The sequence below is a fragment of the Cygnus atratus genome, chromosome 2, assembly GCF_013377495.2.
Source record: "Cygnus atratus isolate AKBS03 ecotype Queensland, Australia chromosome 2, CAtr_DNAZoo_HiC_assembly, whole genome shotgun sequence".
Lineage (NCBI taxonomy): Eukaryota > Metazoa > Chordata > Aves > Anseriformes > Anatidae > Cygnus > Cygnus atratus.
Window position 1 is genome coordinate 90,540,499 of NC_066363.1, and position 114,637 is coordinate 90,655,135.

The following is a 114,637-nucleotide window of genomic DNA, read 5'->3' on the forward strand; positions in this document are numbered from 1 at the left end:
ACACTGACTACAGAGCAAACCAGGAGTGCTGGAGTGATCTGGCAGCTCTACAATCCACTCTGAGCCACTCCGAGTTCTCTAGTTACAGTCCTGAGAAAGAAAAAAAAAAAAAAAAAAAAACAACTTCTTTATTGACAAAAGGGAGGGGGTGGATTTGGGAGACCCAGAGGAAAATACTTTTTTTTAATCATCTTTTTTAAAGTGATATCAAGGATTACTTAAGATCAACCCTACATTTGTCACAAATCTGGGTGAACCAAATGAGTGAATGGATTACATCCTAATAGCATCTTACGTGTCCATGAGACTGGAAGATCACAGATCCAGTTGGAATGAAGCTCCAGAGAACCACAGCTTATCTTAGGGGACAGATCTTGACACATTCAAGACATGCAGTGGGCAAGCCCTTAGCCAGAAACAAAACAGACTTTGGGGGCCTGGTGTTTTACAAAACCCATGAATCAGACTAAAATATTACAATTTCCTTCAAGAGGTGTTTCAGCACAGTGGCACACGGCCAAAATGCATTTTTCAAGGCAAGAAATCCACACAGAAAAATAGAAATGTCATACAATGACTCCTAGCAGCCCAAAACCATGAAAAGGAGCTAGAACAATGAAGCATTTCATCTCAACAGGGACTTGGCTGAGCAGGCTTGAGATGGCACTGACTACATCGTATGCACCAAGCACGACAGGCAGGGCCAAGCATGCCTGCAACAGATAATGCAGAAGTAAACCGGCCTCTCAAGTGATAGGGAGCCCACTCTCCTGCTTTGGGACTGAACTTCGGTATTAATTGGCTGAGCTGGTTTGGTGTGCTTTCTCTAAACTACTTCACATAAATATGCACCAGTCTGCAATTAAATAATTCTTTGCTTTTTTCTTTTAGTAATTCACATTCAAGATTACACACACACACAAAAAAAAAGAGCCTAGACCAGATCAGAAGAATGATTGGCTTTGACTACAAAGGGTAATTTTTGAGAACTACTCCATTCAAGCAAGCCATAAATATGGTTAGTACAGAATTGGTTCCTGTGGTTTTCAGCATCTGGGAAGGAGAGAGAAAATTTGGGGTTTTAAGATTCATCTCTTGTTCATTCACCATATTAACACAACCACATCTGAACGGAATTACTTCTGCAACTTGATCTCACTGTCTCAAGGATACATTTCTTTCATTGATTTAATTTTATTTCACATAGGGAGAGATTCTCTGCTCTGGTAATGGAAATGACACTTTCCATTCCCACCACTTCCCTGACTTAAAAGACTACAGGAGAAGTTGTGATGAGTTCATCAGCATTCAACAGGTCATTAGTTGCCATATCACAGCAGTTACCTGCAGTGATAACCTTTATATCCTGAGATCCTAGAATATTTATCACAACGGGTCATTTGAGCTGTGTCCGTCTAACCGGCATAGACCACTTTGCTAGTCTATTACACAGTTAGCTTCTTGAAAGCCAAGAAGACCAAAAAGATCCATTAGAGACCCAGATGCCCCAATTAATCAATTCACGTACATCAAAACCATGACAGAAAACAGCAGCTAGAGAATTCCTCCCATTTTCGCAGAATTTGAAACACTATTTCTGTTCTGAAACAATCCAGATCTCCCCATTATGCAGCCAAGGCAACTACAAAGCTTGTTCTCAAATTCTTTGGTCTGAATATTTCCAATTCTGAAGTCGCCACACCAATGAGGACTGGGCTTCTGTCCCACTTCCCGTGGACTGGACGCAAACCCAACAGTTTTTCTTGGACCACTTAACAGCATAGGTGCCTTTCTTTGCCAAAATTGAGGTTTATTTCTAGAGGAAAAACTTATTTCTAGAGTTTAGAGGAAGCAGTGGTGGAGTTTCTTAAAAGAAAAACAATGGTTTAATCTCATTTCTATCAGTAGTTCATTTCCAGTATGCAAACCATACATGGCCAAGTGGTTCTTGTCCCAGAAACAGGGAAGTGACATAGCACACAGTATCTGAACAGTAAAGAGTCATGAATAACTGAAGCATGAATTCAGGCTAGATCTGAAGTTAAAGTTGTATTCTTATAGACAAAATTAGTTTGTTTTTTTTTCTTTGCCCTCTCCTCCCCCAAGCTCTTAGGGGGGGGGAAAAAAAAAAAAGTCCCTGAAGTGGGTCCATGAATTAGTGAGTAAATAAAAGGAAGCAGGTACTCATTTTCATTAAATTTATCAGAGAAATTATCCTGCAATGAAACAACACATATTGTGTATGAAAAGATAAAGTCATTTCATAGAAGAAATGGAGCTACACTAACTGGATGGGTCTTCCAGTTTTAAAGAGGCAGAGAACACTGGTTTGATGTCCATTTAACGATCTGTTAAAAACAGCACTCTTCAGGGGTCAATACTAAGGCCAATACTATTTAACAACTTCATTAGTGACCAAGATAGTGGCATGGAATACACCTACAAGAAATTTATAGATAACAACAAACTTGGGGAAACAGTAGGAAAAATATGCTAAAGGCCAAAATTGTCACTCAGAGATCTCAACAAGTTTGAAAAATGCACCGACAAACTTCCTGAAATTTAATAAAAGCATGTGCAAAGTCCTGTGTTCGTAATAAATCCCATGCAGCTTCAGAGGCTGGCTACAAAGTAGTTCTTCAGAGAAGTACCTGTGGGTGCAAGGGTAAAAAGCAAAGGGAAGTGATGCCAGCAGAGGATGGTCAAGGGGGTCAGAGCACATGACGTGAGGAAAGGTTCATTTATTCAGTATTCAGAAGGATAATGAGGGAACTTCTACTAACCAACGGGTGGCTATGGAGAAGACTGACTGCGCAAAACTCTTCTCACAAATGAACAGTATAAGGATGAGAAGCAACAGAAACTGCAGGACAGGAGATTCCCATCAGGTAACAGGGAAAAATCTTCACCATTAGCAATGTCAAATATAAACAGGTTGGCCAGAAGCAACCTGCTCCAACTTATAAGTCAATTTTACACAGGTGTTTGGACCAGATAACCTGCAGAGGCCACTCCAACCACAGGTATGAGTTTAAGAGACAAGCAACGGTGGGCTCATCAGAAATCTGTTACTTAACCAGTATCTTTAAGTACTGAAGATGTCAGAGTCATTTAAGATAGATAAATAACCAAAGCTAGGTGATTAGATAGCACTGCAGTGAAAGAAAGTAAAAATCCATAAATTCTCCCTAATGCAAAACAGAACAATGAATCAATTCTACAGCCTGGTGTTATAAGCTGAACGTTCAGAAGAGAAAACACCACTATCACTTCATGAGAACATTTACTTAATGCACTATCAGAGGGAATAATGGGTAGCAGAAATAGTGTACACCTTTAATGGCAATATATGATCTCCTAAGCACCTTGAATACCATCACCTAATCTCTTAAAGCAACATACAAAACACTTGGAGAAAGATGTTAATAAGGAGACAGAACTCCACGAGGTGAAATCAAGAAGTTTTGTTTGAAGAATACGAAGAAATAAAAAACATGAATAATATCAAGGTTATTCGAAACTCCAAAAGACAACCATCCATTGGGGGGGGCGGGGGGGGGGGGAGATGACGCATTTAAGTCAGATTGAAAGGAAGTATTTGTCTTTTATGAGATGCTTTAGAGGCAGAGACAAGGAAACCAGTCACAATCATTTCAGGGGCAGGTTACCATCTATATCCTGAAATGATGTTATGGCAATTAGTTGGTTTATTGTCAGAAGTAGCAGCTTGCTTTCATCTCAAAGGTTGCTTTTGACATGGACTAGCACCGCCTTGCTGAATGGCTCAGCATGGTAAGGATCAGTCGACTCAGCATGAAATGTAGGCAGAATGCTCGGATTCAAAAAAAAAAGTAAACAGTGTAGTGAGTTAGATTTTCATCTCTCTGTCTTAATTTTGAGTCTCAAGATAACTTATTAGCTCTTGTTCCCTTTTTGTTTCCTATATTATTATTTTTTAGACATATATAAATGCTATTTTATTATTCAAAAGGAGCGCACACCACATGTATAACCTTCACAGAACGTCACAATTATGTTTGACCAAACAGTTCTCAATTATAAGGGTATTTAAGGGTCAGACATAAACCTAGCAACCTATTTGCCTGAAGATACTTATAAGGAATATTGTTATAGGCCTGAAAGCCAACAGCACTCTGAGGCTGATCATTTTAACCTCACATATTCCTGTCGGACCCTAAATCTCTAGTAATACAATTGAGGTCAAATGAGATACGAGGTGGCTAAAGCTATTTAAAAAAATATATTTGGTGACTGTTAAAAATTTCCAGCATTTTTTTTCCATCACATTAACAATTCTTCCATGTTTTCAAATTGAGAAAGTTGAGTAACTATTTCCCAGTAAGACTTATGAAGGATACTTGCCTCTCCTTACCTGGAAGGGGAAATACATCAGAAGAACGCTGCCAAGGGTTTGCTCATCTCTGTGAATGAATTACATTACTTGAACAAACACAGGAACAAAGAAGCATTCTTCAGAGAGAGAATTCGAACGATTATCTTGCTTTTGCAGCTAGCTTGTAACAGAGAGTCTTTCTTTTGTTAACGATGTATGTCTCAGATTTTGTCCCCTGCTGTGATGATATGAAAAGTGACTGTTAAGCCCTTTTGTATAGTACTACCATAAAAATAAAGCCACTGAAATACAACTTAATTTCATACTGGAAAAACAGGCAGAATGAGGCAACTTGGGTTGACAAAAACATTCACAGTTGTGTGTACATGCAGATAACTATTTTGTGACTTCCAGTATCTGAACATATTGAATACAATCTAATAAGAACTGGCACAGCATAGTTATCCAAAGGTCATACCATAATATGCAATACATTTCAACTCAGTTAAAAGGCACTGGTGTTCTTCAATAAATGTCTTCCAAGAGCCAAATGAGAAAAGATGGAGAACAGAACACTATCTTTAGAGCATACATAGGAAACGTACACTAAACACACCAAGGGCAGTACAGAAAAAGCAAAAAATATAACGTACTGATTCTCTCCAACATACGGCTACTGATCTTTTCACTCACTCTTCTTGTATTTGCTGTCAATGTCAAATAAGACATCAGTAGTCTTTTTTTTTTTCCTTCTATATATGATCTGAACAAAGCAGCCATGATTGCAGAGGTGCTAGAGACCAGAATGGAAAATCTACCAGAAATTATCCATGTCCCTAATAACACAGGTATGTTACGCAGTAAGAATGAACACAATGCTATTTTTCAGAACAGGTTAAATACAAACAGAATCATAGAAACATTCAGGGTGGAAAATACCTCTAAGATCATCTAGTCCAACCTTAAATACTTACAGGGGTTCTAAAAATTCCCACTGACTTCAGTATGGGAAGACAGATTAAATGGAAAGGAATTCAGTATTTAGTATTAGAGTCTGCTAATATTACCATTCAGAACCAGGGCATAAAAATACAACGCAGGTCAGCGGAAGACCAGCACTAGGAGACCACAGGTAAATGCAGACACTAAGCTCTCTGGCAGCAGGGAACTCTAAAGGCAGCTGCTGCAACTGCATGGGTGGGAAAAGCTAAAAGAAAACAAGGTGGGAAAGCTATTCTGTGTCTGTGTTTGGAAGATACTTAATACCACGGCATATCTGAAATGCACATTACAAAAGGGACAGTGAATCTTAAAGACACCACGTGTTGTCTCCTGACACAGCCCGTACAACGGCTGAGATGCGCAGCAGTGAGATTGGTGAGCTAAGCAGAAGCAGCCACTCACTAGTCAGCCCCACCACGGGACTGGCAGAGCAAAGTGCTTTGAACCAAACGCCCAGAGGCTGCAGGTACTCTCCAGCTGGCTGCTTCTCCTCCCTGTGTTCAGCAGGGAAGCGTCAGTAGGGTACAGGCTGGAAAGCAGGATTGCTCTTTCAGCTTTCCAAACATCACAGCTTGCTACATGGGCTTTTTGTTGTGCAATGATTTTTTATCATGGTATTATTAACCAACACATGACTTGTTGAATTAATGAGGGTCATTTCGAACCTCTTTTCTAGCAATGTTTTTAAAGGGATGTGTTTTGAGTTTGGGAAATTGTTTCTGAACTACTACATAACTTCATTTTTACTCCCCTTCCATGCTCGTCCCCCATAGCTTCTTTGGTAAGATAAACTAAACTGAAATCCAAAACATCACACACTAATAACACAGCAGAAGACTGCAAACAGTATTTTGGTGGGCTAACATGCAGTTTCAGCTGAACACAAACTGTATTTCAGAAGCAGTATAAAATCATGAGGGACCACAGAGAATTTAAGGAGCAAGAAAAAGCGTCAGCTACAAATGATAACACTGCCACCCATCCCATCCTCTTCACCAACCATACCAAAGGAATAAGTCTTCTCATATAACCATTAAGACAGACTTTTTTGTTTTAGTCCTTTGGGCACGCTTCAATATCTTTCTAATAACCGTACCATGCAATTACTTTCATAAATCTACTTCTAGCTCATGACATTTGCACAGCTTTCCAAAAAGGAGTTTATGAAAAATACCTATATATCTAGATGATTACCTGATTAACTCCACATCATCTCATTCATAGATGCTACATAGATGTAGCAATACAACATTGCCTTTTTAAAAAAACAACAACAACAAACATTTCCCCTGCTTTGCATATGAAAACTCCTGTGTACTGCTGCAGAAATAACGGAGATAACACTGCCTAAAGCAATTTGGAGTAGCTTGGAGTAGCAAATATAAAGTGGCAGTAACAGTCAAACATAATTCCACACAACTTTTGCAGGAGTCTAGATTTAATTTGCTTTACAGGACAGTTGGCCAAACAATGACATTTATCATAAAAATATCCTCTCCATTAAGTAAATCTCATTTTTCTTTCCAAAAGAAAATTCAGTATATACTCTGAGCATTCAGTAGCTCATTTTCAAGATCAGCCCACACAGATTTTTCTTAACAAAACAATCCAGCTTAAAAAAATGCAGACCAATGTAATGACACAGTCATATTGCTTTTGGCTATGTTGACTTTAAAAAACATGCCAATTTAGCTATCTTTCTTTAGGTTTTATTAGAAAAAAGCAGCAGATCAACATTACAATTCAGAGTCTAATCTAAATATGCACTTGACAATGAAGCACATCTGAATGTGGAGTGAAAAAGGATTCCAGAAAACCTTCAGTTTTGCCAATCTCCTGCTACCCAAATCATCTATCTTTTCTTCTGGCTTTCTGATGACTGAAATCAAATGAGGAACAAAAGATTTATTGCTATGAAAACAAAACCATAGTACAGTAGTATGAGTTCTGGGTGCTAAGCATATTCTGTCAAGTTAACTTAAGAATTTCAAAATGTACTTAAATCTTTTGTTTGGCCATGAAAGTCCATAAGCTGACTGACCCAAGTATAAACTGAAATGTCAGGTCTGGACAAAAAGAGTTAGCATGTTAACCTCCAGTTTTCAGACAGTAATAAAAAGATACAATTCCAACAGCCAAGAAATTAAAATAAAAAAAACGTTGATCTGACATTCAAGAGCTAAGTTTATTCTTACGCTCATTTTATTTGCACCCAAAATAATTTTAGACCCACCAGGAAAAAAAAATAGTATTTATGGACTATCACACAATTGAAAAAGAGAAACAATTGTGTTTTGACTTGGTTATTTTTCCCCCACTGAGGTATAAAATCTACATATAAATTTGATACTTCACTATAACAAATTGTACTTTTCGTAGTTCTGATTTAGTTTCCATTAAACCCTGTTTACTTTTTTCTTTTTAAACCACATAATTCTTATTTCATGTTATTGAATCCGTTTTCCAGCTGTTTATTTGTGGATCTATATTTAGTAGTCTGGTTATCACTACTAACCAGGAAAAAAAAAGTCTTGGAACTTTCTTCATCTCAACAGCACTTTCAGCAGAGCTTACTGATGTGCAAGCAAACTACAATGATATGCAGCTCTTCAGAAAGAATATTTCATTGATTATGTTTCCACTGTCCAAATGTTCTCTAAATTATTTGCTGGAAGAAACTCGTTCAATCCTGTAAACATCAGTGGGCGCAGTTTCACTAGTATGTGTGGTAGTTTCACATCCTTATACAGGAAGGCTGGTTCACAGCTACTGAAAAGCTGCAGGAGTTCTAACAGCTGATGAACTGTGGATTCTGCAGAGAAGTTTCCTTCTGTTGCTACTTAACAGTGTAGCCAAAATATTAGCCGAGGTAGCCCAGTCAATCCTTTCTTTTCTTCAGAACCTCTCAGAATATTTCTGGAAGGGTGACATTGCGAAGTAGCCACTGCTGAGAGCGGCTGCCATTGCAGTCTCTGATGCTGGGTACCTGGCTGTCCTCTTCGGTGGCTTTGTCCAGGCACTGGTTACTGTTCACATGCAACAGGGTTAATTTCTGGAACGTAAAATAAAAAGAATTGAGTTTTACCTGGCAGAAGATAACCTTTTTATTAATAGCTGTTATAATTCTGTAAGCAAACAGGAACTAGACAAGACCCCCGTGGTTACCAAGTCCAGATCCCCATTCTAAAGATTACGTAAATACGTTGTTCTGTACTGTGGATACTAAAACACTAAGTTTCACAAAAAAACAGAATGGTCTGAACCTTTTAAATGACATTGTTTCTTAAGCAATATCCACTATTCCATAAATAGGACCGTACTGCTGGGGATTTTCAAGGAGTTTGCAATTAAAGTCTGGTAAGATGTACAACTTTGATTACTAGTAATAACAGTAGTTTTCATGACATCAGAATGAATTCAATTCACATTGAACCATTTTTTCTCAGTCAGGGACAAAACTGACCTCAAATTATGTTTTTAGAACTATGTTCCTTTTAAAAACATGTATACATACAAGTGCACATGTACGTACAAAACGCATATAAAGATGCATACATATCTTTTCCAATATCTACTAATCTTACTCATGCAATCTTCCATACACCACTCCATCTACCTCAGCGCTGTTCTTATGGAAAAGAGGAGGTCTTTGGGAGTTGCATTTCCTGCTACTGTACTCTGAATACTTAGTGCATCAGCCTGTGTGTGGCACTGACTGGCATTAGTATCGGTGGTACTACTCTCCCTCAGCAGCACAGCCAGGACACTGAACTGACTGGAGAGTGATAAAAACATGCCCTATGTGCACAAGCAGCAAGATGTTTAAAAAAAGAGCAGTTCAGTGTGCTGCACTCATGCAGCAGCTGGAGAAATGAAGGGACCTGGAACACATTTAAGCAGACAAATGACTAACACACAACTTGCTTTTTTTTTTTTTTCCCCCTCTAGTATAAACACCTCCTGAACAGAGGCAGAAGGAAAAAATATAGACAAATCACCCAACTATATGGACATGTGTTCTTGCTAAGTATTCTCTAACTTATTTTTGTGCTTCATTAGCTAGCTTTCAGTAAAGTTCTGAAGATTATTTTATCAGTGGAAAGTCTAGGTACAAAGATAGAAAACACATACAGTCACATTTATGGCTAGGGTTAGGCACAGGAGAAGTTTCTTTTATGGGCTGCAGCATTCTTTGCAAGAGAGACTACTTGGTTCTTTTGGCTGAAGGATACATACTTCTGTATTCTCTGCAGAATCTGACAAACCTTGCTAGTTTTGTTTGGATCAAAATCTAATCTATAATCTAATAGATAAGTGTTAAAAAGCATTCCCCTCTTGAGACACGGAGAGGGAAAACAAACAAACCAACCAAACAAAAAACCCCACACCCCAACCTGGAACTCCTGGGAAATGCTAGTGATTTTTTATCTAGATACTATCTTCTCCTTCAAAAAAACAAACAAAAAAAACCACTTACTCTTGGGTGAATCACTACATACAGTAAGTAATATTACTCATCATATTTACTTATGTCAGGTAAACTGACCACGTCAAAAAAAGAATGAATGGTTTCCAAGACTCAAATTTAAGCATTTCCATTAACATTTCTACCCAATCACAATACTGTAAAGAACTTGCAGATCAAACCATTGATCAATGGATCAATGGCCAATGATTTCTAGATCTGGAGTTCAACATAAAAATTTCAAAATAAGTTTGAATGTTATGGAAAAGATTATGAAAATAAAGCTCTTTGAAGCATCTGTATCTTAAACATACCAAGATTAGAAAAGTAAAACTTTTCTTATAATTTCAGGATGCTGACTTTTTGGTTACAACAGTATTTCCTTTTAACCTTTTGAGACGCAAGACATCAGATGCTGGAATTGAAGAAATAAAATTATTCCAGGTATCTACAGGACCAATAAGAGATAGTGCTTGCTAAGGATCTTGTGCCAGTCTCACCTTAACAGAATACTGCACTAGCAGACAGTCCTTCATAGGATCTGGAAGTGCACTGAAAATATTCTTTTTTTTTTTTTTTTTTTAAAGGCTCCCCAAAAAGTTACTAGGTAATTAAATCAATGCAGATGCTCATCAAGTGACCATGAATTAATGACGGAGGGAACATAATCCTGACTTATTTCCTTGCTTATTCAACGGTCAAACAGTGGTCCCACGAAGGATTTTGTTGCTGTGTAGGCTCACATAAAAACACAAGTTATCTTATTTTAATATCACAAGTTACTAGAAGACTTACCACTGGGTCATATTCCCAAAGCTGATTTCCTTTTAGATGATGGCACTTGAGCATTGTTACTGGGCCATTAAGTTTGGAGACATCTAAACACAAATCATCTGTTCGAATTTCTTTGTTGGCAGTATATGAGAAAACCTAGACAGAGAAAGAATGAGAGAAATTGAGAAAAAAGCAGCATTCAACCAAAGAATTCCTGGGGACAGGACAGTGTTGGGGGTAGAAGTGTCAAGAGGCGGGGGAAAGAAGTGAGGAGTGAGAGTTAAGGGGAATATTTGCACGCATTACTTCATTAATAACCACTGAACTTTTTCTTTTTTTCTTCAGCATGTACAGAAATACTTTTTTTTTTTTTAGGGGTACAAACACTAAGTTCTTCAAACAAAAGTGATGTTTTCAAACTGCAGACTGTTTCTTGCACAGGAACAGTATGATCCTCAACACAAGTAATCTGTGTATACTGGAAGAGTCAATCAAGAATTAACAAAATGAAAAAATAAATGTTAAAAAAAAGTCGAGATTCGGCACACAGCCATGCACATTAAAAACAACATTTCAGGAGGAGGCATGTCGTTTTGTTTTTGTTTAACTAACAATGCGAACCAGCAGGTCTAAACAGGAGATAGTTCCAGAGAATCTACAGGAGGTAAAGTGTGGCTCACGGCAGTCTCCTCTCCTCATTTCATTTTTGACTTTGTAGTTTATCTAAAACATGTTGCAATCAGTCCTCAAAAACCTACAAATGAGAAATCAACAGATCTTCTCACGCAATCCCTTTTACAGGTATTTTCTTCAATAAGGTTTTCCTAAACTTTACTGCTTAAGTAAAATGTAATGATCACTATTGAAAGAACTGAAAAGATGTCCTGATGAGTAGCATTCCAAGTAATTCAATTCATTAATATCATTACAAAAAGTCACCTGATTTCCACCCATCCCATGGCAGTTAAAGATTCCAACTTTCTCATTTTCTTTTCTTGCCATGTTATCCAGACATTGGTTTGTCTCCACGTTTCTTATCTTGGATTGAAAAAGAGCACATCACAAAAAGCTGTTATTTTTAGAAAAGAACTAGGCTCATATCAAACCACACTGGCACCAACTCTCTCTTTTATACACACAGGGGTTATTTGAATGAATTGTAAAATATATGAATGGTACTACAAAGAAAAAACACTATCTGAGGCTCACATTCCCAGGTAACTGTTCAAGCTACTAGGTTAAAGAATCATGTTTCTTTGCTTTCTTTTGGGGATCTTCCCATATTGTGGGCCCTTCTTCCACAAAGACTCAGCTACAACAGAAGGGACACAATTCTGTCTCCAGCCCCAAACTACCAGAAGTTTCAAAACACTCCCCTAGGCACAGTGGGTTTAATTCCCTTTGAAGTCAGGGGAGATTGGGTTCAATTTCCTCACTTCTTGAGTTATAACCTTAATCCCTGTATTACTATACAGTAAACAGCATGAATATCGACCTGCTGATATCCATGCAGCAGCCTGAACGCCTGCCCTGTTTTGTTAAAAATGTTTTTCTTTTACAAACACAGTATAAAATCACCCTACAAGAGGTGTGATATTTGGCTCAGCATGACTTGTAGGGGGGAGTAGGGCCTACTTATTTAGGACAGCATCATCTGTGCTACCTCTACAGTCATTGAAACCAAAGACAGACAGAAATGTCCAGCAAAGCTTAGGGATCACTGGAATTTGCTGATCACTGAAGAAGATTCTGGGGGTAAAGTTCAGAGTAGTGTTTGTTTTGTTTTTTAAACAAAGTCGTTGCTTGATCTGGTCTAGTTTTGTTAAGCAAAACTCTTCTCTATGTAGAGAAATTTATACACGAAGTTATCCGTAACTATGAATTTCTGAAGGACTGTTTCTAAAGGCCTTTTATGTGAAATTTAGCACTGTACTAAAGAAGGGAAAACACTTCAATTACAGTATTGTATAACAAATTTTGTTTTTCTGTCTGAGAAGCCAGATGTATCATTTTACAGATGATGGGAATATATGTGGAAGTTACTTGAACTTTGCTGGAGGTTAACTTGTTTATACTATTCAGTTCAGAATACAAACAACTTGCTGTGCAACATACTTTTTACAAACAGTAGACAAATACATAGGGTAAAACCTTACCTCCCCCAGAGAAAAGTAATGGCGTGGAATTTGGGAATCAGGATAAACGTTCTCGAGGTACCAGGAGAAAGGCTTGCACTGGAGCTTGCGTCTCAGCCCAAGTCGTGATGATATGTCCCCATAATCAACTTTAGTAACTCCTAGAGATAAAGAAAAAAAAGTTGTATTTAATTATTACCAGTGAATTTGTATACAATTCCATTTAATACAAAAGTGATCGGTATAATACATTGCTTACAATCATCCCTATACTTTTTTTTTTTTTTTAAATAAGTATAGCATTACGCTTTTTATACTCACAGTGGACAAGTTAATCAGTACCTCTGACATCTTTCTCCTGATAACTACACAAAAGGTTGAATCACTCCATCTGTAGTACACATAACTTCTGAGCTATGGTTTGTGGAAGAATATGAATGCAAGTGCTTACTAAGTTAGAGGAAAAGGCTGAAACTGTTATAATCACTAACACCATTCTATCCCCAATGCCAACTGGAGTGTGTATGCACCGTGCAGCATATACAGCAATCTCCTTCTGTGGAGTAAGCAGAACTGCATTTTAATTTATTTCTGTAAGCCAGATACCACCTGCTGAACCCTTCATCATCCATCTAACTGCATAAAGAAACAGACAAAAAGCAGCCTTCACACAGGGAACTAAGCATTTAATAATTTAGTGTTTGTTCAATATAACTGCAGCAGTTGCAGGAACTGCGTTCACCATTAGGCCAGTTACATTTTTTTGTGGTATTTTGCCTGCCTTTTTTTTCTCTTTTGTTCCTTATTTATCGAAGTGCTCTGTTCTTCCTGTATCTTCCCACCCCTTTATGGTGGTTTTAGTTCCTTTGGAACATTAAGTTGTTCAAATCCCATCTGGAAATGGGATGTGAAAGGTATGCACAATCAGTAGGTATTTTTAATTCACTAGAATTAAGCACTGTTATTAATATTCCAATAACAGTAATTAAGGGTAGGATAATTTCCAGTTTTCAGGCATCACATTTTATTTGTATTTTCCATACTATACTTCAAATCACATAGGCCAAAGTAATACTTTACCACACACACAAAACCCAAAAACCACTCAATTTAAATTCCCTCCACAGACAGCTCAGCTGGCCACTATAGCTAAAGACCTGCAGTTACACGCATTTTTCAGAAATCCCTGCACTTAGAGGATGATAAGTTACTTCTAAAATTGTTGACCTTTTGAAATTGAGTTTGAGATATTTTGAAGTTGGTATCCTGTGTTATTAAATAGAACTGCCAGTAGATGGTGTATTTCTACTCAATTAAGACAGATGACTGCATTACTTCAGCTGTTTGTAAATATCAATAAAATCATTTGTAATTTCAATATTCTAGAAACAAACAATTCCGACTAGCATTTTTCTATATTTCTTTAAAGTTTAGAGAAGACTTTTTTGATTTTTGAAAAACTATTCTGGGGAACTATACTAGTAAGTGAATAAAAGCAAATGAAAGCTTTTCTGTTTTAATAACATATTCAATAACGTGAATAAAAATAAATATACAAAAACAAAACAACACCAAAACAGTACCCTCTCTCACCAGAGCAAAGATTTACTGTACATCAAAAAGAATACTCTCTCAAGAAATGATAAAGAAAAGGCAGGCTGCCTTGCTGAACCAACCAGATCTGAAGCACAGAGTCATGAAAATGAAGCTGATGTATAAAACAGTTATCATGCCATCCTTGCAAGAACCTTATGGCATTCAAAACTCATTCATCAACAGAATTTGCTACACTGATTTTCACAAAAAGAAGAAATAGGTTTTGCCATTTTACTGAATGGCAGAAGATTGAAGTCTCAACCATATAGAATTAAATACCAAGTGACACTTAATGGTGTACAAATGTGTTACTTCTTAAAGTAGTTTTAAATGTCACCATGTAGAAGAAATGTGCCAGCTCCATTACACTGAAATAAAAGGTGTACATTATATCCACTTAACCATTTTTAGCATGACAGACCTGAAAAAACAAAACCCCTCTGAAGTCATGTCTGCTCCAAACCATATACTGGCACGCGGATTAGAGTTAGCATCAGCTTTGCAGCTGGACTGGATAGCAGAAAGAGTACAGTTTGCCTTAGTGGTGTTCTTTAACAAGGCTAAGTTACTCTGTTTTTCAGGTAAGCAAGTCTCTTCACTGCTTCTGGTACCTTCTCTATAATCAAAAATGGCTTGAGTATCCCTAAAGGTTTGCACTACACTGTGCAGACACAGTTACTAATAGGTAACAGTTTGGGGTAGAAATAGAAGCGAACCAGGAAAACTGCAAAATAGAAATCATACAAACATTTAAAGACATTTCTGAAACATTTTCTGCACACAGTAGCAAAAAACGATATATGCACTGAAGTCTTAGATATGTCTTCCAGTGTTTTTATACTTGGTTTTAAAGGTTCAGATAAAAAAAAAATGCAAACTCATATCAAATAATCCCAAAACCAGTCTTTTGTACAAATTTAAGATTCATCTCAGCACTTGCTGGTAATGTCACTGTTCTTGAAAAAATCTGGTATGCAGTACCAGGCTGCTCTGAACGGGAAAGACCATTACATATTACTGATCAATCAGAACTCTTGGTTATACTTACACTTTTACTCAGAAGTAATCAAATTCTTTGATTTGACAAATGCATATTTCTCGCCCAAGCAGCCATTTTTGCAATTTGGCTACTAAGCATCAGAAGAAATGTTTAGAAGCTACTCACTCAATGCTATCACTATTTTCTGAAAAATTTATTCCTCTATTTTTGAGAAATAATTCTATAGACTGGGAAGGAACCATTTCAAAATTAGTAAATTCTCCACTCTTTTCACTATAACAGTACAAATAGCCTACTGCTTTTGCATGCAAATAATGTCTATCAGTAGAATACTCCTTCAGGAGTTTAATTATTAAATTATTATTTATTAGGCTTCCCAGTGGCCATGTTGCAACAGTTTTACTGTCCTCAAAATTTCAAAAGAGCTGAAGATTTGCTTGCCAAGTTCAATGTGGCAATATATTTATGCTAAACTGCTTTGAAAAATGAGAAGCATGATGTTTTCATCATGATTATAAGCCACTCAATCATTTTTCAAAAGCACTGCATGAAAGCTGTTTCATCCAAAACCGGTCTTCTGTTAAAAAAATCATAGAACTTGTTTTTATTCAGTATTATGACACTTGATAAGTAATAATCATTAAAACCAATTCAAGCAGTTATGTATTTACATCTCCAGTTAATGCTAATAGGGAATACTAGCTGAAAACAAGACCATATGGAATCTCTCTGTATGTATTTTGAAGATAGGTTTAGCTACATTGCAAGATCAACTACCATTGACTCAGTGCCTTCTCTGTCCTCCCTACCACCCAGAAACAGAAACATTATCCTGGACTTACCATGCTTGGCTAGAGACGGGCACATGTGGTGATAAGAAATTAGGCTTACTGATCCAGTTCTCAGGATAACACACCTATGTCTGTCTAGATGGTTCTTGCTTAGATAATTCTACAGTGCTGTCTTTTCAGGCCTTCTACCTCTTCAATTCAGCTCCAGTGCAATCAAAGATACATTCTGGGTAAAACTTTTGATCAACAATAAAATTAATTTCCATACACACTAGATGAGGCTCTACCCAAGCTCATTAGAGCTGCTTTTTGGGATGCCTGGAGTGTACCAGCTGGGATAAGAGAGGCTGCTGAATGACAGCCATGCACACTGGCCCAGGAACAGGAGGCTGCATGTAGGAGCTGCAACCCAGACTCACGTGCAGCACGAGGTTTAAAGCATCTATGCTTCACATTTAGATGGAAGATAGCAGAAAATGCCACAACGGTCAGTTTACCATTAATTAGTAGTTATAAGAAGGTGTGGGGGAGGTAGCTGTGGTAAGCCAACCTCATGCTCTGCAGCTGCTGCTGCGGAAGGGGGCAGTTTCCCTTGCTCAGCTTCAGATTCCTGCTGCGCTTCCTGTGCTGACACAGGTGCTAACTTAACCAGTAGAAAGCCAGCCCAGAGAATAAAACATCCTGAGGAGTTTATGTCAGCTTCTTTAACTTGCTAAATGAACAATCAACAAGTGAGGGGAGGACCCCATCCCCTGGCATGACGGGCAGGGTGCTCTCCTTGCAGCAAACTCTTAGATTGACACCACCTCACCTTGGCAATCCCATCACAGTATTTTAGACTACAGAAGGAGAGGAAAGAGCTACACTAAAAATCGTAAAGAAGCGGCAAAGTCTGCAGAACAAGCTAACAGGAGCCAGACTATTCACCTGCGTGTGCCGGATTCCAGCAGGAAATGGTCTGGGAAACAGCACCCTGCTGAAACACACAACTGTGAGAAAAACTGTAGACTAATGCAGAAAGACTACAGCTAATGCCATTACCATCTTGGAGAACAGCTGTTGCGTGCAATGAGATAGGTTTGATTTTGGCTGAGCTGAACCTGCTGCAAAATTGTCCTGCCCAGCTTCCTGCTGTACCTATCTATTTCTAAGCAGAAAGACGGCTTCTAAAATGCATGAAAGCTTAAAAGAGACAAATAATTCCTACTAGGTTGTACTTATTAGAGGAAAAAAGGATTACAGGCTTACTTTTCAAGAGTGCAGCTTTCCATTTAACTACATTACATCAATAGTAAAAAGTCTCTTGAGTTCTTATCAGTCAAGCAGTAAGCCATTTTTTTCAGACAATTCAGATTATATGAAGTGGGAAAAGCTACCTGAGAATCTTAGGTTTGCTTTCCCGGACCAATCCCTCTGTAGTTCACTATCTTAGGGGAGCAGAAGAGAAAGGATATAAAGGAGGAAACAAATTTCTTGTTAGCTTGGCTCAATGATGCCTGTCAGTATATTAGTTCCTTCAAAATCCAATTTTCTCATCCATGTCAACTAATGAGAAAAAACATGGATGCACGGAGGATTGCCTCTTTTCCTTTCTCATCTGCACCCAGGCTTGCAAACCAGCATCAGCTAAAAAATTCTCACCTTGCTCTTTGCAAGAAGTTGTGACACTGTCACAGTAATACTGAAAGTACACACTGCACTAGTAAAGAGTTTCACAGGCTGCATACTGTAGTCTGCCAGAGGGTCGCTACACCATCATCCTGCAAGAACTAAACATTTAATTTTTACATTAGAAGGATGCTTGGAAAACCAGAACATGGCTATGCGAGTCAATGCAGCAGAGATTCACTGAGTTGGCTCAGAAAGACACATTGAAAATTTACAGTGATATTTGCTGTCAACAGGTAAAAATCAGCAGTTTGCACACCTCGTAAGCCTGGAGATACCAGAATGATAACAGTAAGGGATCTGGGGACTTCCCCAAATAATAATTCATTCTAGATAATACCTACTGGCTCTAATGGTTCACATGGATTTGGAGGAAAGAATGAGCAGCACCAAGTATAATTTGTAAGTTCATTCTCAAACAATAAATATTATAACTAAAAGAGAGCCACAGTACTAACCATTTCTTTTTCACAGCTCCCAGCAACAAGCCAGTTTCAGAATAACCTAACTTATTCAGGTTCTGTATGATCCTACAATTCTTAAAACACTTGGAAATTCTAGCATCAAACTTCAGTGCAGCATCAGTATGGATATGGGTACACAAATGAGACTGTGCGCCAGTTGGCTGGTGCAGATGCTCTAAGAACAGCTTAGAGCTCTTGGCAAGAAAACATCCATATCCACGAAACGTCCAGGTTATTAGCATACAACAACCTATGCAAACGTACATCTTTCAGAAGGAAAGAGAATGTACAGTGCAATTACAGCTAATTGCTGAAGTTACTTTCCCCATTTCAACTTTTACTGATTTTCTAAGTGAAATTCTTACACTCCTTTTCTCCAACAGGAGAATGCATTTATATTCCACAATACTGCAAACCCATGAAAGCAAGCCCTATCAAAACAGTAATTCTACAAAACGAAAACACTAACTTCCTTTTGTAGCTTATGGTTACCACATGAAATGGGAGCACTACAAAGGTTATATATATATAAAGTAACAAAGCCTTACCACTGGGTTGAGTAATTCAGGTTTGTTTTCAAGAGCTTATTTTTATAGTTAGGTGTTCCTAGCAGCTTAGTACATCCAAAAATCTAGCTTGACATGGATCTATAAAAGCAATCTTAGCCAAAAATAATTGCAGCTACTTATATACAACTTACCTCAATGATATATTTATGCATGTGATGTTTGAACTCATAATGCTTCATTAATAAAAACAAAGGGCGGTAACCATAAGCTATTAAGCTTTTGATTTCACCTAAAAGGCTTTGAGTAGTACCAAGATTATTTTTTTTTATTTTTCTTTTTTAAATCTTACATGTCTTAAGTAATGTGTTCTCTTAAGAAAAAACAGTATAGAGAAGCATGGTCATTTGTTCTCACAAGTATTCTCAAAACCTGTAATCTAAATTTGATGTTGTTCAGACTCATGCTACATTGTATTATAGGTTTTAAATTTCAACACTTATGCAGGTTTAATAAGCAAGTCATAAGGGAATACTAGTTTTTAAAAGTACTTATTTGGAAAAGCAGATTCAGCATATAAAACTACTGCATAGTGTTTGAAGTTGAAAGTCTCCATATATCTCAAGTAGTTATGGGTGTCTGTTGCTCCCCAAAGTTTGTCTCTCGTTCGTTGGCTTTTTAAACAACAAAACAACCTGCAGTGGAAGGTAATAATTCAGTATTTCCCAGGCTTCCTTTCCTTTACTGAAAGTTTCTTTGCACAAAGTTTGAGTTAATGGGAAATTCGCTTTCATATATTACATTTTCATGTTTTGTTAACATCCATTTTTAAGAAACATCATAAATAACATCACAGTCAAATATACTGGCAACTATCCTATGCTCTGGATAGCGAAGTGCAAACACTACCAAGCCAAATGACATTAAGTTTTGCCACTCCTGCTACAGCAATTCACTTAAATCATTTCTGATCGATTCAGCCTCCAATGCCTACAACACAGAAGCCAGAAGCCAAACACCAGCACATTATGAGATGCATTCGGATGGCTAGCTTTCAGCACTACAATTGAACTCTTTGACGTTCTACTGAGTTTTAATTCCCTTGCACAGGAAGCTCATTCATAAGTCATGTTCATATTTAAAAGAAAAAAAAAAAGACTTCAAAGACTTCAGGGCACATCTCTGGTTAGGCTAACAAAATTATTTTTTAATTAAGGTCTTCCTTTTTGTACATCTTACATGAGCTTTGTCTTACAAACTTCAAAGCGATAACATTTTTATCTAAATGCTCATAATACTCATGTTCTTTCCCAGTAGTAATTCTTTTAAATTCTTAATAGATATTTCTCATAACCAAAGGCCTGCTCACCTGGGGAAATGATATAAAAAAAGTTTTTGAATTCATCCATCCAAACTTCTGCAAGCCGTCTGTTATTTTTGTTGATTATTTGCCCCGTACCTCCTGGAAAAGTGTATGGTGTTGCTTTTCTGAATACATGCCCAACATGTGAACAAGTTACAATTTCCAAAGTGCCACCACACTGCCAAATCTGAAAGTGAATTAACAGTTACTGCATAGTTTCAAATGGATAAAAGATATATATTTAACATTGTAATTATTTGCTTTTGTTCAAGTTGGAGAAATATTAGATAACATCTAAAACATACACATACTGCATGGAAGAGGAAAAATAAGTCTGTTTCCTGCTCCACAGGTAAGAATGCTCACAAGTGTGAGTAGGATAGCATAAGAAATAGTTTATCAGGCCTCACAGCATGGGATTACTTTAGAGAACTGGGCAAGCTGACAGCAAAGGAAGGAAAAGGCTCACAAGAATCACAAGGAATAACAGGTAGTAATTTGTCCACACAGTCTACTATAAAATAGATTCTCCATGTAAAAAGAAGATACATTTTGAAAAATTTTACTTGGGAAGTATTTTCAGTTTTATTTTGGACCTCAGATTCAGAAACGGCAGATTCAGAAACTTGAATTTCTACAGAAGTGCCCATCTATATACTCTGAGATGACAAGTGAAACAAAAGGAAACAGTTCTATTTGGTAGCAATGAAAGTGAAACAACAGTGGTTAGGTCCACATCCAACTGAAAACATGAAATCATTAGGGTAGAGCACAACAAGAATAGAGAGTAACAGAGCTGCTCACATTTCACTGATGTGCTAAACATCACTGACAGCATTACTCTTAACTTATGCTCGCCAAGTGGATTTTCTAACTGAATTCCTTCTTAAAAAAGCCCATGTATTTATTCAGGATGAACACTCTGATTACATTTCTGTCATAAGCCTTTCAGCTACTCATCATACACTTTTCCTCACTAATAGGTACAGTTTCTGCACATCTCCACTGGAGGAACTTGACAGGAAGTATACTGCTAACTGCAAAAGGAGAGGACGCTGTTGCAGGCATCATATCTGTATTTTGCAGAACTCAAAATGTCCTGACTGTAATAAAACACTGAACAGAGGTGAATTTTTACCTACCCTGAAAGAAATTTCTAAGTTTTCTCCACCCCAAATATCCATTCCAGCATCATATGTTCCAATTTCCTGAAAGTAATCTCTGTCTATTGAAAAAAGACCTCCTGCCATTGTTGGTGTCCTGAAAGAAAGACCACAAAAAATAAGCATCAGTCACTATGAAGACATAATTAAATACATTTCACGCTTACACTGACAAAATGGCTTTTTATTTCTCCAGTTGGTAATTTGTTCCTTCTCAGTAGGTTTCTGTTCAAATTCAGTTACCATTGATGCATTTGCTAGCTCAAAATTTTCCAGAGAAGGAACAGCTAGTGACAGTTGTTCTTGTTTTCTCACTTCAAGTTTGACTGTATAGAGAAACAGCCCCAGTAAGCTGCTACCGTTCCTGGAAAAGGAGACTTCTGCCTCCAGTGATGGTAACTCTCATAAAAGGGAAAAGTTTCTTACAGGAAATTTATACTTCTGTCAACTACTCTTGAAAAATTACAAAAGGCCGTGAAGTGGCCTGCTTGCTTTCACTGTTATTGCTTAACACAAGAAAATTGTACAATCGGAGTTACAACCAGATTTTCTTTACAACTTCCTTATTGGTAGGAAGTAAAAGCAAGACTGTGCTAGTTTCTGCTAACTAGCAACACCTAGTTTCTCACAACAACACCTCCCAAATTCACTTGAAAAAAAAATTAACGAACTACACATTCATCTGTTGATATAATTTTGTATTTCATGTCTACAAATTGTTTTTCCAACTTTTTTTTTTTTTTTTAAATGACCAACCATTCTTCTGAAACACTTTAAGCTTTTCCTGGAAGAAATGTAAACTATAAGCTAGAGTGGTAACAGTCTTTACCTAAAAACCTGTGTGTTTTTCCCCTAAAATGGATACTGGAAAAAAATACTCCTTTAAGCACCATCCTGAGAATGTGCTTAACTTCTTAACTCCTCAATTTCATAAATCTTCATAACGGAAAAACAAATAAACAATAATACTGAACACCACATCCTCACCTTTTTGGTTAGTATCCTTCTTTTCAGAAAGATAAGGCCAGAAAACGTAAATTTGCAATTGTTAAAAAGTACATATTACAGACAACTTATCTGTGTTTCTCATTATATTCGTTATAACACCTACATGACATGCTAGAATAAATTTGCCTCCCATCCATGCATTTTGAAGACATTAAGTTTATGTATGCACATAGAAATACATATATATATATATATATATATATACACGCAAAAAAATGACATTCAAAATACTGTTTACTTTCTTAGAACAAAAAATAAAAATGAGGCATGCTTCAGTAAAAATCTGTGCATCATATAAAAACTAGCAAAGAGCTAGCAGCTAGCTGGTAACTGGCATAACACACAGAAATTTTTCCACAGTGACATACTGCTAGCTTCCTTCCCTGCTTCCAGAAGTTACCAACAACTAATCCATGTAAAATAACCTTTATGCTATTTCTTCATACAAACCAAAATGATGCTACAACACAATTCATTAATTACTTATATACAAGATTAACCTAGAAAAGACGTGTGTAAACATCAGGTGAACATTTCACCCAATTTAATCATTACCTAACAGGAAGGGTTCGATCTCCTTTCCGTCGATCCATCTCTCTCTGAGGAACCGGATACCAACGAAAATTCAACTTCCAGTTGAACCCACCATAGGTCATATCAGAACCTGCCATATATTCAAAGGTGTCATCGCTAATTACGTCAATGATGGGACACACTACTGTTCTCCTAGAAAGAGGAAAGAACCAAATCTTATTAATTCAAGCGTCAGAAAAAAAAAAAAGTTGTTTTCCATTTTTAACAGGTACAGTTTAAAATTTCAAATGCTATCTTTTAACTGTACTCAACAAATTGTTACCATGAAAGATAACAAGCTCTATCTTGCTAATCAGAAATAATAAAATGTCTTTTTCTGACCCAATTTTGGCACTAGCACTTTTTTTTTTTTTAATAGTATTTGCATTATTATCAGTAATAAATAATCATCCTCCTGCAGACGGAGGATTTGATCATAGCATATCTCAATGTCACATAGCAATTGAATATAAAAGAGAAGAGGTCTTGTTTTCTATTTAAGTGCTCAAAGTAACATTTTGAAGTAACATTTTGAAATTAAGACTCTGACATTAGCCCAGGGGAAGTACTCCAATATGCCATCAGGACTAAGAGATTATAGCCATCATTAACAAAGTATAGCTACTGCAGCAAAGTCAACAGGAAGAGGTTTCCTTGTTCACTGTCTTGACATCATTAAGGCATATACTCAGACATGATAATTCTAATCATCTTAAAGACACTTAAGTAACTATCCTTAAGCAGGCTTCCTCTCACAGAAAGCTCAGTAAAGATTCAGGGACTGAAACTAAGTTCAAAGGATTTATTTTGTTGGGTTATTTGCAAAAATTATAACAATAATTTACAGTGTCTGACGAAAATTTCTATTGATGATAACAACTTAAAGGCTACTATTGTCTTTGCATGGTTCTGTACAGATTCATTAGCTGCAGCTTTGTCATAATGTAATGTTGTATCTCGTACCATTAAAATGTAAGTGATTTGCACCTCTAGCCACAAGAACAAAACAGATCTGTAACACTGCGCTTAGCAGCTAGCCTATTTAATATACTGCTTACTAACAGACTAGTCTGCAACTACAGCATTACTGCTCAGATATGTGAATGTTTTATAAAGCAAATCAATTCTCTCTTCTTTTTGTTTTTGCTTTTAACTCTGAATACAGTTTCCATCACGCTAACATGGATGTAAGTGTTGTGAATATAGACTTCAGAAATACAGAGCTATGTTAGTGCAGTGTACTTCAGCATGATTCCAGTAACTACTCTAACTTTGGAAAATACATCCTTGAAGACTGAGACATATCATAGAAATCCACTCATGCACAAGTAATCCACAGCACAAATATATTACGAAATAAAGAAATCACACAGAGAACCTGAAAACGGTAAAATTCGACAGTTCTTGTTTATGTTATTTATTTTTGAGATCAGGGTTCCTTTTCTTCCTTAAGGATATCTTCCCAATTTCATGAAGGAGGAGGCCAGGCAGAAGAGCTCAAATTCCTCTGCTCTTAACTCCAGTCTTACTCAGATCTCCCTGTGTTTAACACATTGTCCCATGCATTCTAATATAGGTTTAATTTTAAATTATTTACTTTTTAAAAACTGTACTGACTTAACCTTTTATCCTTACACCAATGAGAAGTACAGGACTTATCTATCCCTTCAGAAAGTAGATACTTCCTTGTAGGCTACATTGTAATACTTAGAAACTTCTTAATAACCTTAAATAAGAACAACATGGACCAATAGATAATTACCTGTCAGCTTTGATCCTTGCCAGCAGAGGTTCAAGCCAGCCTACCGTACATTCACAATGAGCATCTAAGAAGGTGATGACCTGGCCTTTAGAAGCAGCAGCCCCCTTTAATCTAGCTCTGATCAATCCAGAACGCTGTTCCATTCGAATCACATGAACAGGAACTTTTAATTTTTTCACATAACTCTCCAGTGGTCTTTTCAAAAAGTCTGCAAAGAACGATCAAATGCATGGAAACTGTCAGTTACAAAATACAGCTTTTGTGTTTGGTGAAGAGACTTGAATTAAAAGATAACTCCTCGCTTTTCTACCACTTTCCTCTTTTCTCAGCTAGTTTCCTCTGCTGCTTATTCTTCATTTCATACTTTGCCCTTTTACACCTCTGTGTTTCTCTTGCTAGAGAGGTTCTTCCTTCTCCTCTACATTTCTTCATTAGGGAAACAAAAATGAAGAGTGTAGGATGCTTACATAGAAACATGATGAGATAAGACAAGATTTTATTATGGAGTAGATATGACTCTTACTTTCAAAAACCTATGCATAAACATTCTTGGGCATATAATTATCTACCATGAAAGTAATGAGCTGACTAACTGAACAGAATGAATTAACTCCTACAGTAATGTAACTTACAGATAATTTCTTTGCAAGCAGAGTTTAAAACCTGACCAAATCCATTTTTCAATTCTGATTTCTCTACATTTGTCTGGCTAAGATCTTTCTTATTAAGTTATCACTATAACACCTAAAAACAAAAATGGACATAATCAGCTATATGTAAAAATAACATCTGTATCACAAACAAACCTGCTTATTTGATGATCAAATTAATCAAAATACAATAGCCATAACTAATGACTACCAAATGCCTATAGACTCAAAATTAGTTGCAGTACAACAGATGACAAAATTGCTGATCACTTAGTACAGCCTTTGTCCATCACAAAAAATTAGATTATAAGTAATACCAAATGAAGAACAAACAATTGAGAGTGAATGCAATTGACACAATTGATATTGTGTATATTTATATAAGCTTGTCACATAAGCTTGTGTAATAACATAGTACAGATTTGAAATCTGTAATAATAAAGGCAAAATAAATACTCTTATAAACACAGCTACAGAATGTATTACATGATACACTCAAAGCACACAAGAGTTGTACAACAGCACCCAGTCTATAGTAGGATTTAATCTAAGAGTAAGTCCCTCATACAAGAAAATGTATGACACCAGAGGGGAAAAAAGCATGGCATGAACTCTTAGTGGCTGTCTTGTAAATCTCAAGAGGCAGAGCTGACCTGAGGGTGATTACTCACTATTGCTCTGGTTGAACGAGCTAATTCCCCCCTTTGCATTCTTGGACTGTCAGTAAAACCCACAGAAATAAGTTGTGACACATCTTGGAAGCTGAACTGTGCTAGAAGAGCCTACGAGTTTGATAGATCTTAAATGTTTGTTTCCAGAGAAACTTAAAACAAGTTAATTTTTGTTGTGCATATTAGCACAGTCTCAAACAAATGTTAAGTAGTACAAACCAATTTTCTTGCCTGAAAATTTTGCAGGCCTTCTGGGGTTTAGCAGAGTTCATTTGGTTGACTAAGTCTGCAGCAAATATAGTCTCACCTGTTTACTGCACAGCTTTCCAAAGTCACCAATTTAAAAGAACTAGCATTATGGTAATGTTTGTAGCTTTATGTGTATGGCCTCCATGATTACACAGAATATAAAGGTGAAGCTTTTCTCTCTATGCTAATCTCATCAAGTCACACAGATCTACATGTTCCTCTGCACATTTCAGGTGTAGTACTGAATATTTTAAAATAGTTTCAGCTTGAAGATGAATGAATATGAGCTGTGACATTGGTCCTTGAACACAGTTACATTAACAGAACAATGGTTACATTCTGCCAGGAGGAAGAGCAAGATTTCAGTAATACAACTGTTGTCAATCAAGAACAAGCCTGAAAAAAAAAATGTTTTAATTACACCACTGAGAGTCATGCTCAACACAATGCATACAAAAGTCTTCAGTCCTACCTACATTTTTTCTGCAGAGCAGAAGTATTTAATGCTTCTATTAATCCTTTCAAGTACTTTTCAAAAATTTTTCTTTCAAAATCAATCAAGAAAATGTGTGAAGCGTACTAACAATGGTGGAGATTAGTTTAAGAACAGTCCTTGTCCCATTTTTACCCGTGTCCATAGAAAGATTATGAACTAGCACCTTGTCCAAAGCAGTTCTGTTAATAAGATTACCCAGTTAAACTGGTAAGTTTCTTTTAAGGGAAGACTTCTTGTTTTTTGTTTGTTTTTCTTTTTTCCTTATCAAAAAAGTATTTAAAGTCTTTTAATGCACATAATACAGTTTGGCCTACTAGAAATGCCAAAATTAAGCTTTAGAGATTATTTTCCATGCAAATCAAGTGGGTATATTTATATTAAATCCTATGTTAAACGCTCAAATGAAAAGTTTGATGCATTATAGTGTCAGACGTTTGAAAGTGGCCTTTCAGTGCCAGCTGAGTGTCTAAGTAAGTTTTTAGCATTGCCTCACGCACTTCAGAGAGAGCAAGGTTCTGATAATTCTGATAAGACTTGCAAAAAAAAAAGAAAAAGAAAAAAGCCTTCTACTTCCATAATAATAATAATAATTCATATATTTTCAGAGAAATAGCTTTCATTTAACTCTTTCTGCTGGTTATTCCTTTCATAAACTTTCAAATACATCCAGTAAAAGTCAAGTAAGCATGTAAGTTAAAAAATAAATGGACAATTCTATTACTGAGTCACACTTGCATTATTAGAAATGAAACATTAAGTTTCAAAGCATTTTTATTAAGCTGCAATAAAATACAGATTTACCATATATAACCATGCAAACACACATATAAGAAATGTGAATTGTTTAGGAAGACATTACTTTCAGAAATTTAGTTTTATATATATTGTTTTGATATGCATCTGTATAACTAACTTCTCTGGGTATATTCTGTTCTGAATTAATCTGCCTACCACACTTGGCCATTCAATGCTTGACCTAGTTTGAAGTACTGACTAATTCTGATTTCTTCCTTTAACCTTCTTTTTGTAAAGTAGTTAACAGATTAACATTTGAAAAGAAAACATGCAATTCTGATCAGTAACTAGAGAAGAAATGTTAGAGCCATGCCTTGTTTCTCCAAAGCTTTTCTTTGCAGTGTAAATAAGTGTGTGATAATATGCAAATTCACTCTTCTAGGAGCATGACACTGGCAGGTACAAAGTGTGCTTCAGGCAGACTGAATGCTTACTTTATTCCAATTAAATCCACTCTGATGCTGGAATTCAAAATACACTACTCAGGCTGAACATTTTATTTTTCTGGAAAAAAAGTCTGCTGTTTTAATTCAACACAAACAGAATACTTAAGTAGCATATGCTAAAGCCATCATATTTTCAGGCATCATACCCTTCAGTTCTGTTTAATGTAAAAGCACGTTTACTGGAAACATAAGTTTTGGAAAACAAAGCATAAAAAAACAACTTTCAAGTAACTGATGAAAATGACTACAAGTAAAAGATGCCTGAGTGATCACAGACTTCAAAACTAAATATAGGAACACATTCAGTAACACCACCAAAAAGAAAACCTGAAATGTTATGGCTTTCAGTTTAGAATGAAGCTACCTTAATTTTATTACCTACCCGAAACAAACCAGAAACAGAAAATATATCTTAAAAAAACCACACACATTTTTAAGTGGACCATAATTTTACTTCATAATGAAGACATAACTAGTCCTATGATAAAACCATTTAATTTTATTTTTAAAAAGAAATTGAAGATTCAAAACATTAGAAATATTTCCCTACATTATTTGAATATTAGCTCATTCTATTTCTAGATCACATTGAAAGCCGACCTGTCACAGTTAATCATTAGCGGTGATCTGAATCACCTGCAAAGGACTCAGTAGACAAATGAAATAGAGTGGACTTGCAATAAGCTTTGTTTTTCTAGCAAAAAAAAATAAGTATGCAAAAGCTCATCAACCAAAACAAATGTGCTGCCTCTATTTCATTAAGGAAGCCTACACCTTTACAGTAACCTGATGTGGGCACTTAGAATCCAAATATCTGCATCTGTTTTAAAAATAGGATTGTTCCCCAGGAACAACCAAGAGAGGTGAGTGAGCAGTTTCACACACATTAGAAGCAAAGAAACCTAGAACTTTTACATAAAGGTTGATTAACTACAAGAAATTGAAGGGTGTGATTGCAAATTTCCCACAAATGAAAACAGTGGAAATTTGACCTTTCTAAAAGCAAAAGCTAATCACAACTCTCATCTCATCTGGAACACATTCATGGGGTACCTTGCCCTTTGCACGGGCATTCCTCTTCTTCCACCAGATTGCAGTTGCTTTTCAGGCCCCTGCTTCTTTCTCCAGATTGCATTGAAATTGGCTAAAGAGGTTCAAGTTAGTATCAGGTGAGAGACCAAGAGTGAGCGTGAAAGAGAAGAAAGGAACATGTGCTAATACAAGTGCAAACACAACCTGAGTGCATGAGCTCCTTAGGTAAACAGGTTGGACACAGCTCAGTTAACTGGTATGATCTTTCTTTGCTCAGCTCCACAACCAGGTGTACTCTAGAGCTACATGGTCTGGAATAGGTCAGTCAATATGCTAAGGCATCGTACATACATACATAACATGCAACCAGAAGAAGAAGCTCATACTTTCTACTATATCAGGTAAGAAGTGCCAAACTCCAGCCCATAAATTCTTCCTAATCTATTAAGTTTTTCAGCTAAACATGCACAAAAACCCTCATTAACTATTGCAATCCATGCACCATAATGCTACTTAGACCATATGACCAGCAATCCAGCGTCTCTTTTCATACATAGCTCGTTTGGACACATGTTCAGACAGTCACCCATCTTCTTCTAAAGTTGGAATTAACATATTAACCAGAACATGGATTTTGCAGTATCGGAATCAGAAGCATCAAGCTGAGATGTCAGCATGCTGGGTGCAAAACCCCTGTAAGTTCTCCAACTAAGGCAGGGGAAATATTGCTGATACAGGTAAGAGCCTATAGTGGCTGACTTTTCTAGGGGCCTAACAGCTTTCAACAAGGAAATACATTTGAAAATGATGACTTTAACATACAAATATATAAATACTTTAGATTAGAAAGACATAATACCCTCTCATTCCCATATATAAACACAAGAAAACAATATCCCTCAAGTTACACTTTATAATCCACACCGAGAAAAATCAATCAAGAAACAAAACAACAAGATGAACTATCAACTAATGTCTAGAATATTCTTTTTATTTCTACTATACTGGAATTTACAAAATCATTGAAAAGCAAAATCTAAATGAAGCTATATTAAGAAAATCAGCTTCAAGTTTTGTCCATTAGTTTCATTAACATATGTAAAGTTTTATTCTGTAGCATGGAGTTTTTCATAGTCAGTGCTCCAGATGAAAAGTGGAATCTCTTACAGCATAGAAACTGAATTGCAGTTTCTCACGAACTGAAAAATCAAGACTGATCACTCTGAGCACCAAGTTTGATGGTGGTACTAATAGTAAATCAGGGTACGTGTGAAGAATACTATTGTCTTTGCTATTATTCATCGGGTGACTCAAGTTTTCAATGCCCTCCAGCCTTAGGAAGGTGTTAAAAGTCCAAAGGCAAAACATGAAAGCTGTAATGGGACAAACCCACTAGAAACCACAAACCCTACAATGTCAACAGAAAAGAACAGATAGATACGTTTGTATTAGTTTTCAGAGCAGAATGACTCACCTATAACTGAGAATGGACATTGCTTACCATCCCTCCACCCCGTCCCACCTCACTACAGTGTTTTGCTGAGCAGAGGTAAGCCCGTAGAAAGTCAGCTTCAATTTTTGAAGTAAAAGGAACTGCACGCTACAATATCTGTAAGGTATCAACATTTGTCCTTACCTCTTTCGCTGGCATCATCGACGAGTACAATTTCTTCCAGCATGTGCCGCGGTGACCGGTTTATCACACTATGAACAGTTCGTAGAAGTGTGCTCCAAGCCTCATTGTGAAAAACAATGACAACACTTGTTGTGGGAAGGTTGTCTGCATACACCTTTGTTTTACACCTGTAAGCCAAAAAAAAACCCACCATGTATTTTGTAAAGGTCAAGCCTTCAGTTAGAACAGCAAGTTTGAAGTTAACTTCTAAGTAACAACAATAACATTATATCAATTGCATGCAAAGTGTGACAAAGGAAGAAGTGGTACACAAATTAATATTTATACATTAAAAAACCCTTACATTTATGTATATACATTTATGTATTCCATCCTACCACTCAGAAAAGAGAACCTTCATACAATAACCAATACTGGAAATGAAAGGGATATCCATACTACTAACAGGCACAGATGACAGCAGAATATTTATTTCCACTACCTCTATTTTGTGAAGAGTAGCATGTCCAAATGCTAATTCAGGCCACTAATTTAGGCCTGCATTCCCTCAGAGGTCAAGAGGGAAACTCTAGTACTATTACAGGGATAGAAGTGAAAAGGGAGAGAAATACATGAGATGAGAAATGGCAAACTTATGAAATAAAGAGTATATATTGAACAAAAACCAAGTGATTCGTAACTAAAAGAGGTAAAGAACTGTTGACACACTTGATGTTTAGGAAAAGCCAAGAGTACATGCACGCTGCCTATAATACTGGTGACTGAAGTATATTACTTAATTTAATGGGTGTGTATATATATATATAATATATATATATATATATATATATTACACAAAGAGTGCTTTTTTCCCCTCCCCATCTTACACATGTTAAAAATGCTATAAAGGTTGATCAAATTAAAGAATTATATTCACGTTGTAAAGTTAGCATGGGAGACCACAAGTTTAACTCTCCTAAAAGCATACACAGGACGTGCAAAACATACGTACCCAAAACCCCACATGCAGTCAGTATTTTACACACTGCAACACTATTATAAGTGATATTTTCAGTATCTCATAGAAAAAAACAATTTGAACATAACGTGCTCTTAACAATTCTGGAAGCATGATTCTGCTCTACAAAATAACCACACCAATTTGTGTGTTCTTTGCACAGATCTCTTCTTCCTGCCTATTCAAAATCAGATGGACTCATAAGATGCAATGTTACTGACTCCTTTAAGATTCAAAGTTAGAGATGCATACAGACCTTGAGCTGAAGGAGCAGCCTGTCAATACAGGATCACAGTATCAGCATCTATTCCCACCCTTTGGAAAAACCAGTGACACCATGAATGTCAGCCAAAAGCAAGCTCCCAACATTAATATTTTATTTGCTGGATAACTTCGTTAGACAGAGAGCTCTAAGCAAGAGCAGCTTTCGTAACACACAGGCATTTCAGCTCTGAGATACTGACAAAAACCCAATGTGAGCCAAGATCCCAGAAAAGATTAATAAGTCCAGGTGTAATTTTGAAAGTATCTGGAAGATCTTCTGTGGAATTATGTTTCCCTTCTGAGAATTGAAACAGCAATATCTTTGAAACAGCGACTGTCCTCAATATTATACTTGTCTACAATCACAGCCGAATTTAATTATTCATCACACTGAAGTGAGTGTCAAAATCTTTAGAGAAAGTGCTCTCACATCCCTGTGATTCTCAATTTAATTCATGTATTAAGAAAATTTGTGAAATACTCTGACTGATAAAGTATTATTTCTTCAGTATCACTTGAGAAGTAAAATAGCTTTTGGCAAAGATGCTATGACTTTCAGATGAACAATTCAATACATAGGACTATTTTTTTTTGTCTTTTTCACTTGTTCAGCCAATTTTACTACTCTAAAACCAAATTCTCAATATTTTATTCCTTCTGCAGCATTGCTCCGTAGACCAGAAAATTAAGTTTCCAAATGTAGACCTTCAGCCTCAGTAGAAATGCAATTCTGCCAGTTGTTCCTGTAGTTTTTGACAGAATATTTGTAGCAAAGTTGAGAGAAATCTGTTGGCTGTTCTCTGTGAAAAAGCATAACAATGTCTCATTCAACAGGCCTACCCTCCTGGGGTGGGCACAGGACCTACCATTGAAATACTAAATCTCAAATCTCCAGCCTTGCCTAATTTGGTTTTACAGAAGATTTTATTTTACTGAGCTCCAGACCAATGAATTTGTATAATAGAAGCTAGCCAAGTGATGAGGCATTACCATGCTAATAAGCCGTTCCATCATTTTCAGAATAAATATATTGAAACATTTAAGACCCATCCTTGAAGGGAAACCTTTTAGCACTAACAGGCCTGAAAGGTGTAGAGGAGGTTTACAAGAACACCCTCTCAGGCATCCCCACTGCCTGAGAAGTGCAGAAGACGAACATCCTCGCTTCCACAACAAGACGTCCCTATCCTCTGCCACAGAGATCAGCCCTTTCTAGGGTAACACTTTCAGAGTGACCTAGACTACTTTGTCTACCAATAGTTAAAAAGACTAGCACAGGTGGCAACACAAGCATGTTTCATAAAAAGTGGTTCGGAAGTTTTTGTTTGCTATTCTAATAAACCGTGCTTGGTTTAAAGCTATTTTGAGATGATTTATTAATACAAGCAGGATAAAGGAAAGAACAAATCGTGTGGCATCTGAGTTTTAATACTTCTTTCTCCTGCCTTCCTATATATACACTTCTTCTATATATTTGTACATATTTGTATGTATTCACAACAATTAAAACCTGCTTTTAATTTTGAAAATATTGTCATACACTCCTTCCCTCCGGGGACATATTGCTGCAGAACATAAAACAGAAATAGGACAGTTGACACCTGTGATTAGAGCATTAGCTTTCTATGCAAAACTCACATCTTCTCCTTGCTAACATTTAAATTAAGAATCCCTTTTGTCTCTCATTTGAAAACAAATTACCCCAGAAAGGGATTACTACAGATTTTAAAGTACAGCATTAGTTTCAACCAACTGTTAAGCAACATTACTAACCATCAAGGGTGTGACACATAGGGAATGAAATAAGGGAAATCTGAATTTTAATTCACTACTAATACATTACGTTCCTTTTGTCAGATCATTCCTCAAATAATTTTAAAATTGAGTGCATAATGTTAGGAAGGCATGCCATCTCCAGTAATTTAATGAAGAATTCAAACAGCAGCTGAGAATGTCTACTTCACATGAAACGCATCCTCCTTCCCTTAATCTATGGCATGCACCATGCAAGCTCCTGGCTAATGCAACTCCATACATTATTTAGGTTGTGGAAACTCCCTCAAAATACCAGATATTTTAAATGCAAGCAGTGACTTACTGCCCTATTACCCAAAACCACAAAAAGAGTAGGCCAGACTACTACAACATGATCAAGACAAAAATCCTGATTAATCTCATTTGTTGACGTACACATTCCAATACTCAAAATAGTAGACGTTCTTTATTCCACATCTAGTCTCTTTCTCAGAGGTGGAATCTTCAACTTCAGCTGCACAAGGTCTCATATTCCTCCCCAATGTTTGGTTTGTTGCTCTCATGTAATTAGGAAAAAGGAGAAAAATAATTAGGAAACGAAATGAGAATTATCCAAGGTCTTTAATGTCCCCATCAAAATCTGATTTGAAAAAAAAAAGTTTATAAGCTACACTTTTGAAAGTTGTTTTTACAAAGAAGCCACAGGACAATAACAGACGTGACTCAGCTCTGACCTCTGTAAGATGCCAATACCCAAGCATTGTTCATGGAATTTCACATTTTTGCAATTTTGTGCCACATATTAGAATTCTTTGGTCTGGTCCCTTTTTACTTAGTTACCCCTAGGTCTGTATCCCCTCAAGAGCACAAAGCAGAGCAACAGGTCCAAATCCTTTATTAACTTGAAGTTTAACAGACTAAAAGCAAAGGAAGGAGTACAGACCATAGTGTATGTGTATATAACACTGCTAAAGAGCACCAATGACAGAGAAATAAAGGTTGTCCCTAACATCCTGTAGCACGATTTCAAAAATTTTAAACCCATTATGCAAGTTTTTATAGTGGAAGACCAAAAGCAACTATCAGTTGTGTTATTCTTCTCTATTGCCACAACTTTTTGTGAAGGTGTTGAATCATACATAGAAGATTTATATTTTAGATAGGGAGATGTATCTCAAAAAAAATTTTAGGAAATTTTTATTCAGTAGATTTGTGTAAAGCGACTTGATAACAACCTGATACTATTCCAAATGCATCTGAAGAGATTCTGAATACACCTCTTTTCTCTTTCAGTTCAAGCTACAAATAGTCTGCAGGAGACATTACAAAAATAGCCTCAAAGTGACATCAATTTTATTTGGACAGAATTGCCTTACTTTAGTTGTTAAATCTCAGAACTTAAAGGCTGTTTTGGCATAATCTTCCAAGGAAAAAAAAAAAAGACAACTCCTATTAATTGAAATAAATTTCCCATTCCACCTGCCAAAAGAACTTTGGTCGAGGAGTAAGTGTCCATCATAGCACTTTGAGAAGCTGTATAACCCAGGACTACAACTGAAGCTTCTACTTGATGGTTAAAAACAGCCAACAGAAGGACGTTTCTGTTAAAAAGTATTAATTGTACAAAGCTTTGGAAGATTTTTGTTTGCGTGTTTCAACTTTTCGCTCTATACTAACAAATATTTGGTATACAAGATCTACTGTTTGCTAACACCTAATCCATCCATTCAACAAAAACATCCTCTGAACTCTGAAAATTATTTGTGTGTTCCATGCCCACTTCTGTGGAATAAAAGATTAAGAAAAGAACAATGTAATTCTACCTTCAATTAAATGTAAAAAGGACTATTCAGAATAGTTAAAGACCTTATAAAATGCAAGTTTTCCACAGTATCCAAGTAGCATTCATGATCCTGTCAGATTACAGACTGAAGCATCTCATCATTACCAGCTCTGCTGGAGCTAGTACCACAGTACTCAGTGCCACCAGCAGCAGCACTGCAGCCATCTCAGTTTACAGAAGCTTGTTCTTTTATAGACCCTTTGAGTATTCATGGCTCAGGAAATTTGCTGAGCTGTTAAGTACTAAGGTGAACATCTTCATTTTGCGTTATCTACATCACCACAACCATTTACTCCCAACCCTAATTCACATCTAGCAGAACTGGAACTCTCTTCTCGGATGCCACTGAATAAATGAGGAAAACATACTTCACCACTGGGACAGAAGAAATCTACTAGAGGATCTTAAATTATCCTTCATTCACATTCCTCAGAAGATGAAATTCTTCTGATACCTAAATCCTGCTCTGCTCAGTGCCTGACTCCAAGATCAACAAGACCTACCCTTTGCTGTCCTAATGCCACCTCTTTCATGTTACTGTTGGGACTTTCACTAATACTTCAAATATTATCTTAGCAATGCAACTCTGCAACCATCTCCTTACGTGATAATGCTTGGCATTTTATCAATACTACAAAATCGGACAATTTATCTAGAAGTTATCCCTAAAACTCAAGATTGTGTTCTATACGTGCAATATTGTCATATCTCAAGAGACAAATATTTATGACATTAGCAATGATCTGCTTGCATACCCTTGAAAGTCATGCCAAATCTTTTAAGAAAGTAATACAATAAAAAGGAATTTAATATCCTAATTGAACTTATGTGTTTGTGTTTCATAGACTAAAGAATTGCAGCCAAAAAAAAGCTACAAACATGCTCTTTTAGGGAATCAGTTATGTACTACCATGATGTCTATGGATTAAGAGACAATGAGGAAAGCCTCCTTCAGAGACGCAAAACATTACAGTTTTTGGTCATTTTCTGGACAGATGTCATACCTCTAGTCTCATTAGAAATGCATGTTAAATACTACAGGTCAGATCTCTACCTCTTCTGACCTGCCAAGACATTATTCTCCACAGAAGAGCAAAGAGAGGGCAAACAGAGTATTTTTTTAAAAAATTTGGAATTGTCAAAAATTACCTGAAAACCAAGGATGTCAGACTCAGATGCTACCCAAGCCCCTATTTTCTATATCCGGTATCAATTTTATGCCCAGATTTCACCAGCTTTCCATCAGAAAAAGACATGACCAATAAAATAACTTTCAGTAGGTCAGAAACGTTAACAGCAGTTAAAACACTTGTGCAATCTTTGTTTTCCAAACCCAGCACACACAACCCAGAGCACGCTGACGAAGGACAGAGATGGAACACAAGCAAAAGTATCTGCTGTGCACTGAACAGCCCCACTAGAGCTCAGAGCAGAGCTCTCATGTGCACTATGCTAAGGCAATGCCAAAGCATTTCTGAAAGCTGCACTAGAAACAAAAGAGGACATCAGGGAGAAATGTATTTAGTCATCTTAGACACTTAGTCCAATCTTTTATCTTGCACGCTACAAGTAACAGTTATGAATAAAAACCGCTCTTCGAAATCAAGTGCATCTCCGAACTTAAATTTGACAAAGGAACAGAATCACACAATCATCTGAGTTGGAAAATACCTTCAAGATCACCAAGTCCAACAATCAACCTGGCCTACTAAGTCCTGTCACTAAACCATATCCCTTACTGACACGTCCACAGATCCCTTAAATACCTCCAGGGATGGGGATTCCACCTTACATTCCCTGTGCAGACCATTCCAAAGCCTGACCAAATGGTAAGCCCTACGGTAAAGGCCAAAATTTATATCCATCTTGTGCTGAAAATCACGTTAGAGCTAAGTTTTTGAGGAAATGCTACACAATACAGCCCCTAGAATAAACCTATTTAATATTACTGGTGCAGTACGAAGAGCATAATCTTTAGTATTGAAATAAACTGGAATCTCTGGGAAGTAAACATCAGTATCCTTAGGCTTGAAAATACACTTATATTCTATTGAGGTTACCAAAGTTAATGACAGATCACTAGAGAAGAAAATATGAGTTCCTGTCATAAAACCCCAGGATTTAATTAATATCCAGCCCATCTTTGCTGCAGTGCTGTAAAAATATCAATGCTCAGTTGTTTATCTGCCCATTTGCCTTAAGTTATACTCTGCAACAAGTTAAGGTAACAAAGCTGAGGCACAGCTCTGCACAATGCAAAGACTTAAATCACAGGTGAAAACAGGTTTGAAATACGATTCAGCCTCACCCTGAAGCTGCTGATACTGACCTACATTTCCAGCAGAGGATAACACCCCTGCAAGCAGAGGCAGCAGCAGAAGTGCCAAAACACTACGATCAAGAGTCGTGTTTCTGGTAAACAATGACTTAGTCTTTCCTGAATATAAGTAGCAGCCTCATGACATCACCAAAAAAAAGGGCATTAATAAATCTGCTTCCAACAGAAATTTTACGAATACCCCAAGTCCCCAGACTGAAGACAACTCAGTTGGATAAAGGTCTAATCTTCACACAGAAGCAACACAGCCAGAAGGTTTAAAAGAAATACTTCTGAGAAAGAGGGAATCACTGCCTATCAGAATACACCACACCTCTTTTCAACAGAGTTTGCACACAACCACAGTTTTAACTTGTGGCTGTACAAAGAGAAAGCACTGCAGACAGGTTTGCAACAAGTCTTCTCACTTCTGAAGAAAGCTGCTTCTTCCAATTAAATCAGAACAATTTGTTTTAAAATGAGATCTTAATTTCTATAATTCATATCACGACTCCAATTAGTCTTTCTTAATAGGTGCCTTGAATGCAGGCAAATCCCTTACTCTTATTTAAGCATTTCCATTCAGCCTGCTGAAGTGTCTGCCTTCAATAGTATTACATAATTTACCTGACATCAAGAGTATGAAACTTTCCTTTCTTCTGATTTCAAAGATTTGGATATAAGAAAGGTCGCATTATCTCATGATTCAAGTAGAAATCTTCTTTAGACCCTGGAAACAAAATCCAAAATGGTCCTTAAAACCATTGTGGTTACAGAATTCAAGCAGAAGTTCACAATAGAATTACCTGCAATTGACTATTTTTCTGATCTTGAAGTGACCACAGGAAAGTACTTTTTGAACTAAGAAAAAAAGAGTTCTGTCCTCAAAGACCGAAATTAAACCTTAAATTATCTAGCCAAATTATTTTCTGTACTTTACCTACCCACTGGAATAAAGTTCACAATTTTAATCCAAAAATGGAAGACACCTGTAACTATGAATGAGATTGCTAGGCTTGTGTAGATATGCACGCACCTGCGTAAATGTGTGTGCATGTGTATGTCTATAGATATAAACAACAGTTTACACAATGCAAGCACATTTTTATTTTTTTTTAATCTTTCTCTAAGAAAAAGATTTATAGGTAATTTATCCAGCTAACTCATTAACTCAATGTGAACAAGAACATTTCCAAATGTTGATTCTGCACTAGGCCAGTAACAAACTAAAAGCAACACAAGAGCCAGATGAAAATTGTCCCTGCTTTGAAAGACAACTGTTACGTCTTTAATGCCTCACATGCTTTCAGAGTTTCAGCATCACTTTGCTGAAACTTACACAATTTTTCAACAGATCAGCAGATTACCTTTGCAGATGCCAGGTAGATTAACAGTCCAAATTTCTAGCTTGTAACAAAACATAGGGCACGTTTCTGAAGTTTTCCACCACCTATCTTCACAACATTGCTCTTTTTGATTCCCTTTTATGTCACTATTACTGAGGTACACAAATACCAAAAATTCACAAAGCATATAATTTATGAGCCTATTTAAATCCCCATGACTTTATGGTGATTTTAATACACATTTTTAAATTTTTTCCCTCCATGTTCCACCTAAAAAGGTGGAACTGTGGGCTGCAGCTAAAACAGTAATCCCCCTTTTCATCATCACAGCTCTGTCCCATCCCCTTCTTTGCAAGGGATCTGGCAACCGTACAGGGGCTGGGCGTGTTGCTGCAGTTTGCTGACCAACAAACACACATACACACACACCCCTGCTGGAGTGCAGGCCTCCATTCAGTCAGTGCATTGTCAGGCCACACAATTGTTGGATCAGTACCAAGAGATGCAGTGAGAAGACTTCTTTTGGCCACAGTCCACGTTTACACCAGATTATGTAGAATATAAAGCTTCTCCCTTAGCTCTCCTCCTCAATTAAAAAAATTAAAAGAGAGCACACCTTCACAAGCCTCACATAGTCAATACTCAAGTGCTACCATTAAAAAAACACATAAAACTTACAATATTTGAGTTCCAAGAGCATACTATTGCATGTATGCCTTTACTAGTTTTACCAGAAATAGGCGTATTCAAATAAACTACTTTCCTCACGTAATGATTGTGTAAGTTTAAGAACTTGTGTCCCACTACGAGTCAACTATCGTAACTTAAAGTATACAGCAAAGCCCTGTAGTCAGACCAATTAATGTTTTGAGAAGTTAAAAAACTGAACACTGGTATATTCTCAAATGTCTGTATCAGACTTCAAATTGACAAATTTTTAAAGCATATGTATGAAAACCAGATTGTAATCTCATAACTGAAAACATTATATTGCATCATATAATTAACAGGATCTGATGCACCCAAAAGCCTAGATCTATACAGTTCTTTCCAAGCAGAGAGATGAAGGACGAGAATTAGTTGTAAGAGTGACTTGCTCACAAATGAGCCCAGCATAATTGCTATGAACTCCACAACATTCATGCAAGTTAGATTTAGAAGAGCAGTTTTTAACTACAGTGGAAAAAAAGAGTCAACTTCCTCCAGTTTGTAAAAGTAAAGCTTGAAAGTAGGAACTGAGCAGGGTAGTTTGAGCAAAAACAGCCTTCAATTGTAACTTATCACATTAGTGTACTAGTTAAACATTAAGGTCTTAAGAGATCTGCATCTTATTTTTTTTAAAAAATAAATTACTGAAGCCAAAGTTTGTATGAATTGAAACCTGTTCACTCTTACCTTGAATTGAAACCTGTTCACACTAACAATTCACATAGGTCCATCTGACTAAAAACTGATCATACACTAACACCATCTGTACCACTCAAAAACAAACACAACTATTTCTTGAGTACAGACAGTTTGAGAAAAGGACAGGTGAAAAATGAAATACAGGACTTGACTGAGGTGTAGTAAGATGCCTTAAACCCTTAATTCCGGGAAAAAAAAACATACCAACTCCGGAGTAAAAGGACAAGTAAGATATTTTATCCCAAGTTTTACAGAACCTGCAGCCTTGGGAAAAGGGCACTAAGGTGCCCAAAGCTATCCACACTCCTCTCCTTGCTGCTGGTCTGCCTGAGGGAGCCCATCATCTTTCCAAGAAATCGCATACTACACAGTATGACACCCTCCTAGCACCACAATGGCATCTCCAGGGGGGACGAGAACTTAATGACACTACACGACATCGTTCTGTCCTGCTATGCCTCCATTGCTGCCAGCCTGGACCACTTGCACCTGGAGAAGAAGGGAGTTTTATGGATGCTCATTTCGAGAGTAAAGAGGTCAGAATTGGGATAAAACTCTCAAGCCAGGGGACCCAAATGTCTCCATAAAAGCTTTATACACTCCACAAACCTTTAAATAAATGACTACAGGCCTGAAAACCTCAACCTTAGAACACAGTACTCATTTTTCAGTTTACAAAGCAGCTTCAAAACCACCTCAAACAGAACTGAGACCAAAACCAAGTCACAGGACACACACTGCATGCATTTAACCACACCACTTTCCAGCCAGAACACCAATCTAAAACACGCAGGCACAGCTGAACGCCTGCTTTAGTCATTGACACCTATTTTAGCTGTTCCCTCCCTAATCTTCAGCGAAACCAAGGCAAGGCTCCGGTGTTCCTCATCACCCATCATTTCACTCTTTGCTGTCATGTCAAGCCCACAGCTGCATAGTTTCCTGGCAAGTGTGAACCAACTCCCACTTTGATGACTGATTCACAGACCAGAATAAGACATGCTTACAAGAAATATTCTATTAGCAACTTAAAACCAATCTGCCCACCCCAGCTGCTTGTTCCCCCACAACACCCCTCCAGAGGCTGTGGCCCTGCCATTATATTAGTTCGTTAAACTAACATGCACCGGTGCAGAGTCATGGAAATATCCAGGTTAATAAAAAATGACTTTTCATTTACCTCCTGCCCCCTTAACCAAATCATTTAGTTGGGTCAACGAGAAGAATAAGTAGAATAATGTTTCCTCTCGCAGACATAAGACGATTACTGATTCAGGCATATCTCAATTATTTTATAATTTAATGATTTTATCTATGTGCCTCAGTAATTTGGGGCCAATTAGTAAAAAGCAAATATCAACCTATTAACATGAGTGGGGCACAGCTCAGCAGAACACAGATTTTAATTTCTGTAGGCATCTGATACCGAGGAGTTCCCTTGAGCTGGCTAAGTGCCTAGAAGTTATTAAGACAGCCCACATTTTCTCTCTTCAAAATGTCTTTGCCAAAACACAAACCAGTTGCCCCCAGTGGGTCCTGTACAGAGCTGAAACGATCAACACCCAGACGCAGAAGCGCAAGACAGAACATGGAGCCCATTTGGGTGCAAGCTGCCTCAAGGCACCAGGGGACCAGACAGATATAGGTATATAGATATAAAAAACATGCTTGCCTTTGCACACAGTACAGAGGGGTTTGGCAGAACTAGAAATTAACGTAAATGCTAATGTAGATTTCTGCAGAAGGTGCTCTCTGGCTGATAGGTTAAGCTGCGCTCTGGCTGATAGGTTATGCCACTAAATACATGCAGTAAATTGGTCGTGGCACACCTAATTTCCCTAGCTTTTCAATGATTAACTGTTAGGCAATCCTTTACAGACTTCTGTATTTCAGAAGAACTGACATGGCCAGAGAATTATAGGACTTGAAATGGTCGCATCTTCCCCCCCACACCACATTAAAGGAAGCAAGCCACAAAACCTGTGAAGAAAATTACATGAACAGCTCAATTTGAACATATCCCACTTTTTCAAAGCCTTGATTAAAAGTATTAATAACAGCTGTCCTGTAAGCACACAATGTGGCAAGGCGTGGTTAGAAATTACACTCTTCCCTTCTCCCAAAACTATCTCTCTATTAGTGGGGATAGATACAGAACAAGTTACAGCAGAAGCAACTCCACCAACACAGCAGGAAGTATTTCTGACCATGTGAATATTTTGATTGAACAGATAAATACTTTTATAAGACAAATACTTTTATAAGACATACATGTAACATTTGTGCATATTTATAGTTTTCTCAATTCTGAAAGTGGCTAGTGTTCTTGAAAAATAATATTACACACACACATGGATTAAGATGCCCTTGCATTGCAAACACAATGTTCTAAAATTTGCTCAAAAATTTTGCACACACCCCAACTTCTTATCTAGCATGACCTTATAGAGTACGTGCTGAAAAGATCACAAAAGGAAGAGTTTTGAGGGACCGTTTTTCTGTCAAAAGCTACTAAAAATGCACATATCAAGTGAATATTAGCAATTTATGTAAACAGAAAAATACAGCTCTGTTCTGCGACCTTGCCTACTAAGATTCCACTCTCACACCCAAAGTACTGTAAAAGGGTAGGGTTTTTTTTTGACCATCCAAATGTAAAAGGTGAACAAATGACCAGGCAACGTGACTAAGTTTATAATGCATATCTTAATGCAAAACACTGTAACTATATAGATACAAACATAACAAAAAACGCTTTTATAACTGAACTTTATTTTAAAACTGTAATTTAACTTATCTGCAAAAGATTGAATGATGCTTATGTAATAAAATCATAAGTTTATTAACAATTTCTCTTTCCATTTTTTTTTAATTCAAAGTCTAGACTTCAAAACTTACAATCAAGTCAATTTTTTTTAGATCCACGTGGAAGGAATTTGTTTTCTTAACTTTGTACTTACACTATAAAAATGGCAGAATATGTATAAGCAAGTTTTCCGATTGAATTGTGATAACACAAGATGTTACTGAATTTTCTCCTTAATTCCACAGTAGTAATGAAAAAATTACCAATGTTTAACTTCTAAATTAACCAACTGTTTTAACTTTTATTTCCCCAAAGTTCTGTTAATTCCTTCTATTCTGTTCTTCCAGAAAAAAAACAAAACACCATACTGAAGTCGCACCAAATTAGCATTCCAGCTGTGACAAAAATCTCCAAAGAAACTCATGATTTTCCTTGCAGCCAAAATCAGTTTAGAACGTTAACCAGAAGTTCTTAATCAGTACTAGTTACTGCTTCACAGAGAGACCATTTCTTTTCTGATAGTAGGTGTGATATAAGGCTCATACACCACATATGAAACCGCATGAACATCAAGAGAGATCCACTGGCAAGTTCCAACCAAGATTAGAGCAATACAGTGACAAAAGAAATGGATATCACCCCCACAAATAAATAAATAAATAAATAAAATGTCAGTTTCAAAAGGAGAACCTGCAAGTTCATGCTTTGCATTCTTCCACTATACTGAGAAACAGACAATGACCACAAAACCTGAGCAATAATATAATTGAAAATCAATTGAAAAGTTAGATAAGTTCAAACTTAGGAAATCTTATTTAAAAATAGCTTAATTATTAAAATCATCAGTACTACCAGTGACTCGTACGCTACACAGAACCACATTCATTACTATAGGTGAAGGTACATACAACACAGTTACTGATCACCCATTAAAAATGAAGATCAGTTACAGCTTCAAGTCACTCCCAATATCACCTTGCAAGGTAGGAAATGAAAAACAAATTAATCCAGCAGCTAGTTCTTGTGCATACGGAAGCAAGAGCTGAGCTTCTAAAGAAATGGAGTTTCTCTAGCATCTGATTTTTGCAGAAGACTACAGACAATTGATTGGGAAAATTTTATTTATGAGCTCCTTTTACCTTGAGAGGTCCTTTCCTAACTAAGGCAGGTTGGAGGTAAGGGGAAGTCATCAGCTACACTGAGAGAGTATCCCCAGGAGAGTAAAGCAGTCTTAGTTTTATTTAAAACAAGGCTACAATTTTCTTTTTAATTACGCAAATAGCTCTGAAAGAATCACTATTTCAGATGCAAGATCAAAAATAAACCAGATGGATATGAGAAAACATTATAATGCAATCTAAATGAGACTTTGCACATTTCATTAGGTAAGAAATGTTTAAAGTCTTTATTTCTCATCATCAGATCTTTTCAATTTCATATAATGCAGAATTTTAGTCTGCCTCATTAAAAGTATAGCATGAATTTTTCAAATAAGTCATTTTTTTCCTTGAAACACCAAGTCTTAAATTGATCTGGTTGAAACAAAGTTAATTTCTATTCCCTGAATGGGGTTCATACTTGTAATCAGATTCATACCTAAATAACACTGAAAAAAACTGGTCTCTGCTGTTCAAACTTATTTTGCAACTAAGTACCACACATACAGGAAATCCTCCTACTTTTCAATGTTAATATCTTACAGAACTGAAATCTTGGTTTGGATCACTTGTTTGCACCTTCTCCATTTAAGCAGAGTATATTTTTATCATAACATAAAGCACTTACCCTTCTAACCGGACATCAGGTAAAGATCTGTTGAGTGCAATCATTTCACTTGCCATTAAGTTAAATTGATTTATTTTAAACATTTCTTTCATTTTTTCTTGCTCCTCTTTTGGAATGACCACAGGCTTCCCCATCTCTCCAGGTCCTTCATGTGGTTTTTGTACGGGTTCTGGAACTAAAAACAAATAGGACACTGGTAGCTACTTTTATATTTCTTCACATTTTTTTCCACACCGTAGACTGTTCCTGTTTTGAAATGGAGTTCTAAAAACACCAGGTTTTGGAAGTGAAAACAAATCTTTGTATTTGGGAGTTTAACAGATGTAGTTAGATGCTACTCAGAAACCATAATTAATTTGAAAAAAAAATTAAGGGTTTATGTCAATCTATCAACATATTCTGGAACAACAGACATTTATGTAAGTAAATGTTCAATCTTCAGAGTCTGTAACACTTGACATGTTTAAAACATAGAAAATTTAATATCAAACATCTGACCAAGCTGGGAGAAAGGGAGGAGGAAAGGAAAACAAACTTTTGAAATAAGTTGTTTTATTGTTTTTGTTTGGTTTGTCTTTTTTATTTTTCCCCAATTAAAAACAACCATCACAACCATTTAAAACAACTATTTGTTAACTTTTCTTTATAAGTATTCATTCACTTTTCTCTTGAACTAAAATACTTTAAATGTTCAAATACTGGATTTGAGAGGTATTACTACCTTACAAGTTAAGCACAAGCTTTAATTTAAAAAATAGTAAGTTAAAACCTAAACAGAAGAGCAGGAAATATTTTAAAAATTAAGTCACCCAAGCCATCAGTAATAGGCCTAGCTTGAAATTATCTTCAATTAGTTGCTAGGACAGCACACTAAAATTATACCTTATGCCAAGAGCAAACAAGCATGTAAAGGATAAAAATAAAGAAAATAAAGTAAAAGCCCAAGACTTCCATCCTTGCTGAAACATTGAAGAACTGAAATGTAAACATACTAATACTTAAAACATGTACATACACTAGTGAAACACGTTGCTGGTTTGCATTTAGCATTAATCAGTTACAGCCATAATGTGTTCCATATGAGAAATTTTCAAGCGTCTTAAGCAACTACACTAAAGCAGTAGCATTTAGCAGAGAAAATCCTCTGACCACAATGGTGCTTTCTTTCTACCACGCTCCCTTTGACTGTGAGTTGAGCTATACAACACTGGAAGTTGCCAGACATCCAGTTGTACACTGAAAATTGATGGAATCATTATGTCCAAGTAGATCCTGAGCAGACTGGGTTTAGGCATGTGCTTTAACCATGGTCTAACCTGAACAAGCAGTTTGTTTGCCTTGTTACTTCTTAAGAAAGTACAGGTTTAACTTCATTGCTTCAAAAACATCTAAACTTGCTAATTTGCAATTGTATAAACTTTTAAACTAGAATTTATGCTTTCTTAGGTGGCAATTAAGATAAAATAATATACAATTAGGCAATTAGTTAGGCTTAAGTTTATGTATTCAGCTTTTTATTATGTAAATATTAGGCAATTATGTTGTCATAATTGTATTTTTATTAACTCTACAGAACTTTATTTCCTGTTCAGATGAACCTATATACTGGGTGCTTACCATACCCTATTACCTTTTGTTTAATAATTTTAAGTATTATTACATAAAAATATGTTTTAAAGTACCAACAGTATCTTTCAGCATTCTCAAGGGTGAATGTCTTATCATATTTGTGATTTAGAATAAAAAAAAAAAATCGTTTCATTTACACTTTCACTTGTTTCTTAACTTTGACTAAACCAACCCAACTGAACTTAACCAACCCAACTTCAGCTTAACTGAAGACTCTGATCTTTCACATCTGTAGATCTTGCTGTCAGATGCTAATTTAACACTTCAATGACCTGGATCCAGGTGTACAAATCTCTCAAATTCTTCAGTTCGATTCTTAAGTTTCATTAACAAATACGTACAACTGGCTGACACATTTTACCTAAATTTTTTTCCCTTTTCTTTCCCTGGAGAAAAAGCCAGCAGCTTGCTGTGCAAGCATGATGACGACTTTCCAAGGAGAGCTAGCCATCGGCTCTCTCAGGTTTCTGCATTTACAGTCACCTGTTTTCTCACAAAAGCATGTAGTACGTACAAATACAAGCCAGCAACATTCTCCCACGGTGACTAACACAGGTATTGTTAAAAAAATATATCTAAACTGCAGGGCTCTTTTTTCAGTTAACTATGAAAAAAGCCTTTCATTCGAAGGAATACAGGCACATACTAATGACATACTCCTAACAGACCATTAAGCTACAGTTACAAGTTTCAGCCATGGTGGAGGGCATGAGCAAAGGCTTAAACCTACAACTAAGTCATCCCATCCTATTCCAGTCATAGATGCCCTCCTGCGGGGGCAAAGAAACTCCCAGTACGCCCCAGACCCACGCCAGCTCCCCTTCCCCTCAGCATCTCCACACACCCCTCTTACACCCTGCAAGGGCCCGCCCCCTTTGGGCTTCGCCTTTTGGGCCCTCATCTCCACATTTGCACCATTTCAACTACCAGCCCTGTGTGTCACCAGTCACGTAGACCACTACATGGACTACACCCACCTTGCAGTTCCCTGTAATCATCTGCACTGACTTTCCACAGACCTGCCAGTCAGCACCCCAGAGCCCAAGACAATATATCCAGCGACACTACAGACACGTTCTCAGTCGCCCTTTGACTCTGATAGACTGAGAAGTAAAGCAGGCAGGGCCCTCTCACTAATTTGCTCCAATCAAACTGGTCTTCCGACCAGCAACAACTGCAGTTACTGACAAAAATACTCACATTCATTTACTGTTTCTCATTTTGAGCAGTTTGCAAAATATAACAGTGGTATACATACGACCCAGTATTAGACACATCAGGTGAAGCTCATAATTTAAGATGCTAATATCTTATGCCATCAGTACCAAAGGGAAAAATTTTTCCTCAAAGACAACTTAGAGCATGTTTTTAAGTCTTATTCAGGAAAATAAACTCTTTCCATTTTCTGTATTAGAAACCTAAAGAAAACATCCTTCTAACTTCTTGAAAGCCTGAGCTGGCCAAAATTATCCTCAAAATCCCCTGCTCCTACTGAAATATCTAAAGATTAAATTTTCCAACGAAGCAAGCACAGCTTAAAATAAACCTACACTCTTTTCAGAAGAACTTACTCATATGTTCTGTAGGTTCATTAAATGCCATGCAATTCTTCCACAAACTGCAAAAAGAAACTATGTCGTAGGCATAAACAACAAGACTATCAAATTCAGAACACTTCAGTAATTTATGCTGAATCAAGAAAACTAAATCCACTATGGAAATTAATAGGATAAAAAAATAGAGTGAGAAAGTAGATTTTTATAAAAGTTTCACAGAAAAAAATAGTTCTAGTGTTATTCGAGGAGCTTCTAGGCACTCTAAGTGAGAATAATCCCCTAGACTCCAAGTCAGTAACCTACTGGAACAAATAAGAGTATCAAAGATCAAGCATGTAAGTAGGTAAAATAGAAGTGTCACAATATCAACTGCAACCACTATTTCCAGAAGACTTCTTTCTGCACATAACTTAGTAAAATTCAATTGTTAAAACAAACAAAAAAGAAAAATATACAAAACAATATACTTTTTTTTTTTTTAAACAAGCCAATCTAAGAAAATACAAAGATATGAAGAACTCTAACATACAAAAGTTAGAGAAAGGCTAGAATGAAGACTTTATTCAACTAAGTAAAATTAACATTGCATGGGAAAAGTCACAAAGCTAAACTTTAAAAATGGCAGATTTTCCCCTCATCTGACAGATTCCTTTTAATTAATTGGAAGAAAAACACGCTCTAAATGGAGAGAATTGTAAGATTCTCAGTGTTTCATCTGGTGCACACTGTTCAAACCTAGCTCAGAATTCACTGGATGTTTAACCTGAAGCCAAGGTATCTAATTTTACTATTGATGTTGGAATACTTACTGGAAGACTTGAATTTATATTGTATACATATAGCCTCAATGTGTAAAGTCATCTGAACTTTCATCATCATCATTATCTCAAAATGAAGTGTGATGATATATACCAACTTCAACTGCTGTTGGTCAACAGACAAAAAATCCTGTTTGAATGACAACTCTAAAGAACCCTGGTACAATTTTTATGCTTAGCATCACACAGAAACTGTGTGGGAATCCAAGATGTGGATCAATTCCTTAAAAACACAGTATCAGTCTTATTCTCAAGAAAATTTCCCAACTTCCAAAAGCAATGACTGAGTTCTGACAAAGGACATGCTTTCTACATAGCCCCAGTTCATTTACTGAAAAAGAAATCCAAAAGATACAGTGTAAGCAATGAAAACTCAAGTCCCTTCTGCAAAAGCTGGATGAACTAAAACCTCTGAAATGTTTGCACGCAGTTGTGGAAACAACAGTTCAGCGTTACTAAGCACGGAAATTCTACATTCCTATACATTACTATTCTCTGCGGACATTTACCAGCCTCTTTTGAACATGGGGGAGCAGGGAGGAAGAACATTTCCTTAACATTTCCCTAACGTTATTCTGTAATAGAGAAACATTGTATTTAAAATATTTCAGAAAATTTCACAGGGAGGTCAAAGTTGTCCATACCAGACGTCAACGGTGGAAAAAGCTTTTGTGTTAGAAAGCACTAATTAATCTTTAATACACTTGGCTGACTAGACTAAACATTCAGCATCACTGCATCAGTTCCTTTAGCTGCAGTGAGACATACAGACATAGCCTTTCCAGTGGAAGAGAGACCATATTACAAATGCAGATGTTTCATAAATAAACTGGAGGTGGTAGCTGCCTGCAGTTCTAAATGCCTATGCTAAGACATTGCAGAGGTTAATTCTGCCTGCACCAACCCTTTTACCCTACATGATCAATGATGACATCCGTAAAACAAAGTTGGCAAGGTGAATGGCACTGGTATTCAGAAAAAAAATTAATTAATTAATTAAAAAAAAAACACTCAGCTGCTACCTGAAAACTAAGAAGACAGGAACAAATCAGAACACTTATATGAAGAGCTTTAGTAGTGAGTAACACAGCTCAATTCCAAAAAAAAAAGTGATGCATGCACATTTGTACATACATATATACACACACAACCTCCCCTCAGATTTATCACTTTTACATCCACTTTTTTCTAGTTACGTAATAAATTCTTTTTCATTACAACCTAATTTGGTCAGAGGATCACTGTCCTCTATTACTACATTTACTGGCCATATTTTGTCTTTTTTGTGTGTTTTTGCTTTTTTCGTTTGCTTTTGAGGTGGGGAAGGTGATTTGTTTTATTGGTTTACCACCAACTCTAGTGCAGTTAACAAGGCTTTGTTTCACTCGTAGAAATGCGGAACATGCTTTTTATTATGTTAACATTAGCTGGCATTTCTGAACTGCTTGTTGCTTAGTTTTATTATTATTTTTCATGTACCTTTTTGCTTAAAATTTTACATCTTAAGTAAGCACTTGAGTTTGCAATCTAAACCTGAGACAGAATGTGCTTGTTTCCCCAGTCATTAGAAAAACACTGAACATTCTGCAACACCTAAACGCTTATGATACTATATTGGTGAGACAAACATAAAATGTTTAAAATGAATGTAACAACCATATTTTAAAGATTACTTCAGCAGAAAACTTACCATCTCCAGCAGGCAGCCCTCGTTCTTTTTTCTCATCACATTTGTTGCATTCACTGAAGTAGAGCAAAAGGAACATATCCAGAAGGACCCAAACCAAAGAGGTGGCAAGGACCACCTTGCAATATGCAAATTTTTTCATGGCACTTTAAGTCAAATACAAAAATTAAAAAAAAAAGTATAAATAAAAATATCAACAGGTTGCTTTAATCCAGTTTGAGAGACCACGTTCTATATCTGGAAAGAAAAAAAAAAAAAAGAAGTAAGTCACAAAATGTTAACTGAGGACAGAAGCTAAAAGCAGAAGTTTAAACTACATTTTAAAGGTAACCTAAGTTAATTACCAAATGCTGTATGTATCAAAATGAATGCTTTGGGACAACGAAGGCAATAATACTCCAGTCTTTTACTATGGTAACACTCAGAGCACAAACCATTAAAATGAGTTTCCAAAACAAAATGCTCTGCTGAGTCACTGAAGAAGAGAGTAACCATCTAAAGAAAATTAAAAGGAACCCTCTGGACCCTTTAGAAATCTGAACAAGATGAATGAACGAAAACTAGGCACACCTTAGGAAGCAATGTACCAATCAGGGCTGAGCTAAAATCTCTGGCGCTTCCCTAATGTAGTACATGCTGACTTCCTGTGCCCATAACTAGGAATGCTTGTCTACAAACGTCAGTATTTTACATACAGCCCAGTGGCACATTGCACCTTAACTGTAAAGACAAATGCTTTGCTTTCAGCAAACCAAAAATAAACCTCCTTTTTGGTAAAATGAACAGTAAACAAAGTGAAGAGAGTACCCACCAGCCGCTGTGTTCACTTACTAGATGTTCAAAGCTAAAGACTTCAGCTAGTAGTTTTGACAATTAAAATTACTTTAATGCTCAAGTATAGAACTGCTATGCATTTTTCAATACATATTAAAATTTTAGAATTCAACCTCTGAAATTGTTTTGTCCAATTTGAATTACAACAATATTTTGTTAACAAAACTGCTTATTTCCATAAGTGACTTTTCTGGGGGGAGAGGGGAGGAAAGTCAAGAACAACTTTATACATAATTTTATTAATGTAAGTGAATAAGTATGTTTTTTTTTTTTATTATGATTGTTTTTTTCAATCAATATTGTTATTGTTTTTTAAACCAGGAGCTTCCCCACCAGTGCTGAGATGTTTCAATATAAAGTACTCCCGAAGTTATTTCCACTGGGAATAATTTACTAGTTAAAACCTGAATTACAGATATTCTTAACTTGTGTAACAATAAACTGAAAATAAGTCTTCAAAAACAGACTAGAATTTAAGCTTATTGACATAAGCACATAGTTTCTCATATTCTTTCAGCATGAACTGAATAATTTATCAGAAAGAAGAACTTTAAATGTAAGCCATAATCATGTAAAAACCGCACCAAAAAATCTGTATCAATAATACCCTTCCTTTAGTATTCCATGCTCATGATTTGGTTCCTGTTCCCACCCACCCCCACTTCTTCCTCAGGGTCAGTGCTATGATAACTCTGTTCTAAATCGTTTATATTCTCCTTTTATTGGCTGCAGACATATCCATGTCTACATCCATCCCTATACTCTTAAATGGCGTAAGTTTCAACGTCATAGCAATGTAGGAGCACCTAGTCTTTTGCAAGAGTACAAGGGCATATATCCCTTTTCTTCCCGCACAGATGTGCAAACACCAAGAAAGGGTTCTGTTTGGGATAATCTCAATTGTTCGGGATAATCTCAATTTACATCTAGACAGTTTTGGTAATACTGGGATGACTACTTAACATGAACTGTGAAAGTGTCTGCAAGTAATAACTTGACGATAAATAGTATATGAAATATATCACTTAATGTTTTGGTTACGTTAAGAAAAAAATACTTTTTTTTTTTTGTAGATGCAAAGATGGGCCTAAACTCTGGATTACAGAGTTGCAGTATGAAGTTCTATAAAATCATCAGCATGGTGATTAGCAGCAGTGAAATCAAGACTGTTATCTGTTAGTAAGAAAGCAGAAACCAAAAGATAAACCATTGTGCCATTGTCATCTTGAGTGCTGTATGAACATCCAGTCTTGTGATATCAAAAAGAATATAGAAAAGACAAACAAGAAGAGCAAAAAGGCAATGACCACAAGAAATAGCTGTGTTACAAGGTGTAAGTGGAGAGACTAACATTCTTCCTGGCTGGAAAAGACATAAACCTAAACAGGTAACAGGTCTATAAAATCCAAAGCTGTATAGAGATGGTACGTAGAGAAAACTGTTACCCATTTCTTTCAATACAAGGAGGAGGAGGAGTCAGGTGAGTTTAGCAGCAAGAGGCGAAGAAACAAAAAGGCATGCAGTGGAACTCCCTGCAGCAGTGCCCTGCCAGTGCTGCAACTCTATTCATCAGCTATTAAATACCAAGTCTTCATCCCTAGTCCAGGGGCTCTCTGACTTCAAATCACTGCACACTAGGAGACTATAGTGAGGAAATAACATTACAAGTTCCCCTGTTCTCTTCCCTAGACAAACACTATCAATCACTGTCAGAAACAAAATACTGTATGTACAGACAAACCTGTCCGACATGCCATGACTGTAGTTAAACTCTCCATGGGACAGGTTTCTTTTTTTGCTCTAACTGGGGACAACACAGAAATAGTCTGGAAGAATAATCAAGTTATACTATTACCCTACTTGCACATAAAGAAAACAAATGCTAATTAAATTAACACTCTCTAAAGAAATTACATTCTTACAGTCTCAGACTATAAAAAGATATTAGGCTACAAAGGAAAAGTATAAAATGCGCAAGAGCACAGTGCTTATGGGTCCTCAATTTAGCGAGACACCAGGAGGAGGACTGTAATCTAGAATTTCTGTCCGTAAAAGACCAACTAGATAAAGTGTGCTAAAGTGCATAAACTGGCATATCTGCCTCTAATGTGAGAAAAAAAAAATCCTTTGAGTTCAGTGAAACATCAAAAAGACACTCAGTTTAGTGGCAGCCCACGGGAGGGAAACTTCACAGAGTATACACAAACTGAATCATGGATCCCTCAATCCTCTTGGACACGTGCCTCTTCAGTGGCACCAGATGGGAGGTATCTGAGAATGCTGAAGGAGCAGACTGAAGCATGACCTGGAGAAGCAGACTGTCAGGTGGGTGAACTGCAGGCTGGACCACCACGCTCTGTGGGTTTTGACCAGCAGTATGAAGTCCAGATGACATTCACTACTGGTGTCCTTCAAGGATCAAAACTGGACCTAATACTGGTTAACGTCTTTACTCCAAGGCTGGGGGGCGGAACAGTGTCCTCTCAGCAAGGCCACTGGTGACACCCAACAGGGTGTCCTGGTACCCTGGAGGGGTACCCTGGCAGACCGCAACTTTAACACAGATCACCACTGCACCCTTACAGCAAAGGCAGCCAACTGCATCGATGGCTATTTTAAGCAAGAGTATAGCAGGTTGGGAAAAGTGCCTCCTCCCCTCTGTTTGGCACGTGTGAGATGGAAGCTAAGTACTGTGCCCATCTGGGGCTCCCCAGGCAATACTGCAGTGTAATTTACCTGTCTTGTAAGTTTGGCAGTGAGCCATGGAGACTATTAGATGGGGTTAAATGATGTAGTAGAAGGTTGATAGAGTGAGTTTTCTTCTTTTATACTTCTAAAGGAGAAGACTAAAGCAGATATTTAAAGGTTCTGAAAGTCTACAGCTACCTAGCAGGAGGATGTAGAGAAAATGAATGCAGACTTCGTGAAACTAGAGACAAGGACCACAAGTTGGAACATGGGAAATACAGAAAAAGTCTTTTTCAAGGGAAAGGGAAGAGACCTGATCCCACTGGACCTGCTTTAAGCAGAAGGCTGGATGAGATAACCGCCAGTCAACCCTTCCAAACTCAATTATTCCATGATTCTAACCAGGTTAATCAGGGTCATAAAGGCATGAAAACCCCCAGAGAAGCAGGGTCCATAGCTTCTCCGCATAATGTTCCAGTGTTTGACTGACCTTGTGGTGAAACATTTTTCCTTTAGGACAATGTGGAACCTCCCTTGTTTTAGTTTATAATTACTGTCTCATTCCCCTGCCACACTCCTCAGAAAAGTCCTAGGCTGTGCCTTCCCAGCACCCTTCTAATACCTAAGAGAAGATTAAGTCCTCCTGAAATGAGCTCTTCTCCAGACTAAAAAAGCCTAATTTCCTCAAACTCTGCTCAGCACCCTCAGCCACTTCAGTCCAAGCCCCAGCCATCTCAGCGGCCTTTGCCTGAATCCCTTGTCAAGAATCCCTATGTCAAGAATAGCTGGGGGAAGGGGAAGGTGGACACAGGATTTAAGATGTAGCTAGTGGAAAAAATTGTGCTATCGTATGACAAAGTGGATTGAGGAACTGAAGTGGATTAAATATAATCTCCCCCCAGAATAGTTTTAACTTTCCTGAAGTTTTTAACTTTTTACTTTGTTGGGTTCACTATGCACTTTACACAGCAATTTTGTCAGGAAGTGACAGGGAAATGATTTATATGCTTAATAACTTAAAATCATTCCTTTTGTCAAAAAACAAAGATAAAAAATGCTGGCTTAAACAATTTAAACAAATTACCACAGCAATAATACCAAACTGTTTAAGGTTAATAACTGCATTTGCTACTGTGTGATCCAATAAATGGAAGAATTTTGCAAAAGCAGGTATTTTTCCTCCCTTCAAAACACTGGATAATGTTCACATGAAGTGCATTGTTTCACATTACCACCTATTTTTTACCAACACACTTGGCATCAGAGGAAATGCTTACTCTTTTCAGTATAAGGACTGCTGCAGAGTCATGTACTTTTAGCTTCAGACCATCTTCATTTTTGTTTATACTAGTGATCAGTCTTCAGCACAACTCTTGGAAACACAGACTTGACAAAGAACTTTATTGCCGTTATTGAACTAAATTCTGCACTAGATGCAGCATCTAAGCCAAAACAAAGCTGATCTAAAGTTTGTATTCCAAACTTTCAGATATGAATAAACAGAAGTTGGCACAAAGTAAGGGCTCATCAAAATTGTGACATAATATTTGATATTTCAAATCAAATAAGGCATCAGTATTGATCTAAACCACATGGAAAATGATTAACTGAAATAATTTTCCTTGTAAGATTGATAGCTACACAAAGCTGAATGTTCAGTTTCTCAGTACATTTAGTAATGTGGTAGAAAAGACTGACATACTCTAGGTAACATATAGTAGGCTTATGTACAGGTTTTTAAGCAAAATTTAAAAAATGAACCAAGTGCAAATTGTCAGTATGATCATTGTCTAAAATCCCATGTATCTGAGCTATTAATGAGGTCCATCCACTTGAGTGCATCTATATTTGGAAACAGAAGCAATGCCAACAAGAGACTCAGGTTTTAGAATTATTTTTCCTGTGCCAATACATTTTTCTTCTTTGTTACTGTTCCTTGCACAAAGCATTAGTGTCAATACTATAAAAAGCACCGGTAAAAAACATTCAGATCAAAGGGGCAGCCTGTCACCTGTGGAAAACAGGTGTATTTACATGAAGTGTCATCTTCACAGAAACGTAAGTGAATCTGGTAAATTTAATCAGAAAAAAAAAAAAAAAGATAGTGGATGCCAGAACTCCCTTCTGCTCATACAAAGAACTACTCATCATTGGGCTATACTCATTTGATGGATTTTGAAAAGTTTTAGTATTCAAGTCATCTGTTCTGTACAATTCAGCAACAGCAGGTTTTGAAGAAGTGATGAGAGAAAACAGATCATACTAGTCTGAGCAGTAAGAGAAAAATTCTTTAAAAACAAACCTACTCTTCAGAAAAGTCTGAGAAACGTAGGTCAGCATAAAATCAATTTGTTCTTGCTGTCTAGAAAGATTACACTTAATTCATCAGAAGTGAATTTTCAATTCAGAAGTCAATTTTTTGAATTAGCCATTTGCATAAAAAAATGTTTCTAAAACTGGCAGTGCTTGGACTGAAGAAAGAATAAAAAAGAAACATAGGTGTAGGCGATTACACTTTCGCCAAGAATGAACTTAATACACAAAAGCAGAAGTTACTATCTCAAAAAGGCTTTCCTACAAATTAATTAGAAGGCATTAATATGCTTATAAAAACAGATGCTCTCATGAGATGAAGATCCAGCTCATCACATAGAAAAGCAATGTCATAAATGGAGCAACAGATAATGCACTCAATCCACAGTTTTGTCAAAGTTTGGAACTAAGTCACTGTGCACTTGAACCAGGCCTCTAATTCTCCGAATTATCTAAATAGTCTTCACTTAACCTCTAAGCCTTATGATTAGTTCTAAAGGCTTCCAGAAATATATATATGGAAGTAACATTCCTAGCTTGAATAGAAAGTTTTCAAAACCAAGCTCTTTCAGTTACAAGAAAAATAATTTACAAGACATAACTATTGTGGTACTTATCCTTTTTCAGAAACGTCTTACCTACAATTATTTTCCTTCTGAAAAGAGTTCATGGTTTTGCAAATTAGAGTACTTAGCAGTTTCTCAGATAAGTTTGTAAGCAGCACGTATTATCTTGATTAAAGCTTCTTGGTATTTGAGAAATCAATCAAGCATTTGGTCAACACTTCCAAGTAGTTCACAGCACTATACAGATCCTCCTGATTCTCTTCCTAATCAGTGCTATTCAAATAAAAATACCATTTGCAGATTAAGAATAATATGGTATAGCCTAAATATTAATTATGCAAGAAATATAGCTTACCTCTATTTAAGAAAGATGAAATATGTGAAAATTAATTTCCAACAAGGGTAGGGAAATGGAAGTGATCAAACACCAAATAGAATAAGAACAACCGTGATTACCTAATCTAATAGAATTGGGATGGCCTCTGTAATCCCTTCTGTAGCATTCTGAAACAACCACTTCATGAAATTTTAAAGCATGATAGCAAAAAAGTCTCATAGTACATGAATATAAGATGTAATAACCAAATGACATGAAACAGGCATAAATGCAAGAATATTCAAAAGGACAGCAAGTCGTCTAGGCATACAGTTTAATAACATATAGTGTATATTAATACTGCATTAACAATTTTCTTTCTGAGAGTTATTTCTATTTAAAGTGAGGATGATGAGGATTAATACGGAAATTAACGTAGATAAGGTGATTGCAAGAAAAGCTTTAAAGGTTTATAAAAAGACTTATTAGGCTGATGAGAATGCTGCTCGGACAATCTGGGGACAAACTATTGAGTAACCTTGGTCCTAGATCTAGATGGACAATCTTGACGCTGCTGTTAAAAATGATAAGTGATAAGGTAGGAAGACACAGATGATCTTGTGAACTGGAGTAAATGAATCAAGATGACATTTAATAAAATGTGTGTAATAAAATAGCATGTATTTGCGTATAAACCACAGTAACTCTGCTTTCAGCTGAAGTTTCAATAAAGGTAAGAGTCAAGAGTGACACTGTGAACTGCCACTGTCACCCAGCCACATACAAAAGAGAAACAAGATTCTTGGATGTATCATGTAAACTATTCTCTTTCAATAAAAAAAATAAAATAAAAAAAAAACAAACTTGACCAAACAAACAATGAAAAAAAACACACCACTGTATAAGCACCAGTATTTTGAAAGGGAAGGGAAGGAGATTGATGAACTCAGTAAAGCAGATGTTTCGAAGTAGAACCCAGTGACTCTATAAAAGACCACTGCAGGGGACTGGACACAGTGACCCAGGCAATTCTTTCCCCCCCCAGTCTCCCAGCCTGGAATTCATAGAACAATTATGAACATAAATAAAAAGGCCTGTATCAATTGCTGCCAGCAGCAAAGCAGATGCTGGATCTTTGTCATAAGGCCCTTCCATACCAGTTCAGTGTTTGTGGGATGTTTTATTTTTTTCTTGGTCATTTAAAATAGAAAAAAACAGCACACTCGTACATAACCACGCTCGTGGATTCCCTTAATACCAGATTCTCCCAACAGATGTTTTTTGAGAAAAAAATAAAAGATTGTTTACAGAACTCCTCTAACTAAAGTCTTTGAAAGGCTTTCTCAAGTTACTTCTTTTCCCCATGCCAACAGATATTTGTTAGACTGACTTCAAGAAAGCTCCATCTTGCTTGCAGGAAGAAACTGCAATAGGCAAGGTTTCAAAGGACTGCATGAAGAATATTTTAATCAGATAAAAGTTCAAAACCAATTTATTCAACTTTTGGAGTTGCATTCTTTTCTACAACAAATTTTGTTACACCAGAAAAAGAATAGACCCAATTGGGAGACAATATATTCCCTATCAGAACATCACTGTAAATATTACAAGAGCTCAAGAGGATTGCTAGAATTTGGAAATCAAGAATGCAATAAAAGTACAAAGACTACTGCTGTCATACGAACAGCTGAGATTCACTAGACTTCTATGATTTTAAAGTAGCTTTCAAATGACTGAGCCAACAATTGCTCTAATTTTTCTGTCTGCTCTCCAGGTTGAAGGAAAATTAACTAAAAATAGACAGATTTATTCAGGAACCCTTCAGACATTTCCATTCTCTCTTCAACTGCTTTGTGATTTAAAATGTACTTCTATTATGCCCAGTGAACAATCAGTATACATTACTTCATATGCCAATCCTATACAAAAAAAAATTACACATATAAATCTTTTTACAGTACAGCTTCAAGCACCAGGAGTACATAATTAGTCCAATTTAATTACAACACATAACTTGAATACAAAGATCTATAATACCTTGAAGCTAGTAACAGTAACTTTTTGCATAGGCATTCAGCTATTAGGTATAATAGTACTGGCAGGTAAATTCAAACCACCATCATTCAAATCTTTTCCTTCCTAGGTTGAACACAGCCTGTCCTGACAGCTACAGAATAGGCAATCCTTTTAGGAAAGCAGATTTATAAGCCAACAGACAGTTGTTTCTTTTCCTGCAACAACCACAGTCTTAAATTGGGCTACTGACAGCTCAGATGCTAACAAAGAGAAAACATTCCTCGTCAGAGCCATAGCTACTTCACATGCACACTCTGGGAGGGCTACTGAGTGCGCTTGACTTAGAGTAACAACCAGCCAGAGAATACAGGCAGTATTTTCATCAGTGAGTACTGCAGGCAGCATGAAGACAATAAGTAATTCACGAGTGAAAAGCTTTTGTTATCAGCAGCAGCAAGTGAGGATTTTCATGTCAGCGCTAGGAACGCACAAAGCTCATAAATCCCTGACACACACCAGTCAATGCCTGAAGATGCATCAGTGAGATTTATCTACCTATCTGAGCCTTCTGCTCCCCTTTACCTAGTACTTGGCTTTTCCACTAAAGCAACACTCCTGATCAGCATCCCAGAGCTATAAACTGACTCTAGCCTTTGAGAAATCCCTAAAGAGCTGCAGTGGATGGTATTCTAACCCCAAAACTGCAGAACTGGAAGAGGAAAATCCAGTTCCCATCAGCACAGGTGTCACAGGTGACCACCTCCATTTCCTCAAGAAAATTAGTCCCGCCACATGGGCTACAGACCTTGAAAGTCTACCATTAGTCAGGAGAAAGAATTATTTAAAACAAAGTAATTTTAGTTTCACTATCAGAGACAAATGCAGGCTCCAAGGGTCTTTAAAGAAAAAAAGCTTCACTATCCAAAATTGATATTACAAAGCTATAGTCTCACAATAGTAGGTAGAGATGAGGCCATTAGTATACTCAGCATTTGCTATCTGCTACAAAAGTTTTTAAACACCTCCATGTATTTTAGATCCTCAGACTTTTGACATGACGTAACAGAGCATGAAGGCTTCTAGCCAAAAAATGCATCCCTTGGCCTTACAAAGTGTGTGTTCACTAAGACCAAATGCATGCAAGCACTCAGGAATTTCTAAGAATCAAGAAGTCGAGTCACACATTCCAAAGTAACTATTTTAAATCATTTGACAGGTGCAAGATGAGCTATAAAGTAGAACTAGCTAGCTGACAGGACTTCTTTAAAGTTGAAATTCCTGCTTAAAAAGTGAAATTTTCTATTGAAAACAATCTTCTTTAAGAAATCACATGCACAAGATTAGACTACCTAGCAGGAAAAAAACACAGAAAGCTGTTCTGTATTCTCAATGCTGATATCTTCCATTTTCCTTTACAGTGTTTCTGCAGTCTGGAAAAATCAAATTTTATTCAAAAATTTTTTTAAAGTTCTGCATTATAGCGTCAATCTGAAAATTCAGTTTTTACCAGCTGAGACTGAGCTAAAGTGAATACTCTCCTCTTCAATAGATCACTCTTCATCCAGATGTGTCAAATACTCAACAATTTTCTGCAGATGATTTTCTTCAGTCTGCAGATGTCAACAGTTACAAATGTCAGGTAATATTCGCTTCTGAAGTATTTTGAGGAAATATACAGAGATTCTTCTCGACACTGACAAACACAAAGCAGGGTGTTATTTATTCTATATTCTGCTATTAAGATAGAAGTTATAAGGGAAGAAAACTAAACACCTAACTCAGCTGTAGCTGTAGCACTGAAGAATCACAAATTTCAAGGGAAAATTTTTGACTACTCTCAGGTCAGAAGAACTCACTATCACCAAGGTAGCTATACATTTTTAAAAGACGGTCAAAGACCTAAGCAGACTATGAACAATCAAGTGAACAAATCTTTTACAAGACCTTGAAATCACCCTCGTATGTTAAGAGAAAGTGTTAAATCTTACAAGACAAGTCTCAAATGTTTTAAAATATCCAGCCTCCATAAGGCTTACGATTATTTAGATATGTATCGAAAACAAAGCTAGAGTGGAATAAAATTGTTCATTAATTCTTCAAAAGCTTTTAAAGATAGCGTAAAATTACATTGGCAAATAGTCATTAAGGATGAATCACTAATGGCCAAGAATTTGAGTGAAAGAAAAGCAGAGTCAGCTGATTAGAAGAAAAGATTATCGAGGAGATTTCTGGAAAGATAGGGTAAAATGTAGAGAACAGAACCAAGTGTCTTTATGTGACTAACTGTAGAAACCTCTAACCCTGAAAAGTTTCTATTGTAGATTAATAATCCCAAAGGGGAACCTGAAAAAATACAAAATATACTTGAACATTTTCCCTCTGTATGCAATATTTGTGGAAAATACACAAAAATCTGTAAGTGTTATAAAATACATGAAGATTTGCAAACAATACAGATAAAGAAAAATTGATGTTACACATAGGGTCAACAGTGTTCATCCTAGAGAAGCTAGGTGAATTCTGCCTAGAGTAACTGCAGAACTTAGAAACAATTCATACGCATGCAGATATCAAGTTAAGAAGTGATGAATAATATAGTGCAAGTGACTAGGCATCAGGATTTAAAGAATTAGGAGATATAATTTGCCAAAAAAAAACAATCATTTAAAATACAGACTAGATTATTTTAAATAAAATGAAGAATGGTACAAAATTCAAATGTTTTGTTAACATTTTACTTCCCACCCTTTTAACAATGATGCCAGAGATACTCTAACAAAAAAACCCTACACATTTATGCCTAGAAAAAACACCAGAATTCTAACAAAAAGTAGCTCAGCAGTTTTGCAGGGCTGAACATTTTTTGAAATGTAGAGAAAACAGTTATCCATACAAAAGAAAAAATCTAAAGAAAAATTTTAAAAGATTTTTTTTCTCTCTCTATAGAGAAAAGCTGATCAGACATGGAAAAAAAAAAGGCTATCATTGTCCAATTTCATGATAGATTCATGAAATCCTTGCAGTGTTTCTCACTAAGCCTGTTATCTTTTGCTACATCCACATGCAAATATAAATTCTACATAGAAAGCAAATGGCTGTATTTATGCAGACAGGCCATACAGCTTTTAAGCATATATTAACACATGGAAATCAATTTTCACATCATAAAGCTTTCCACTCAGCAGGTAACTTCTGCTGACAACAACTATTTTATACTTATTTTACAAGCACAGTAATGCACTAAGGATAAGATTCTTCTCATCTGCCCTTCCCTTTCCCTCTTATTCATAGTCGCTTTAATTTCTCCTAATTCTGTCCCAGACATCTCTGGCAACACACAGCATGATATTTCTCCGGATTAATTTCTTCATTTCCCCTGTCAACCCAAGAGGATGTGCACGTGGGATAAAAAGAACAGCCACAAGATTTTCTTCAAGGACTCATGAAATTGTCCACGGAAAGTCTGTCTCTGAAGTGAGCAATCTTTGTATCTTGGGGTTCTACCTTGGATAGTTAAACAAGGAAGGAACTGTCAGATGAAAAGCAAAACAGGCAGATTGATAAAGCAGAAATCCTTTAAAATTTAGAATCATTTGTAAATCTGGACAAGCAAAGAAGAAACTGAAAGGGAGAAGTGCCTGGAATAGTTTGCAAACAGCCTGATATAGCAATGGATTGTGTTCAGGACTAGAGCCCTGGATACTTTTTTGTCTCCGTGACACCCTGGTCTTCAGCACAGGGACTGACATTTCTACAGGACCAGAGCTTAAACTCCAGAATTCAGACTTCAGGTGAGCAAAACAGGCTTATATGCTGAAGCACTTGTGATCCCTAACAGTACAAACGAGTTTACAGAAGTATCAGCACCATTTTGAACTGTTGCAAAGGCTACTTTGAAGTTTGGGGACATTCACAACAAATCTACTCTTCCTTTTCTTTCCCAAGCATTTTCTCCTTGGATGTTCAAGCAAACTACCCCTAACTCTCAGGCAGGCAGCAGCTCTGACCAACGTTATTTCATGCAAGCTGACACTCTCCTTTCCCCACTGCTCTTCCACCTATATCTCCTAGGTTGCTATCATATATAAAAGTATGAAGATAACAGGCAAAGTAGAGTTCAGATGAAAGTGTCCTTCTGTTGCTGCCAGAACCAAGACTGTTTAACGTGAGAAAGAGGAAGGGGGAATGGGAAGAAAGGAGTTTAGATGCCACCCATCTAAGAAATATACAGCTGCCCATATGATTCAAAAAGCCCTAACCACACAGTATTCACCTATCCACTAAATATGCCTTTCTGTAAGGGTTTAAATAGATAATTTTAAATGATGGAAGCTCATAAATTACCAGCAGGCATAGCTTCCGTGTTCCCTTAAGTGGAAGAGAGAGAACTTGCTTTAGGCCAGGTCATATGCTAATGTCAATAAATCAACCAGTTTGTACATTAGTAGTCCCTACAAACATGAATATGTGAAGAGCCCAACAGAATAGCCACGAAGACTGACAGAAGCTTGATGGCAACTACGAGGCAATCTATGGCCAGCCAGCAGCGTCAAACTACTTTTAATGGGAGTACAGAAACTACATAGAAAAAAAACTCAGACTAAGGAGGACAAGAAATCCAGCCTAGTAATTTCATCATGAACTGCTTTGTCTTTCCTCCTCCATCCAACCTGACATATTAGATAACCTCAGGAAAAAAATAAATTAAAAAAATAGACAGCAAGATCTCATTTGCTGGTCTTTCCAGACAAACTAAATGCTGGCTACACTGAAGACTCTTCTTAGACATCTCCAATACCACATTAAATATTTTAAACCTCTTTATATTCATTACAGCAGTATTTCCAAATAATTAATCAAAAATATCCACTAGTTAAACTTGACTTGCTGAAATTTAAAAACATGAAGGATTAACATTGAGAACAAGAGCATGCTGCATTTAAAAATCAGACAAGTATGACAAAAAAATGCATTTTTTCATTTTCAGAATGAACGTTCTTCTGTACTCTGGACACCCCATCATAAAAAGCATACCATTGTTGTTGAGGGAAAATTTAACAAGAAAGAAAGAGGTCTACATCAAATGTGGATGTTATATTTAAATAAACTCTTGGGTAGTATGATTAAGTCATTGTAATCACATTTGTGGAGGGAATTCCAGTTTGGAAATCCAAAGGCTAAGCAGATCCACTGAGCAGACTTTCCAACTTTTATTCCATCAAAAAACTACAAAAAAGTTAGCATTCAAGATCACAATTGATCGAAAGCAGTAGCATGGAAATGCTGAGTTTTAAAGAAAATAGCAAATCTCATTTGTTAACCGCCTCAAAAATATGGTTTGTTGTTGTTGTTGTTTTTAAACAGGAACAAACCCCTCATATTTTGAACTCCTTTGAGAGTTCAAAAGCTAGAAAAATTTGCTAGTGCAAAAAATTAGTTTTGACTTAAATCCTGGAAAATATTTAAACAAAGCTATTCTCAGAGGCTTTGAAGAAGACTACATCTTCAGCATTCTGTAATAAATGTTTTTCTAATATTTCTGGATTTTTTGTCTTAATTGCACAGAATTAAAGTGGCAGATTCACTCATGTTAAATTTTAAGACTTATTTCACGTAAGTTATTGCTATTCCATTTTTTCCTCTCATCACAGCATGCCCGCCAACGAAAATGTATGCAGTAATGCAACAAAGTCAATCAAGGAACTGATACAACAGAAGAATGACCAAAGAACGCAGACTGATCGAGTATCTCCCACCTGCAGCAATTTCTACTCATATCTGTTACCCAACTGAGCCAACACCATTAGAGCCAACAACCACAGAACAAGTGACTAGGCTACAGGGAAAGAAATAGCAGTGGAGCTACAGCTCGAGACACCATAACCAATAAACCCAGAAATAAAAAATGTACTCTGCTTTATATTTTTCTATGCTAATTTTTTATTCTATGTAGCTACTAATATTCAACAATATTAGATAGTAACTTTGGACAGATTTTTCCCACTCTTCTAAATTGATGCCTGTTCAAGGGATACTTCTTAAGCATTAAGAGCACATGCCGGATTATGGTATTTTGAAGTTGTCTGGAAAAGGATCCACTTAGACCTGAAACAGGACTTTTCCTTTTTGCCCCCACTGAACCTGAACTTCAAAGTTGGCCCAGATAAGTTCTTCAGGCTAAGTCTGTGAAAATTACCGTTATGAAAGACACTGACAGATTAGCAGGAAGAAAAAAAAAATCAAGGCGAAACAAATAAGCACAAAACTTTAATATCAAGGATAGCAAATGGAAGACATTTGAAGCACTAAATACAAGTCAACTAGTTCATTTTTTCTGCCAAGGAAACAGAGCTGTCTTATCACAGTTTTACCTGTCTGTTCTTTTAAACTTTGGTTCTTCATCTTGTTTCAATTGAGATTAAAAAAGCAGTAGCAAGAGATAAATGCACACAGACAGAAGGATTGGCAAGAACGTAGCTGTTAAACGCTGCATCGGGCAGGCGGCAACTACACAGCTGTACTTTAATAAGTCATCTCTTGTACAACAAGGATGCTTTAAGGAAAACTGTGCTTATGTAGAAAAAAAAACACGACAACAAACAAACAAAAACAGGTTTAGTTGCCGTTCACAGAGAAGCATGTTTCTGTTAGAAGCTACAGCACAGGAGTTCTATGTCTGGAGGACTGATCTGAATTCTGGCTCAGTGGCATAGATTGCTTTTCAAGATGATACCATACTGTGGGAGTAGAGTTTAGGAGAACTAAAAATGGGGTGCTTTACTCACTTGGACATGGAATTTTTCTCTACCAGCAGACAATTGCAGTAACTGATAAATTAGGGTTGTGCAAATATCTAAAAGGATTAATGGGTTCAGACAACTGAATGGGTCCACCAGGACCCTGAACTAAGGAATATCGAACGGCAAATTAGCAGCACACATGCATTCTTTAAGTGCCTCCTTCACTCTAAGGTTCATCCAAAGCAGAAAAACCTGACCAAAGTATAAAAAAATCCTGGATTACATTTTGCACTAACCTCCTCTGCAGGTTTACAGCCATCTGGATGGTCCACAAGCACTGGTGGTGAAATCCCACTGCATTGCTGTAGAGCACCCGTGGTAGGAACCATAGAGCGACAGACTGGTCTAGGCCATTCTGCCATGAACACAGAAGCCACAGAGGTCTTCCATCCACAATGTCTTAAGGCTGTCCTAAAAGAAGAACAGAAATTCAGATAAGTTCCAAATTCAATTCTGGCAAAGCTTGAGGTGAAAGGCGAAGGTCAGGAAAGTTTCCCAACTATTTAAGACTTCAAAATCCAGAATACTGTGCAAGGGAGAAGGAGCCAAAAGATTGCTGCTAAAAAGAGCCTGTGAGGAAAACAACATATGCAGGGTAGAGTAGAGAGGTAGAACAAGTCATCAACATTTTGTAGCCTTTCAGATTATATGATTTGAGTAGGAGGACTGCCTGTCCTCCTAAATAAGCAGTTATCTATTTTTGAGTTCTATATATGTCGCCCTCTATCCAATCAGAGCACTTAGCACAACAAACTGGGAACTGTTCTCAATATGGCTAGAAAACAGCCTCTTCATGGCACACATTCACATGAGCAGCTCTCCAGAAGACCATTCTTCTGGGCTACATTTTTCCATATATATTGTAGTTTACAGATGTATTTTCCTACATTCTTTCATCTCTCACCCACAATTTAAACATTAGCATTCATAATGACAGCTTGGGGGGAAAGCGTTATTAAACTAACACAGACGTGATGCTTAAGAACTGATGATTTTTCAAATCTAAAAATGTGACACCTGAAAAATGATCTCTGAGGCCCTCCAAGTGTTAGCTGTTAAAATTTTAGCAATATCGCATGAAGCAATTCTTTCAAATCTCTTCCTTTACTTGGTTAATGTACCAACACCTGAAGGAAATTCTAAGCAGCTGAAAACGAAACAAAACATCTTAACAGAGGCAAGAAAGCATATTTTTCAATTTTTAATACAAGCATAACTTGCCTACACTTCGGTAATACTAGCCATGTATTATGAGCTTATCTGTATTTGCTGTATTATATATGAACTTAGAAAAATAAACTTGAATAATTTAATATCTGTTTAGACTGATAATTTTCTGTATTCCCAGACCAGATGAAAAAACAGGTACAACAGAAAAAAAAATGAAGATGCTATAAGCACTATGATAACATAACAGTGTGGATGAAATACATGGTAAGGAAAGACAAGATCGGCAGTGAAAGAAAAGATGTTTGTCAACTGCTTATTCCAAAACAAATTATTACTTTATCTACCTCAATATAGGGATAACTATAATATTTGACAGTTTCCTATTTTTTTGCATATCAAAGAAGAAAAGGCAGATGTATCAACTCATAATTTTTGCTGCATTTCAGAATAAATTACCACAATATTGGTGCTATTCCTATTCTATCTGCATGCATTAAGCAGTTCTACATTCACAGAAGTAGCTTGCAGTCCGAGTTTTAAAAGAACTGATTACAGATCTTCCAGAAGTAAAAAGAATATCAACAATCCTTTAAAAAAAAAATAAGAAGAATAAGATTCCCAAGATGACACAAGGCACACCCAACAGGACACCTAACATCAATAACAACTGGTACCTTTCTGAGAGTGTTTACTTTAAGAGATCATGACATAAATCCAAAGAGACTTAACCATCCTTGTTAAAGCAAATTAGTCACAGCCTTCAAGAAGGTTAAATACAAAGACTAGGTTCTACATATCACTATAATATATGCCCTGGTTTCAGCTACGTTAGAGTTAATTTTCCTCCTAGTAGCTGGTAGGGTGCTATGTTTTGGATTTAGGGTGAGAATAATGTTGATACCACACCGATCTTTTAATTGTTGCAGAGCAGTGCTTACACTAAGCCAAGGACTTTTCAGCTTCTCGCTCTGTCCTGCCAGCGGGCAGGCTGGGGGTGCAGCAGGAGCTGGGAGGGGACAGACCCAGGACAGCTGACCCAAACTGGCCAAAGGGTATTCCATACCATCTGGTGTCATGCTGAACAATATATAGGGGTGGCTAGCCGGGGTGGGGGGGGGGGCGGCTGCTCGGGGATAGGCTGGGCATCAGTCAGCGGGTGGTGAGCAACTGCATTGTGCATCACTTGTTTCATACACATTATTAGTAGCAGTACTATTATTATTATTTTATTTTCTGTCCTAATAAACTGTCTTTATCTCAACCCACAGGTTTTCATTTCTTTCTAATTCTCTCCCCCCATCCCAGAGAGGGAGGGAGGAGGGTGAGTGAACGGCTGTGTGGTGCTTAGCTGCCGGCCAGGTTAAACCGTAACAAGTGCTGAGGGTACTTGCCGGCCTCACAACTGCTGCCATCAGAGTGGTTCCCAAGACTGTTTATCAGTACGGCGATAGGCACTTTATACATAGAACGACACAGAAAACAGAGGGCCCGTTATTTCATCACGAATGTTTCACACGTTGGTCAAGCACCCCTTCCCCTTGGGGAATCCATGCTGTCTACTCCCAATGGTTTCTTTATCCTTCCTGCACCTGCAAATGGTTTCCAGGATGAGCACTTCTTCCAGCACCTTCCCATGGAAGGAGGTGAGTGTGACTGGCCTGGGGTTCCCTGGGTCCTCCTCCTTGCCTGTCTTGTGAATGGCACTGAGGTTTGCTTCCCTGCACTCTTCGGGCACTTCTCGCAGTTGCCTGGAACAAGCAACAATTCCTGATAGTGGCCTTGCAATAGCATCAGCCAGCTCCCTCTGTGCTCATGGGGGAATCCCATCAGGGTTCCTGGATTTCTCTCTCTTGGTTTTCTCAAGGCTTGCCTGACCCCATGGATTGGGTTTCCATGGCAAGGTTGAGGTAGAGGGCTGGAGGGATGCAGAGGTGGGCTCTGTAAGAAGAGACCAGGCTGCCTCTTCTCACGGCAAGCCCTCATCAGCTGCTTTAGCCTCCTACTGCAGACCCCTGAGCCCGAGGCCTCAGCTGTCGTGTGATGGGCTGGTGCAACAGCCCCAAGGCAGCCGGGCTCTCTCTGCTCCTCTACCTGAGGGCGGCGTGCAGCAGAGATGCCCCCTGCTCAGTCTCCAGGACTGCATGAGGGTGCAGTGAGGGACAGGGAAGAAGGACTCAAACACCACTTGAAAGTTCACTGTTCTTTATTGGCAGCCGGGAGATGAAGGCAGGCCGGCTGCACTACACCGTCTCCACTTCCTCCACCTGCGGGACACCCAACTTGGTGGCTCTGTCATCTGCCTTCTGTCGGGGTGCTGAGCCACTGGCAAGGAGCTGGGCCCAACCTGAGGCTTCGTGTCATGCCAGGGCCTCCAGGAACAGCATGAGCTGTGCTTCCTCACTCGCCTCCCAGACCTGGCATCATAGCGAGGCCTTGCCAGCCTTTCTGGAGGTGGCCCCACCTGCCTTGGTTGGATCTCATCTTCTGGCAAGTCCACGTCCATGGCCTGGACATCGTCCTCTGCGGGTGGCACCTGCACAGTCTGCACCCGCTGTTTCAGCCAGTTCCTGTTCATGGCCTGGCCATTGTCCTTAAAGAGTGGCACGTTGCATGTCCTCCCCCATTTTTTCTGAGGGTCCCTCTGTGTGGGTTGGACATGGTCTTGCACAGGTGCCACAGTGATGGTCCTCACCCATTTTTTTGATGGATTGCATTTTGTGGGCTGGACGTTTTGTTCCAGTGGTGGCACCTTGCTGGTGTGCACCCATTTTTGCAGTTGGCCGCTGTTGCTGGGCTGGCTGTTGTCTCCCGCAGGTGGCACCACGGTGGCCTGCACCCTTTGATTTGGCCGGCTGCCGTGCCTTGGCTGGCTCAGGGACTGGGTGTTGTCTTCCACAGGTGTCCCCTTGACAGTCTGCACCCATTTAGTCGGTGGCCCTCCGTGCCCTCTGTGGAAGTTGTCTTCCAGAGCTGGTACCCTGGTAGTCTGGCCCCATTCTTTGCTTGGGTACCTGCTCGCAGGCCGCGTGTTGTCTTGTGCAGGAGGCACCTTGATGTCCCACACCCATCTGTTGGGTCAGCCTCCATGCCTTGGATGGAAGTTGTTCCTCCCGGGGCGCACCTGATCGTTTCGCGCCCATTTATTCAGTGTGCTCCCCTCCACCGCTGGGTTGTCATCCATCCTTGGACATTTAGCAGGGGGTTGCCACTGGAGGTCCTTCCGGTCTTGGCTGTGCCTCCTCTTCTTCCCCAGCTGTACTTGGCTGTGCCTCCTCTTCCTCTCCACCTGCACTCGTTCCTCCATTCTAGGACATTTAGCAGGGGGTTGCCATTGGAGGTCTTTCCTTTCTAGGCTGTTTCCTCTTCTGTGCACGACGCACCACTCGTCTCATTCTTCAGGCTTAGCAGGACAGCACCCAAACGCTGGCGATCCCTGCCTGAAGCTTCCCGGCACCTGGGCTGCTCCAAGTCTCCTTGGCACTCCAGGAGCGAGTGGTGGCCAGCCACAGGGCTGCCCTTTTTATGGATCTGGGGACAATGGGCACCAAGGGCAACGAAGACATCAGGAGGCCGCTGTGGTGGCAGCCCAGGCACCATCACAATGACCTTCTGTGCTGGGTCTGGCTGGGATGGAGTTAACTTCCTCCACAGCAGCCCACACAGTGCTGTGCTCTGCACATGTAGCTAGAGCAGCACTGGTATCACACCAGTGTTGTGTCTATTGCTGCACAATACTGGCACCGCATCAGGACTCCCTCCAAGCCCCCCAGAGCCAGCAGGCTGGGGGTGGGCAAGTGATGGGGAGGGGACATCACCAGGGCAGCTGACCTAAACTCACCAAAAGGATATTCCATGCCATATGATGTCGCACTTAGCCATAAAAATGGAAAAGGGGAAGGAGTGGGGGGGGCGGCTCTCGTGGTGGAAGCTTCTGTCCTCCTGAACAACCATTACGCGTATTGAGGCCCTGCTTCCCAGGACGTGGCTGAACATCGCTCATTTATGGGAAGTAAAGAGTAACTCCTGTTTTTTTTCTCTCTCTGTGCTTCCACACAGCCTTTGCCTTTTTTTTTTTCCCCTCTCCCTTTTCCTTTTAATTAAATCATCCTTATCTCAATCCTTGAGCTCTTTGCGTTGTATTTTCTGAGCGGCCATGGTGGAACTTGGCTGCCCACCTGAGTAAAACCACCACACCTTCTGAGATCACCAGCCTCCAGGTGTAGCCGCTCAGCTCAGTTATCAGTGCACCCTACCATCTGCTCATCCAGTACAGCCTTCAGCAGCTTCTCTTGGAGGAGCTAACGGGAAGCATTGTTTCAAGTCCTTCTTGAGTACACGTAGACAACATCTACCCATCTCTCCACTGGTGTTTGGAAAGAGAAGTGCTGTCCTGGTTTTGGCTAGGATAGAGTTAATTTTCCTCCTAGTAGCTGGTAGGGTGCTATGCTTGGGATTTAGGATGAGAATAATGTTGATACCACACCGATCTTTTAATTGTTGCAGAGCAGTGCTTACACTAAGCCAAGGACTTTTCAGCTTCTTGCTCTGTCCTGCCAGCGGGCAGGCTGGGGGTGCAGCAGGAACTGGGAGGGGACAGACCCAGGACAGCTGACCCAAACTGGCCAAAGGGGTATTCCATACCATCTGACGTCATGCTGAACAATTCATATGGGGGGGCTGGCCGGAGTGAGGGAACCGGCTGCTCGGGGATAGGCTGGGCATCAGTCAGCAGGTGGTGAGCAATTGTATTGTGCATCACTTGTATGTACACATTATTATTAGTAGTACTATTATCATTATTATTATTATTTTATTTTATTTTCTGTCCTAATAAACTGTTTCTATGTCAACCCACAGGCTTCATTTTCCTGATTCTCTCCCCCATCCCAGAGAGGAAGGGGGGAGGGTGAGCAAACGGCTGTGTGGTGCTTAGCTTCCAGCTGGGTTAAACCACAACATATACAACACAAAAGTTCACAATAAGTTAGCTTTTTTATATCACTTTTTTCAGTAAAACTTAGGTGCCTTACATAGGTGGAGAATATGATCCATTCTTAAAGATGGGGACACTGGGAAGAGATATTAACTGCTGTCCATTACAGGATAAGCAGTTGGCCATGCTGGGATCAAGTTTTCTCTCTGGTCAAAAGTTTTAACCTAAATATTTATCTGTATGTCTATCTGGTTAGATGAATATTTATCTTTTAGGGACATGGCTGATTTATACATTTCTTCAGAGGATCTTGAGATGACACGCTCTTTGTTCAGTGCTGTCCAGTATCAGCCCATCAATAACTGGACAGAAACAGCTCTTATAAAACAAGCAAGCAAACAAGAAGCTATCAATGAGAGCAGAACACACAAAGAATGGGTTGTGTTGTCATTACTAAGCACGGCACACCTACCAAGGCAAATGTTTGCCATTTTGCAGTGAACTTCCACGTGCTTAAAAGCTTGGTTTCCCTTGATCTTCTCCTTGAGTTACAAAAATACCAGTTCAATCATTCCTTCCGCACGTTATCTTTTCTAAATCTCCAGTCATTACCTTTGGTCTCCTGAGGCAAATTAACTGTGCCTCCAACCTTCCTGAAGTACAATGGCCAAAAACTGATACAGCACTTTAACCTTCCAATAAACTACAGAGCAGAAGATTCAACTATACACGTCCTACAAATTATACTGCTCTATATTCATGCTAATATACATACACACCTCTCCTCCTGAGCAACATTGTATTGTTAACACTCATTCAGTTGTTAATCCATGGGTTGTCCTAGACTGGGGTAGATGATGGGGTGGTAGGAACTACTTCAGCAGTTGTTTCCCATCTTATACTTTTATGTTATTTTTACCTAAAACTGAAACAGTTCACTTATTCTACTAAACCACATCCTATTCTTTCAGGCCATCTTTCCAACACTCGAGACTCTTCTGAATTGTCATCTTGACTTCAGATGTACCCAAATTTATTCCCAAAGGCCAGTTCTCAAATTTAATTATCCAGTTCACACACAAGAACAATGAACTGAAAGAACTACACAAACCCCCACAGAAAATCCTTTCCCCCTCTGAAAGCGAACCACTGAGAAAGAACCCTGGCTACTGCTAACCAAATGATTTAACACACATCCTAAAATAGCTTTTTTTTTTTTTTTTTTTATCTAGGCCATGTTTCCTTAGCTTGCTCTGTAAGAGTATCACATGTGGCTTTCTCCAGTCCACAAGCTTCCTGTTGTAGAGGAAGTTAGATTGGTTTGATCATGTGTCTCTGAGACTCACAATAAGGCTTCCAAATTTGCTTCCCCAAACTGCACGTTCAAAGAGAAGACTGTCTTACCTGCCACTACGCCTCTTCCCTACGTTTCTGCTCTAGCTGGATTTTCCAATACATTCTGTCAAGAAGAAAAATTAAGGCACAGTAGAACTAGCCAACGATTTTCTCATGGTTCAGGCTCAAAACAAAAGTAATCTCAGCCAGAAATGGGTAAAAAGAAACCAAGCTGAAGAAGCTGCACTGTGTCTTTCCATTTCCTTGATGTAAAACCTAAGTAACCCAGAAAATAGTCAAAACCTATATGCACTGCTGATGTAGGCAGGCAAGTGGCTTAGGAGGCATGGATGTGAGAACATGCAAGTGAGCAAAAAGAATAAAGCATCTACTGCCACAGCGGTTACGAGTACTTACGCTAGGGTTACCCATAAGCACCCATTTTCAATGCTCCGTACCATGTTGCACTGCTACACGATTCAAACTGAAGACTTCTTTCTCTTCAAACTGTCCATACAAGCAGTCTACAGACTTAAAATGAAGTTTTTGGAGCTGGGATGTTAGAATTTGGAAAGATAGCATCCAAGCAGCTTCTGCTTGTAAGAAGTTCACACATGAGGTCCAAGTATTTCACAGAATGAAAATTAGGTAAGGATGACTCATGGCAGCGATCTCCCTTACCAGTCATGTCTACCGCCCTGTTTTATACCCCATTACTACCAGCTAAACCTTCTGTCATCCCATGCACTAGACCCTCTGCAGAAAAGCTAGGGCACCCACCAGAAAGGGCACCCGTCGTTGAAGAAAGGTTCTTTTGGGCAACGAAAATTGGCATGTCAGGGAATGCAATACTTGGAGCTTTTATTTAAGCCTCAACAAATTTCAGCCAGACGTTTCAATGTGCTGGCCTTATTCAGACAGCAGAAGCCACAGTGTTTGCAGACCACAACAAATAATTGTCTCCCATTCAAGCGTCTATACTAAACAGCCTCAATATTTGCATTGCTATTATTCAGAAAACATTAACTGTGCCAGAAGGAAGTTAATAACAGCAACAATCATGCAGAGCTACTTCTGCACAACGAGATGTCTGTTCCTAACTGTCACTCGTTATCCCACTTTCACCTCTTCCTAAACACAATATGCATCAAAAAAAACAAAACAGTCACTCCATTATCTTTGCAGTCAGTACAGTCAATTTCTGTTTATTCAGTGACACTTCTCCTCCACCCCCCCAAAAAAAAAAATCACACACCTGCCATAAAGAATGTAACCAAGTCTGTTTTGTCAGCTTATTCTTCTACAAGCTCAGACCAGTGGCACAGCTCTGAACACAGTCAGAAATACTAGAGCAAGGGAGTGAAAAGGAAAGTATGAAAAGAGAAAAATTATTAGCCTCCGATGAAACTCCAGAGAGGGACCAGATTTATAACTCTGAGAAAATTGCATCTTCTACCTGTTGGTCTTGAAGTGACCGACAATACAAATAAAACCAGAATGTACAGCACAAACATCATAGTTTTGTTCCATAATTCTCCATGGCTTTATCTTACACAGAAAGATGGCAAGGAAAATAATCAGCTGAATGAGCCTTTCTTAGTGAAGACAACACAAGCACTTATTTTGCATGCAGTTTGTCAGAAAAAAAAGTTGAGATTCAGAGGCATCATTTAAATTACAATCAACAAATCATAAATACTGGTATGTTTTTAAGAGGTGTAAAGTACATACTGCTATCATGCTACCTCCCCCAAACTTGTAAGAAATTGTCAAGGTAACAGTCATTTTAATCGGGCTGATATCTGAAGCGTATGCCCTTGGCCATCCTCAGTAGGTTGGCCACCAAGAAATCAAGAATTTGGGCAAGTACAGCCACACAGAGTGCGGCAGCGCCTTCCTCTCGCAGGCCTCCTGCCTTCTTCTGTTGTCTGGGGACACTGACTCAAAGCAACACAAGCCAACCCACAGATTCTTCTTTAAGTAAATATTATTTTTTAGAAGTCAACTGTAAAATACTCCCCCATCCCCAATCAGGACTAGAGCAAAGCTCATTTTCACTCTGCTGAGAGTACTACGCTCCTGGAAAGCACAAGGGAAAGAAAAAAATGCCAGACAATCTACTGTTCTCAGCATTAAGGCATCTGCTATCACATTCACCAACATTACTAGCAAACCTCTTGGGAAATACTTTTTTCTTAAATACAACAGTACCTAATCAGAATTGCACAACTCTTAAAAGACAAAGGGTATCTTTCAAAACCTCACGACTGCTCTCCAAAAAACCCCGAATTATTTGCACGTCAGGAGAAGCGCTGCAGCCTGTGAAGATGACGGAAGACTTTCTCAACTTTCAGGATACAAAAAGGCAAGCAAAGCAATGAGCATAACCAGTTTGTTTTGATAGCATTAACGTATATTAGCCTGAAGCACGAGCCTGGAGCATCAATGGCCCCGGCCTGCCTGCTCTCAGTAGGACCATCAACAAAGAGCTGTGTGTTGACTGCCGGGAGCTGGCAGACACCCCCTGCACCTTTTCTTCAGCCACCAGGAAACACTACCCGCATTGTTCCGCCAGCATGCAAAACAACCAGCCCGGATTCATATGGAGGACGTGAGCCACAGAGCAAAACGCAACAGGCACCTCTCTGCCCCTCCAGCTGACAAAGCGGCCGCTAGGACGGGCAGGAGGAGTGAGGAAGTAAGATTTACAGTGCAACTGCAATAAGGGATAAGATTTACAGTACAACCACACACTTTGGTTTTTTTTTGTTTGTTTTGGTGGTGGTGGTATTTTTTTGTTTGTTTTTAAGAGTCAGTAATTCAGTTTTTCAGCGATATTTCTATTGTAATGGGCTGCTGAAAACTTAACTAAGCTGCACTTACCTCCCCAGATCTCCGCCTCCTTACGCCATTCAGCAGCAGTCTCAGCGCTGGACTTGTCCTCCTACTTGTGAGAGCTCAGGTGGGACCGGCAGCAGACAGCACACTTCTGGTATACCAGCCACGGACTGCACCTTGCTGGCAACTCTTTCACGACAAGAGTCACATGTGGCTCAGGAGGCACCAGATAAATATCATTTATGTAACAACCCAAGAAGTCCTCTTCCGGGAGGAAAAAAAAAAGAGCCAGTAAAGCCAGAGTGGCAACAGCATTAAACCAAGCAGCAGCAACAAGGGAGAACCTCAACCCCTTCCTGCATGCCAAATGTATTAAAATCACTCACGGCTGACCTCGCAAGTGACCAGCAAAATTGCATGTCCTGTGGTGATCAATGCTTTCTGCAACGCTCAGCAGAGCTTCAAGAAAGCCGTGTGCTCTATTCTGAGGTATAATAACCAACCAAATAATTTGTAACATCTTGTATTCTGATCTGATCCAATTAAAAAACAAACAAAGCCAACAGAAAAAGCTTATGGGGATGTGGGAGAATAATGTTGGGAAAAAAGCGTACTCTAGTTGTTGTCATACCCAAGTTCTCCATTTCCAGTGATGATTTTTTTAAATAGAACTAGAGAGAATGAGGTAACTACAAACATTTCCTGTTACGTCAGGGATGACCGGGGGGATGCAAAATTACAGAAGTTCAGCTATGTCGCAATATGCTGCTTAAAAGATCACAGCCTCAGCCTTCCACAGACCAAGAAGTCAGCTTGTAGGTGGCACTAGCAATAGGCAATTATGGGATAATGAAAGTACAGCAGCTCTATCTTATCAGTAGGAAAAGGGAACTACAGAACTGTTCCACATCTAACCAAAAGCTTATTGTTCCAAAATCCATCCCCCATCCAATTTTAGTGTAGACTGCAGCACGCTAATGAAAGCAAAAAAGAGTGGGAGGGGGAGATACCTAAGCAAGACCCTAAGACTTATCACTCACAACAATCAGCACTTGAGATAAATCAACTACTAATTTTGTACGAGCAAATGTCAGATTTACACAATGCTTCTCAACATTTACAAAGGATCTCAATAACATAATATTTTCTCATGAAGATAATAAACGGAGCGCTAAGTGGTATAAAGTCCCCAATGTAAAGCCACTGCTCCACACATCTAATTGTCTGCTTAGATGCTGAGAAATCATTTCCCCCAGCACACAGGCATAAAAGTCACTACTTTCTATTCAGCTCTGTACCTTAATTGCAAAAGAAATATTAATAGTAGAGAGTGCTCATTCTAAATTATATAATTTATGGCTGTATACAGAGCTAAGAAAGGCTGTTTACATATTTACTAACTTAGGAACTAAATCTAACCATAAAAAACTCGTATATAAAATAGGAAGTATTCTCTTGCAAGATGTAATTAGCAGTTGTTAATCAAAGAGGAAAAGGAGAAAATAGTATTCTTGTCCACAAGCTTTTATGAAGCCCCAAATTATCACACGTTGGAGCATTAATATTTCCATTACATACTGGGGGACGAGAGTCAGCTGTTTAAGAGGTGAACAAGCAGATCATAACTCCAAAGTCCAAAATAACATACTGTTTATTAGAAGGACTTTAACTCAAGAAACGGTAAGCTTACAGAACATAAAAGTAAACCTTAAAAAATAAAACTTAGCACAGAACACAAAAATAATATCTAGAATCTCCACTACCAAAAAAAAAAAAAAAAAAGAAGAGTCTGGGCTGTGGATCCAGCTCTTTGAAAAGATTGATGCTTCAGTGAAACAATTTGTGGGAGGGAAATCCATGGGAGTGGAGAAGGAATGGTTTGCTGCCTTCTGTCAGATTTTAAAAATTTCAGTAGGACCGTCTGTCAGTGTCAACAGCAGTCTACATGCCCTAAAACAACAAACTGCTTAAGTGAGCATATGTCTTCATACACATAAATACTAACCCTCCCACAGAAACTCTAGTTTTGGATATCTTCATCTGTCTCCCAGCAAAGCTCTGCTGCCTGCAATGGGATCGAAAATTTGGCTGAGCTGACAAATGACTATCATTTCTCGTTTGCAAGAGCAGGGAGATCACTTTAAAAATGCTCCTCCGTTCTTCTAAGCGCAGGCAGGCAGACAAACATTTTCTGGCTTCAGGTGAGATAATGGTCCCTATTTCAGGAAGTTGTGTTTACCACAAAGGAACACAGGAAGCGTTACGTTATCAAGTTTCAGAAACAATGGATTCACTCAGTAATACCAATCCGAGCCTCTTTCTTGTCCTTTTCTATAAAATCAGTCGCAGGCAGTCGAAACAGAATACTTAGAGCTATTAACACTGTCATAATAAGGATGAGGAAACTGTAACAACAAAGCAATGAATTAGCTCTCCTACAAAAAAGAAGAAAAAAAAAGCACTGCTGTTTTAACATAGCCTTTGGCAACTCAGCAACGCAGGCTATAGCTTCCCAAAGCATACTGCAAATCTTAAGGTTTCTTCCTAGAAATACCCTATTTCACTTAGCTTACTAGTTGCTGAGCCAGGCAGCCAGCTGTTTGCAATGCATTTTTCTTTTACACACACAAACCCGAAAGATATTTCAGTATCCAGGAAGGAAGGCGTGCAGTTTATATACACATCATGCCTAAAATTAAATAAAAAAAAAGAAGACTGAAAATCAGCAGCGCAGCTCAAGGAAAGCACTGTAACATCCCACAGTCCCTAAGCATTTGTTTATTATCCCCACAATGCTTCCTCCTTTCTGAAAATGCCACCTCTGGAAAAAGGTTAAAGGTAGTTTAACATAGAAATGAACTGTAATACAGAAACACCTACCATCTCTGTCACCATACAGGCTTAAGGAAGGGAAAGAGTGGCCAGGTTCATTTCACTGTTCACTTGGAACGGGTTGCCCAGGGAGGTGGTGGCGTCACCGTCCCTGGGGGTGTTCAAGGAAAGGTTGGACGTGGTGCTTAGGGACAGGGTTTAGTGGGTGACATTGGCGGTAGGCGGATGGTTGGACCAGATGGTCTTGGACGGCTTTTCCAACCTGAATCTACAACACATATCTTCAATTTTGAGATTTGCCATTGTTTTTTCACTAAATTTCAACACTTGTTACTTGGTAATTCTCTCTTTTCTCTAAATGCTTCTTTCTTCAGTTATTCTGTATCTGACCTCCATCTTGTTTCAGATGCTCTTCAGCAGCTGCTGTGGGCAAGGAAGGCTGTGAATTACATCCTAACAGCGTGAGGGAAGCATTATTAATCTGATACCTGGTAGACTGCTTCAGGGTCTGAGAAACTTCCCCTGTTGGCAATCTTCATCAACTATTCTGACAACTTCAACCATTTAGCATTTTCCATAGCTGGAAAGACATCAGTTTTATCAACACCCACTTCACCAAAACACCTGGACTTGTTCAAGGGTAAGGAATGCTTTTGGTTTGAATGCTCTAGAAAGGGATTAAACAGGATCCTTCCATATAGAAGCCTGTCCTAGGGTACAGCAAATGTTAAGTTGTAACGTGAATGCAGAATGTTTAAGTTTCAAATCAACCCCTAAGAATAAAGATACTAAAGCTAAAATAACCAGCATCTCAGCTAGGATAGGTACTTGCTATTCTGTAAGGAAAGACAAGGATAGTGAGAACTACAACTCCTACAAAAATAAAATCTGAATGTTTTATTTGATAAGTAGGTATGTTCTGCTACAGAACACTTCAGCTTCCAGAAACTAAGTTATAAACAAACTCTAAATAAAAAGATGAATTAAATATGATCCTTTCAGCAATACCCTTAAGCGCCTTTCATACTCATGGGAAAATGGCATACAGACTGGAAATTTCCATTCTGTTTTTCATTTTTTTTCATTTCAACAATATTCTGCTTATCAAGAATGAACACAGCAAATAAGATTGCGAAAGACTGAAATTCAGTGATATCTTCAGCACATGTATGAGATAGAAAGCTACAATTATTTAGAGAGCATGAACGTTTAACTTCTTACATAATTATCTTGTCTGTCTGGTTGGGACTAACATGTAATTTTTTTGCTAAGGAGACATCATCTCTTATCCAAATAGATCACCTCTCTCACCCATCTCCTCAAAGACTATTTAAACCTACCCCAGGGCTATAACGATGTGCCCTGTGCTGTAAATGAAAGCGGATGGTATGATCCCTGTACAACATTTTACTGTAGTATACAAGTTCCTCACATTTTTTGCAAAGATCCCACTGATATTTTCCAGAAAATCACAGTTCACCATCTTTGGCCAGAATTATATCAAATTCTCTAGCATTTAAAGTAATTACTTCAACTTTTTGTTGCATTTCCAGAAAGCACAAGCAAGCACTAAAAGGAAACTAAGTCCTCCAGCTAGTAAATTTTGGACTTTTGTCAGTGAGACCAGAGGGGTAAGAAAGGAGGTCAAACTGATCTTTTTCTACCTGACATTGACCAGACAGGTTAATTATACCAGTCAAAACTTTCATCTGCCAACAGGGAGATTCTCCCCGCTGCCTACATATCTACAGTCTCTTAACAGTTTGGGGATTTGCAAATTCTTTTTTACTAATTAGTTTGTTATACACTGATAGCTGTTGCTATTTGACAAAACAGCTATTGACATACTATTTAGCCATTTAAGTACTTTTGGTATCCTCTAGAGCAGGAGATTTACATTTTATTTTCCTTCAGTTCTTCTGTTTCCTCCTCTGACTGGTTTTCTGTTGCCTACCTCCTGTTCAGTTCCAGTTGGAGCCCCCAGCGCATGCCTGTAGGCAAAGCATGGACTAGAGGAGACTCTCCAGTGCCGTTAGTAGCCGTAGTAAACTAAGACGACGAGAAGGGGGTTGTCATTGCTTCTTTTGCATTGCTCAGTGCAGTTGTCCAAGGAAGCCTGGAGATCATGGCTTTAGTCTCATCAGTGGGATCTTTTACCAGAATTTGTACTTCAAAGCTGTTCAGATGCTACCAAAGTCTGCAATTTTGATTCTCCCCAACCCAACCACTTTTAATCATTAAAAGATGCTTGATAGAATCACTTATGACACCCAGTCTCAATTTTCCTCAACCTCAAACTTTTATTCAAGACAACATACTGGGGTTTTTTGAAACAGTTTTCAACAAAGCACTGTCTTTTTTTTTTTTTTTTTTTTTAAAACCAGAGTTCTAACATCTGACCATTTACAGCTTGCACACTCCCTGAAATAATCAAAAGCTGAGGAGAAGCCAACAGAACAGTATTTCAATATCCTGTGACCCTGTCATATACTTTACAAGGCTCTGAAAAGCATGTCAATGACCCACAAACACTACCAGAATGAAGGTAAGTTAGAATGTAACAGAATGTATTGTTACATGTAATTTATACATCTTTGTTGATATAATAAACAACCCCCTTAGGTAAACCAACATATACACAGATTTCAGATACCATCAGTAACAAATGACTAATAACTAAAAAAACACCTTAAGACAGCCTATGGTTTTTCTTATGATTTGTTTATTTCATGGCTTGAAATTACCAACTCTTCTGATGATAATCTTTTTGATGACAAGGAAGTTATGTTATGTAGTATATGTAGAAATCGCAGAGAATTCAGGTAAAAACAGAAAATAAGGGTAAGAACACTTAAAAATATGCCCACTCTTATATTAACATTGGATTTCTCAATACCAAAGAAACCCTTAAAAATTACATCATTTAGCTGCATACTTTCAGGAAAGTGAGAGAACATTATAAACAGTTAAACTATCATTTGTAATATGGGATGGTAAGTGTTCCCTAATAGTTTCTGGGACACTGATGTGCAGAACTTTCACCCATCAGAGAAACTAGGTCATAATTAAATACCTAATAATTGAAATTAAAGAAAGTCCGAGCAGTTTCGTTATTCATTTTCTCATGCCTCCTTTCTGTGCAAGTAGCTCCCACAGTTAAAAAGTAAACCTCAGTTCTCCTAATGCTGTAAGGTATCCAGTTTAATTTTAATGAAGGAAATACTAGTACAAAGACGGTGAATTGAGCTTCAAACATTTCTTTTCCTCATGGTATTCAGAAAGTGAATAATCTAGGTTATCATGATCCCTAACTGCATCACCTTATGTTCACGTATGAACAGTACATTAATCTTCTCTTCATCTTGCTGCAGTCTGCTTTCCTGCCTTTTTTTTTCCTCTCAAAAGAAGAACAGGAGATAGTGCACCCACCAAATAGCCACGTTATACACCAATTACCTCTTCAAAGAGCAAGTTCCAAACTCTTCCCATTTAAAAATGTACGTCTTCAGTAAATTCAGGTTTAAAGGTTCATAAGCAAACTATGGAAGCTTTGTGAGAAGAAACAGGACCAACTATTCATTAAAGCAAGCAAAGCAGGTTAACTTGTAGCACTGTGATCTTCTAAAAAAAGTTCACTGTAGCAACAGCTGGCTGGCCCTTTTTTAAAAAAAATAATTTAAAAGGACCAGCTGCAAAACGAGCAGCAGCACACTGAAAAGTATCTTATGGAATGCTGATGCTTAGAAATAAATTAGTCTATCCACACGCAGCTCTTGCTAAAACAAGCTATCCTGCCTTGTTAAACGCAGAATTAGTGACTTGATCTCCCACAGACTGCAGCCACCAGTGACAACCTCTGCGCCTTGATGCTGGCCCCTGTGAGCTCTTCCTCTATTCCTCAGCTCCCCAAACCTCCGTTCCCCCCGTGATGCTATCATCTCTCTCATGTGGCACTTAATTACCAGCTCAGCAGGAGATACCACATGCTATGGTTTGTTCCAAGGTTTACATGTGCCATCTGGTCAGTCAAAACAAAACAATACAAAACAAAATTGGTGAACTTGCAGACCAGAAAAGCACAGGCAACTGTTGAGCTCACCCTACGGCCTCTGTAGAGTGTGTAAAATGTGGTTTTCTTCTGCTGAAGCGCCAATTTTCTTCAAACCTCTGGTAACTTAATATTTTAGTCAGATAACATGACTAAAAGCACCCTAACAAATTGGGGGTGAAGGGACAGCCCATGGGGAAAGAGTGATGGAGGACCAAAGGTGAACAGAGCAGGAGATCAAACTCTATCAAATGTCTTCGGCACAAGAAGAGCTGCCATTTTAATGCTGTGCTGGGCCAAGCATTCAACTAAAAACACCATTTGCTTTTACAACAAGGAGTACCACAGAGCTTGAAGTTACCATATCTGACACGCAATGAGAAAACAGAGGAATTGCAGGCAAAGAGCAGAAGTCCGGCCAATGCTCATACAGAGCTAGGGAAATGCCCTTTCCATCACTTGAGGGCTGTGTATTTGATCCATTTAGATATGCCAAAGCACGTGCCTTCACGTTTTTCCAAACCTCCTTTAAAACTCTGTGTATTGAAGTTTTTTTTCTGCAATTCTCCTCTCTCCTGAAAGTACCAAGGCGCTTTCTCCAGAAACCTTTATTTACAGCAGATAAACATTTTCAGGCACACAGTTTTAAGATTGTCAGAAGCCTCTTTATATTTATTTTCCTAACCTATATGCAGTTGACTCCCTAAATTTTGAGTTTTTTCAGTAGTGTTCTTCTATAAGCATGCAAGCTTTTATTTTATAAATACTTCACTCCCCTTCTCCCTTGGAGCAAATATCCCTTTTGGAAAAGGAAGATAATTATTCAACAACTATTATGTGCTTAAGACTGGCTGACCTTTCTCCTTCTTGTGCCTCAAAGTGACTGCTCAGCCCACAACAAGTTTCATGATGCCAAAGCAGTAGTCGTAGTTGATTTCAATTTACTTCAAGCGATACTGGTCATCGCTTTTCCCTTAAGTGAGTATTGGCTTCTTCTCCTGGCATATCTTTGTTTATCTTTTATGTAATGGCTTAATATATTGTTAAGACACAAAAGAACTCATTAAGTCATTCAAAATACATTGAAATATCTCCAGTAAATTAAATCATGTCAAGAGCTCATATACAAAGGAAAATATAAGGCATTTTCTGAATACTCTCCAAGGATGACCAGTATAGTAAAATGGACATTCTCTGTAACTTGACTTTAAGGTAATTTTCTTTCTTTCTCCCCGCTGAAAATCTCAAGTCAGTCTAAAAAAGTGATTTTTCCAAAAAAGAGGATGAGCTCAGTTTCAGATAGACAGGTCTAAGATGCGTAAAGCTAGATTAAAAAAAACACCACTATTTTTATTATTTTGACTTCTTTCAGACACATTTCTCTGCTGCCAATCTTGAATCCACATCTTTCTGAATAAAAATTAGTGATATGTCCAACCACCCACTACAGACCCATACAAATGGAAGAAGTGGAGAAATAACAACTTAGCTTAGTATGCTACAACAGTAATTGATAAGAGCTGTTTTAAACTACCAATTAGCCAGCATGGGTTACAAATGTTGGACACAGCAGCCAGCAGTCTCTTAGAATAACAAGAAATTGTTCTTGTTTCTGCTCCATAGAAATAGATTGCACAGCTCATCCCTGCAAACGGAAGTGGTAGTGAATCAATTTCATTAGCCTCCACAACAAAAGATGGTTTGATTATAAGAAATTAGGCATCAAATATATTTACAGCCTCGATGTTGCAAATTCAGCTCTGAAGATCCCAAGGTCAAACATTTGATTTAGAAATCAGTGCCTGGCTCGCATGCTATTGAAGTCTGGGCTCCTCTGTATGGAAGTGGCAATACAGAAAGCCTGTTCGTTTAAATAAACATCCCATTGCGGTTTCTTTGTTTAAAAACACTAGTAATCCAAACTAGTGGATTAGTGAAGACTAGTGACTGCAGCTCAGCGCTGTTCATTAATTCTAGCGCAAATAACATGAGGTATGCTGCAAAAAATAAAAGGCATTGTTTTCCTGGCAGAAGTTGAGATGTTTTACGACATTTTCAACAAAGAGGAAAATGTGGTTAAAACAAAAGTCTCTAGATGTCTTTCAAATACACATAACACTCATGAAACGTAGAGAAACCATTGTTTCAGCCCTGAGTCCTTACTGTGTTTGGAAAAGCACAATTTGGGGAAAAAAGGAATAGTCATGAAAGTCTAACACTGTGTAAGAAAGCTTTGAAATAATCCAGAGCAAGAAAATTACATATTATTGTACTTCTGTGAATCAGATCACAGCTGAGACTGGGACAATTGGTTTCTCTCACACAGCAGATTTCAAGCATTAACTGGTTGCAGCAAAGTGATTAGTTTTCCTGGACATGGGAAGACAAAATAGAGGATGTGATTTGACAACTCTGCAAAATTCAAAATGAACTAAAAGAAAGAAACATTATGGGGTTGCTTTCTAAAAAGACTTAAATTTTCTGCAGTAGTCTGTTGGCGCTGCTGGACAGTCTCAGTACAAATTCTGCCTCATTCTTTAAACTAACATTTTTCTGCAAGTATTTCAACTAGAAACATACAAATGATTTTAGAATTGATAAAATATTAATGCAGTTCCTAGCAACTCAATGAATCTATTCACAGCTGAACATCAAACACAGATTTTAGAGCATGTAAAACCCATAATGAACACTAGTTTTTCTAAGGCCATATGACCAATGCTCCTTCAGCTCTCAGCCCATCAGAATTACTCCGAAGGCTAGATTACCAGCCATTTACTTTGGGACTCTGCTCAGTCAAAACAGCCCTGAAGTGGATCTATACTCTTTGAAAATATTTTAGCCCAGCATTCATAAAATCACTGATGTCATATGTTAAAACTAATTGGAAGCTGGGAAAAAGGAAAAAAAAAAAAAAAAAAGCATTTCTGATGAGTATGCTGTCTAATGTATCAGCAGCTATTCCATTCTGTCGTGCTTTAGCATGAGGCTTGAGCTCTTACAATGAATCAAGAATTCCTGCACATCCTTTCTACCACATTATTCTCCCTATTCACTCCAGCGCCCAAATAAACCACAGCAGAAGTTGAAGAAGAGACCACAGAGCAGCTTGGAGCTGTTTTCCTCAACTATCTTACATCACATTTCCAAAATGTTACCAGCCAACAGCCTGTTCTTTAAAGAGGCCGCAGACTTAGAATGAAGCTGAGCAAATGCAAACTTAACATAGTGTACTTTTCTATTCCATCTGTAACCCTTTTTACACATGAAATGATAACACAGAAAGTACTTAGCACCAGAGCAAGGTGTAAGTTGTGATAAGAACCTAAAGGTTTGCTAAAGTCTGGAGAAGGAAATAAAGAATATACCATTTTAGCCTGCATTAAGGCTCCTGAAGGTAGCACTGTCCCTTTCTACTCCCTAAAGTTACCCAACTGCATGACTTCGTCCTTCACACGCTGTTTCCAAGACTTTCACTTCAGGAAATTTTCCACAAAATCAAATAGTCAGAAGTGTCAGTCTGACAAAGGACTTCAACTTTATAGCCTTTCTTTGCGGGCAAAGAGCTTTCAGTGGCAGTTCCATTTTTCCTCAAAATGTTTATTTCAAATAAATGTACTTTAACTGTAGTACCTCTGCTGCACTTTAAGGAGCTTAGTATTTTTTAGTGTGGACACGTACACATTGTACTATCTCCACAATTTGAAAGCTGAAAATAAAAGAGGTTTACTGAACTATTAAAAATGCAGGTACTTAAATTAGTAAACTTCTGATCTGTGAGCCCTTAAGAAAAAAGTGCAAGAACGTATTGGAAAAGGTATGAACAAAGACAACAGTCTCCATCATGTTTGGTTTTTTAGCTATTTTAGCTATTCTAAGTGTATCTATTATTCCAAATACTTCTTTGGTACAGAACTGTTGTGGTATGCAGCCTTCAGCCATTTTCAGAGATAAAGATAGCAGATACTCACTTCACTCACATGATACTATAGACATTAGAGTGTGAAGCCACTAAACGGTCTTTTTAAAAAAAAAGTTCTGTGGAAGTGTGCCCTTAATATCTTTATAACAGTCACTAACTCACAAACTGGACATGCAAAGTGGCGTTGCAGTCAGCACAAACTGCAGTAATTTCTTGCAGAAGTACTGTCTGGAGACAGAAGTCAAAGCTGAGCTTCGCGTTTAGAATTAGGATTCAGCTTCTGCGTTTGAGAAGTGTATCAATCCCAATTACTCTGAGTACATAATGAACAGAAAATTAAATAAATCCATTAGCTTAATTTTAACCTAAATGAGTCCTTAAAGATGCTTAAAAAATGCCTCTATACTGAATGCTCACTCTTTGATGTATTTAAAGCAGAAGTGTCATGAGCAGGATATGGACATAAGATCCCAGGTTGTTCTGAATGCTAAATTATTCATAATGGCAATCAAACTCTGGAACATCAGAGTGAAAGCACAACTCTGACCAATCACAACTAATTTGCACTTGAACCCTCTCAAGATTCAGAAGTATGTCGTACTTGTAAAAAGAAAAAGAAAAAAAAAAAACACCACACACCATTAGCTAGCAAAGCCAAGAAATGACCAGATGAGATTGCATCAGCTTGTCTTACACTTTCGGCAGGGGTGGGAGACAGCTTTCCGCTCAGTCTTAGTCATTGCCCATCCCGGCCACTACGGGTACACTCATTTCAGAATCCTTCGTGGAGACATCTGATTAAGACCAGTAATAGATACCTCTTTCCCTTTATATTGGTCTGTGGTCCTTTGATTAATTTTTCATTCTGCTTTTCAGTCAGCTCCTTTGCTCATGAGTGCTTCCAAACCTCTCTTTACCTGCTGGCAGTCAATTCCAACCCGTTACCAATATTCTCCTCCCCAGTTTGCTCCCCACAGGGCCTTCCATAAAACCTAAACATTGCTTCCCGCTCCCTGCGAGAACCCTGGTATTAACACACCCTTTCTAATTCTCTGTGTAATTCTGGTTGTCATTTACAGCCTGCACTAAGGTATTGCTAGCATGCGTGCAATCTTAGATGGCATGAAGAAAGATAAGATAATGAAGACCTGTGGCCGTAGAAAAGTAAACAGACTTGGATTCAAATTCTGCAGACTCTGCTGGCCTCAACCACGTTGTGCCTGTAAAATGAGGCTAGTATTCCTGTCTCTTGTAGAAGTACTTAATACGAGGTATTTATGCACTGTGATATTACCATAACCCCTGCGGCTGACGGGAAGCACCAGCTGAAGCTCAGGAGTCTTTTCTGATGCAGCACAAAAAGAATCAAAGACCACGACACAGCCTCTCGCTTGCCTGTAACAAGTTTTCCACGGGGAACTCGGATGCTGCGTATCATCCCGATTCAGTTGTTCCACATAACTGCGATGACAAACTTTGTCGTGTGACTTCAGTTGCAATTCGGGAACTGTTGGAACTTAGCATGAACATAGCACTGCATCCTGTTACAAAGGAATACTGAGTAAGTTTTCTAACACAGTGAAGTTTCTGAAAGTTGATGCCAGCATGGGACAGGAAAACATGGTAAAGCACTTCCCTCCTTACCTAGGGATGAGTTTCCCAGCAGCCGTACATCAGCTGATCCTACAGTCTGAACTTCCACAGCAGCAGACTGTCTGCTGCTGCTTTATCTGCTCTTCACTGACCGTAACTTCTCACGGAGGAATAAGCACTGGCTCGAGGAGCATCAGATTAGGCAGGACAGCAGTCTGCAACACAGCACTCAAAACCCCTACCTGTGTGTATCTTCAAAGTGCTGGAAGAGAGCTGATAGCAAAGGAAGAATACACAGGCTGAAACTATCAATGAGAGCTGGAGTGGTCATTAAACTCGAATTTCAGTGAAAGAGCACCATTATAGAGCTCTGACTATTCAGGATAACTTTCAGTTCCCCAGAAATAAAGCGAAACACTCTACTACCAAAATCAAATACCTTGGCAAAAAGAGAAAAGTTTTGAAGCCACTTCACAGTCACGTTCCATACCTACCACCTAAAGGCAGCAGAGAAAAAAAGACAATTATTTTAATGCTTCAAAATAAAGCTCTGGATAACAGGAGAAATGGTGGCAGGTGACACCAGGAGACCACCTTTAGAGAACGCCTTGCCCAGGGTGCCTTTTCTTAACCAGCCAGGTCAAACCTCCCTGCACGCTTGCTTTCAGTGACACCCAAGGTTATCAGCAAAACGCAGCTTCTTACGTTGCTCAGCTCCATGGGCCCTTCAAACAAAGGCACAAGAAACCAAAGTCACGTTTCCCATAAGAAGGTAGGAACCACCGCTCAGTAATCTGCAGAGCTTCAGAACTCAAGTTCCTTCTCCTTGGCAGATTACACCTCGAGGAGCTGGGAGTTAGCAGAGCAGCGCACATGCAAGATATTTATGCAGTGTTCAAAGTCACAAGCCTCTAATTCAACTGAAAGTAAATGCCCCTTAAGAATATCCGTATTTCATGGCGCAAAAACGTATTTAAGCAATCAAGAAGCGAATAATAGAGCAGTTAGCCAGCTCTTTAATACATTAGCTAAAAGTATATCAATTGCATTGATTTTTATGATGGGCTGATTTCACATAATGGACTAAGCTCGCTAGAAAGACTGTAAAAGGCGAAAAATGCTTTGCTAGAATTAGTGGAAGATGGCATCAAAATGCTTTTAAGACACGCATACAGTTAAAACATTTTATTTGGGGATGTTAAATTTAGAATACTACTGTCAAGAACAGATTTGGTGCTCAAGTTGAGTAAGAGCCACGATCACAACTCTGCGGAGATAAAGCAAAATATCATGGAGATCTGGAAATTAAGTTTTATTTTTATTCTTTTATTCCTAGCTAAGAAGCAGAAAGCTTGGACAACGAGCACATCGTCAAAGCTCAGCACAGCAAAAGGTTAACAGGATTCTTCAAGGATCCATAAAGCAAGCTGCACGTAAAGGCAGTTATTAATGACCTGAGAAGTTAAAAACGTTAACAGTTATGGGAGCTCAAGCAAGTACAGAAGAACAAAAATGTAACTAACTGGGAGCTAATCAACCACAATGTACAAGCAACACGGCAGCAGATAAAACTCAGTGGTAATAAATGCAGAAGAACTGGCCCTGAAAATTGAAAACAGAATAACCAGTATGGTCAGCAACTTATAAATTAAGTAGACCTAGCATAAACAAGAGGATTATAAGCATCCCTATGGAACTCAGGGAAGACCTGTGCTCGATACAAGAGCGTAGTTGTTGGAAATGAAAAACGCCAGGATTCAAGAGGAGCTAGCAAGTGTTGGCAAAACTGGAACATCTTCATAAAAGTAGCGGGTCATTCTTAGTCAGTGTCTCAAAAAGGCAGCTCTACTTTTAGATTGTGTGGCTGAAGAAAACTTTTATGAAGAGATTAGAAATTAATACTGGTAATATAAAGAATAACGAAGCAAGACATGAAAATATATGTAGTTATTAGCAGACCAAGCAACAAACAGACCAGAAATAATTTACACCTCAAAAACGAAGAGGCAGTTCATAGCTATGCTTCTGGGATATATAATGCTTAAGTTTCCAAAGTCATTTCCACAGTGTGCCTTTGTAACCCAGAATCTGCCAGCAGGGAAAGAAGGCCAGTAAGGCACGAGGAGCATCAAGTAAGGATTCACCTCCGCTGCTGTCAAGTATCGGCGTAAGGCCCTACCACAACAGAAGCTCCAGATTTCAGTTCATAGTTTAACACAAATAAAAAAACCTCAGGAATTCTTTTTCAAAGCAAGCGGCTTATAAGCATGAAAAAGCTCCAAGCTCAGAAGCACCACTCCAGGTGCTAGAAGGTGTTTTCACGTAACGTACACCCCCCAAAAAGTGCCTTCAGTTTGTAGGCAACACTGAAAGAAACAGGCTGGGGATGGCAGCAGAACCAAGACCATAATGTTTTGGTCCGGTGAATCAAATTTCTGTCCCAGGTGGATATTCTGGGACTTACCATGTGCACTTGAGATCTCTAAAAATATAAAATGCAAGATCTTGCAAGAACTTCTTGTCTCTTGAACTAAACTTAATTTAAATTACATTCAAACGAGTTAAGTGTTTGGAAGTATCCTATTTTTAGGCGAGTGTCCCTGGAGCTACTTTTTGTTCTCAACCCAAAGATAAACACCACGCTATTTCTGTGACAGAAGAAAGAAAGAAAAATATTTCACAAGTTTACAGCTAACGTGCCGTTTTACCAACACGTACGCAACAAAGAAAGGACAGCACCAGAGACGAGGAAGGAAGTTCTTCCAACAAGAAGACAGCAGGGTACTATTTTACCAAGGCAGCAGTTTGGCACTGAAATTCATACTAAAGTACCTCCATTCTTTCCCCGTATAGCTTATTCCTGAACGTGCTTTAACAAACCCAGCCTGCGATGACTGAAGGCGGGGAGAAGGGGGGAGCTAAATGTTTTTACAGAAGCAGCACAGTACCCCCTCGGTACCACCGGGTAAGCAATGGCTGTCACATGGTGCTTTTAAAACATTTCCATGACTTTCATTAACGTTTTTGAGCTGGCATGTTCCAAATTAAGGAATAAGGCATCTTCGTTCACAGAGCCACAATTGTGAAAAGCCAGACAGCATCCAATAACAGCCCGGGTGTTATCGTTATCACCTTGATCTCAAGGGTGACTTGCCTGCGGTGTCCTTGCCAGGTGCCAGCTGTATCATCTCCTGAAGATGATCACACCGCACAAGCTCCCTATCGACAATCATTTGAGAGATATTTCTCTCTGATGTGCTTTCACGTTTCACTGACAAGGTAAGCCTGACGAAACGCAGCGAATTCGGCGCTAACAATACCACTTCAAGAAGGGCACGGACGAAATTCCAAGTCACGGAAAGCGACGAAGCTGGCACCAGAAAGCGAAATGCTTTCTCCAGTATAAGCAGCCCTTTGTACTTAGGAGAAAGCTGAGTCCTGAGGTGTTCCAGGCGTGCAGAGAGGCATGGTCTCCTCTGCCGTTGCAGCGGAGCTAAGTTGAGGGCAGCAGCGTACAGAAATACACGGTTCGGTTGCATAGTTTTGGTCTGCACAGCTGTCGGCTATGTTCATTTACAGTTCGCGCAGTGCCAACATCGCTTATATAAACAGAAGACGCTGGTTCACTCCCGCTCCTTGCCATAAAAGTTATTTCTCTCGGCAGCTGCCGCTCGAAAACCGGTTTGTATTTCAGTACCCGCGCTCCACAAGTTCACGGACCGACAGGTTCTGGGGACCGCTGGGACCGAGCACGAGCTAAAAACCCCTCGGACGCGGTTAATAACGAGGGGGAGGAAGGCAGAGAGGCGCTTGTGCCCTCCGGGCGGGGAAGGAGGCACGACCCCCCTGCCAGCACGGCTCGAGTCGCGAGAAAACAAAGTTCCCCGGCACCGAGAACCGGAGCTTATCCCAAATCCTCTTCGGCTTTCTGAGCCGCGAGGGACTGGGAGCAGCCCGGCACGGGGAACAGCCCCCGGGGACCCCCCGGAGCTCGTGTGCCGGGGCCGCCCCCAGCTGCCCGGAGCAGGCGTGGGGATGCGGGAACCGGAGGGAATCGGGGGTTTGGGGGGCTTTTAGGGGGGCACTCACCTCGGCTCGCCAGCCACACGGAGGGAGGGACGCGGGGCCCCGCCGCTGCCGCGCCTGTCACCGGCCGGCCGGCGCGGGGAGAGCCCTGCGGGCAGCAGCGGCAGCGGCGGCGACAACGGCGGCGGCGGCGGCGTGGGGGGGGCCGAGCCGCGGCCGCCGCCTGGCAGCGGGTTGAGGCGCGGCCGCTGGCGCCGCCGCCGCCGTGGCGCAGCCGGGCCGGGGCTGGGGCTGGGGCTGGGGCTGGAGCCGGGGCTGCCGCCCGCTACGGCCGCCCGGCGCCTCCGCTCGCCGCCCTGCGCCGCCGCCGCCACCGCCGCCTCGGCCCCGCTCTTCCTGCGGCGCGGTCACACGGAGCCCGGCGGAGAAGAAGAAGAAGCAGGAGCAGCCGCCGCCGCCTCCTCCTCGTCCTCCCTCAGCGCCCCGGAGCCGGCAGCTGCGGTCCCCCGGCGGCGCCCGCTCCGCATCCCCCAAGCCCTCCGCGCAGCAGCAGCAGCGACGGCGCCCGCGCCCGTGCCCGTGCCCGAGCCCCGCTCAGCGCCGCGCCTCCATCACCGGCGCGGGGGCGGCGGCGGCAGGGAAGGGGGCGGCCGCCGGCAGGGGAAGGGGGCGGCCGGCGGGAGGAGCCCGCCCGGACCCGCTCCGCCCCGCGGCCGGGCCCGGATGTGGCGGCGGGAGCGCGGCGCCTCACGGCCGTCGCGGGGACCTGAAGCGCCGGGCCCCGTGTGGCGGCCCCTCGGGAGAGACCCCCTGTAGTGCCGCTGGGAAACGGCTGCGGAAACAGCAGCAATAAAAATATCTTGGCGCTGGAACTGTGTGGGGTGTTTTGTCTAGGGAGGTGATTGTCCCCCTGTACTCGGCTCTGGTGAGGCCACACCTCGAGTACTGTGTTCAGTTTTGGGCCCCTCGCTACAGGAAGGACATGGACGTGCTCGAGCGAGTCCAGAGAAGGGCGACGAAGCTGGTGAGGGGTCTGGAGAACAAGTCTTACGAGGAGCGGCTGAGGGAGCTGGGCTTGTTCAGCCTGGAGAAGAGGAGGCTCAGGGGCGACCTTATCGCTCTCTACAGTTACCTTAAAGGAAGCTGTAGTGAGGTGGGGGCTGGTCTGTTCTCCCACGTGCCTGGTGACAGGACGAGGGGGAATGGGCGAAAGTTGCGACAGGGGAGTTTTAGGTTGGATGTTAGGAAGTACTTCTTTACCGAAAGGGTTATTAAGCATTGGAACGGGCTGCCCAGGGAGGTGGTGGAGTCGCCATCCCTGGAGGTCTTTAAGAGACATTTAGATGTAGAGCTTAGTGATATGGTTTAGTGGAGTACTTAGTGTTAGGTCGGAGGTTGGACTCGATGATCTTGAGGTCTCTTCCAACCTAGAAATCTGTGTCTGTGTCTGTGTCTGTCTTAAATGGGGCTCTTCAAGGTTCGTAGGTCAAAGTTTGTGTGCCCTCGTTGGAAGGTCTAACGAGCAGAGTTTCGGCTGGGTCTCCTCCAGAAGCAAAGCTCCATCTCTGAGATAACACATCCTTAAAGACTTTTACAGAACCCAGAAACCACGCTGTGCTCTTCATAAACAAATCTAAACATATGTTTTAGGTACAATTTAAAGCTAGAAAGGGAAAAAGCAAAGGTGTGCAGACAAACAAATAGTTGAGTGCTGAACACCGCCGTGCTGCTGCCACGGTCCTGCAGGGAACTGGACGGGTGCCTCCACTGATTTCTCCCCTTTGGGATCCTTCTCTTCAGCCACTGACCAGTTCTTGTCCTTCATCCAACACGCATTTACAGCAGCCACCACGCATACAGGATTTTTTATGTCTAACCGTAAGATTTTTTACTGACTCTCCTTGCATACCTGCTACTTGCTCTCGCCACCCCTGAAAATACCTTAAGCCTTTATAACGGCACTCAGACTTTCCAGGCACCCATCTAGGATACTTTTTCTCCAAGACAAAACCAGTGACACAATTCTTCTGTGTCTCCAACAAAGGAGTGGCTAGGTTGGTAGGCAGAGACCATGTAGGATCCTGCTCCTCCATACATTTTGATGCACGGCATTTGGTCAGCCAGGTATTTTCCTGTCTGAGTGTGAAGGCAGCCATCCCAGACCTCCGTGCACAGCAGCATGACCACAGCCGACACCAGCTCCCCATTCCCCAGCTGTGGCCTCTCTGGGGAGAGACACAGACGGTGGGTTCCTGAGGAGGGGAAATGTCTTGCCCAGATAAGCTGGGCGTTACACCAGGAGCGGCTTTGCCAAACGTTGACTGAAGTAGTTTGAACATTTGTGGTAAGATAAAGTGTGTTTTGACAAATGCTTGAAACTGTAGTCAGGTGACAAAGGAAACACGCATGTAAAAAATACCAAGCGGGACAAAGAGGCTTTCTTCATGCTGGCCCTGGCCCAGTGCAGCGCTCACACGTGTGCTCACCTCTGACGAACTGATCGGCTTCCATCTGCGCTTAAACAAGCGGCGTGTTGGCACAGAGCTGCGCGACTCAGCTGACACTTCCATTAGGGACTGTGTATTATGACAGGCCGCTTCCTGGGGAGAGGTAATGCACACCCGTGCAAGAACGATAGAGCTGCCTTCATTTAGCATTTATAGCCTGAGGAACGAGCCTGCGTGTGTTTATACACAGCCGGATAATATAAGAAGTATCAGGCTTTGCTATGCCAAAACTGTGTGTTTCCAATTTATGCTCACAGTTTTAGCAAGAATGATTTATTGTATGCAAGCAGTTTACCATATGCAAGCAGCTTAACACTTGTTCCTTGATGACTGCTGATGCCGTAGGATGTAGCCCAAATCCCTCTGGTGGAGTGTCTTTATGCCACCTCGATTATCTGTGCTATTGCACTGCGACCAAGTCTAGGAAACTCCCTTAGCAAAAATGTTATCAATTTCACAAAAAGAAAAAGTCAATGCGAGACCTTTAGATACAGCCAAAGACACTTTGAGAAGTGAAATGAATTCACTAAACCATGTAGATGAAAAGATGTAATTTTGGAGTAAGTGTACATTCAAAAATGCAGTCTATAATTTAAGGACAAGGTTTATATTTTTTGTATTAAGAGAAGTGCATTGAGATTCAGGTTTATGGATTGTGGAGCACTAGTAAATCAACTCTGTCAAATTATTATTGGAGGGATCTTTTCATATATGTACAAATTCAAGTCATAAGAACAAATAAACAGATTTTAAAAATCTTTGTGCTGTTTTGCAATTATAGTCAGTGCTATCCCTCTGATTTCATGAGACACAAATTATTCTGGGTAACATACATACTGCACAATGCCTGGGGAGGAAAAAATAAATTAGATTTTTCTCGCTTTGGTTTCGTGTTTGTTGAGTCAGCTTAAGGCCGAGCTGTGCCACTCCTCTCGTGTGCCCAGAAGACCGCAAAAGACCAGGGACAAACAGCTTGTACGCTGCAGAGGGAAACCCGCCTGCAGCTGCAGAAAGGTGAACTGAAGGGGACAAAATGGCCCATGAGCTTTCCAAGGAAAGTCCCAGAGCTGCCAGGTTGAGAGCAGATGAGGAACTCAAGGTCAGGCTACCTACAAGGAAAACGGAGATGCCTGGGGCTGGATCCCACCGGCAGGGTACATGTAACTGGAATTCACGTCAATAGCGTGGCTGAGTGTCATGATGACAACTCCTGGCTGCTGCCATCGTGACAGGACTGGGATTAAAGGTGCCTCAGCTGAAGCTGGTCACTGTGTCAGGGTTTGGCAATTTGCTGCCTCAGAATCTGAAGCAGCATCCCATTTGAGCTGAATGCAAGCAAGTGACCAAAATTGCCACAATGGAGGTCATTTTGCACTTATTCAGTGTGTAAGTGGTGTTCTTAAAAGAAAACCTTAGAAATAAAAAGTATATTTACACACCAGATACAGTCACCTCTGGAAAAAAATACGTAAATACTGTCTTCACATCAACTTTGGGGAAGTGTTTGTCCCTCTAGAACTAATTGCCAATGAAGAAACTGGTGTTTATTGTTCAGTTTGTTACAAAGAGGGTCATAAACTAACTTTATTATAGCAAACATTGTACTGTATTTGCATTATTTCCATCAGATTGTCTTTGTTTTACAAGCTGTCTGCAATAGCTGTTCTTGGAAGGTCTCCAACAAAGCATTCTCTTTGGGGCTACTAACTGCAAATAAGATTAAAGCTTAATATGTCTGGTAATCAGTTTTCTTTTAAAGCAATTTGATTTCTCGTGGTCAGCTGGGATCCCCTGTATCCTCTTCTCTTCTATTTTTTCAACTTGCTGCTCTCAATAACCCAAAAAACAATTGCCAACACAAGTACTTTCACTACTTTTCCTGAACTGAAGTGCCATCTGAGAGGTAGTCATACACGTCTTCCACTCCAGAATCCAAGACTATTAAACTCAACTTCTTTTTTTTTCTCCTCCAGCCCAGACAAGAAGAAAGTGTTTTATGTCCTCCGTTTCTTCCAATGACATGCAATGAATAAAAATGGGTGAAGGTCATGTGCTCAAACCTAGCAAACATGAGCAGGAAATCTCCCTACCCCTCACCTATACTACCGATTTGCTCCAACAGAGCTGCAGCTGTACCGGGTGAATTTTTCTTGACAGTAATGAAAATACTCCTTTGGATGAATGGCAAGTAAGAAAAAGAGAAAACCACAAGAACCAGATCCCACCCCCAAGGCTGCTCTGATCTCACTTCACTTGTAAGGGTGGGAGGCAGGAATGGTTGGGATCTGTTCTGGTTCTCCAGAGAAGGTGGTAGAGCACCTTGTCATTTCTCAGAGTACAAGGATCCCAGCACACTCACCTCCCATAGATGCTCCCCAAGCCCAAGAGTGCACTGCTCTTTTCTGCTTTGCTCCATTTCTTTGGAAAAGAGAGAGGGAGAACTGGTCTCCTTCGCCCTGTTCCTTTCCCAGTATCGGACTGGAACTAGGACACTGTTCAATATGTGGGGAGAAAGCTAAGGAGAGAAAAACAATGAGACTGGACTGGGTAAGCTTAACCCTATGGATATCCCGCCAGTTTGACTAGGTGGTAATTCCTGAACTATGTACTACGTCCAAACAGACCAGTCACATTGTGCTGCCGCCATCTAAGCTCTCTATTGTACCAGAGAAGAATGGTCAGGAGTTGCAGGAGACCATGAACCATTAAGGAAAGCGTCTGGTAAAAGAGGACGCTGTTGGTGACTCTTGAACATTTTTTTTTTCCCAATATTCCTAAAATCTCTCTTGACTGATACTATTCTTTTCCTATTTGACCTACTGGAGCAAACCACTGGAACCCACCATTTTCAGTGTGTTAGTTCCTCATCGTGAGTTAGATTCTCAAATCCCAGTCCTCAATCTTTACTTTTGTTAATTCTCCTATTGAAAACAAGCTTTAGGACAACATCAGAGCATTGGTGAATTTGTCAGTTTGGTCGTCAGAGATCCAGGAGGACTTAAACCAAGTTTGCCAAAGAACAAGGTTGCTTCCAAATAGAAACATTTCACAGACTAAACAGCAATATTCAAAATGTTTTATACCTAGAAAAAAAAAAAAAAAAACAACTTTTAAAAAGTGCTTCCATCTCCATCTACGTTAAACCTGGAGCATATGCTTACCGTTTCTTACATAGCCTGCTGTTATTCTATATGTCATAATTTGTTTTGATACTTCTAAGATTGTGTTACAGGAAAAAAAAAAAAAAAAAAAAAGAAGAGTGCTGTGTTTCTAGGATATTTCTGGCACAACAATGAAATGTTTCAATATATTACAAAATATTCAATCCAATGTGAATATCCACAACTACAAAATGTGGGCATTTAGACCACAAAAAAACTATTACATTTCAGTCAAACGTACATGTGACCCGAAGGTCTGGGAATTTATCACAAACAGCTCTAGCCTTCACAAAGAGAAAAGGATTGGTCCTAAGCTGGAAGAAATATGAATGAGCTTTCTTCCAAGAAAAATAGAGACAGCCTGAGGGCAACATAAAGGTATAGTAAACCTCTAAAAGATGAAGTCCCTATTTTATTTTTATCAGGGTAGCTTTATGCTATGGATAAACAAAGACGAGATATAATTTTATGTAGCCATTAGAAAGTTTATAAGCCCGGTTAAAGCAACTTTTCTCAAGCAGTCTTAAAAACAACAGTAAAACCAGCAAATAATATGTTTGCTTGATACTCTGTTGAGTCTACATGATAGTAAGGCCTGTCTAATAATATTCGTTCTTCCTGCAGATGGGATCCCAGTGTTCCTATTTCAGCAGGATGTTTTTGTCACTGGCTTGAAAAACAGTGAGTGATTAAAGCAAGAGCAGATACTAAATGTTTTCACATCAGAGCCCGTCACAGATTTATCTCCCAACTGGTTTCATCTATCTTTCATTATTTTCCAGCACTGTTAACACAGTGGGTCAGTGATATTGTTTTTTGCCAAACGTGAAACAGGGCAATTTTGGGGGGGGTGCCAGAGGCCACTTTGAAAACAGTTGCTTGAAAGAGAGGGGGACCATCTGAAAAAGGAGTGCAAAAGTGACAGTCACAGGCTCCAACCTTGTATCCGGTTGGTGTCTGCAATAAATAGGCTCGTACGCAGAAGAGCAAAGGAGGGGAAGTGAGCTTCCCACAGACAGGTCTGCACAACGAAGGTGCTGTCTTCTCCACACACCGTAGATTAACCACAATAAAAAAGGCTGAATTCATCAGTGTAGAGACACACTGCATCACTGAGTTATGCCTTCGGTGACAACTGAATAGACCATTTGCCTTCAGCAAGTTCCTATCGGAGGCAATGAGTGGAACTTAATAAACAGTTGTGTTAGAAAAAGCACTATTTATTATATATATGGCTTGTGAAGCACAAGCAGCAGAAGAAAACAGCAACATTTCTTTTTCAGTTACAAGCTTCAGAAGAAATTGCTGGCAGATGAAGGAAGTGGATTGATGTGGTAAAAACACACTACTTACCCACTTACTTCTCAGGTGGAACAAGCCCTTAATAAGTACCTGGTAGGTTTTCCCATTAGTCTGGCATTCCTACAGCAAAGCATGCATCACTTAGCATTTCCACATATTATTTCCAGCCAAAGGACTGCACCCATAAGCTAGATTCCAGTTTTATTGCCCAATTAAGGTTTTAAAATGGTCAACGCCCACTGCAACTCAATGACTTAATCATATTTACCACTTACCTAAATGACATTACAAATGAGTTTTGCCTGCATGAATGGCTGGCCTGGGTCAGACCAAAGGTCCTTCTAGCCTCATATCCTATCCACAGCCCTAGCAGTGGGCACCCAGGGAGAGATTACAGGGGCCAGGACAAACACAGGGTGGCACCTCCCCTGCTTCCAGCTGAACTTTGGGTTGGTTTCTCTTTCCAATACAGAGGTGATTTGTGGTTCACTTCTCTTCTATGAGGTCTGCAGAGGCAGTAATCCCGTAGACCATTCTCAGCTGGGCCTCCAGGTAGGCATGTGTTTAATAGGAACGCACTGGCCGTAATTGCTGTAGATGAGCTCTGTAGGCACACAGGCTGCTGGCAAAAGCAAAAGGCAAGCGTCACCACTATGTCTTAATTCAGTTCCTCCCTTATGGTCCCATCCAGGCTATATGGATTCGTAGACTTTCCCTAGGGTTTTGATTTCTGGAACCAGCTGGATGACGTTTCTGGATGACGTGTGTGGGGTCTAATAATTTATCTGAAGTAAAAAGAGGCTTTTCTGTAAAACCAAGGAGTAATCCACCGGGCAGACTTCTTGTTCACAATTTTCAAGTACTATGAGATCATCTAACATTCTTACAGCTCTGCTCTTATTCTTAAAACCTTCTACACGCCAATCTCAAAGTATAGGCAAGCATAAAATCCTTTACCCACCCATCATATATTTGGGTAATAAGGGGAGTCTAGCAAGTTTTTGCTCATCTTGCTGTGCCGCAAGGATCTCTGCTGTTTGTACATTCACTGCTTCCCTTCCAGGGATGCGCTGGTTTTAGACAAAGTGGATAAAAATCGCTCCATCTGGAACAGTTTTAACGCTTGCTGTCCGATTCCTAAATCCCGCACCGGAACTGAGTGCACCGTGGCAGAGCATGAGGCCAACATGGAGGGATTAGAGGCAAAAAATCCAGTACCTCAAGGCAGCGCTCGGCAGCTGCCGCTTCAGCCCTGGAGCTACAGCAGCTGCCGCAGCCAGAGCAGCACTGCTTGGAGGGACAAAACAAGCAAGGGCTGCTTGAGCTGTCAAGCTGCTTCTCCCTTGCCACCTTGTGACTTGCCTGCACTTTTTTTTTAACCCTTCCTTTATGCCGTGCAAATAGTTCTGCCTGGGTGGTAACGTTGTGGATCCAGGAGAAAACCTTTCTTCCCTCTTACACAGCCACAGCAACGTCCCCTCCATTTCCCCCAGCTCCCTTTGTTGCTAAATTAAAGATAGCCGCATTATTTTTTGGATATTTGCTCAGAGGTCCTAGCACAGGTGGACAGTACAGAGAGATTATTTCATCAAATGTAGCAAGCAAAGAGACTGTGCAAGCAGTGAGCTATACCCTTAGGAAAAGATGAGAAAAAGCTGGAGCGTATACTCTAGGACAAGCACGGCAGCATTTAAAGTAAATGCATGTATTTAATTTGATACGAATCTATTTTCATACCTTTCTTTTCCTCCAGCCCGCTCTAAAAAAAGTCTTAACTCTCCAGAGTGCCATTTCTGAGATGGTTTCCCATCATGCAAAAGGGAAAAGCCTACGAGCTTTTCGGTGTACGCGAGCAGCAGATGTGTGTGAGCAAAGAGCTGGGTAAGTCGGTATTTCCAGGGAGCTTAGATAAACTGCTTAATGCAGCACCCAAACACCACGAGCCCCGCTGGGGCTTTGAAGCTCTGGCGAGGAGCCGATGGGGGAACATCAGATGCAGGGCAGGAGTGTGCCCTTCCCCTTGGAAGCGGGACCCGTGGGTCTGACCGAGCCAGCACGGGGCACGTGGCGGTGTGCCTGGGAGGCCACGGTACCCCTGGGACACAGAGAGCCTTCAGCTGCCCTCTGCTGAACCCCGGGCATTGCCTCTCTGCTAATCGCTTCCCTCAGGGTCGAAGGCTAAGCACAGTGTCAGCATTTCCAAAACAGTGTTTTGGAGTCGCACCTAAGCAAAATGGTGCTCTTCCTCTGATTACCTGAACGTACACAAGGTCTGAGCATCACTCAGTACTGGAAGCGCTGGCACCTAGCTGAGTGCTTGACTGAGTGCACTCCCTTTCTCGTTAGACACATGGCTACACACACACCAGGGCCAGGAGATGCCACGCTGAACCCTTCCCAAACTTCACACGCCCCTGTAATGCAAGTAAAGCTTTTGGGGAAGCAAAGCAAGGCAGTGACAAAGTGCCCACAGGACCCAAGGCCTTACCTCCCATCCCTGTGCTTCGCTGTTAAACCACGCTCCGATTTAGTTTCACATCTCACTTGTCAGTCACTGTTTAACAGGAAAATTCACTTTACAATTTGAGATATCCATCTCTGGACAAAGAGAAGGCTCGGTGAAAACCTATTTCTTCTAAGATACACTCTTGCCTTGCAGAGTAAGTGTTAAATCTCTCTGGCTGCAGGACTGTCTGTGGTCTGCTCAGCTACCCTTTCAGCGTATGACATCATCCCTGCACGCACACAGCCCAGAATACAGTAAATTATGCCCCCTGAAAATTGCTTTCATTACTCTCAGATGGTTAAACATCACCTAATGGCAGATTGGTAACTGATGTTTGTTGTCAAACTGATTTGCATGCTGATTTCTTTTGTTACACACTGAGATCTCTTACCTTTTGTGTCTGCAATCCTACTAAAGGTGTAAATATTTTAGGATGCAGACAGTAAATCCTGCGGGCCTTTTTTTTTTTTTTTTTCCCTAAATCTGTATTTATTTACTCTTAAAAAGAGCTGCTTCTTTTACATTGCAAACAATATTTATTCACACACTGTTACACATCCTCTGGTATTACCTCAGCTGCAAAATACAATTTTCCACTCAACCTTTGATGTGGGACTTCAGCCTCGTGTGCAGCCAACTTCTGCAAACAGCCACCCTCTCTGCCTTTGCAAAGGGGTGACCTTTTAAAGTTGCCTGGTTTTATTCAATTCGGTATCGCCACCCCATCTAGCTGAAGCCTATCAGTGTGATATGAGGTCTCTGAAAGCAGAAGGTTTAATCAGAGCCCCCCATTCACTCTTCAGGAGTATTCATCAGAAAGACAATGCAGGCTTAAAATTGATTTCTTGCAGGACCCCTGGGTGGCTGCTGTAAAGAATAAGGAGATGGCATTGCTACGCGTCCCATGAGGAGAATCACTTTAACCTGAAGGACACTGGAGTTCCCTAAAGCTGAGCGGTCATGAAAGCTATTACCTGAAAACACAGGCAGTGTTTTGCTGCTTTTTTTTCTTTTTTTCCCTGGGTTTTGGAGTTGTTCTCAGTTCCAACAGAAAAGCGAGCACCTGTAGCTTGCTGCTGTCTACTCAGCTAAGCAAATATTATACTTTGGTTATGATAGACAAGGCCCTTAATCTGAATAGGGCTGTCTGTAATGAATCAGATAACCTCCAGGGCATTTCTCTTTCACAGTTATTTACTTCCATACAGACTGTGCTTTTTAAGGCATAAAGCACAGCACTTCTTCTAACGTGCAAAGAGTAGCGAGCTCCTGTTCACATATCCGAACAGAGGAGGAAATGCCTCGCTTTCTAAGTTTCTTCTGGCTATGCTGTCAACCAACCAGTTTGTATTTTTACTAAATAAGCAGCTTTTCCTTACCTAACAGGGCCAATATGTATTTTCGCTTGGGCTCACACTTCTCACGGTTGCTCACCTTGCTCATCCCAAACAACAGCTCCTGATGTTCTGAACTGCACATTTATTAGGGTTGTTGTTCTAGAGGCACTTCCCTGGAAATTTGGTTATATTTTTAGATGAATACAGATACAGAGGTGAAGAAAGGAAACGTACAAAACTGATTATTTTTCTATTTGAAAACTAGTTTTCCTGCTGTTCTAGACAGATGGAGAGGAAAAAGATGGTACTTAATGAGGTGGGACATATTGTACTTCTTGACAGCACTGCTGAGCCAGAATACAATTTTTTTAACATGAAAACCAATGCAGTAGATAACGTGCCTTTCAAACAGTGTTTTAAAGTGAAAACCAATGCACAAATCAACTCGTCTCACCTTATTTTCTCATTGCAATAATAGACTAGCTTGGGTTTATTGGCTACGTTTGTATTTATTACTGCTGTCTCTTCCTCCTATCTCCTACCCCTCTCTTTTTTTTTTTCTAAGAAGAGAAAATAATCAGAGGGTGAGATGCTAGCAGAGTAACCCTCAACATAAAAATACCTAAAAAAGCATGCACCATTTCCCAAGGATTCTTCCCAAGCGTGCTGCTAAAGCGATACAGTTGCACAGTGTCAGCCCCACGCTGAGCTCTGGGCAGTGTGGGTCATCGTTTTATACCACCAGAATAGAAATGCAGTTCTGACTAAATCACTGTACTTGCAAAGTTTACAAACTCTCTTCTGGCAAGGTTAAATCGTCCTCTGCCCTAAAACTAAACATTGAAACCATCTGGGAAGAAAAAAGTGATGTCCCAGTTATCTGGAAATGAGATTTTGCTTCAAGTATATATAAGTTAATAAATATACAATCAGACCACCAATTCTACCGACCAAATCCGGCCTGCAGGAAGCTCATTGTAGGAATGCGATTTGGGAAGCATGCGGAAGACAAGGCCGATCCAAAGCTGGTGAAGTTAGTTGGAAGAATGCCATTGACTTGAACAGATTTCAGGGGACCCCAGCGGGAAACAGTCGGATACCTTCGGTCATCACCACTGGAGCTAACAAAAGCTGCATTTCTCTGCATTTACTTCCAACACAAGCCAGAGTTACCTTGACTATCGGTGTTCATCAGCAGGTTGGAGTACTTACTATCCACAGTCCACAGTCCTTCCTCTCTCTAAACTCCCCATGGCTGTAAGACTTCTTCCAAATCAGACGAGCCCTGCAGCAACACTCAAAAAAGTAGCTTTTGAAATTTCACAGAGCCAACTCCGATTATTCAAACGTAATTTTGGAATAATTCTAATTTAACTGTTGTCTTTTGCCACATGGATTTTGAGCCTATGTGTTTGAATTATCATTTTCAAGCCAAAACCTGAAAGCATTTCACTGTAAGTAACAGTAGATGTTAATGTAAGAGCTAATGGAGATTGCGCTTACCACTGAATAAGGCAGAAAGGAAAATAAAAGCCCCAAAGAATTTACCATCTAAGGGATCATTAAATTCAGTGGGACTACTTCCAAGATTAAATGAACGCTTCTGGGCTAAGTATTTGTGAGATCAGGTTCATTTTGCAGACATAAGATACAAAATTGCCCCTTGAGACTGGGAGAATAATACCACCTAACAGGAGGCATGTACCCAGCTGTATTGTAGGCAATAGCGAAACTTTAATGGCAGCAGGAGAGCCCTCTGGATTGCTTTGTGTGTACACTCACTCACACACCTATAAAAATGTATATAGGATTTTTTTTAAAAATATATATATATGTTTGTGCATGCATATATGTGACTTCCAGTTAAATAAATCCACATTAAAATCCCTTTCTCTCTATCAAAATTCCCTCTTGCCAAACTATGGTACAGTTTTAAACAGCTAGTGCTTTATGAAAATGGGAAAATTGACGTTGACTATTGCTTCAGGATTAGGTGGGTTAACAGTCTGGCTAGATATTTAAACCTAAAAATTGCAAGGTAACGTACAATCTGCAGGAAAACCCCTACATCTCAACACGCTGCTCAAACTAGCTTGATATTGATACTGAGCTCCTACCAGGTAGGGTTTTTGTTTGTTTGGTTTTGGTTGTTTTAACACTAAACTGAGATTCACGCAAACATTCCTCAAATAGGATGAAGCTATTACACCTTTTAAGTAGGAGATTGAAAACTGCCTACACGCCTACAAAATCATCATTGCTCCACCAGTTAAAATTACATCCCGTATTGCTCTCATTTAATCAAAAGCCAATCTTCTTAAGTTATCAAAAAGAACTGGCTTCTTGACATTAGCTAATACCAACATTAAACAAACAACGACAAAAATAGCTCAACAGAATTTAAGACAAGTGTGAAAAGCAATAATATTTTAATATAACTGGAGTAGACTCCTTTGTCAAAGAAATTAAAAAGGAAAAAAAATGGCAATTTTCAACAAGCATTGGCAGGGTGCACATTAAGAAAATCTCTTAAGATTTCATCATGGTAAAAGTAAGATAGCGTCAATATTTTAGATTTTGTAACATCTGTTTACAGTCAAGATTATTTTATTTGAAGCACTATAAATTGGCAATTGTTTATCTACAGTAATGGACTCAATTACTGCTTCCCCAGATTATGCAATGAGCATATTCAGTAACTGAGATAATTAAGCAATAAACATATACTTTGAGCTACAGCAAAGCCTTGCCAGCATTAATTCTGCCAAATCAGAAGACATGCACACATTGCAATGTCATTTATTTGCACTTCATTTTCCAGTACTTTGTCCTTCACTATTCACTTCTGTAATGCTAATGTACTATAGCTTTGAAAATAATTAAAATTATGGCCTGACCACATGCAGTGTGAAGAAAATAGTGTGTGACCTTCAGCACGACACAGAAACACATACACGTCAGCCTAGGTTATGCAGCACCAGAGAAACCACCTTGTGCAAACTTGCACACAAATCATAATCAGAATTTTGACAGACATGTTCGATTACATGAAGATGTGTGCAGTACAGGCTTACATTACAGAGATTTAATTAAAAAAAAAAAAAAGTCTCCCTCAAACCTCAGTTTAAAAACCATCATTTGTCCCCAACCTTTAAAGCTGCCTGGGAATATTCTTTATTTTCATTATTTTTTCATGCCTTTTTTTTCTTTTTTTGAAGGCCAGACACTTAAGTTACTGATGGTTGCCTTTGAAGGCCTAAACCTCCTTAACTTTACCAAAATCCGTGGGAGAACAAAACTGCTCCATGCAATCAAACTTGCAGGATCTGACATCTCTCAGCACCCGCTAATTGGGAGAGACAGAATGCCACTGTGGATTAATGCACCTTCTTTCACTTTGAGCACCTGAGCTGAATCTAATCTGCACAAAAGTGACTAAAATTCAATCTAATCTGACAGTGGTGAAATTATTAGGTATAATTATATGCATTCCCAGATCCTTAGGTGGAGGAGACAGATTCCTTAGATCCTTTCAGGAGAGGAATTTAAATGATTTGTAGGGCTTTTTTTTTGTTTTCTTTAATCAAAATAGTAAAGAAAACATTTGCTTACAATCATAAAAGATGAAAGGCGATAAAGACAATATCTTGTGTTCATATCAGCACTTAGTATTTGCGACAGGAAACAACACACCCCCATGCCAGAAGTGTGGTGGAGGAAGGAAGGAATTGGGGGAAGGGAAAAACCTTGAGAAGTACTCAGATGCACCATTTTTAATTACACAATACCGTGCATTACATTTTTAGTGATGGGCTCTTCTTCATTAAAGGAGCAGAGATCTCAGCCTGCTCACACGATGAAATCACTTGCAAGACTCCCTGTTTGCAAAGGGCTGCATACATCCACCTAATGCAGGGAAGTGAATGCAGACCTTTTGCCAAACGCAGAGCAGTTGACGTGACCAGGAGAGCGTAATTCTGACCTGCAGCTACTTTTTCTCTTTGCTCTCACTCAATTTTGCTTAACCGTACTCAACTACAAATTAGGAGATGAAAAAGGCACGGCAACAGGCTGACACAACCTACTTTTTTGGTCAATAATCTCAGCAATGAAACACTAAACAGCGCTGCAAAAGAATCTAGTTTGCTTAAATACTAATCATGCCTATTGAAAAGTTTCAAATGCATTTGCAAATACGTTTACTCTCTGACATGACTTACTCAACAGTACATTGTTAACAATATTCTTCATCAAAATCTTTCTTCAAGCAGGAAAATGCTTTCTTTCAGTATTCCAAAAAGGAAGACACAGATGATGAAATCATTGTATTCTGAACATCAAAAAGCACAGCAAATCTGTGGGTTAGAACTAGAAAGGTATTACTGTGATTAAATTAAAAAAAATGTGTTTGGTGAAAGAAATAGAGTTTCTCATATGAAAGAGAATCATTGTTCGCTCCTGCAGTCATATTTTTTGAAGATGCCCACAAGCATGTGGACAGTGGAGATCCAATTGATACAGTACATATAGATTTCCAGAAGGCTTAAAGAAACTAAGCACCTGCCAAAAAAACAAGGAAGGCTCTCACACAGATAGATAACTTGTCAAAATAAATAAATATATATATATATATATTTAAATTATATAGATGGGTGCAAGAGTTAGGAAAGCAAATATTACCCACAGACATCTGTGCTGGGACTTATGCTGCTCATTGTGTCCATAAACAAGAAAGGGCAACAGAAGTTGCTTATGTTACTTCATTATTTAGGGTAGTGGAGGTGAAGGCTTGTAAAGAGGAACTGCATACAGACCTTATGTGACTTAGTAATTAGGCAAGAGGAAATTCGATGTAGATAAGCATTAAAAGATACACAGGAGAACAAAGCTGTCCAAATTTCAAAAATACAGTAAGTTGACCAGTACTACCCTGGTAGAGAGACCTTGAGGTCATGACAGACAGATTATAGAAACATAAACTTAAGTGCTCAACAGTAGTCAAAAAGAAAAACAATTATTGGAAAAGGAATTGACAATACAACAGAGAACACTGCTTTGCAACCTATGGGGTGCCTGCATCTTAAATGCTGTATTCAGTTTGTGCCCTCCATCCCAAAGATAAGGTAGAGCTGGAAATGATCCAAGCAGAGCAACAAGGAGAGACCAAGTACCATCTTCTGTGTAAGAAATAGCTAAGTAAGCTACAACTCTTGAGTCTAGGAAGAGAAAATATTTAAGACTGAATGGCAAGGGTGGGTCTCTCCAAAAAACAGCAACCAAAAAGCACCGGATTAAGCTAGAAGGGAGTCGGGTTCAAAACAAGGAGAAAGAGGTAGGTCCTCACGAGATTCAGCTGCAAGACCTGGTTGTGGGATGCTGTGACTTATTCAAGGGGCACCAGGCAAATTCACAGAATCTACCAAGAGCTACTTAGTACACAGAAATCATCTGCAGCTCACCAACAGCCTGAGCCACAGGTGGATGAGGGCTGGGAGAAGACCGCGAAGCAGCAGCCTGTGTAGTTGCCCTGTTCACAGCCTTCCCCCCACATCTGCTTTCAGCTCCCGCTGAGGATGGCGTATTGAGTTAAACAGCCTGACCTGTACAGCCAGCCTCACATTTTCTTCTTTGTGAGAAAGCACATGCTTTTATGGGTGAGGACGGAATTGACAGAATCACAGAAAACAGAGCTGGAAAAATTCTTGAGAGGTCATCTAATCAACTTGCCTGTCTCTTGGCAGAATCGGTTGTGCTTGATCTTTTGTGGCAGATGTCTCACCTGTTTTTCAAAGCTTTCAAAAGCGAGCTATTCTGCTGCGAAGTTGGCCTCCTCTGAGAAAAAGCTCTTTGGAATATAACCCACGCTGCAAAGTTAATCCCTTTATTTCTTCATCATTGCAGGCATGGAAAGAGATGGCCCCGAGGAGGGCAAGACAGACGGTGAAAGGCCTGGAAGGCTGGTCCTGTGAGGGGGGCTGAGGGCACCTGGGTTGTCTTGTCTGGAGAAGAGGAGGCTGAGAGGTGGCCCTGTGGCTCTCTGCAGAGTCCTGAGGAGGAGACGCGCAGAGGGCAGTGCCGGTCCCTGCTCCTGGTCACCGATGGCAGGGCACAGGGAATGGCACAAAGCTGGGCCAGGGGATGGTCAGACCAGGCATCAGGGAAATGTCCCCACCAGGAGGTGGTCAAACACTGGCACGGGCTCCTAGCGAGGCAGCTGATGCCCCAGGCCTGGCAGTGTTGTAGGTGTTTGGACAATGCCCTCATGGATGTGCTTTAACTGCTGGTGAGCCCTGAAGTGGTCAGGCGGTTGGACTCGATGACCTTTGTAGGCCCCTTCCAACTGGACTATTCTCTTCTCCTTTTCCTACCAAAATCTGGAAAGAAAATCCAAGCCCTCTCACAGTACAGCCAACCACTCATGGAAAGACAATGAGTAAATCAATAAAAAAGCAAATAACAAAATTCCTCTACCCACTTGACTCCCTCACAGAATGTAACAGAACAGATTCTTCTAGTGGGTCATTACCAGTAAAAATAGCATATAGATTATGGCTAGTCTCGAAAGAACAGCCTATATTGCTTAGTAAAACCCTCTATGATGGGCACAGAGAACAGTTTACTCCCTCCTTTCTGCAGAAATCTCCTCCAGCCACCTTTTCACTCCTCACGCCACACACATAACTTGAATTCTCAACCTCTCCTCACAGACTGTGCTTCCTACACCTCAGATCATCCCATCCCTCGCTTCAAGAAAGACACGAAAGGTTGAGAGAGAGTCCAGAAGTGTAATGCCCAAAGCAAGACACAGCATTCAAATCGAGCCTAAGCAAAGCTTTGACAAGCGAAAGGATTACAGCCTGTGCCTTGCAGGCTCCCTGTCGCGCGCCTCAAGGCGCTGCAATGCCAGCGATTCACATTCTGCTCAGAGCGCACCCAGGCTCTGCGGCGCCTTCTGCCGCAACTCTTATCCTCCCGCTTTCACCCAGCCCATGATTTATGTAGTGCTCATCGTTGTCAGTTTTTTTCTGTCTTTTTTTTTTTTTTCCCCAAAAAAAGAGAGAGGACCTTTTTAGGAATTTCAGAAAAACGACACTGATGCCAAGCAGTACAAATGTGCTTCTCTTGGTGACCTCACACATGGACCCTGCAGACTTCCCAGTACCATCAAACTGGGCTCTTAAACCACTGACTGTAAAATAAAGTATGAACTTGTGCTTATCAAAATAAACAAACGAACAAACAAAACCAACAAACCAAACCAAACAACAAAAAAAATCCCACCTTTTCCCTAAATTCTAACCTCATGTTCCAGCTACAACCTTCTCTAGGCTTGGTATCATCTGCAAATTTAGAGATTTTTTTTTTTTCAATCTATCCTGTCCCCTGCTTTGCACAGTAGCACTCAGCAGAGTCTCACAGACCTTAGCGGAGACCCTGGGTACAGTCCCAGTAGTTTTGCACACCCATGAGATCAGTTTTTTTCTAGCACTTGAATTCATAGTTTGCATTTGAAGAAAAAAAAAAAAGCGAGACTGGCAACCAACCACCAAAACAAGATGTTATCCAGCAGATGCCATCTTCCTCTTTTGTTCTTTTTTTGCTTGTTTTGTTGTTTTGTTTTGTTTTGTTTTTTGGGGGGATTACAAAAATATTGGTAAGTGAACAAAGCAAATAACATTCACAGATTGCCCACTAACACTTACTGTTGGCAATATTAACTTATTTAAATTTATATCCTAATAGCAATAAAAGTACCACAGCCTTACTATACAAGCAAATGCAATGTTATACTATATAACTAGAAGTGCTAGGACAGTGGAAGACTTGCTCTAACAAACAGAGACGTGTGAACTAACTCCTGTGAACAATTTATTCAGAGACACCAACTCCTGCTCTGCTAATGAATTCCAGAGGACGTTTATATTGCTGTGCATTTATTCTTTATTTAAAATTATTAATAAATTAGTTATATGACCATACTCAGTCTCCAGATTGCTTGCAAACCATTTTCCATCCCATCAAGATCTTATGTTCGTAAATCAGGTTACTCAGCTAATCCACATTTTCTTCAGTCCACAAACCTGCAGCGGTTTCAAGGTGGCTACTGCATTAAAGATTATGCAGATGAGCATCATGACACTTCTATCTTTCTCAGCTGCATATTTCAGAAATCACAAGCTTGTTCACATGCACAGCTACAGAAAACCCTCATCGTGCTTCCTGAATGCAAACTAAATAAGGAAATTCTTAAGCAATTTTCACTTTCAAAAAGAAAAGATTAAATCTAACTGGATAAATCATTTCATAAATCCTTTGAGACAGTGGGTAAATACACTAAACATTGCATAATAAATAATTACCTGGGATATACAGGGTATAGGGTTCCAGTAAGCACACAATGCAAAGCTTCCTCATTTCACAGCCTTAAGCAAACAGAACAATGTTTCAACTCATAATCAAACGCTACGTCATCTTTTTTTTCTTTTTTTTTCCACTTTTTTACCATAGTGAAGGCTGCATTTAACCTAACCTCTTGGTTTAGATGTCTCTTGCCTACATAAGATTTTGGTTAAGCCTGCCAGACCTAGCACAGATACAATTTTTGGTCAGAAGTCCACACTTCAGGTAACACCACTGTTGTTACCACAAGTGTGCTGCCAACGTAGCTTTGCCAAGCTACAAGCAACAATTTCAGATGAAGTGCAACTCAAATCTATCCAGAATAGCATTTTGAGCCATCTCTTACTCCTCGTTTCTGATATGTCAAAATCATCAAATTTTAAAATAAACTCAGAGAAGGAGAAGATACTAGGAAAATGGCACAAAAGGCATTTCTAAAGAACCTGTTTCTCTTTTTGTGTTACTAAGAATACAGAAATGGCTTTTTCAAAGCTTCTAACAGGAAGATTGTATTGAATGTTAGATATTTGATGTGCGCAGAAAAAGGCCTTTAATATTACAAAAGTAGTCTCCTTAATCCAATGTTCAAATGCCTATTTTAAAGGCATTCGGCATTATATTTAAACAAAGCTAGTGCAGTGCCTGCAGCTGCAAATTGCAGGGAACAAATGCAAATTACAAGAGTTCACACTGCAGGCTCTGAAAAGTCATCAAAGCCTCCAAGTACTTTTAAAGAATAACGTACAAAATGCCACAAGACCTCACAAGCTACCCTGCAGGAATCCATCACTTTTTACCTGATGGAGCGGTGAAGCTAAGAACTTCAATCCTTTCTTTATCCAGAACCTCTATAAAAATGCAAATTGCACCCAGCAGACATATGTGCAATTAAGAGAAAAAAAAAGTTTATTTTAAAAATTTAAATGAAACTGAACTATTTTTAAAGAGTTAGGAGCTTGGAAATCGTAGCACAAATTGCATCTGGGCAATGCCACTGAAGATGGATAAATTAACAGCAAAGTTGTCTGACACCATTGCCAGGAAATGTTAATGGTAAGAAATAACTATCACCACCAGATGTTTCTCAACTGCCACAACTTCTTACAGTGAATTCAACTTTAAGTAATACCTACCATCAAGCAAAAAGTTATCCCTATTTTGTAGATACAAAAACACATGCAGGAAGAGGTTATACATGAATTTTTACTACCTTCATTTTAATTCAATAGATTATGCACATTCACTAGCACCATTTAAGAACCTTATTAATTTTATAAAGTGTAGTACACTTAACAAAATAAAATAATGTGGGTGAATAATAAAGTAATGTGAGATAAAAGGGTGAATGACTGAAGCCACAGATGATTTCATTCAAAGGCCTCATTTTTCTAGTAGTAGAGAAGTAAGACCAGTCGGAACGTTGCAAGCCAAGCAACCAGGTGGGATATAAATTAAGAACTGAAAAAGTATTGATTTCAAAGCTTGGAATAGAACAAAGAAACAGTTGTGGAAGCTGGCCTATTCCTTTTGATAGAGCAAAAGGGTACCAATGCAAGTGGCTCTCAGGCAGGCTGTGTTTTCCCCATGGCTTCTGTCTATGGATCTTTTCCATCAGGTGTCTCCACACCTCAGGTACACGCTACCGATGTTCATAACCACAGCTCAGGTCACTCCTTGCTGCCCTTGGGGCTGAGGGCAGCACTTTGTGTCCACAGTAAAGCCACCACATGGCAGTGACCTCCTGACAGTCCCCTGCAACTCTCCTCTCCGGCACCAAACAGCCTGTGTAGGGGGCAGACAGCAGCTGCTGGGGGCCTCTCTCCCTCCCCATTTATTTTTCTTGCCCCCCAAACACCCTCTACTTCTGGGCTGCCCCAACTCACATTGAAGATCCTTTTGCAGGTTTTCTGAAAGTTTTTTTCTCTCATCAACTTTCTCCCTTCCATTAAAAAGAAGCTAGTACGTTGCCCAGTGCTGATGCACCACCACCCTTCATGTGCCTCAACAGCTTCACACAGGAGGTGTGAACGTCAATGAGGAACATCGTTCCCTCTGTTAGTGGTGAATTTTCATCAAGTCAAAGGGTGTGGGGGAAAACAAAACAAAACAAAACAAACAAACAAACAAAAAAAAACAAAAGGAAAAAAAAACCGCCTCCCAACCTTGGGATACAAGCCTGAAAGTTTCTTCCCTCATTCAGAAGACTCTGGAGTCCTCATGCATTTCTTCTCACTTGTTATTGACAAAAGCACAAGGAACCTTTCCAGTTCACTGAGACTATTACTAACAGGCAGGTGGGGACTGCTCACATCAAAGAGCATGCAGGGCTATTGCTGAGCTGTATTTAATTTTCTTATTAGCAAGGCAGCAAATAAAAAAGATAGA

General features: G+C 39.3%; 1 protein-coding gene across 3 annotated transcripts; it reads right to left on the reverse strand.

Moving 5' to 3' along the window:
* Nucleotides 1–4,680: 4,680 nt before the first annotated feature.
* GALNT1 (polypeptide N-acetylgalactosaminyltransferase 1) lies at nucleotides 4,681–93,285 on the reverse strand. 3 transcript variants are annotated; one of them, XM_035550552.2, is made up of 13 exons: nucleotides 93,103–93,285; nucleotides 66,579–66,753; nucleotides 50,813–51,046; nucleotides 45,120–45,294; nucleotides 30,600–30,766; nucleotides 24,625–24,832; nucleotides 22,845–23,015; nucleotides 21,261–21,378; nucleotides 20,125–20,305; nucleotides 12,752–12,891; nucleotides 11,535–11,633; nucleotides 10,617–10,751; nucleotides 4,811–8,408 (listed from the first exon to the last, which is right to left on the reverse strand). In XM_035550552.2, exons 3-13 carry the CDS (start codon nucleotides 50,949–50,951, stop codon nucleotides 8,262–8,264), a joined length of 1,680 nt encoding a protein of 559 aa, XP_035406445.1. In that variant the 5' UTR covers nucleotides 50,952–51,046; nucleotides 66,579–66,753; nucleotides 93,103–93,285; the 3' UTR covers nucleotides 4,811–8,261. The 3 variants fall into 3 exon arrangements, with proteins under 3 accessions (XP_050564595.1, XP_035406445.1, XP_035406446.1); XM_035550553.2 differs by having other exon boundaries at nucleotides 66,579–66,748; nucleotides 93,103–93,221; XM_050708638.1 differs by lacking the exon at nucleotides 66,579–66,753 and having other exon boundaries at nucleotides 4,681–8,408; nucleotides 93,103–93,262.
* Nucleotides 93,286–114,637: the final 21,352 nt, after the last annotated feature.

Excerpts from the sequence above, each read along its gene's own strand:
- GALNT1 (XM_050708638.1), bottom strand. The coding sequence starts at position 50,951 with ATGAAAAAATTTGCATATTGCAAGGTGGTCCTTGCCACCTCTTTGGTT. Across the intron at positions 12,892-20,124 it reads TTTTTATATCATTTCCCCAG|GAGTTACTAAAGTTGATTAT; the intron begins GTGAGCAGGCCT and ends CTTTATCTCTAG. Across the intron at positions 8,409-10,616 it reads TTTGGGAATATGACCCAGTG|AAATTAACCCTGTTGCATGT; the intron begins GTAAGTCTTCTA and ends TTTACGTTCCAG.